This window comes from Oncorhynchus nerka, linkage group LG11 (assembly GCF_034236695.1).
Source record: "Oncorhynchus nerka isolate Pitt River linkage group LG11, Oner_Uvic_2.0, whole genome shotgun sequence".
NCBI classification, from domain to species: Eukaryota; Metazoa; Chordata; class Actinopteri; order Salmoniformes; family Salmonidae; genus Oncorhynchus; species Oncorhynchus nerka.
The window spans coordinates 39,811,638-39,944,099 of NC_088406.1; the positions used below are offsets into that span (position 1 = coordinate 39,811,638).

The 132,462-nt window shown below is 45.1% G+C and overlaps 6 protein-coding genes and 4 non-coding genes across 15 annotated transcripts in view; 7 read left to right on the forward strand and 3 right to left on the reverse strand.

Moving 5' to 3' along the window:
- LOC115118987 (neurobeachin-like) overlaps positions 1–3,553 on the forward strand; it is a 304,621-nt gene extending 301,068 nt beyond the window's left edge. The window contains exon 56 of the mRNA XM_065024068.1: positions 332–3,553. Coding sequence (XP_064880140.1) covers positions 332–422 — 91 coding nt within the window. The 3' untranslated portion in view covers positions 423–3,553. The remainder of the gene's footprint in view (positions 1–331) is intronic.
- Positions 3,554–8,645: 5,092 nt separating this feature from the next.
- On the reverse strand, positions 8,646–51,290 carry LOC115120190 (serine/threonine-protein kinase DCLK1-like). The gene is made up of 15 exons (XM_065024513.1): positions 50,930–51,290; positions 21,716–22,068; positions 16,279–16,378; positions 16,055–16,153; positions 15,801–15,895; positions 14,736–14,823; positions 14,089–14,267; positions 13,620–13,739; positions 13,225–13,371; positions 11,294–11,427; positions 11,115–11,192; positions 10,648–10,744; positions 10,476–10,556; positions 10,277–10,390; positions 8,646–9,886 (listed from the first exon to the last, which is right to left on the reverse strand). The coding sequence occupies exons 1-15, from the start codon at positions 51,288–51,290 to the stop codon at positions 9,611–9,613; spliced, it is 2,322 nt and encodes a 773-aa protein (XP_064880585.1). The 3' UTR covers positions 8,646–9,610.
- A 3,899-nt stretch (positions 51,291–55,189) lies between these two features.
- On the reverse strand, positions 55,190–72,033 carry LOC115136851 (spartin-like). Of its 3 annotated transcripts, none has more exons than XM_029672694.2 (8): positions 71,941–72,033; positions 65,405–66,225; positions 61,876–62,073; positions 60,092–60,239; positions 59,764–59,958; positions 59,081–59,239; positions 58,684–58,774; positions 55,190–57,465 (listed from the first exon to the last, which is right to left on the reverse strand). In XM_029672694.2, the coding sequence occupies exons 2-8, from the start codon at positions 66,221–66,223 to the stop codon at positions 57,261–57,263; spliced, it is 1,815 nt and encodes a 604-aa protein (XP_029528554.1). In that variant the 5' UTR covers positions 66,224–66,225; positions 71,941–72,033; the 3' UTR covers positions 55,190–57,260. The 3 variants fall into 3 exon arrangements, with proteins under 3 accessions (XP_029528554.1, XP_029528553.1, XP_029528555.1); XM_029672693.2 differs by lacking the exon at positions 71,941–72,033 and adding an exon at positions 66,675–67,015; XM_029672695.2 differs by lacking the exon at positions 71,941–72,033 and adding an exon at positions 66,675–67,020 and having other exon boundaries at positions 57,373–58,024.
- A 56-nt stretch (positions 72,034–72,089) lies between these two features.
- On the forward strand, positions 72,090–88,805 carry LOC115136852 (pannexin-1-like). The gene is made up of 8 exons (XM_065024515.1): positions 72,090–72,270; positions 72,414–72,529; positions 72,769–72,953; positions 75,145–75,331; positions 75,433–75,529; positions 75,600–75,835; positions 83,267–83,608; positions 86,162–88,805. The coding sequence occupies exons 1-7, from the start codon at positions 72,090–72,092 to the stop codon at positions 83,603–83,605; spliced, it is 1,341 nt and encodes a 446-aa protein (XP_064880587.1). The 3' UTR covers positions 83,606–83,608; positions 86,162–88,805.
- A 928-nt stretch (positions 88,806–89,733) lies between these two features.
- LOC115136853 (integrator complex subunit 4-like) lies at positions 89,734–106,798 on the reverse strand. 4 transcript variants are annotated; one of them, XM_065024518.1, is made up of 14 exons: positions 106,628–106,798; positions 104,843–105,021; positions 104,472–104,668; positions 104,131–104,273; positions 103,902–104,017; positions 103,703–103,836; positions 103,311–103,628; positions 102,464–102,594; positions 102,329–102,388; positions 101,904–102,063; positions 96,608–96,747; positions 96,173–96,277; positions 95,898–96,036; positions 89,734–95,412 (listed from the first exon to the last, which is right to left on the reverse strand). In XM_065024518.1, the coding sequence occupies exons 2-12, from the start codon at positions 105,003–105,005 to the stop codon at positions 96,256–96,258; spliced, it is 1,584 nt and encodes a 527-aa protein (XP_064880590.1). In that variant the 5' UTR covers positions 105,006–105,021; positions 106,628–106,798; the 3' UTR covers positions 89,734–95,412; positions 95,898–96,036; positions 96,173–96,255. The 4 variants fall into 4 exon arrangements, with proteins under 4 accessions (XP_064880590.1, XP_064880589.1, XP_064880588.1 ...); XM_065024517.1 differs by lacking the exon at positions 106,628–106,798 and adding an exon at positions 106,338–106,621; XM_065024516.1 differs by lacking the exon at positions 106,628–106,798 and adding an exon at positions 105,403–106,321.
- A 9-nt stretch (positions 106,799–106,807) lies between these two features.
- LOC115136854 (small ribosomal subunit protein uS3-like) lies at positions 106,808–114,060 on the forward strand. Its single transcript, XM_029672702.2, has 7 exons — positions 106,808–106,912; positions 107,378–107,508; positions 110,835–110,928; positions 111,672–111,766; positions 112,344–112,531; positions 113,056–113,259; positions 113,988–114,060. Exons 1-6 carry the CDS (start codon positions 106,883–106,885, stop codon positions 113,253–113,255), a joined length of 738 nt encoding a protein of 245 aa, XP_029528562.1. The 5' UTR covers positions 106,808–106,882; the 3' UTR covers positions 113,256–113,259; positions 113,988–114,060.
- On the forward strand, positions 111,241–111,388 carry LOC115137819 (small nucleolar RNA SNORD15). Its single transcript, XR_003864849.1, has one exon. It is a non-coding gene; the product is annotated as a small nucleolar RNA SNORD15 (small nucleolar RNA).
- Positions 112,015–112,161, forward strand: LOC115137820 (small nucleolar RNA SNORD15). The gene has a single exon (XR_003864850.1). It is a non-coding gene; the product is annotated as a small nucleolar RNA SNORD15 (small nucleolar RNA).
- On the forward strand, positions 112,749–112,896 carry LOC115137821 (small nucleolar RNA SNORD15). Its single transcript, XR_003864851.1, has one exon. It is a non-coding gene; the product is annotated as a small nucleolar RNA SNORD15 (small nucleolar RNA).
- LOC115137822 (small nucleolar RNA SNORD15) lies at positions 113,550–113,694 on the forward strand. Its single transcript, XR_003864852.1, has one exon. It is a non-coding gene; the product is annotated as a small nucleolar RNA SNORD15 (small nucleolar RNA).
- Positions 114,061–132,462: the final 18,402 nt, after the last annotated feature.

Consider the following 132,462-nt stretch of genomic DNA (forward strand, 5'->3'; position numbering starts at 1 on the left):
TTCATGCTTGTCAGGGTACATTTGGGGAAACGGAACGTTCGCAGTTCAGTGAGCTTTGTTTTCTTTAAATAGAACCGGTTGCCATAGAGACAACGAAATTGCAGTGCAAGGTTCTGAAAGCACACTTGCCTTGGAGCAATACACAAGCGTCACTTTCCTCACACACACATACATACACACACACCAGACACACACCACACACACACTCCCTCACACACATACACACACACACACCTATTGTGTTTATGTTAGTAAAGTAATGGGTCATATAGAGGTACATTGTGTTGATGAACATACTGTATTGTGTGTGTGTGTGTGTGTCCTCCCCCAGGACTCTCATCACTGGCATGGCATCCGGCAGCATTGTGGCGTTCAACATCGACTTCAACCGGTGGCACTACGAGCACCAGAACAGATACTGAGGGTTACAGAGACAGAGAGGCAGTACAACATGGCCGCAGGTTTGGAGGACACCTGAACACTACTGTTAACCAACTACACAGGTTAGCTGCTGTTAACTACCTATACAAGTTAGCTAATTATGGTATAAGAGTTAACTAATGCTAACTAACCTCACAGGTCAACTAACTAACCATAAACTGTAGGAATACAGTGGGGTCCACAATTATTGACACCCTTGATGAAGATGAACAATAATGACTGTATAAAATAAATAATTCTGAAACTGAGCTATATTATATGCTCCCAAAAATGTGAGAATTATATTATTTTATGTTAATAGAATTGCTTAGAGAAATAAATGTTGTTTAACACGTTTAAAAAACTATTCTCAAAAAGGTAGGAGTGAAAATTAAAGCTCCCTGAAGATTCTTAGAAATAAAGTTGTCAAAAGTGTAGTATTTGGTACCATATCCCTAGCATGCAATGACTACATCAAGCTTAGGATCCTACAAACTTGTTGGATGCATTTTCAGTGTTTTTAGGTTGTGTTTCTGATTATAGAATCGTATAAATGAATGGTAAATAATGTATTCTGTCATTTTGGAGTCACTTTTACTGTAAATAAGAATATGATACGTTTCTAAACATTTCGTAATTAATGTGGATGCTACCATGATTACAGATAATCCTGAGTGAATAATGATGAGTGGGAAAGTGGGTCAAAATCATACCCCCAAGACATGCTAACCTCTCACCATTACCAATAACACGGGAGGTTAGAATGTCTTGGGGGTATGATCTTTGACCTGTGATAATGTGAAGTACCCAAAAGGGCCACTAGATGTTGTGTGATAGATTACATACAATCCTTAAAAGAAACCAAAATGCTGGTAGTTTATTGATAAACTTTAAACATTTCCATTAATACCCTCCCTTTGCAACCTATATTTAAAAAATATATATATATATTACTTGTTAAACAAAATATCCCTTTCTCTGAGCAATTGAATTAGTGTAAAATAATACTTTTTTTGTTATTATACAATATGGCTCAGTATTTGAATTATTTCTTTTATACAGTCATTTTTGCTCATATTTATCAAGGGTGTCAATCATTTCAGACCCCACTGTAGATACTAAGGCCTAGAAAAAGACAGGTTAAAATACAGGTTAAAAGACATGGAGAAAAAATCCCTTCAACTGATGATCTTAGAAGAAGAGGTCAGTTATAATGCTACAGTGACAGTTTCTTTCAACACTGATTTAAAAAAAATGATTTTATTCAACTGGTCATATTTAAAACTGTGAAAAATACAATAAACAAACCTACGGTTAATAACGTTTATACAACATTTGTATGTCAAATACATATCAAACTTGGGACACTTTTCTAGGAAAAAAGGAAAAAACTGTTGTATATAAGGATGATGGAAAGAGTTTATTTCCAGAAAAGATTTGAAAAGAACAAGACGTCTCCATTTAGTCTCCATTTTGACAGTTGAACCATAATTCTCTGTTCCAAGCCATGACCTGACTCCCTGACATCGTATCTTAGAGTGCGTCCAAAATGGTACCCTGCTCCCTTTATAGTGCGCAACATTTGATCAGGACTCATAGGGCTCTGGTCAAAAGAAAGGCACTATAAAGGGATTAGCGTGCCATTTGGGACGTAGATTAGTTGGTTTGTAATAATGACTGATAGTTGGTCTCCCATCACAGTAGTCTATTGATGTAGGTGTCAAAAACAACAAATTGTTCTATGTTAACTTGATAATGTGTTTACATGTCTGTAAGGGCAATTTCAGAATTCTACGTACTGTGTGAAATGTGTCCATTGTAATTGTAATTTGTTTCTTAATCACGTTTCACATTATTAGCAGGAAATAACAATCCTTGTAATGATTTCCATCCCATTTGTTGTTCGGTAACAATTTTATTTATATTTCAACAAAGGCAAGGATTTAAAATGACTTTTATCTACTTTTAAAATGACTACCACAGGCTAGTCAGGTTTAGCACTGAATGATTTAGTCGTCATGGTTTCTATTTCCAGCTAATGGATTGATAAGGAAGGCAGTGCAAGACATCAGTCGTAGAAACTCTGGATGAGAACTATGGCAACTCAATATGAAAACGATCAATACCATGAGTTTATTAAAGCCTGCAATCCAGACCTGTTTTGTACTACCATTCCACTCATTGTACTCTGTGTCATATGCTAAATATGACATGATATTTGGCATGGCAAGTAGTGGAAAGGAATGGAATGTTAGTGCAAACAGACTGATACCCAAGCTAAATGAAAGGTTGGGGCATGTAGCTAACCTAACCAAGAACAGGCTATAGTCATCCAAAAATGATTCTTCATTATTTTGAATAAACAGAAAATATTACAACAATGTTAAATATACCACATGTGAGTTGACAGTAAGATGAAAAGGAAAAAACTAAATGATATTATGCAAATAGTTTGGATTTGCATTGTAATGGTACAGACAGCAGCCTAGCTAAACCAGGGGCTCTACATGCAGAGACCCACAGTGGCTGTAGTATGGAAAATCCATCTTACTTTACTGGTTTGATTCATAATAACCATCCATATGAATTTGACATTCTGGGTTAATTTAGAATATTTGACAAATATTTGTGTAAGGAGGATTTAGCTAAATAAATGCATTTTATTTGTGTTGCCATTAGCACTGCAATTTGATGTCGTTTTTTTAAACAACATTTCTTATTGCTTTCAATTTTTCGTTTAGATTTGTATGTAATATATTTTGTTGATATAAGTATATCATATGATTTTACAAGTTATTTGTATTTATCTATTGTTTTTTGCTTATGTTGCAATTTCCGAGGTATTTTCCTTGTGTTTGTTGGAAGCTGTTTTACATTAAGCTCTGCCAATATATACAGATTGATCAACTGTGTAATATAAAATTGGTTTCCTTTTTGTTGTATTTATAATAAAAATGAATAAAGCAAGCTCTTATGCAGGTGAATTTCCATTCTTTATAGCAGTCTAAACATATCTAGTACTATGTTTACCTAATAGTCTGGCATATAGAATAGAGTATGTATATGTATTTTACTAATAAACCCATGCACTAAAAGTTATCTCAAGAGTGGATGCTCAACGTGCTAAAATGTTTATTGTGTTTGTTGTTGTTTTAATACTATCTTCTGGATCTGGTACAGATTATCCTATACTGCCATCTACTGACTGGATGTTGTTATTGCTGCTGCTGTGGCTGCTGTTTGTACATCCCAGATTGTTCTACTGTCGTCCCCCTGGAACGACGCAGCACAATGACCAGGCTCTCAGATTGAAGAAGTGATTTAGTCACAGGTTTGGCTTGATGATGACCACAGCTAAAGGGTTGCTTCTTCAGGAACAAAGACCATTCACTAACATCATCAGGAACAAAGACCATTCACTAACATCATCAGGAACAAAGACCATTCACTAACATCATCAGGAACAAAGACCATTCACTAACATCATCAGGAACAAAGACCATTCACTAACATCATCAGGAACAAAGACCATTCACTAACATCATCAAGAAGAAAGACCATTCACTAACATCATCAGGAACAAAGACCATTCACTAACATCATCAGGAACAAAGACCATTCACTAACATCATCAGGAACAAAGACCATTCACTAACATCATCAGGAACAATGACCATTCACTAACATCATCAGGAACAAAGACGTGCTACTGGTAATGAATCCCAATCAAATTGGCTTCACATGTAGTCACTGAATCTTAAATATCATCGGGTAACAATACATATTTTGCACAATAACATACTTTCAATCAGTACATTTTCTTTCTCTCACAGCAGAAATTTGGTAACAAATGTCTTTTGGACAATTACATTCCGCAGATAGATACAGTCAGTCACTGTCCTTATCTCTCTAGACCTGTCAACTCACTATCCACTCTCTAGACCTGTCAACTCACTGTCCTTATCTCTCTAGACCTGTCAACTCACTGTCCACTCTCTAGACCTGTCAACTCACTGTCCACTCTCTATACCTGTCAACTCACTGTTCTTATCTCTCTAGACCTGTCAACTCACAGTCCTTATCTCTCTAGACCTGTCAACTCACTGTCCTTATCTCTCTAGACCTGTCAACTCACTGTCCTTATCTCTCTAGACCTGTCAACTCACTTTTCTTCTCTGTCTACACCTGTCAACTCACTGTCCTTATCTCTCTAGACCTGTCAACTCACTGTCCTTATCTCTCTAGACCTGTCAACTCACTGTTCTTCTCTCTCTAGACCTGTCAACTCACTGTTCTTCTCTCTCTAGACCTGTCAACACACTGTCCTTATCTCTCTAGACCTGTCAACTCACTGTGTCTCTGTCTAGACCTGTCAACTCACTGTCCTTATCTCTCTAGACCTGTCGACTCACTGTCCTTCTCTCTCTAGACCTGTCAACTCACTGTGCTTATCTCTCTAGACCTGTCAACTCACTTTTCTTCTCTGTCTACACCTGTCAACTCACTGTCCTTATCTCTCTAGACCTGTCAACTCACTGTCCTTATCTCTCTATACCTGTCAACTCACTGTTCTTCTCTCTCTAGACCTGTCAACTCACTGTTCTTCTCTCTCTAGACCTGTCAACACACTGTCCTTATCTCTCTAGACCTGTCAACTCACTGTGTCTCTGTCTAGACCTGTCAACTCACTGTCCTTATCTCTCTAGACCTGTCGACTCACTGTCCTTATCTCTCTAGACCTGTCAACTCACTGTCCTTATCTCTCTATACCTGTCAACTCACTGTTCTTCTCTCTCTAGACCTGTCAACTCACTGTTCTTCTCTCTCTAGACCTGTCAACACACTGTCCTTATCTCTCTAGACCTGTCAACTCACTGTGTCTCTGTCTAGACCTGTCAACTCACTGTCCTTATCTCTCTAGACCTGTCGACTCACTGTCCTTCTCTCTCTAGACCTGTCAACTCACTGTGCTTATCTCTCTAGACCTGTCAACTCACTGTCCTTATCTCTCTAGACCTGTCAACTCACTGTGCTTCTCCCCCTAGACCTGTCAACTCATTGTTCTTTTCTCTCTAGACCTGTCAACTCACTGTCCTTCTCTCTCTAGACCTGTCAACTCACTATCCGTATCTCTCTAGACCTGTCAACTCATTGTGTCTCTGTCTAGACCTGTCAACTCACTGTGTCTATGTCTAGACCTGTCAACTCACTGTCCTTATCTCTCTAGACCTGTCAACTCACTGTGTCTCTGTCTAGACCTGTCAACTCACTGTCCTTCTCTCTCTAGACCAACTCACTGTCCTTATGTCTCTATACCTGTCAACTCACTGTCCTTATCTCTCTAGACCTGTCAACTCACTGTCCTTATCTCTCTAGACCTGTCAACTCACTGTCCTTCTCTCTCTAGACCTGTCAACTCACTGTCCTTATCTCTCTAGACCTGTCAACTCATTGTGTCTCTGTCTAGACCTGTCAACTCACTGTGTCTCTGTCTAGACCTGTCAACTCACTGTGTCTCTGTCTAGACCTGTTAACTCACTGTCCTTATCTCTCTAGACCTGTCAACTCACTGTCCTTATCGCTCTAGACCTGTCAACTCACTGTGCTTCGCCCCCTAGACCTGTCAACTCACTGTGCTTCTCTCTCTAGACCTGTCAACTCACTGTCCTTCTCTCTCTAGACCTGTCAACTCATTGTGTCTGTCTAGACCTGTCAACTCACTGTGTCTCTGTCTAGACCTGTCAACTCACTTGTGTCTCTGTCTAGACCTGTCAACTCACTGTGCTTCTCTCTCTAGACCTGTCAACTCACTGTCCTTATCTCTCTAGACCTGTCAACTCATTGTGTCTCTGTCTAGACCTGTCAACTCACTGTGTCTCTGTCTAGACCTGTCAACTCACTGTGTCTCTGTCTAGACCTGTCAACTCACTGTGTCTCTGTCTAGACCTGTCAACTCACTGTGTCTCTGTCTAGACCTGCCAACTTACTGTGCTTCTCAATTTCAATTAAATTCAATTTAAAGGCTTTATTGGCATGGGAAACATATGTTAACATTGCCAAAGCAAGTGAAGTAGAAAATAAACAAAAGTGAAATAACGAATGAAACAGTAAACATTACACTCACAGAAGTTCCAAAAGAATAAAGACATTTCAAATGTAATATTATGTCTATATACAGTGTTGTAACGATGTGCAAATATGGAAAATAAAGAAATATTTACAAAATCACACAAAAATGATCAATGGAAATCAAATTGATCAACCCATGGAGGTCTGGATTTGGAGTCACACTCAAAATTAAAGTGGAAAACCACACTACAGGCTGATCCAACTTTGATGTAATGTCCTTAAAACAAGCCAAAATGAGGCTCAGTAGTGTGTGTGGCCTCCACGTGCCTGTATGACCTCCCTACAACGCCTGGGCATGCTCCTGATGAGGTGGCGGATGGTCTCCTGAGGGATCTCCTCCCAGACCTGGACTAAAGCATCCGCCAACTCCTGGACAGTCTGTGGTGCAACGTGGCGTTGGTGGATGGAGCGAGACATGATGTCCCAGATGTGCTCAATTGGATTCAGGTCTGGGGAACGGGCGGGCCAGTCCAAGGCATCAATCTCTTGCATTAGAAGGAACCCAGGGCCAACAGCACCAGCATATGGTCTCACAAGGGGTCTGAGGATCTCATCTCGGTACCTAATGGCAGTCAGGCTACCTCTGGCGAGCACATGGAGGGCTGTGCGGCCCCCCAAAGAAATGCCACCCCACACCATGACTGACCCACTGCCAAACCGGTCATGCTGGAGGATTTTGCAGGCAGCAGAACGTTCTCCACGGCGTCTCCAGACTGTCACGTCTGTCACATGTGCTCAGTGTGAACCTGCTGTCATCTGTGAAGAGCACAGGGCGCCAGTGGCGAATTTGCCAATCTTGGTGTTCTCTGGCAAATGCCAAACGTCCTGCACGGTGTTGGGCTGTAAGCACAACCCCCACCTGTGGACGTCGGGCCCTCATACCACCCTCATGGAGTCTGTTTCTGACCGTTTGAGCAGACACATGCACATTTGTGGCTTGCTGAAGGTCATTTTGCAGGGCTCTGGCAGTGCTCCTCCTGCTCCTCCTTGCACAAAGGCGAAGGTAGCGGTCCTGCTGCTGGGTTGTTGCCCTCCTACGGCCTCCTCCACGTCTCCTGATGTACTGGCCTGTCTCCTGGTAGTGCCTCCATGCTCTGGACACTACGCTGACAGACACAGCAAACCTTCTTGCCACAGCTCGCATTGATGTCCGTCTCATGCTACCACTAGAGTGAAAGCACCATTCAAAAGTGACCAAAACATCAGCCAGGAAGCATAGGAACTAAGAAGTGGTCTGTGGTTATCACCTGCAGAACCACTCCTTTATTGGGGGTGTCTTGCTAATTGCCTATAATTTCCACCTGTTGTCTATTCCATTTGCACAACAGCATGTGAAATTTATTGTCGATCAGTGTTGCTTCCTAAGTGGACAGTTTGATTTCACAGAAGTGTGATTGACTTGGAGTTACATTGTGTTGTTTAAGTGTTCCTTTTATTTTTTTGAGCAGTGTATATTCCATCAACCAATCCGTATGGTATAGCAGAATGCCCGGATAGCTTCCAGCTCCCCTCTCTGGTCCTCTGTAAAGTGTGTAATATATTATATCTCCAGCAGCACTAAGAACTGGAGAATAGCTTAACGCTAGATAGTTAGATAGATGACTGGGCAGGGACGCAGCCATGGGTGGGCCTGGGAGGGCATAGGCCCACCCACTGGGGAGCAAGGCCCAGCCAATCAGAATGAGTTTTTCCCCACAAAAGGGCTTTATTACAGACAGAAATACTCCTCGGTTTCATCAGATGGTCTCAGACAATCCCGCAGGTGAAGAAGCTGTATGTGGAGATCCTGGGCTGGCCGGTTGGACGTACTGCCAAATTCTCTAAAATGACATTGGAGGCATCTTATTGTAGAGAAATGAACATTCAATTATCTGGCAACAGCTCTGGTGGACATTTCTGCAGTCAGCATGCCAATTGCACGCTCCATCAACTTGAGCCATCTGTAGCATTGTGTTGTGTGGCAAAACTGCACATTTAGGAGTGGCCTTTTATTGTCCCCGGCACAAGGTGCACCTGTGTAATGATCACGCTGTTTAATCAGCTTCTTGATATGCCACAACTGTCAGGTGGATGGATTATATTGCCAAAGGAGAAATGCTCACTAACAGGGATGTAAACAAATTTGGCAACAACATTTTAGAGAAATAAGCTTTTTATGCATTTCTGTGATCTTTTATTTCAGCTCATGTAACATGGGACCAACACTTTACATGTGGCGTTTATATTTCTTGTTCAGTATAAATACATGATATCTTTACATGACAGGTGTCATACAGCATGTCTTATTGAATGTTCCGACTCTTAGATGACATCTTTTCACTTGGAAGTGTTTTTCTGAACAAGTTGTAATGAATGGGATGCTATATCACTTCACTGAAATAGATAACTGACTGGATGCAAACATTTTCAAAATGAATAATAAATGTTTTTGAATTTATATAGTGCTTTTCAAGGACCCAAAGTCATTATTGTTATCATTATTATTTTTCAAAATGTATGTTTAATCACAGAAATACTTAAGATGCCCTATTCAGGGCGTATGAGGTCCCGTCAAGTTAAATGGAAGATTTTGATCTGTAGGTTTACATAGTTGTTGTGTTAGCAGGTTGGTTGCCCTGCAGTACTCATCTCCCAACACCAGGAGACTTCAGCGGGCGAGTCAGTTTTTCCTGAAAAAAGGCTTAACTACTGTATGTCTGTGTGGTGTCTCAGAAAAGATAAGCAGATACAGATTCTCTGCCTTAGTAATCTCTCAGGGCCAGCGCAGAACCCATCCAGAATACACCTTTAACCTCGACCCTAACCTCTAACCTTTAACCCTAACCCCACCCTAACTGATTTCTGTGAATGGCTCTGACCCCAGTGAATCTTAGGGTTAACTGACAATGTAGCCGGAATGGCAAATCAATGTTTAAGTAATTGGCAGGCATCTTGACAGACTGTCGTCGTGAATACAGGGACATGGGCTAGTGTTAGTACAGGGATACGTGCCCCCTGTCCTTCCTCGTTCTCTTTCCTTTCTCTCCTTTCTCCCCTCTCTCTTCTTTCGGGGTCTAGAAGTCTAGAAGGGCGAGGTGGGGGAGCGGACGGTGTCAGCAGAGCTAGGGGAGGTGGGGGAGGGGCTGGGAGAGTAATCTTCTGACTCTGAAGTAAAATCAGCAGGAGAAAGGGCAGGGTTGTTGGATCTGTGGGTGGAGCTTTGACTGGCGTTAGTGGGGAAGCCAGTTGGTTGGGGATGGGGATGGGGCTGGAGGCAGGGCTTCAGGCAGGGCTTCAACCTCACACCCTGCTGGTGTCTTAGTCTGAAAACCTGCCGCTCCTTATCAAGAGGGGTGGTCTGAAAGGGAGAGAGGAGAGAGGGAGAGGGAGGAGAGAAGAGAGGGGGAGAGAGAAGGGGGTGAGAGAGGGAGAAAGAAAACAAAGAGAGAGAGATAGGGGGAGAGAGGGGCAAAGAGAGAGAATCAGGAGCGAGGAGAGAGGCAGAGAAAGAGAGAAGAGGGAGAGAGGGGGATGAGGTAGAAGAGGACATGCATTAGATGTCGGAGTTACATGAGAAGAACCTAATGTTTGGGGCTGTACACATTCGGAACAGTCCTAAACACCTACACAGCCTTGAGTAAGAATGACTAAGAGGGATCCTTACTGTGATAATAACAGTGTGGTGTGATGGTGTGTGTGTCCTTACTGTGATAATAACAGTGTGGTGTGATGGTGTGTGTGTCCTTACTGTGATAACAGACACTCCAGCAGTGGTGCTGCAGGCTTTAGGACCCGTGTTGAAGTGTTTCTTAATCTTCCCAGCAACAGAGAGCTGCTGGTCGTTCACTAATCGCCCATCATCCTGGAACGCAAACAGAACCTGGTCAACCAACACACACACACACCTACCATATGTATGTTCTAAGTACTACGTTCTAGTTACTCACATTGATCCAGGGGTGATCCAGAACCTGCAGAGCTGTGTATCTCTGTTCCACCTTCACCTGCAGCATCCCTGTGATCAGCTCCTACAGTAAACCCAATCAAACAGCTTGTTAAAAAAAATGTTTTAATTAAAATGTTTTGTCACTAAGTGAAGGGATTAAACCATAGACCAACCTTAGCAGTGACAGACATGTTGTCCCAGGACGGTGAAGGGAAGTCTAGTTGTCCCGTTAGAATCTGGTCCAACAGAATCTCCTGGTCCTCACTGCTCCTTGACAAAAACAACAGCAAGTGTCATGTCATTATCATCATCAGCATTATAATGTTATCGTCTATCTGGGTATGCTGAAATACTATGGCCGGGATTCAATGCAAGGCGCGTTATAGCGCAGCAGACTAAAACTGACTTTAAAAGGTAATTTACGCTTCAGCCAACATGAGAAGCTTTTACTATGACTGTGATCTCCACAAATGTCTGGGAAAATGCCTTTAAACAGCTTATTGTCGGTAGTCTAGTGCATTGAGCTAGAGAGTGCCTGGGATTGAATCCCGGCCTATGACAAGTAAGACATAGAGCAGCACAGACCCACTGAAGGGTTATAGTGGTATTGTCTAGCTAGGTATCATAGAGCGCTACAGACCCACTGAAGGGAGGGAAGCCACACAGCAGAATGTATGTGATTACTCCAGCTGCCCAGATATCAACCTTCAGCCCGTACCTGTCAGGGGACAACACACACACCTGTCAGATGAGAATACACCCTCCTGTCAGAGGACAACACACAAACCCTTGTCACACACCTGTCACACATAGACGTACCCTGTCTCAGTGATGATCTCAGGTGCTACATAGGTGGGGGTGCCACAGACCAGGTAGAGGAGTCCATCCACCAGGCTAGCCAAGCCAAAGTCTCCCAACTTCAGAGACTTGCTACCATCCTGATGCTCATACACCTGGGACACGCAGTGAACCGTTACAGACTTTTAAAAGTAATTCATGGTTGAGTCGACATGTGTAGCGTTTACCATAAATGCGATTTTCCTGAACTTCAGGCATTTAAAAGGTGCATTGAGTGGTGGGCCGCATACCACACCTTGCATTGAATCCCGGCTATATATAGTTTTACTCATTCAAGGGTTTTTCTTTATTTTTACCATGTTCTACTTTGTAGAATAATAGTGAAGACATCAAAACCATGAAATAACACATATGGAATCATGTAGTAACCAAAAAAGTGTTAAACAAATATTTTATATTTGAGATTCTTCAAATAGCCACCCTTTGCCTTGATGACAGCTTTGCACACTCTTGGCAGAAGATAGCCCTATTTGGTAAGTTTCTTCAAGTGCAGTCCCAAAAACCATCAAGCGATATGATGAAACTGGCTCTCATGAGGACCGCCTAGGAAAGGAAGACCCAGTGTTACCTCTGCTGCAGAGCATAAGTTCATTAGAGTTACGATTCTGCTTCACAGAGTTCAAGTAACTGTTCAGAGGAGACTGTATGAATCAGGCCTTCATGGTCGAATTGCTGCAAAGAAACCACTACTAATGTCACAACTTTGATGCCTCTCCTTGTTCGGGTGGTGTTCGGCGGTCGGCGTCACTGGTCTTCTAGCCATCGCCGAACCATTTGTTATTTTCCATTTGTTTTGTCTTGTTTTTCCACACACCTGGTTTTCATTTCCCAATTACTGGTCATGTATTTAACCCTCTGTTTCCCCCATGTCTTTGTGTGTGATTGTTATTTGTTCAGGTCTGAATGTTCCGGCTGGTTTGTACCGGGTGCTGTTTAGCACCCATGTTTTTGTGGCAACCGTTCTTTTAGCACTTTGTAAATGGTTTACTTTGTGCTGTCGAGTAAAGTGTGTTGTTTCACTCATCTCTGCTCTCCTGTGCCTGACTTTCTACAACCTGACAACATTAAGAAGAAGAGACTTGCTTGGGCCAAGAAACACAAGCAAAGGACATTAGACCGGTGGAAATTTGTCATTTGGTCTGAAGTCCAAATTGGAGATTTTTGGTTCATGTCTTTGTGAGACGCGGTGTGGGTGAGTGGATGATCTCCACATGTGTATTTCCCACCGTAAAGCATGGAGGAGGAGATGTTATGGTGTGGGGGTGCTTTGCTGGTGACACTGTCTGTGATTTATTTTGAATTCAAGGCACACTTAACCAGCATTCTGCAGCGATATGCCATCCAATCTGGTTTGGGCATAGTGGGATTATCATTTGTTATTCAACAGGACAATGACCCAACACACCTCCAGGCTGCGTAAGGGCTACTTGACCAAGAAGGAGAGTGATGGAGTGCTGCATTAGATGACCTGGCCTCCACAATCCCCCAAAATGAAACAAATTGAGATGGTTTGGGATGAGTCAGACCACAGAGTGAAGGAAAAGCAGCCAAGTTCTCAGTATATGTGGGAACTCCTTCAAGACTGTTGGAAAAGCATTCCAGGTGAAGCTGGTTGAGGGAATGCCAAGAGTGTGCAAAGCTGTTATCAAGGCAAAGGGTGGCTACTTTGAAGAATCTCAAATATAAAATATATTTTAATTTGTTTAACACTTTTTTTGGTTACTCCATATTTCCATATGTGTTATTTCATAGTTTTGATGTCTTCACTATTATTCTACAATGTAAAAATAAAGAAAAGCCCTTGAATGAGTAGGTGTTCTAAAACATTTGACCGGTAGTGTATAAACATAAATAAACAAACACTCAAAAACATCATGTACACACACACTTACCAGCAGGTTCTCAGGTTTGATGTCTCTGTGTACGATGTTGAGGCTGTGCAGGTACTTGATGGCACTGGCCAGGTTATAAATCATCCCACTTGCATCTCTCTCTGTGTATTTATTCGAGGAGGTGATGGAATCAAATAGGTCACCCCCCTGTGGACCATACACACATTACACCTCACAACACGAAGCGTTGTAATGAACAGTGTTGACCTGCATGACTCTATCCATAACAGGGTGTAATCTATGAAACACCTGACCAGGTACAGCTCATCTTGACTAGCTTGTCCGAGTCTGGTGTAGCGGTCTAAGCTCCGGACTGTCTGTGCCCTGTCCTCTGTTTCCCTCTCTAAACCTGTCTCCAAATCTATTCTGTTCGTCTAACTGTTCTGTCAACTCACCTTGACCAGCTCCATGACCAGGTAAAGCTCGCTGTAGGTGTCCATTTCCTCGATCAGCAGGACAATGTTGGGATGTTTGACACGACGGAGGATGGACACCTCGTTCTGGATCATGTGTTCCTGGGGAATAACATCAAGGAACGGTCAGGTTACAGATGTTAATAGTAGCTTAATAGTACTGTAGTGCAGGGAATAATAATATAATAATACTACTACTACTATCAAACTACTGGAGACCATGCAGTCATTTTCAATAGGGGGAGAATACATGAGGAAACATTCAGTGACTTATCGGTCAGCTACTATGAGCTGAGCTCGATAACTGATAGGAAGAGGTAGGGTCTCACTAGCTAGCTTTGAGATCCTGCTGGATAGGCTATTAGCGAATGTGACATATTTCTCACCCACAAAAAGAGAGCTCTGCAATTCCCTTTCGGTATAACTGGACAGAAACAGGAGTAGTTCTCACCTTTCCCCTACATTTGACTTTGTTGATGATCTTCAGGGCGTATTCTCTGCCCGTACATCTCTCCACACACTCTCTGACAACAGCAAAGGTACCGTCACCTAAAGTCCTCCCCACCTTGTACCTCTCAGCGATGGATGGAGGGACGGAGGGACATTCATCACTCAGCAGGTTCAGCTCCGCTATCAAACCAGGCAAGCAGGAGTGTTCGGTCATGTCTGCTACTGCACTCTCCACTCCACAGTCCCCAGATTAATAAGAGCTAGATTCAGTCTGTATCGCGGAAGATCAGCGCTATAGCCCAATATAAATGTAAAAGTAATTTCCAATTGAGCCGACAAATTCAGCGTTTACCGTCAATTCAGTCTCCTCGAACGTGGGAACATTGCCTTCAAATGTCAGTCACGCTATAGTGCTGAACTTCCATGAGACGGATTGCATCTAGGCCTAAGTCTCTGTACAATAGGCACCCTATCCCCTATACAGTGCACTACTTTTACTTACTTTGTTTACTGACTTTTTCTGCATTGGTCAAAACAGTTCACTATAAAGGGAATAGGCTGCAATTTGAGACCCATCCAATGCCTTCTAGAGCATGCTCAATGGAAAAGCTGCCCTTAAACATGTATACAGTACGTCCTCTCTACTACCTTCACTTCCTGCTCCGTCTCCCTCATCCATGGAGCTACACACCTTGGTGGAGGCTAGAGATAGGGATGAGCCAATGTGTTGGGACCCCTGAGAGAGGGAGAGATCATAAATGCTTTTTGAACACATGAATGTTGACAGTTTGGGCATCTATAGGCTATCTATAGGGGACTATCAATAGGGGACTATATATAGGATCATATCTATAGGGGACTATATAAAGAGGGCTATCAATAGGGGACTATATAAAGAGGGCTATCAATAGGGGACTATATATAGGAGCATTTCTATAGGGGACTATATACAGCGGGCAGCAGGTAGCCGAAGTGGTTAGAGCGTTGAGCCAGTAACCGAAAGGTTGCGAGATCAAATCTACGAGCTGTAAAAAATCTGTCGTTCTGCCCCTGAACAAGGCAGTTAACCCACTGTTCCTAGGCTGTCATTGTAAATAGGAATTTGTTCTTAACTGACTTGCCTAGTTAAATTTTAAAAATGAAATAAATATAGGGGACTAAATATAAATATAGGGAACGTCTATAGGTGACTATCTATAGGAGGCTATGGGCTCTGTTCAATCAGATCCATAGCGTTGTTTTGAAGGTGTCGGAGGTGGAACTGCTTTAGAGCTGTGAAATCCACAAGCTCCTGGAATTATATCTAAAGCGAACATTGCCATTGACTGCACAGAGTCGCATTAAGAGAAATCCCATGCAGCCTTGTTTACAAGTTCAAACACTGGAATGTGACGTGTAATCTATACCTTGATTAGGCTGATAGAAATCCTAATTATTTTTTAATAATGATTTTAATGATTTTCAAATTGTAGGCTATAGACTACACTTTCTCGTTCTGAACTTCTAATGGGAGTGGGATGGGTGTGGCTTTGTGACAATGATCAAGAGCAGCAGCTCACCGATTTGACAGATCCAATGCAGTTATACCTCCGACACCGCCCAAAACATTAGCTATGTGGGTGTCCGCTACCACTGGTTAACGCTTGATCTGACTGAATCTAGGCTTATGTTAAAGCGTTGTGATTATATTAGTAAAGCATTGTTTGGTCCTACCCTGTGTCGTCGGAGGCTGGCAGGACTGGTAGGAGAGGGACTGGGGGACTTCCCAGATCGAGGAGTCGACAGCTGACTGCCTACCGTCCCATTGGCTACAGTACAGACACAAGAGGTTAGAGGTTAGAGAAAAACACTCCTCTCTCAGTTGGTTGCTGATAAGAAGGACAAATACGTTGCTAAAAAAGTTGCTGATTCTGCAGATGAATTACTTATGCATGCACAAAAACACATACACACTCACAGGGCCATACCTGAGCCTGAGCTTCGGCGTGAGCCTCCTCCTCTGGGTGAGTAGCGTCCTAGCAGAGAGGAGATCCGACCATATGACGTCGACTTCACCACCCTACACTCTGGAGGGAGAGGACACTGTCAGATACACACACACACACACATAAACATCTACAGTACACACACACACTAATTCCAAGGAAATTCTCATTTCAATGTTATGGTACTGTTATTATAATTATCTCACCACTCTCATCTAAGAGGAAGTCATCTTGGTAGCGAAACTTCTCTGGACCACAGGCCATAAAGATGTCGTCGTCACCAAAGAAGTCCTGAAGGCATGTCACCTGGAACAGACAGACAGCTAGACACTGTCAGTCACCTGGAACAAGGACACCACAAACAACTAGTCTTCACACGCTCTCCTCACCATCTCTCCCCATTCCTGCTATCACCCTCCCAGCCTCACCCTCTCCTCTCTCTCCACTCCCCACTTCTCCCACCTCCTCACCCCTCCCCCATATCCCTTCTCCTCTCTCCATGATCCCCCCTCCCCACCTCCTTTCCTGCTCCCCGTCTTCACCCTCACCAACCTTCTCCTCCTTCCTCCTCCCATACAGTCATATAGGCCAACAGCCTTAATGCATGTACAAGAAAAATACTGACTCATAGCTACAACATTACCACTGGAATGAAATGCCTCCCACTCAGAGACAGGCTCTTCCAGAGACAGGTGGTTTCAGAGACAGACTTTTTCAGAGACCAGCTACTGACAGGCTGTACAAGAAACAAGCTACTGAGAGGCTGTTGCTGGTTCGAATCCCGGAGCAGACTAGCTGAGAAATCAGTTGATGTTCCCTCAAGCAAGTCACTTAAACCCAGTTAAGAGTGTCTGCTAAATTACTTAAATGTAATGTTTAAAGACATTGGCTATTGGCAGGCTGTTTCAGGCTACTGACTGTTTCAGAGAGAGGCTAGTATCTGTCTTAGATCTGTTCATTCATTATTGAGCGACATTAGACAGACTGCTACAGTATGTCAAGCAGGAATGTCCATTATCAGAGATGCGTGTGGCGGGGAGAGGGAATGTATTCATATCAATAACATGTACAAGTAGTCGTCAGGTTGAATATGATTACAGTAGCAATCAGTAACACTAATCAATGTCTGAAATGAGCTTATAACCAGTATGTAAATCACACTGGGTGTTTATGAAGTGCTGAGAAGTTCCAGCTGGCTGCTATATTACTACAACTGCATCCCAAATGGAAAGTAGTGCACTATATTGGGAATAGGGTGTCATTTGGGACACAGCCTGCAGCTGCAGTGGAGGAGATGAATTATGAATGGCTTCAGACGGGAAGTCAGCACAACTGTACGTCGCTCCATTACTATTCTGTAGCAGCTCCCTAACACACAGTTACTGTGGAGTCAGACACTTAGCAACACTACACTACATGAAGCAAAGCTCCATTCACCACTCTGCTGACAGTACTCACGTTAGTCCAGGATTCTCAGCTGTAAGTTGTTGTATTTTCACCTCAGACAGATCAGTGTGTGTGTGTGTGTGTGTGTGTGCGTGCGTGCGTGCGTGCGTGCGTGCGTGCGTGCGTGTGTGTGTGTCCGTGAGTTTGTGTGTGTCTGTGGATTGATTGCACAATCACCAATCACCAAACCTGATACCCACAGTATATAACTGTACTCTATAGCCTAACCCTGATACCCACTGTATATAACTGTACTGTATGGTCCAACCCTGAAACCCACAGTATATAACTGTACTCTATAGCCTAACCCTGATACCCACTGTATATAACTGTACTGTATGGTCCAACCATGATACCTACTGTATAGAACTGTACTGTATGGTCCAACCCTGATACCCACTGTATAGAACTGTAATGTACAGCCCAACCCTGATACCCACTGTATAGAACTGTACTGTATGGTCCAACCCTGATACCCACTGTATAGAACTCTACTCTATAGCCCAACACTGTAACCCACTGTAAAGAACTGTAATGTACAGCCCAACCCTGATACCCACTGTATAGAACTGTACTCTATAGCACAACCGTATTACTCACTGTAAAGAACTGTAATGTACAGCCCAACCCTGATACCCATCGTATAGAACTGTACTCTATAGCACAACTCTGTTACCCACTGTATAGAACTGTACTGTATAGCCCAACCATGATTCCCACTGTATAGAACTGTACTGTATGGTCCAACCCTGATACCCACTGTATAGAACTGTACAGAATAGCACAACAATTTTACCCACTGTATATAACTGTACTTTATAGCCAACCCTGATACCCACTGTATAGAACTGTACTGTAAGGTCCAACCCTGATACCCACTGTATAGAACTGTACTGTATGGTCCAAACCTGATACCCACTGTAAAGAACTGTACTGTAAGGTCCAACCCTGATACCCACTGTATAGAACTGTACTGTAAGGTCCAACCCTGATACCCACTGTATAGAACTGTACTGTATGGTCCAAACCTGATACCCACTGTAAAGAACTGTACTGTAAGGTCCAACCCTGATACCCACTGTATAGAACTGTACTGTAAGGTCCAACCCTGATACCCACTGTATAGAACTGTACTGTAAGGTCCAACCCTGATACCCACTGTAAAGAACTGTAATGTACAGCCCAACCCTGATACCCACTGTATAGAACTGTACAGAATAGCACAACAATTTTACCCACTGTATATAACTGTACTTTATAGCCAACCCTGATACCCACTGTATAGAACTGTACTGTAAGGTCCAACCCTGATACCCACTGTATAGAACTGTACTGTATGGTCCAAACCTGATACCCACTGTAAAGAACTGTACTGTAAGGTCCAACCCTGATACCCACTGTATAGAACTGTACTGTAAGGTCCAACCCTGATACCCACTGTATAGAACTGTACTGTATGGTCCAAACCTGATACCCACTGTAAAGAACTGTACTGTAAGGTCCAACCCTGATACCCACTGTATAGAACTGTACTGTAAGGTCCAACCCTGATACCCACTGTATAGAACTGTACTGTAAGGTCCAACCCTGATACCCACTGTAAAGAACTGTAATGTACAGCCCAACCCTGATACCCATCGTATATGAACTGTACTCTATAGCACAACTCTGTTAACCACTGTATAGAACTGTACTGTATAGCCCAACCCTGATACCCATCGTATAGAACTGTACTCTATAGCACAACTCTGTTACCCACTGTATAGAACTGTACTGTATAGCCCAACCCTGATTCCCACTGAATAGAACTGTACTGTATAGCCCAACCCTGATACCTACTGTATAGAACTGTACTGTATGGTCCAATCCTGATTCCCACTGAATAGAACTGCACTTTATAGCCCAACCCTGATTCCTACTGTATAGAACTGTACTGTATGGTCCAACCTGTTACCCACTGTATATAACTGTACTGTATGGTCCAACCCTGATACCCACTGTATAGAACTGTACTGTATGGTCCAAACCTGATACCCACTGTAAAGAACTGTACTGTAAGGTCCAACCCTGATACCCACTGTATAGAACTGTACTGTAAGGTCCAACCCTGATACCCACTGTATAGAACTGTACTGTATGGTCCAATCCTGATTCCCACTGAATAGAACTGCACTTTATAGCCCAACCCTGATTCCTACTGTATAGAACTGTACTGTATGGTCCAACCTGTTACCCACTGTATATAACTGTACTGTATGGTCCAACCCTGATACCCACTGTATAGAACTGTACTGTATGGTCCAACCCTGATACCCACTGTATAGAACTGTACTGTAAGGTCCAACCCTGATACCCACTGTATAGAACTGTACTGTAAGGTCCAACCCTGATACCCACTGTATAGAACTGTACTGTATGGTCCAAACCTGATACCCACTGTAAAGAACTGTACTGTAAGGTCCAACCCTGATACCCACTGTATAGAACTGTACTGTAAGGTCCAACCCTGATACCCACTGTATAGAACTGTACTGTATGGTCCAAACCTGATACCCACTGTAAAGAACTGTACTGTAAGGTCCAACCCTGATACCCACTGTATAGAACTGTACTGTAAGGTCCAACCCTGATACCCACTGTATAGAACTGTACTGTAAGGTCCAACCCTGATACCCACTGTAAAGAACTGTAATGTACAGCCCAACCCTGATACCCATCGTATATGAACTGTACTCTATAGCACAACTCTGTTACCCACTGTATAGAACTGTACTGTATAGCCCAACCCTGATACCCATCGTATAGAACTGTACTCTATAGCACAACTCTGTTACCCACTGTATAGAACTGTACTGTATAGCCCAACCCTGATTCCCACTGAATAGAACTGTACTGTATAGCCCAACCCTGATTCCCACTGAATAGAACTGCACTTTATAGCCCAACCCTGATACCTACTGTATAGAACTGTACTGTATAGCCAAACCTGATACCCACTGTATAGAACTGTACTGTATAGCCAACCCTGATACCCACTGTATAGAACTGTACTGTAAGGTCCAACCCTGATACCCACTGTATAGAACTGTACTGTAAGGTCCAACCTGTTACCCACTGTAAAGAACTGTAATGTACAGCCTGGACTGTATAGCCCAAACCTGTTACTTATTGTATAGAACTGTACTGTATGGTTCAACCCTGATACCAACTGTGTAGAACTGTTCAGTATGGTCCAACCCTGATACCATCTATATTGAACTGTACTCTGTAACCCAACCCTGATACTCACTGTATAGAACTTTACTGTATGGCCCAACCCTGAAATCCATTAGTCTCACTTAGTAGCATATTAGCCTCATAAATCATCAACTGGAGAAACAATGATATTGAACCGGAAGTGTGTGACTGGAGAAATCTTGTCAATACTTTCTAATTCTACCTTCATTATTTAATGAGACAGTGAAGTTAAACTGAACCGGATGAACAGGGTGAATCGCAGACATTACAGATGAATCCCTGAATGCATTTCATCTGCATGATATTGATGATGGAATATACAGCTACTATCTCCGGTCATGTCTGGGCCATATGAGTACCTTGCACCATTCTCTAGCCTTCCTCGATAGCACTGACATAAACACTGTTCTGCAACACTGAGCCACACACAGACAACATTCCCACTGCACCACTCTGCCGCAGAGGCTGTTCCTTGGCAACCAGATCACCATAGAAACCGTCCAGGAGAGAAAAAATAAAAACTACATCGGAGTTTCTTTGATAGAACCAATATAAAAGAGGAGAGACGGACTATTAATAGGCATACCGCAACTAAACATCATGATTCCCAACTCTACTTGCCTCTCTGAATCACTTTTCCTCTTGACTAGTAATCCTGTATTCAGGACTCTGTGTTAAAGGTCTGTGTTCATGGGATTTAAACCATATAGTCATCTGGTCATAAAGGCTATACCTCAAAAATATTTAAAGGTCATTCATTGTGAAAATGTCTCAGTGAAACTGTGCTGCTGAAACGCCTAATGACTGGGTTAATAAAGGATGATAAGACAGCAGACTAAGTCCCAGAAACCTACTTCTAATTCTAATTGCCTTATAGCCCATCCCTCTGAGTCTGTGGGGGAAGCTAAGCCTGAGAACCAGGCAGTAAATTCACTAGTATAACCGTAATTCATAACCCACCAGCTTCCCGTCCACGGTGTACAGTCTCTTGACAACCCCAGAGTCCAGCTTGATGGCGTCTGTAATGTCAGAGAGAACCTGTTCAAAGGAGTGGGCAGTCTTCTTGTTGAGGAGGATGCGGATGGCCTTACGAGGCTTCACCCCGCTGCGGATGATGGTGACCAGTTTGGGCCGAATGAAGTCCTTACTCTCCCTGGTCTCCGGGGCCCCAGCCTTGGCACTGCCCAGGGATGGGGGGCCATGTGTAGAGGCAGCCACAGCTGTCTTCACCCCAACTGACCAGCTGGGGTTGACATTCTTAGTGTAGTCCAGCTTCTTGTATGACTCTATGGAGCCACACACATAGCTCTCTCCTGCAGATAGGCAACACACAGAGATAGGCCTACATGGTCACAGCAACAATAGACTCACATCACTGAATGCACCACATAATGACACAGCTATGACATTTAGATTATAGAGTTTACAGACATATTGGAAATATACTATATGCCTACTATATAGGCCAACTGGAGCAGGTCACTCATTGTACAGTGGGAAACCTAGAAAAAGGCACAACTTAATTTGTTCTCAGACTTCTACTGTCCCAACCCTTTGGGTTAGCTGCTCAATACTGTCCCATCCCTTAGGGTTAGCTGCTCAATACTGTCTAATCCCATCCCTTAGGTTTAGCTGCTCAATACTGTCTCATCCCATCCCTCAGGGTTAGCTGCTCAAATGCTGTCTCATCCCAACCCTTAGGGTTAGCTGCTCAATACTTTCTCATCCCATCTCTTATGGTTAGCTGCTCAATACTGTCTCATCCCAACCCTTAGGGTTAGCTGCTCAATACCGTCCCATCCCTTAGGGTTAGTTGCTCAATATTGTCCCATCCCTTAGGGTTAGTTGCTCAATACTGTCCCATCCTATCCCTTAGGGTTAGCTGCTCAATACTGTCGCATCCCATCCCTTAGGGTTAGCTGCTCAATACTGTCCCATCCCATCCCTTGGGGTTAGCTGCTCAATACGGTCTCATCCAATCCCTTAGGCTTAGCAGCTCAATACTTTCCCATCCCTTAGGGTTAGCTGCTAAATACTGTCTCATCCCAACACGTAGGGTTAGCTGCTCAATACTGTCCCATCCCTTAGGGTTAGCTGCTCAATACTGTCCCCTCCGTTAGGTTTAGCTGCTCAATACTGTCCCATCCCTTAGGGTTAGCTGCTCAATACTGTCTCATCCCATCACTTAGGGTTAGCTGCTCAATACGGTCTCATTACATCCCTTAGGCTAAAATGCTCAATACTGTCCCATCCCTTAGGGTTAGCTGCTAAAACATGTCTCATCCCAACCCTAGGGTTAGCTGCTAAATACTGTCTCTCCCCAACCCTTAGGGTTAGATGCTAAATACTGTCTCACCCCAACCCTTACGGTTAGCTGCTAAATACTGTCTCATCCCTTAGGGTTAGCTGCTAAATACTGTCTCATCCCAACCCTTACGGTTAGCTGCTAAATACTGTCTCCCCCCAACCCTTAGGGTTATCTGCTAAAAAATGTATTATCCCATCCCTCGGGGTTAGCTGCTCAATACTGTCCAATCCCTTAGGGTTAGCTGCTAAATACTGTCTCATCCCAACCCTTAGGGTTAGCTGCTAAATATTGTGTCATCCCAACCCTTAGGGTTAGCTGCTAAATACTTTCTCATCCCATCTCTTAGGGTTAGCTGCTCAATACTGTCTCATCTCAACACTTAGGGTTAGCTGCTCAATACTGTCCCCTCCGTTAGGTTTAGCTGCTCAATACTGTCCCATCCCTTAGGGTGAGCTGCTCAATACTGTCTCATCCCATCCCTTAGGGTTAGCTGCTGAATGCTGTCTAATCCCAACCCTTAGGGTTAGCTGCTCAATACTGTCCCATCCCTTAGGGTTAGCTGCTAAATACTGTCTCATCCCAACCCTTAGGGTTAGCTGCTAAATACTGTCTCTCCCCAACCCTTAGGTTTAGCTGCTCAATACTGTCCCATCCCTTAGGGTTAGCTGCTCAATACTGTCTCATTCCATCTCTTAGGGTTAGCTGCTCAATGCTGTCTCATCCCAACCCTTAGGTTTAGCTGCTCAATACTGTCCCATCCTTTAGGGTTAGCTGCTCAGTACTGTCTCATCTCATCCCTTAGGGTTAGCTGCTCAATGCTGTCTCATCCCAACCCTTAGGGTTAGCTGCTCAATACGGTCTCATTACATCCCTTAGGCTAAGCTGCTCAATACTGTCCCATCCCTTAGGGTTAGCTGCTAAATACTGTCTCATCCCAACCCTTAGGGTTAGCTGCTAAATACTGTCTCTCCCCAACCCTTAGGGTTAGCTGCTAAATACTGTCTCACCCCAACCCTTACGGTTAGCTGCTAAATACTGTCTCCCCAACCCTTAGGGTTAGCTGCTCAATAATATCTCACCCCAACCCTTAGGGTTAGCTGCTAAAAATGTATTATCCCATCCCTCAGGGTTAGCTGCTCAATACTGTCCCATCCCTTGGGGTTAGCTGCTAAATACTGTCTCATCCCAACCCTTAGGGTTAGCTGCTAAATACTGTCTCACCCCAACCCTTATGGTTAGCTGCTAAATATTGTCTCACCCCATCCCTTAGGGTTAGCTGCTAAATACTGTCTCATGCCATCCCTTAGGCTTAGCTGCTAAATACTGTCTCACCCCAACCCTTAGGGTTAGCTGCTAAATACTGTCTCACCCCAACCCTTACGGTTAGCTGCTAAATACTGTCTCATCCCTTAGGGTTAGTTGCTAAATACTGTCTCATCCCAACCCTTAGGGTTAGCTGCTAAATACTGTCTCTCCCCAACCCTTAGGGTTAGCTGCTCAATACTGTCTCACCCCAACCCTTAGGGTTAGCTGCTAAAAAATCTATTATCCCAGCCCTCAGGGTTAGCTGCTCAATACTGTCCCATCCCTTAGGGTTAGCTGCTAAATACTGTCTCATCCCAACAATTAGGGTTAGCTGCTAAATACTGTCTCTCCCCAACCCTTAGGGTTAGCTGCTAAATACTGTCTCACCCCAACCCTTATGGTTAGCTGCTAAATACTGTCTCCCCCAACCCTTAGGGTTAGCTGCTCAATACGGTCTCATTACATCCCTTAGGCTAAGCTGCTCAATACTGTCCCATCCCTTAGGGTTAGCTGCTAAATACTGTCTCATCCCAACCCTTAGGGTTAGCTGCTAAATACTGTCTCTCCCCAACCCTTAGGGTTAGCTGCTAAATACTGTCTCACCCCAACCCTTACGGTTAGCTGCTAAATACTGTCTCCCCCAACCCTTAGGGTTAGCTGCTCAATAATATCTCACCCCAACCCTTAGGGTTAGCTGCTAAAAAATGTATTATCCCATCCCTCAGGGTTAGCTGCTCAATACTGTCCCATCCCTTGGGGTTAGCTGCTAAATACTGTCTCATCCCAACCCTTAGGGTTAGCTGCTAAATACTGTCTCACCCCAACCCTTATGGTTAGCTGCTAAATATTGTCTCACCCCATCCCTTAGGGTTAGCTGCTAAATACTGTCTCATGCCATCCCTTAGGCTTAGCTGCTAAATACTGTCTCACCCCAACCCTTAGGGTTAGCTGCTAAATACTGTCTCACCCCAACCCTTACGGTTAGCTGCTAAATACTGTCTCATCCCTTAGGGTTAGTTGCTAAATACTGTCTCATCCCAACCCTTAGGGTTAGCTGCTAAATACTGTCTCTCCCCAACCCTTAGGGTTAGCTGCTCAATACTGTCTCACCCCAACCCTTAGGGTTAGCTGCTAAAAAATGTATTATCCCAGCCCTCAGGGTTAGCTGCTCAATACTGTCCCATCCCTTAGGGTTAGCTGCTAAATACTGTCTCATCCCAACAATTAGGGTTAGCTGCTAAATACTGTCTCTCCCCAACCCTTAGGGTTAGCTGCTAAATACTGTCTCACCCCAACCCTTAGTGTTAGCTGCTCAATACGGTCTCACCCCAACCGTTAGGGTTAGCTGCTCAATACTGTCTCACCCCAACCCTTAGGGTTAGCTGCTAAATACTGTCTCACCCCAACCCTTAGTGTTAGCTGCTCAATACGGTCTCACCCCAACCGTTAGGGTTAGCTGCTAAATACTGTCTCACCCCAACCCTTATGGTTAGCTGCTAAATATTGTCTCACCCCATCCCTTAGGGTTAGCTGCTAAATACTGTCTCATGCCATCCCTTAGGCTTAGCTGCTAAATACTGTCTCACCCCAACCCTTAGGGTTAGCTGCTAAATACTGTCTCACCCCAACCCTTACGGTTAGCTGCTAAATACTGTCTCATCCCTTAGGGTTAGTTGCTAAATACTGTCTCATCCCAACCCTTAGGGTTAGCTGCTAAATACTGTCTCTCCCCAACCCTTAGGGTTAGCTGCTCAATACTGTCTCACCCCAACCCTTAGGGTTAGCTGCTAAAAAATGTATTATCCCAGCCCTCAGGGTTAGCTGCTCAATACTGTCCCATCCCTTAGGGTTAGCTGCTAAATACTGTCTCATCCCAACAATTAGGGTTAGCTGCTAAATACTGTCTCTCCCCAACCCTTAGGGTTAGCTGCTAAATACTGTCTCACCCCAACCCTTATGGTTAGCTGCTAAATACTGTCTCCCCCAACCCTTAGGGTTAGCTGCTCAATACGGTCTCATTACATCCCTTAGGCTAAGCTGCTCAATACTGTCCCATCCCTTAGGGTTAGCTGCTAAATACTGTCTCATCCCAACCCTTAGGGTTAGCTGCTAAATACTGTCTCTCCCCAACCCTTAGGGTTAGCTGCTAAATACTGTCTCACCCCAACCCTTACGGTTAGCTGCTAAATACTGTCTCCCCCAACCCTTAGGGTTAGCTGCTCAATAATATCTCACCCCAACCCTTAGGGTTAGCTGCTAAAAAATGTATTATCCCATCCCTCAGGGTTAGCTGCTCAATACTGTCCCATCCCTTGGGGTTAGCTGCTAAATACTGTCTCATCCCAACCCTTAGGGTTAGCTGCTAAATACTGTCTCACCCCAACCCTTATGGTTAGCTGCTAAATATTGTCTCACCCCATCCCTTAGGGTTAGCTGCTAAATACTGTCTCATGCCATCCCTTAGGCTTAGCTGCTAAATACTGTCTCACCCCAACCCTTAGGGTTAGCTGCTAAATACTGTCTCACCCCAACCCTTACGGTTAGCTGCTAAATACTGTCTCATCCCTTAGGGTTAGTTGCTAAATACTGTCTCATCCCAACCCTTAGGGTTAGCTGCTAAATACTGTCTCTCCCCAACCCTTAGGGTTAGCTGCTCAATACTGTCTCACCCCAACCCTTAGGGTTAGCTGCTAAAAAATGTATTATCCCAGCCCTCAGGGTTAGCTGCTCAATACTGTCCCATCCCTTAGGGTTAGCTGCTAAATACTGTCTCATCCCAACAATTAGGGTTAGCTGCTAAATACTGTCTCTCCCCAACCCTTAGGGTTAGCTGCTAAATACTGTCTCACCCCAACCCTTAGTGTTAGCTGCTCAATACGGTCTCACCCCAACCGTTAGGGTTAGCTGCTCAATACTGTCTCACCCCAACCCTTAGGGTTAGCTGCTAAATACTGTCTCATCACACCCCTTAGGGTTAGCTGCTCAATACTTTCTCACCTCAACCCTTAGGGTTAGCTGCTAAATACTGTCTCACCCCAACCCTTAGGGTTAGCTGCTCTATACTGTCTCACCCCAACCCTTAGGGTTAGCTGCTCAATACTGTCTCACCCCAACCGTTAGGGTTAGCTGCTAAATACTGTCTCATCACACCCCTTAGAGTTAGATGCTCAATACTTTCTCACCCCAACCCTTAAGGTTAGCTGCTAAATACTGTCTCACCCCAGCCCTTAGTGTTAGCTGCTCAATACTGTCTCACCCCAACCCTTAAGGTTAGCTGCTAAATACTGTCTCATCCCACCCCTTAGGGTTAGCTGCTCAATACTGTCTCACCCCAAACCTTCGGGTTAGCTGCTAACTACTGTCTCACCCCAACCCTTAGGGCTAGCTGCTAAATACTGTCTCACCCCAACCCTTAGGGTTAGCTGCTCAATACTGTCCAATCCCTTAGGGTTAGCTGCTAAATACTGTCTCTCCCCAACCCTTAGGTTTAGCTGCTCAATACTGTCCCATCCCTTAGGGTTAGCTGCTCAATACTGTCTCATTCCATCTCTTAGGGTTAGCTGCTCAATGCTGTCTCATCCCAACCCTTAGGTTTAGCTGCTCAATACTGTCCCATCCTTTAGGGTTAGCTGCTCAGTACTGTCTCATCTCATCCCTTAGGGTTAGCTGCTCAATGCTGTCTCATCCCAACCCTTAGGGTTAGCTGCTCAATACGGTCTCATTACATCCCTTAGGCTAAGCTGCTCAATACTGTCCCATCCCTTAGGGTTAGCTGCTAAATACTGTCTCATCCCAACCCTTAGGGTTAGCTGCTAAATACTGTCTCTCCCCAACCCTTAGGGTTAGCTGCTAAATACTGTCTCACCCCAACCCTTACGGTTAGCTGCTAAATACTGTCTCCCCCAACCCTTAGGGTTAGCTGCTCAATAATATCTCACCCCAACCCTTAGGGTTAGCTGCTAAAAAATGTATTATCCCATCCCTCAGGGTTAGCTGCTCAATACTGTCCCATCCCTTGGGGTTAGCTGCTAAATACTGTCTCATCCCAACCCTTAGGGTTAGCTGCTAAATACTGTCTCACCCCAACCCTTATGGTTAGCTGCTAAATATTGTCTCACCCCATCCCTTAGGGTTAGCTGCTAAATACTGTCTCATGCCATCCCTTAGGCTTAGCTGCTAAATACTGTCTCACCCCAACCCTTAGGGTTAGCTGCTAAATACTGTCTCACCCCAACCCTTACGGTTAGCTGCTAAATACTGTCTCATCCCTTAGGGTTAGCTGCTAAATACTGTCTCATCCCAACCCTTAGGGTTAGCTGCTAAATACTGTCTCTCCCCAACCCTTAGGGTTAGCTGCTCAATACTGTCTCACCCCAACCCTTAGGGTTAGCTGCTAAAAAATGTATTATCCCAGCCCTCAGGGTTAGCTGCTCAATACTGTCCCATCCCTTAGGGTTAGCTGCTAAATACTGTCTCATCCCAACAATTAGGGTTAGCTGCTAAATACTGTCTCTCCCCAACCCTTAGGGTTAGCTGCTAAATACTGTCTCACCCCAACCCTTATGGTTAGCTGCTAAATACTGTCTCACCCCAACCCTTAGTGTTAGCTGCTCAATACGGTCTCACCCCAACCGTTAGGGTTAGCTGCTCAATACTGTCTCACCCCAACCCTTAGGGTTAGCTGCTAAATACTGTCTCATCACACCCCTTAGGGTTAGCTGCTCAATACTTTCTCACCTCAACCCTTAGGGTTAGCTGCTAAATACTGTCTCACCCCAACCCTTAGGGTTAGCTGCTCTATACTGTCTCACCCCAACCCTTAGGGTTAGCTGCTCAATACTGTCTCACCCCAACCGTTAGGGTTAGCTGCTAAATACTGTCTCATCACACCCCTTAGAGTTAGATGCTCAATACTTTCTCACCCCAACCCTTAAGGTTAGCTGCTAAATACTGTCTCACCCCAGCCCTTAGTGTTAGCTGCTCAATACTGTCTCACCCCAACCCTTAAGGTTAGCTGCTAAATACTGTCTCATCCCACCCCTTAGGGTTAGCTGCTCAATACTGTCTCACCCCAAACCTTCGGGTTAGCTGCTAACTACTGTCTCACCCCAACCCTTAGGGCTAGCTGCTAAATACTGTCTCACCCCAACCCTTAGGGTTAGCTGCTCAATACTGTCCAATCCCTTAGGGTTAGCTGCTAAATACTGTCTCATCCCAACCCTTAGGGTTAGCTGCTAAATATTGTGTCATCCCAACCCTTAGGGTTAGCTGCTAAATACTTTCTCATCCCATCTCTTAGGGTTAGCTGCTCAATACTGTCTCATCTCAACACTTAGGGTTAGCTGCTCAATACTGTCCCCTCCGTTAGGTTTAGCTGCTCAATACTGTCCCATCCCTTAGGGTGAGCTGCTCAATACTGTCTCATCCCATCCCTTAGGGTTAGCTGCTGAATGCTGTCTCATCCCAACCCTTAGGGTTAGCTGCTCAATACTGTCCCATCCCTTAGGGTTAGCTGCTAAATACTGTCTCATCCCAACCCTTAGGGTTAGCTGCTAAATACTGTCTCTCCCCAACCCTTAGGTTTAGCTGCTCAATACTGTCCCATCCCTTAGGGTTAGCTGCTCAATACTGTCTCATTCCATCTCTTAGGGTTAGCTGCTCAATGCTGTCTCATCCCAACCCTTAGGTTTAGCTGCTCAATACTGTCCCATCCTTTAGGGTTAGCTGCTCAGTACTGTCTCATCTCATCCCTTAGGGTTAGCTGCTCAATGCTGTCTCATCCCAACCCTTAGGGTTAGCTGCTCAATACGGTCTCATTACATCCCTTAGGCTAAGCTGCTCAATACTGTCCCATCCCTTAGGGTTAGCTGCTAAATACTGTCTCATCCCAACCCTTAGGGTTAGCTGCTAAATACTGTCTCTCCCCAACCCTTAGGGTTAGCTGCTAAATACTGTCTCACCCCAACCCTTACGGTTAGCTGCTAAATACTGTCTCCCCAACCCTTAGGGTTAGCTGCTCAATAATATCTCACCCCAACCCTTAGGGTTAGCTGCTAAAAAATGTATTATCCCATCCCTCAGGGTTAGCTGCTCAATACTGTCCCATCCCTTGGGGTTAGCTGCTAAATACTGTCTCATCCCAACCCTTAGGGTTAGCTGCTAAATACTGTCTCACCCCAACCCTTATGGTTAGCTGCTAAATATTGTCTCACCCCATCCCTTAGGGTTAGCTGCTAAATACTGTCTCATGCCATCCCTTAGGCTTAGCTGCTAAATACTGTCTCACCCCAACCCTTAGGGTTAGCTGCTAAATACTGTCTCACCCCAACCCTTACGGTTAGCTGCTAAATACTGTCTCATCCCTTAGGGTTAGCTGCTAAATACTGTCTCATCCCAACCCTTAGGGTTAGCTGCTAAATACTGTCTCTCCCCAACCCTTAGGGTTAGCTGCTCAATACTGTCTCACCCCAACCCTTAGGGTTAGCTGCTAAAAAATGTATTATCCCAGCCCTCAGGGTTAGCTGCTCAATACTGTCCCATCCCTTAGGGTTAGCTGCTAAATACTGTCTCATCCCAACAATTAGGGTTAGCTGCTAAATACTGTCTCTCCCCAACCCTTAGGGTTAGCTGCTAAATACTGTCTCACCCCAACCCTTATGGTTAGCTGCTAAATACTGTCTCACCCCAACCCTTAGTGTTAGCTGCTCAATACGGTCTCACCCCAACCGTTAGGGTTAGCTGCTCAATACTGTCTCACCCCAACCCTTAGGGTTAGCTGCTAAATACTGTCTCATCACACCCCTTAGGGTTAGCTGCTCAATACTTTCTCACCTCAACCCTTAGGGTTAGCTGCTAAATACTGTCTCACCCCAACCCTTAGGGTTAGCTGCTCTATACTGTCTCACCCCAACCCTTAGGTTAGCTGCTCAATACTGTCTCACCCCAACCGTTAGGGTTAGCTGCTAAATACTGTCTCATCACACCCCTTAGAGTTAGATGCTCAATACTTTCTCACCCCAACCCTTAAGGTTAGCTGCTAAATACTGTCTCACCCCAACCCTTAGTGTTAGCTGCTCAATACTGTCTCACCCCAACCCTTAAGGTTAGCTGCTAAATACTGTCTCATCCCACCCCTTAGGGTTAGCTGCTCAATACTGTCTCACCCCAAACCTTCGGGTTAGCTGCTAACTACTGTCTCACCCCAACCCTTAGGGCTAGCTGCTAAATACTGTCTCACCCCAACCCTTAGGGTTAGCTGCTAAATACTGTCTCACCCCAACCCTTAGGGTTAGCTGCTAAATACTGTCTCATCCCATCCCTTAGGCTTAGCTACTCAATAATGTCCCATCCCTTAGGGTTAGCTGCTCAATACTGTCTCATCCTATCCCTTAGGGTTAGCTGCTAAATACTGTCTCATCCCAACCCTTAGGGTTAGCTGCTGAATACTTTCTCATCCCATCTCTTAGGGTTAGCTGCTAAATACTGTCTCATCCCATCTCTTAGGGTTAGCTGCTCATTACTGTCTCATCCCAACACTTAGGGTTAGCTCTTCAATACTGTCCCCTCCGTTAGGTTTAGCTGCTCAATACTGTCCCATCCCTTAGGGTTAGCTGGTCAATACTGTCTCATCCCATCCCTTAGGGTTAGCTGCTCAATACGGTCTCTCCCCAACCCTTAGGGTTAGCTGCTAAATACTGTCTCACCCCAACCCTTAGGTTAGCTGCTAAATACTGTCTCACCCCAACCCTTAGGGTTAGCTGTTAAATACTGTCTCACCCCAACCCTTAGGGTTAGCTGCTAAATACTGTCTCACCCCAACCCTTAGGGTTAGCTGCTAATTACTGTCTCATCCCATCCCTTAGGCTTAGCGGCTCAATACTGTCCCATCCCTTAGGGTTAGCTGCTCAATACGGTCTCATCCCAACCCTTAGGGTTAGCTGCTCAATACTGTCTCACCCCAACCCTTAGGGTTAGCTGCTAAATACTGTCTCACCCCAACCCTTAGGGTTAGCTGCTAAATACTGTCTCACCCCAACCCTTAGGGTTAGCTGCTAAATACTGTCTCACCCCAACCCTTAGGGTTAGCTGCTAAATACTGTCTCACACCAACCTTTAGGGTTAGCTGCTAAATACTGTCTCATCCCATCCCTTAGGGTTAGCTGCTCAATACTGTCCCATCCCTTAGGGTTAGCTGCTAAATACTGTCTCATCCCATCCCTTAGGGTTAGCTGCTCAATACTGTCTCACCCCAACCCTTAGGGTTAGCTGCTAAATACTGTCTCACCCCAACCCTTAGGATTAGCTGCTAAATACTGTCTCACCCCAACCCTTAGGGTTAGCTGCTAAATACTGTCTCATCCCATCTCTTAGGGTTAGCTGCTCATTACTGTCTCATCCCAACACTTAGGGTTAGCTCTTCAATACTGTCCCCTCCGTTAGGTTTAGCTGCTCAATACTGTCCCATCCCTTAGGGTTAGCTGGTCAATACTGTCTCATCCCATCCCTTAGGGTTAGCTGCTCAATACGGTCTCTCCCCAACCCTTAGGGTTAGCTGCTAAATACTGTCTCACCCCAACCCTTAGGGTTAGCTGCTAAATACTGTCTCACCCCAACCCTTAGGGTTAGCTGCTAAATACTGTCTCACCCCAACCCTTAGGGTTAGCTGCTAATTACTGTCTCATCCCATCCCTTAGGCTTAGCGGCTCAATACTGTCCCATCCCTTAGGGTTAGCTGCTCAATACTGTCTCAACATCCCAACCCTTAGGGTTAGCTGCTCAATACTGTCTCACCCCAACCCTTAGGGTTAGCTGCTAAATACTGTCTCACCCCAACCCTTAGGGTTAGCTGTTAAATACTGTTTCACCCCAACCCTTAGGGTTAGCTGCTAAATACTGTCTCGCCCCAACCTTTAGGGTTAGCTGCTAAATACTGTCTCATCCCATCCCTTAGGGTTAGCTACTCAATAATGTCCCATCCCTTAGGGTTAGCTGCTCAATACTGTCTCATCCTATCCCTTAGGGTTAGCTGCTAAATACTGTCTCATCCCAACCCTTAGGGTTAGCTGCTGAATACTTTCTCATCCCATCTCTTAGGGTTAGCTGCTCATTACTGTCTCATCCCAACACTTAGGGTTAGCTCTTCAATACTGTCCCCTCCGTTAGGTTTAGCTGCTCAATACTGTCCCATCCCTTAGGGTTAGCTGGTCAATACTGTCTCATCCCATCCCTTAGGGTTAGCTGCTCAATACGGTCTCTCCCCAACCCTTAGGGTTAGCTGCTAAATACTGTCTCACCCCAACCCTTAGGGTTAGCTGCTAAATACTGTCTCACCCCAACCCTTAGGGTTAGCTGTTAAATACTGTCTCACCCCAACCCTTAGGGTTAGCTGCTAAATACTGTCTCACCCCAACCCTTAGGGTTAGCTGCTAAATACTGTCTCACCCCAACCCTTAGGGTTAGCTGCTAATTACTGTCTCATCCCATCCCTTAGGCTTAGTGGCTCAATACTGTCCCATCCCTTAGGGTTAGCTGCTCAATACTGTCTCATCCCAACCCTTAGGGTTAGCTGCTCAATACTGTCTCACCCCAACCCTTAGGGTTAGCTGCTAAATACTGTCTCACCCCAACCCTTAGGGTTAGCTGCTAAATACTGTCTCACCCCAACCCTTAGGGTTAGCTGCTAAATACTGTCTCACCCCAACCCTTAGGGTTAGCTGCTAAATACTGTCTCACCCCAACCTTTAGGGTTAGCTGCTAAATACTGTCTCATCCCATCCCTTAGGGTTAGCTGCTCAATACTGTCCCATCCCTTAGGGTTAGCTGCTAAATACTGTCTCATCCCATCCCTTAGGGTTAGCTGCTCAATACTGTCTCACCCCAACCCTTAGGGTTAGCTGCTAAATACTGTCTCACCCCAACCCTTAGGATTAGCTGCTAAATACTGTCTCACCCCAACCCTTAGGGTTAGCTGCTAAATACTGTCTCATCCCATCTCTTAGGGTTAGCTGCTCATTACTGTCTCATCCCAACACTTAGGGTTAGCTCTTCAATACTGTCCCCTCCGTTAGGTTTAGCTGCTCAATACTGTCCCATCCCTTAGGGTTAGCTGGTCAATACTGTCTCATCCCATCCCTTAGGGTTAGCTGCTCAATACGGTCTCTCCCCAACCCATAGGGTTAGCTGCTAAATACTGTCTCACCCCAACCCTTAGGGTTAGCTGCTAAATACTGTCTCACCCCAACCCTTAGGGTTAGCTGTTAAATACTGTCTCACCCCAACCCTTAGGGTTAGCTGCTAAATACTGTCTCACCCCAACCCTTAGGGTTAGCTGCTAAATACTGTCTCACCCCAACCCTTAGGGTTAGCTGCTAATTACTGTCTCATCCCATCCCTTAGGCTTAGCGGCTCAATACTGTCCCATCCCTTAGGGTTAGCTGCTCAATACTGTCTCATCCCAACCCTTAGGGTTAGCTGCTCAATACTGTCTCACCCCAACCCTTAGGGTTAGCTGCTAAATACTGTCTCACCCCAACCCTTAGGGTTAGCTGTTAAATACTGTTTCACCCCAACCCTTAGGGTTAGCTGCTAAATACTGTCTCACCCCAACCCTTACGGTTAGCTGCTAAATACTGTCTCATCCCTTAGGGTTAGTTGCTAAAAATGTATTATCCCAGCCCTCAGGGTTAGCTGCTCAATACTGTCCCATCCCTTAGGGTTAGCTGCTAAATACTGTCTCATCCCAACAATTAGGGTTAGCTGCTAAATACTGTCTCTCCCCAACCCTTAGGGTTAGCTGCTAAATACTGTCTCACCCCAACCCTTATGGTTAGCTGCTAAATACTGTCTCACCCCAACCCTTAGTGTTAGCTGCTCAATACGGTCTCACCCCAACCGTTAGGGTTAGCTGCTCAATACTGTCTCACCCCAACCCTTAGGGTTAGCTGCTAAATACTGTCTCATCACACCCTTAGGGTTAGCTGCTCAATACTTTCTCACCTCAACCCTTAGGGTTAGCTGCTAAATACTGTCTCACCCCAACCCTTAGGGTTAGCTGCTCTATACTGTCTCACCCCAACCCTTAGGGTTAGCTGCTCAATACTGTCTCACCCCAACCGTTAGGGTTAGCTGCTAAATACTGTCTCATCACACCCCTTAGAGTTAGATGCTCAATACTTTCTCACCCCAACCCTTAAGGTTAGCTGCTAAATACTGTCTCACCCCAACCCTTAGTGTTAGCTGCTCAATACTGTCTCACCCCAACCCTTAAGGTTAGCTGCTAAATACTGTCTCATCCCACCCCTTAGGGTTAGCTGCTCAATACTGTCTCACCCCAAACCTTCGGGTTAGCTGCTAACTACTGTCTCACCCCAACCCTTAGGGCTAGCTGCTAAATACTGTCTCACCCCAACCCTTAGGGTTAGCTGCTAAATACTGTCTCACCCCAACCCTTAGGGTTAGCTGCTAAATACTGTCTCATCCCATCCCTTAGGCTTAGCTACTCAATAATGTCCCATCCCTTAGGGTTAGCTGCTCAATACTGTCTCATCCTATCCCTTAGGGTTAGCTGCTAAATACTGTCTCATCCCAACCCTTAGGGTTAGCTGCTGAATACTTTCTCATCCCATCTCTTAGGGTTAGCTGCTAAATACTGTCTCATCCCATCTCTTAGGGTTAGCTGCTCATTACTGTCTCATCCCAACACTTAGGGTTAGCTCTTCAATACTGTCCCCTCCGTTAGGTTTAGCTGCTCAATACTGTCCCATCCCTTAGGGTTAGCTGGTCAATACTGTCTCATCCCATCCCTTAGGGTTAGCTGCTCAATACGGTCTCTCCCCAACCCTTAGGGTTAGCTGCTAAATACTGTCTCACCCCAACCCTTAGGGTTAGCTGCTAAATACTGTCTCACCCCAACCCTTAGGGTTAGCTGCTAAATACTGTCTCACCCCAACCTTTAGGGTTAGCTGCTAAATACTGTCTCATCCCATCCCTTAGGGTTAGCTGCTCAATACTGTCCCATCCCTTAGGGTTAGCTGCTAAATACTGTCTCATCCCATCCCTTAGGGTTAGCTGCTCAATACTGTCTCACCCCAACCCTTAGGGTTAGCTGCTAAATACTGTCTCACCCCAACCCTTAGGATTAGCTGCTAAATACTGTCTCACCCCAACCCTTAGGGTTAGCTGCTAATTACTGTCTCATCCCATCCCTTAGGCTTAGCGGCTCAATACTGTCCCATCCCTTAGGGTTAGCTGCTCAATACGGTCTCATCCCAACCCTTAGGGTTAGCTGCTCAATACTGTCTCACCCCAACCCTTAGGGTTAGCTGCTAAATACTGTCTCACCCCAACCCTTAGGGTTAGCTGCTAAATACTGTCTCACCCCAACCCTTAGGGTTAGCTGCTAAATACTGTCTCACCCCAACCCTTAGGGTTAGCTGCTAAATACTGTCTCACCCCAACCTTTAGGGTTAGCTGCTAAATACTGTCTCATCCCATCCCTTAGGGTTAGCTGCTCAATACTGTCCCATCCCTTAGGGTTAGCTGCTAAATACTGTCTCATCCCATCCCTTAGGGTTAGCTGCTCAATACTGTCTCACCCCAACCCTTAGGGTTAGCTGCTAAATACTGTCTCACCCCAACCCTTAGGATTAGCTGCTAAATACTGTCTCACCCCAACCCTTAGGGTTAGGTGCTAAATACTGTCTCATCCCATCTCTTAGGGTTAGCTGCTCATTACTGTCTCATCCCAACACTTAGGGTTAGCTCTTCAATACTGTCCCCTCCGTTAGGTTTAGCTGCTCAATACTGTCCCATCCCTTAGGGTTAGCTGGTCAATACTGTCTCATCCCATCCCTTAGGGTTAGCTGCTCAATACGGTCTCTCCCCAACCCTTAGGGTTAGCTGCTAAATACTGTCTCACCCCAACCCTTAGGGTTAGCTGCTAAATACTGTCTCACCCCAACCCTTAGGGTTAGCTGCTAAATACTGTCTCACCCCAACCCTTAGGGTTAGCTGCTAATTACTGTCTCATCCCATCCCTTAGGCTTAGCGGCTCAATACTGTCCCATCCCTTAGGGTTAGCTGCTCAATACTGTCTCATCCCAACCCTTAGGGTTAGCTGCTCAATACTGTCTCACCCCAACCCTTAGGGTTAGCTGCTAAATACTGTCTCACCCCAACCCTTAGGGTTAGCTGTTAAATACTGTTTCACCCCAACCCTTAGGGTTAGCTGCTAAATACTGTCTCGCCCCAACCAACCTTTAGGGTTAGCTGCTAAATACTGTCTCATCCCATCCCTTAGGGTTAGCTACTCAATAATGTCCCATCCCTTAGGGTTAGCTGCTCAATACTGTCTCATCCTATCCCTTAGGGTTAGCTGCTAAATACTGTCTCATCCCAACCCTTAGGGTTAGCTGCTGAATACTTTCTCATCCCATCTCTTAGGGTTAGCTGCTCATTACTGTCTCATCCCAACACTTAGGTTAGCTCTTCAATACTGTCCCCTCCGTTAGGTTTAGCTGCTCAATACTGTCCCATCCCTTAGGGTTAGCTGGTCAATACTGTCTCATCCCATCCCTTAGGGTTAGCTGCTCAATACGGTCTCTCCCCAACCCTTAGGGTTAGCTGCTAAATACTGTCTCACCCCAACCCTTAGGGTTAGCTGCTAAATACTGTCTCACCCCAACCCTTAGGGTTAGCTGTTAAATACTGTCTCACCCCAACCCTTAGGGTTAGCTGCTAAATACTGTCTCACCCCAACCCTTAGGGTTAGCTGCTAAATACTGTCTCACCCCAACCCTTAGGGTTAGCTGCTAATTACTGTCTCATCCCATCCCTTAGGCTTAGTGGCTCAATACTGTCCCATCCCTTAGGGTTAGCTGCTCAATACTGTCTCATCCCAACCCTTAGGGTTAGCTGCTCAATACTGTCTCACCCCAACCCTTAGGGTTAGCTGCTAAATACTGTCTCACCCCAACCCTTAGGGTTAACTGCTAAATACTGTCTCACCCCAACCCTTAGGGTTAGCTGCTAAATACTGTCTCACCCCAACCCTTAGGGTTAGCTGCTAAATACTGTCTCACCCCAACCTTTAGGGTTAGCTGCTAAATACTGTCTCATCCCATCCCTTAGGGTTAGCTGCTCAATACTGTCCCATCCCTTAGGGTTAGCTGCTAAATACTGTCTCATCCCATCCCTTAGGGTTAGCTGCTCAATACTGTCTCACCCCAACCCTTAGGGTTAGCTGCTAAATACTGTCTCACCCCAACCCTTAGGATTAGCTGCTAAATACTGTCTCACCCCAACCCTTAGGGTTAGCTGCTAAATACTGTCTCATCCCATCTCTTAGGGTTAGCTGCTCATTACTGTCTCATCCCAACACTTAGGGTTAGCTCTTCAATACTGTCCCCTCCGTTAGGTTTAGCTGCTCAATACTGTCCCATCCCTTAGGGTTAGCTGGTCAATACTGTCTCATCCCATCCCTTAGGGTTAGCTGCTCAATACGGTCTCTCCCCAACCCATAGGGTTAGCTGCTAAATACTGTCTCACCCCAACCCTTAGGGTTAGCTGCTAAATACTGTCTCACCCCAACCCTTAGGGTTAGCTGTTAAATACTGTCTCACCCCAACCCTTAGGGTTAGCTGCTAAATACTGTCTCACCCCAACCCTTAGGGTTAGCTGCTAAATACTGTCTCACCCCAACCCTTAGGGTTAGCTGCTAATTACTGTCTCATCCCATCCCTTAGGCTTAGCGGCTCAATACTGTCCCATCCCTTAGGGTTAGCTGCTCAATACTGTCTCATCCCAACCCTTAGGGTTAGCTGCTCAATACTGTCTCACCCCAACCCTTAGGGTTAGCTGCTAAATACTGTCTCACCCCAACCCTTAGGGTTAGCTGTTAAATACTGTTTCACCCCAACCCTTAGGGTTAGCTGCTAAATACTGTCTCACCCCAACCCTTACGGTTAGCTGCTAAATACTGTCTCATCCCTTAGGGTTAGTTGCTAAAAAATGTATTATCCCAGCCCTCAGGGTTAGCTGCTCAATACTGTCCCATCCCTTAGGGTTAGCTGCTAAATACTGTCTCATCCCAACAATTAGGGTTAGCTGCTAAATACTGTCTCTCCCCAACCCTTAGGGTTAGCTGCTAAATACTGTCTCACCCCAACCCTTATGGTTAGCTGCTAAATACTGTCTCACCCCAACCCTTAGTGTTAGCTGCTCAATACGGTCTCACCCCAACCGTTAGGGTTAGCTGCTCAATACTGTCTCACCCCAACCCTTAGGGTTAGCTGCTAAATACTGTCTCATCACACCCCTTAGGGTTAGCTGCTCAATACTTTCTCACCTCAACCCTTAGGGTTAGCTGCTAAATACTGTCTCACCCCAACCCTTAGGGTTAGCTGCTCTATACTGTCTCACCCCAACCCTTAGGGTTAGCTGCTCAATACTGTCTCACCCCAACCGTTAGGGTTAGCTGCTAAATACTGTCTCATCACACCCCTTAGAGTTAGATGCTCAATACTTTCTCACCCCAACCCTTAAGGTTAGCTGCTAAATACTGTCTCACCCCAACCCTTAGTGTTAGCTGCTCAATACTGTCTCACCCCAACCCTTAAGGTTAGCTGCTAAATACTGTCTCATCCCACCCCTTAGGGTTAGCTGCTCAATACTGTCTCACCCCAAACCTTCGGGTTAGCTGCTAACTACTGTCTCACCCCAACCCTTAGGGCTAGCTGCTAAATACTGTCTCACCCCAACCCTTAGGGTTAGCTGCTAAATACTGTCTCACCCCAACCCTTAGGGTTAGCTGCTAAATACTGTCTCATCCCATCCCTTAGGCTTAGCTACTCAATAATGTCCCATCCCTTAGGGTTAGCTGCTCAATACTGTCTCATCCTATCCCTTAGGGTTAGCTGCTAAATACTGTCTCATCCCAACCCTTAGGGTTAGCTGCTGAATACTTTCTCATCCCATCTCTTAGGGTTAGCTGCTAAATACTGTCTCATCCCATCTCTTAGGGTTAGCTGCTCATTACTGTCTCATCCCAACACTTAGGGTTAGCTCTTCAATACTGTCCCCTCCGTTAGGTTTAGCTGCTCAATACTGTCCCATCCCTTAGGGTTAGCTGGTCAATACTGTCTCATCCCATCCCTTAGGGTTAGCTGCTCAATACGGTCTCTCCCCAACCCTTAGGGTTAGCTGCTAAATACTGTCTCACCCCAACCCTTAGGGTTAGCTGCTAAATACTGTCTCACCCCAACCCTTAGGGTTAGCTGTTAAATACTGTCTCACCCCAACCCTTAGGGTTAGCTGCTAAATACTGTCTCACCCCAACCCTTAGGGTTAGCTGCTAAATACTGTCTCACCCCAACCCTTAGGGTTAGCTGCTAATTACTGTCTCATCCCATCCCTTAGGCTTAGCGGCTCAATACTGTCCCATCCCTTAGGGTTAGCTGCTCAATACGGTCTCATCCCAACCCTTAGGGTTAGCTGCTCAATACTGTCTCACCCCAACCCTTAGGGTTAGCTGCTAAATACTGTCTCACCCCAACCCTTAGGGTTAGCTGCTAAATACTGTCTCACCCCAACCCTTAGGGTTAGCTGCTAAATACTGTCTCACCCCAACCCTTAGGGTTAGCTGCTAAATACTGTCTCACCCCAACCTTTAGGGTTAGCTGCTAAATACTGTCTCATCCCATCCCTTAGGGTTAGCTGCTCAATACTGTCCCATCCCTTAGGGTTAGCTGCTAAATACTGTCTCATCCCATCCCTTAGGGTTAGCTGCTCAATACTGTCTCACCCCAACCCTTAGGGTTAGCTGCTAAATACTGTCTCACCCCAACCCTTAGGATTAGCTGCTAAATACTGTCTCACCCCAACCCTTAGGGTTAGCTGCTAAATACTGTCTCATCCCATCTCTTAGGGTTAGCTGCTCATTACTGTCTCATCCCAACACTTAGGGTTAGCTCTTCAATACTGTCCCCTCCGTTAGGTTTAGCTGCTCAATACTGTCCCATCCCTTAGGGTTAGCTGGTCAATACTGTCTCATCCCATCCCTTAGGGTTAGCTGCTCAATACGGTCTCTCCCCAACCCTTAGGGTTAGCTGCTAAATACTGTCTCACCCCAACCCTTAGGGTTAGCTGCTAAATACTGTCTCACCCCAACCCTTAGGGTTAGCTGCTAAATACTGTCTCACCCCAACCCTTAGGGTTAGCTGCTAATTACTGTCTCATCCCATCCCTTAGGCTTAGCGGCTCAATACTGTCCCATCCCTTAGGGTTAGCTGCTCAATACTGTCTCATCCCAACCCTTAGGGTTAGCTGCTCAATACTGTCTCACCCCAACCCTTAGGGTTAGCTGCTAAATACTGTCTCACCCCAACCCTTAGGGTTAGCTGTTAAATACTGTTTCACCCCAACCCTTAGGGTTAGCTGCTAAATACTGTCTCGCCCCAACCTTTAGGGTTAGCTGCTAAATACTGTCTCATCCCATCCCTTAGGGTTAGCTACTCAATAATGTCCCATCCCTTAGGGTTAGCTGCTCAATACTGTCTCATCCTATCCCTTAGGGTTAGCTGCTAAATACTGTCTCATCCCAACCCTTAGGGTTAGCTGCTGAATACTTTCTCATCCCATCTCTTAGGGTTAGCTGCTCATTACTGTCTCATCCCAACACTTAGGGTTAGCTCTTCAATACTGTCCCCTCCGTTAGGTTTAGCTGCTCAATACTGTCCCATCCCTTAGGGTTAGCTGGTCAATACTGTCTCATCCCATCCCTTAGGGTTAGCTGCTCAATACGGTCTCTCCCCAACCCTTAGGGTTAGCTGCTAAATACTGTCTCACCCCAACCCTTAGGGTTAGCTGCTAAATACTGTCTCACCCCAACCCTTAGGGTTAGCTGTTAAATACTGTCTCACCCCAACCCTTAGGGTTAGCTGCTAAATACTGTCTCACCCCAACCCTTAGGGTTAGCTGCTAAATACTGTCTCACCCCAACCCTTAGGGTTAGCTGCTAATTACTGTCTCATCCCATCCCTTAGGCTTAGCGGCTCAATACTGTCCCATCCCTTAGGGTTAGCTGCTCAATACTGTCTCATCCCAACCCTTAGGGTTAGCTGCTCAATACTGTCTCACCCCAACCCTTAGGGTTAGCTGCTAAATACTGTCTCACCCCAACCCTTAGGGTTAGCTGCTAAATACTGTCTCACCCCAACCCTTAGGGTTAGCTGCTAAATACTGTCTCACCCCAACCCTTATAGGGTTAGCTGCTAAATACTGTCTCACCCCAACCTTTAGGGTTAGCTGCTAAATACTGTCTCATCCCATCCCTTAGGGTTAGCTGCTCAATACTGTCCCATCCCTTAGGGTTAGCTGCTAAATACTGTCTCATCCCATCCCTTAGGGTTAGCTGCTCAATACTGTCTCACCCCAACCCTTAGGGTTAGCTGCTAAATACTGTCTCACCCCAACCCTTAGGATTAGCTGCTAAATACTGTCTCACCCCAACCCTTAGGGTTAGCTGCTAAATACTGTCTCATCCCATCTCTTAGGGTTAGCTGCTCATTACTGTCTCATCCCAACACTTAGGGTTAGCTCTTCAATACTGTCCCCTCCGTTAGGTTTAGCTGCTCAATACTGTCCCATCCCTTAGGGTTAGCTGGTCAATACTGTCTCATCCCATCCCTTAGGGTTAGCTGCTCAATACGGTCTCTCCCCAACCCATAGGGTTAGCTGCTAAATACTGTCTCACCCCAACCCTTAGGGTTAGCTGCTAAATACTGTCTCACCCCAACCCTTAGGGTTAGCTGTTAAATACTGTCTCACCCCAACCCTTAGGGTTAGCTGCTAAATACTGTCTCACCCCAACCCTTAGGGTTAGCTGCTAAATACTGTCTCACCCCAACCCTTAGGGTTAGCTGCTAATTACTGTCTCATCCCATCCCTTAGGCTTAGCGGCTCAATACTGTCCCATCCCTTAGGGTTAGCTGCTCAATACTGTCTCATCCCAACCCTTAGGGTTAGCTGCTCAATACTGTCTCACCCCAACCCTTAGGGTTAGCTGCTAAATACTGTCTCACCCCAACCCTTAGGGTTAGCTGTTAAATACTGTTTCACCCCAACCCTTAGGGTTAGCTGCTAAATACTGTCTCGCCCCAACCTTTAGGGTTAGCTGCTAAATACTGTCTCATCCCATCCCTTAGGGTTAGCTACTCAATAATGTCCCATCCCTTAGGGTTAGCTGCTCAATACTGTCTCATCCTATCCCTTAGGGTTAGCTGCTAAATACTGTCTCATCCCAACCCTTAGGGTTAGCTGCTGAATACTTTCTCATCCCATCTCTTAGGGTTAGCTGCTCAATACTGTCGCATCCCAACACTTAGGGTTAGCTCTTCAATACTGTCCCCTCCGTTAGGTTTAGCTGCTCAATACTGTCCCATCCCGTAGGGTTAGCTGCTCAAAACTGTCTCATCCCATCCCTTAGGGTTAGCTGCTAAATACTGTCTCACCCCAACCCTTAGGGTTAGCTGCTAAATACTGTCTCACCCCAACCCTTAGGGTTAGCTGTTAAATACTGTCTCAGCCCAACCCTTAGGGTTAGCTGCTAAATACTGTCTCACCCCAACCCTTAGGGTTAGCTGCTAAATACTGTCTCACCCCAACCCTTAGGGTTAGCTGTTAAATACTGTCTCACCCCAACCCTTAGGGTTAGCTGCTAAATACTGTCTCACCCCAACCCTTAGGGTTAGCTGCTAAATACTGTCTCCCCCAACCCTTAGGGTTAGCTGTTAAATACTGTCTCACCCCAACCCTTAGGGTTAGCTGCTAAATACTGTCTCACCCCAACCCTTAGGGTTAGCTGCTAAATACTGTCTCACCCCAACCCTTAGGGTTAGCTGCTAAATACTGTCTCACCCCAAACCTTAGGGTTAGCTGCTCAATACTGTCTCACCCCAACCCTTTGGGTTAGCTGCTAAATACTGTCTCATCCCATCCCTTAGGGTTAGCTGCTCAATACTGTCCCATCCCTTAGGGTTAGCTGCTAAATACTGTCTCATCCCATCCCTTAGGGTTAGCTGCTCAATACTGTCTCACCCCAACCCTTAGGGTTAGCTGCTAAATACTGTCTCACCCCAACCCTTAGGGTTAGCTGCTAAATACTGTCTCACCCCAACCTTTAGGGTTAGCTGCTAAATACTGTCTCATCCCATCCCTTAGGGTTAGCTGCTCAATAATGTCCCATCCCTTAGGGTTAGCTGCTAAATACTGTCTCATCCCATCCCTTAGGGTTAGCTGCTCAATACTGTCTCACCCCAACCCTTAGGGTTAGCTGCTAAATACTGTCTCACCCCAACCCTTAGGGTTAGCTGCTAAATACTGTCTCACCCCAACCTTTAGGGTTAGCTGCTAAATACTGTCTCATCCCATCCCTTAGGGTTAGGTGCTCAATACTGTCCCCATCCCTTAGGGTTAGCTGCTCAATACTGTCTCATCCCATCCCTTAGGGTTAGCTGCTAAATACTGTCTCACCCCAACCCTTGGGGTTCGCTGCTCCATACTGTCCCATCCCTTAGGGTTAGCTGCTCAATACTGTCCCATCCTTTAGGGTTAGCTGCTAAATACTGTCTCATCCCATCCCTTAGGGTTAGCTGCTCAATACTGTCTCACCCCAACCCTTAGGGTTAGCTGCTAAATACTGTCTCACCCCAACCCTTAGGGTTAGCTGCTAAATACTGTCTCACCCCAACCTTTAGGGTTAGCTGCTAAATACTGTCTCATCCCATCCCTTAGGGTTAGCTGCTCAATACTGTCCCATCCCTTAGGGTTAGCTGCTAAATACTGTCTCATCCCATCCCTTAGGGTTAGCTGCTCAATACTGTCTCACCCCAACCCTTAGGGTTAGCTGCTAAATACTGTCTCACCCCAACCCTTAGGGTTAGCTGCTAAATACTGTCTCACCCCAACCTTTAGGGTTAGCTGCTAAATACTGTCTCATCCCATCCCTTAGGGTTAGGTGCTCAATACTGTCCCATCCCTTAGGGTTAGCTGCTCAATACTGTCTCATCCCATCCCTTAGGGTTAGCTGCTAAATACTGTCTCACCCCAACCCTTGGGGTTCGCTGCTCCATACTGTCCCATCCCTTAGGGTTAGCTGCTCAATACTGTCTCACCCCAACCCTTTGGGTTAGCTGCTAAATACTGTCTCATCCCATCCCGTGGGGTTAGCTGCTCAATACTGTCCCATCCCTTAGGGTTAGCTGCTAACTACTGTCTCATCCCATCCCTTGGGGTTAGCTGCTCAATACTGTCCCAACCCTTAGGGTTAACTGCTCAATACTGTCCCAAACCTTAGGGTTAGCTGCTAAATACTGTCTCACCCCAACCCTTAGGGTTAGCTGCTAAATACTGTCTCATCCCATCCCTTAGGGTTAGCTGCTCAATCCTGTCCCATCCCTTAGGGTTAGCTGCTCAATACTGTCTCATCCCATCCCTTAGGGTTAGCTGCTCAATACGGTCTCTTCCTAACCCTTAGGGTTAGCTGCTAAATACTGTCTGACGCCAACCCTTAGGGTTAGCTGCTAAATACTGTCTCACCCCAACCCTTAGGGTTAGCTGTTAAATACTGTCTCACCCCAACCCTTAGGGTTAGCTGTTAAATACTGTCTCACCCCAACCCTTAGGGTTAGCTGCTAAATACTGTCTCACCCCAACCCTTAGGGTTAGCTGCTAAATACTGTCTCACCCCAACCCTTAGGGTTAGCTGTTAAATACTGTCTCACCCCAGCCCTTAGGGTTAGCTGCTAAATACTGTCTCACCCCAACCCTTAGGGTTAGCTGCTAAATACTGTCTCACCCCAACCCTTAGGGTTAGCTGCTAAATACTGTCTCACCCCAACCCTTAGGGTTAGCTGCTAAATACTGTCTCACCCCAACCTTTAGGGTTAGCTGCTAAATACTGTCTCATCCCATCCCTTAGGGTTAGCTGCTCAATACTGTCCCATCCCTTAGGGTTAGCTGCTAAATACTGTCTCACCCCAACCCTTAGGGTTAGCTGCTAAATACTGTCTCATCCCATCTCTTAGGGTTAGCTGCTCATTACTGTCTCATCCCAACACTTAGGGTTAGCTCTTCAATACTGTCCCCTCCGTTAGGTTTAGCTGCTCAATACTGTCCCATCCCTTAGGGTTAGCTGGTCAATACTGTCTCATCCCATCCCTTAGGGTTAGCTGCTCAATACGGTCTCTCCCCAACCCTTAGGGTTAGCTGCTAAATACTGTCTCACCCCAACCCTTAGGGTTAGCTGCTAAATACTGTCTCACCCCAACCCTTAGGGTTAGCTGTTAAATACTGTCTCACCCCAACCCTTAGGGATAGCTGCTAAATACTGTCTCACCCCAACCCTTAGGGTTAGCTGCTAAATACTGTCTCACCCCAACCCTTAGGGTTAGCTGCTAATTACTGTCTCATCCCATCCCTTAGGCTTAGCGGCTCAATACTGTCCCATCCCTTAGGGTTAGCTGCTCAATACTGTCTCATCCCAACCCTTAGGGTTAGCTGCTCAATACTGTCTCACCCCAACCCTTAGGGTTAGCTGCTAAATACTGTCTCACCCCAACCCTTAGGGTTAGCTGTTAAATACTGTTTCACCCCAACCCTTAGGGTTAGCTGCTAAATACTGTCTCGCCCCAACCTTTAGGGTTAGCTGCTAAATACTGTCTCATCCCATCCCTTAGGGTTAGCTACTCAGTAATGTCCCATCCCTTAGGGTTAGCTGCTCAATACTGTCTCATCCTATCCCTTAGGGTTAGCTGCTAAATACTGTCTCATCCCAACCCTTAGGGTTAGCTGCTGAATACTTTCTCATCCCATCTCTTAGGGTTAGCTGCTCAATACTGTCGCATCCCAACACTTAGGGTTAGCTCTTCAATACTGTCCCCTCCGTTAGGTTTAGCTGCTCAATACTGTCCCATCCCGTAGGGTTAGCTGCTCAAAACTGTCTCATCCCATCCCTTAGGGTTAGCTGCTAAATACTGTCTCACCCCAACCCTTAGGGTTAGCTGCTAAATACTGTCTCACCCCAACCCTTAGGGTTAGCTGTTAAATACTGTCTCAGCCCAACCCTTAGGGTTAGCTGCTAAATACTGTCTCACCCCAACCCTTAGGGTTAGCTGCTAAATACTGTCTCACCCCAACCCTTAGGGTTAGCTGTTAAATACTGTCTCACCCCAACCCTTAGGGTTAGCTGCTAAATACTGTCTCACCCCAACCCTTAGGGTTAGCTGCTAAATACTGTCTCCCCCAACCCTTAGGGTTAGCTGTTAAATACTGTCTCACCCCAACCCTTAGGGTTAGCTGCTAAATACTGTCTCACCCCAACCCTTAGGGTTAGCTGCTAAATACTGTCTCACCCCAACCCTTAGGGTTAGCTGCTAAATACTGTCTCACCCCAAACCTTAGGGTTAGCTGCTCAATACTGTCTCACCCCAACCCTTTGGGTTAGCTGCTAAATACTGTCTCATCCCATCCCTTAGGGTTAGCTGCTCAATACTGTCCCATCCCTTAGGGTTAGCTGCTAAATACTGTCTCATCCCATCCCTTAGGGTTAGCTGCTCAATACTGTCTCACCCCAACCCTTAGGGTTAGCTGCTAAATACTGTCTCACCCCAACCCTTAGGGTTAGCTGCTAAATACTGTCTCACCCCAACCTTTAGGGTTAGCTGCTAAATACTGTCTCATCCCATCCCTTAGGGTTAGCTGCTCAATAATGTCCCATCCCTTAGGGTTAGCTGCTAAATACTGTCTCATCCCATCCCTTAGGGTTAGCTGCTCAATACTGTCTCACCCCAACCCTTAGGGTTAGCTGCTAAATACTGTCTCACCCCAACCCTTAGGGTTAGCTGCTAAATACTGTCTCACCCCAACCTTTAGGGTTAGCTGCTAAATACTGTCTCATCCCATCCCTTAGGGTTAGGTGCTCAATACTGTCCCCATCCCTTAGGGTTAGCTGCTCAATACTGTCTCACCCCAACCCTTGGGGTTCGCTGCTCCATACTGTCCCATCCCTTAGGGTTAGCTGCTCAATACTGTCCCATCCCTTAGGGTTAGCTGCTAAATACTGTCTCATCCCATCCCTTAGGGTTAGCTGCTCAATACTGTCTCACCCCAACCCTTAGGGTTAGCTGCTAAATACTGGCTCACCCCAACCCTTAGGGTTAGCTGCTAAATACTGTCTCACCCCAACCTTTAGGGTTAGCTGCTAAATACTGTCTCATCCCATCCCTTAGGGTTAGCTGCTCAATACTGTCCCATCCCTTAGGGTTAGCTGCTAAATACTGTCTCATCCCATCCCTTAGGGTTAGCTGCTCAATACTGTCTCACCCCAACCCTTAGGGTTAGCTGCTAAATACTGTCTCACCCCAACCCTTAGGGTTAGCTGCTAAATACTGTCTCACCCCAACCTTTAGGGTTAGCTGCTAAATACTGTCTCATCCCATCCCTTAGGATTAGGTGCTCAATACTGTCCCATCCCTTAGGGTTAGCTGCTCAATACTGTCTCATCCCATCCCTTAGGGTTAGCTGCTAAATACTGTCTCACCCCAACCCTTGGGGTTCGCTGCTCCATACTGTCCCATCCCTTAGGGTTAGCTGCTCAATACTGTCTCACCCCAACCCTTTGGGTTAGCTGCTAAATACTGTCTCATCCCATCCCGTGGGGTTAGCTGCTCAATACTGTCCCATCCCTTAGGGTTAGCTGCTAACTACTGTCTCATCCCATCCCTTGGGGTTAGCTGCTCAATACTGTCCCAACCCTTAGGGTTAACTGCTCAATACTGTCCCAAACCTTAGGGTTAGCTGCTAAATACTGTCTCACCCCAACCCTTAGGGTTAGCTGCTAAATACTGTCTCATCCCATCCCTTAGGGTTAGCTGCTCAATCCTGTCCCATCCCTTAGGGTTAGCTGCTCAATACTGTCTCATCCCATCCCTTAGGGTTAGCTGCTCAATACGGTCTCTTCCTAACCCTTAGGGTTAGCTGCTAAATACTGTCTGACGCCAACCCTTAGGGTTAGCTGCTAAATACTGTCTCACCCCAACCCTTAGGGTTAGCTGTTAAATACTGTCTCACCCCAACCCTTAGGGTTAGCTGTTAAATACTGTCTCACCCCAACCCTTAGGGTTAGCTGCTAAATACTGTCTCACCCCAACCCTTAGGGTTAGCTGCTAAATACTGTCTCACCCCAACCCTTAGGGTTAGCTGTTAAATACTGTCTCACCCCAGCCCTTAGGGTTAGCTGCTAAATACTGTCTCACCCCAACCCTTAGGGTTAGCTGCTAAATACTGTCTCACCCCAACCCTTAGGGTTAGCTGCTAATTACTGTCTCACCCCAACCCTTAGGGTTAGCTGCTAAATACTGTCTCACCCCAACCTTTAGGGTTAGCTGCTAAATACTGTCTCATCCCATCCCTTAGGGTTAGCTGCTCAATACTGTCCCATCCCTTAGGGTTAGCTGCTAAATACTGTCTCATCCCATCCCTTAGGGTTAGCTGCTCAATACTGTCTCACCCCAACCCTTAGGGTTAGCTGCTAAATACTGTCTCACCCCAACCCTTAGGGTTAGCTGCTAAATACTGTCTCACCCCAACCCTTAGGGTTAGCTGCTAAATACTGTCTCACCCCAACCCTTAGGGTTAGCTGCTAAATACTGTCTCACCCCAACCTTTAGGGTTAGCTGCTAAATACTGTCTCATCCCATCCCTTAGGGTTAGCTGCTCAATACTGTCCCATCCCTTAGGGTTAGCTGTTCAATACTGTCTCATCCTATCCCTTAGGGTTAGCTGCTAAATACTGTCTCACCCCAACCCTTGGGGTTCGCTGCTCCATACTGTCCCATCCCTTAGGGTTAGCTGCTCAATACTGTCTCACCCCAACCCTTTGGGTTAGCTGCTAAATACTGTCTCATCCCATCCCTTGGGGTTAGCTGCTCAATACTGTCCCATCCCTTAGGGTTAGCTGCTAACTACTGTCTCATCCCATCCCTTAGGGTTAGCTGCTCAATACTGTCTCACCCCATCCCTTAGGGTTAGCTGCTCAATACTGTCCCAACCCTTAGGGTTAACTGCTCAATACTGTCCCAAACCTTAGGGTTAGCTGCTAAATACTGTCTCACCCCAACCCTTAGGGTTAGCTGCTAAATACTGTCTCATCCCATCCCTTAGGGTTAGCTGCTAAATACTGTCTCATCCCATCCCTTAGGGTTAGCTGCTAAATACTGTCTCATCCCATCCCTTAGGGTTAGCTGCTCAATACTGTCCCATCCCTTAGGGTTAGCTGCTCAATACTGTCTCACCCCAACCCTTGGGGTTAGCTGCTAAATACTGTCTCATCCCATTCCTTAGGGTTATCTGCTCAATACTGTCCCATCCCTTAGGGTTAGCTGCTAAATACTGTCTCATCCCATCCCATAGGGTTAGCTGCTAAATACTGTCCCATCCCTTAGGGTTAGCTGCTCAATACTGTCTCATCCCAACCTTTAAGGTAGGGTTACGGTTAAGGGTTAGCTTACCTTCCTCCAGCTGCTCCATGCTGGATATTCTCTTGGTCCCGTCGATAGAGTAGATGGTCCGGACCCCCTGGGGCATATTCACATTATCTGACAGGGAGCGGGTCAGATCAGCCAAAAGGGCTTCTATAGACCGGAACCTGTCCTGGGAAATAGCGTAGACAATCCCTTTGAAGTATCGGTCTCCATTGCGATAAAAGCGGACCTTTTTGGCCTTCTTCTCCGAGGCTAGAGACTGCAGTGTCCGGGTCCTGTACAGACTACAGTGGGCGCTGCGAGTGGGGCTCTGCAGCCCGTTGTTCCTGGAGCCTATGCGGGTGTTTCTCTGGGCTTTCTCCCGCTCGTCAAAGTGCTCCAGCTCCATGACTGTAGTGATGTTACACAGAAAGAGACAAATCAGGGAGGGGAACATTATGAATTAGAACATTTAAACCTCAAGCAACTTGTTTTCCTTTGCAGAATAAATAAGTCATCCTTTAGTTTTAGTTGAATGTCATATAGGCCTACTGGAGAGACTGGAGAGAGTAGAATCAATTGGATTTCGGTATGAACTCTGAGGTCGGGTCCGACATTCAGTGGTGCTGAATGGACAGCGCCGCAGGTGCGGATCTCCTAGCAGCTAGCTAGTCTGACAGGTAGTCTATGGCGGTGGCAGTAGTCAGATTGAACTCCGTGGTGCTGAACGGACGGCGCTGCTGTCTAGCCAGATAGAATTCTCCTGCTTGTGGGCAGTCACATACTGAAAATTAGCTCTTTCTGAGGCACATAAAAATCTGATTGGGGGCCATAGCACGCTTACACATGTCATGCTCTTTAGTTTCGTCCACCACCCAATTAGCACCGTGATTCTAATCAAACGTAACGTTTGTTTTGATCATATTAATGTCTGACAACATAACCCCAGCTGTTGTTAAATGAAACGGAACAACACATTATGGGATTTTAAAACATGTTTTGGGCAAATAACTACTTACCTTTAATTGAAGTCGGATGCAGTCAACCGTGTCAGTGTTTAGCAATTGCATATATCAGCTTTCCAATAGGCTGTGTCAGTGCTGATATGTGTAGTATGATTGCCCGCCTGAGCGGCCGAAGAAGCATCCGCCCCTTTGTTGCTCTTTGATTGAGCAAGTGTGAGCACCACGAGCTGCAGCTGGTTTCTGTCTCTAGCAGTGATTTCCATTTGGCCGTCACTCATTGACATGCAGGTCTTCCAAGGGAAGCACCAAGCATCTCACCTCGCTATCAAGCTCCGTTCTCTCTCATCTTCTCTCCAGCCCTCTAGATGCGCTGAGACAAGGGGCGTGGCGCAGGCGGTCATTCCTCTACTAGTCTGTCAGTGCACTAAACTGCAATGACAGACACGAGACTTTTCAGCAACATGCTTGTTCAATAAGGCAGATAGACTAAATTAGTGCCATAGGGAATAGTTTGCCATTTGGTAAGCAGTCATGAGACAGCATGGGCATCTATCTGTATGCTGGTGCTGAGGAGGATGTCGAGCAGTGTCCGCAGTAGTGTACTATACTGCATACACAAACACAGGATGACCAAACCCAAACATGTCTGTAACAACCTAATAATGATTAAGCAGTACACACACACAAATATACAGTTGAAGTCGGAAGTGTACATACACCTCAGCCAAATACACTTCAACTCAGTTTCACAATTCCTGACATTTAATCCTAGTAAAAAATTCCCTGTTTTAGGTCAGCTAGGATCACCACTTTATTTTAAGAATGTGAAATGTCAGAAAAATTGTGGAGAGAATGATTTATTTCAGCTTTCACTTCTTTCATCACATTCCCAGTGGGTCAGAAGTGTACATACACTCAATTAGTATTTGGTAGCATTGCCTTTAAATTGTTTAACTTGGGTCAAATGTTTCGGGTAGCCTTCCACAAGCTTCCCACAATAAATTGGGTGAATTTTGGCCCATTCCTCCTGACAGAGCTGGTGTAACTGAGTCAGGTTTGTAGGCCTCCTTGCTCGCACATGCTTTTTCAGTTCTGCCCACAAATTTTCTATGGGATTGAGGTCAGGGCTTTGTGATGGCCACTCCAATACCTTAACTTTGTTGTCCTTAAGCCATTTTGCCACAACTTTGGAAGTATGCTTGGGGTCATTGTCCATTTGGAAGACCCATTTGCGACGAAACTTTAACTTCCTGATTGATGTCTTGAGATGTTGCTTCAATATATCCACATAATTGTCCTACCTCATGATGCCATCTATTTTGTGAAGTGCACCAGTCCCTCCTGCAGCAAAGCACCCCCACAACATGATGCTGCCACCCCCGTGCTTCACGGTTGTGATGGTGTTCTTTGGCTTGCAAGCCTCCCCCTTTTTCCTCCAAACATAACAATGGTCATTATGGCCAAAATGTTATATTTTTGTGTGGTTGGCCCTGGGTTCCTCCTAATGCAAGACAATGCTAGACCTCATGTGGCTGGAGTGTGTCAGCAGTTCCTGCAAGAGGAAGGCATTGATACTATGGACTGGCCCGCCCGTTCCCCAGACCTGAATCCAATTGAGCACATCTGGGACATCATGTCTCGCTCCATCCACCAACGCCACGTTGCACCACAGACTGTCCAGGAGTTGGCGGATGCTTTAGTCCAGGTCTGGGAGGAGATCCCTCAGGAGACCATCCGCCACCTCATCAGGAGCATGCCCAGGCATTGTAGAGAGGTCATACAGGCACGTGGAGGCCACACACACTACTGAGCCTCATTTTGACTTGTTTTAAGGACATTACATTAAAGTTGGATCAGCCTGTAGTGTGACTCCAAATCCAGACCTCCATGGGATGATACATTTGATTTCCATTGATAATTTTTGTGTGATTGTGTTGTCAGCACATTCAACTATGTAAAGAAAAAAGTATTTAATAAGAATATTTCATTCATTCAGAACTAGGATGTGTTATTTTAGTGTTCCCTTTATTTTTTTGAGCAAAAAACGTGCTGCAAAATCCCTGCTGCAGTGTGTGCAAACCTGGTCAAGAACTACAGGACACGTATGATCTCTGTAATTGCAAACAAAGGTTTCTGTACCAAATATTAAGTTCTGCTTTTCTGATGTATCAAATACTTATGTCATGCATTAAAATGCAAATTAATTACTTAAAAATCATACGTGATTTTCTGGATTTTTGTTTTAGATTCCGTCTCTCACAGTTGAAGTGTACCTATGATAAAAATGACAGACCTCTACATGCTTTGTAAGTAGGAAAACCTGCAAAATTGGCAGTGTATCAAATACTTGTTCTCCCCAATGTAGGTTACTCGTGGGCGTAGTTTTGTGCCAAGTTTGGTATGGATAAAAAAGATGCTGCCAGGCAGAATTGAACTACATCCCACCAAAACAGGCTGAAATTTCAGGTAGTCTTTTCAAACAGCTCTTACAATAAAAGGGCATTATTGTAATAATTTTCACAATTTCACATTATTATTCCAACCCTGTGGAGATATATATAAAACAAAGGAAAAATCCAGTTTTTAACTGCACTGGGCCTTTAAATTCTGTGAACAAAAATAATATCCAACGCAGTCTCATTTCAAGAATCAATTTTGACTTGTTTGTTTCGGGTGTTAAGCTCAAATATGAGATTATAGCATCTATGGACCCTCTCAACCTTTTCAGTCATAAGTGGTGGACCACTGGTGTGTGACGTGTAGCCTATAGTTGAATTTTGAGCAGAAGGAAATTCACTCTGCTCTTTATCAACGCTCCAACTCACTGTAGCGAACCATCTCTGTCTTGATTACAAACTTATAAAACATGCAACTCAAATATGTAAATCATGAACATAATATAGAGGTAGGGCTTGAACCTCAAACAATTCTAATACAGTGATATGACATTATGTGATTGAGGAGTAATACAGCCTAATAATAATAATAGTAGTCTAATCATCACCATTATGCATAAATAATTCAAAGTACATTTTGATTGAATGTTATTCAACTAATTCAAATGTGAATGAGCTCCTTTGCATTCAGGATAAATCGCTTGGAAAACGTGCTGCAAAACGCTTGAAAATAATCCTATTTCACTAACTTGTCCGAGTCCGGCCTGGTTGCCAGTCTGTTCAACTATTACATGACATTCCTTGCATTCCGTGTCATTTGTCAAGATAGAGAGTAGGAGAGAATTGACACAGAGACTGGTACCCAGACTAAGTCAGGTCTACTATGAAGTAGAAATGCCCAGACAGACAGATGACATGCTCTATCCAAACCGATGATATACAACACATTCTTCTATAGCTTTTTATTACATATCAGATATTTGGTTAATCATCAGACCATGTGACTATTTGTTCACATAGGGCCACAGAAGCACAGAGGCATTATTCGGAAAATCACAACCACTTTGTGAGAATGCTGATGTGTATTTAATGACTGCATGAGATTTCAAGTTCACACAAAAAGACAGTTTGCCTTCACTTAACCCTGAAGGGGAAATATTACTGAAGACAATTCACATTGAATAAACATCAGCCCAGGGTAAATAATGAATGGTAGACAGCATTACAAGTTAAATACAGTATGTTGACAACATAACACATATACGACGACACTAATCATAAACACATACTCAAATTGTGCCGAAACTGTTAATGTATTTATATCTGTCATTTTTCCATAATTATTTGTTTCAGATGTCATAGTTAAAAACAATTGTCCAAATGTTAATGACATTGAATATGATTCTCTTTACATCACATGAAAAAAAAAAAAAAGTTTGTCCTTTCATAGAAAATGAATATCACAGCTTTAAAAAGTAATAATCAGATACCAAGCTGAAAGGATAGGTTATAGATTCTCAAAGATAATGAACTGGACCACAGGACAATACAGTAGCGTGGGCTTGCTATCTGTAAGGTGGCTGCATTGGCCTATGGTTACAGTAGCATACAGCCTGTAGTAACTGGTTATTAAGGCATACTAAGCAAACCATGGACCATTCTCAAACCAGTTCAAACCTCCACTGCTTCTACGTTTGGATTGACTCTTTCCTCTGCATTACAAAGTCATATGACAAGAGTATACCTTAAGAGAACCCTGTTCCATCTGATATAGTACCCTCAACGGCTATAGAACTATTCCTGTGCATGCTTGGGTTTCGTCTTGTTTCACACATTAACAATATTTCATTGGTTAAAGGAACCCAAACATGTATTCTTATAGCACATAGTTAGCATGCTGCTGGGTTTCTTCCCCCTCATTCACCTTGACTTTCAGATAAGGGTTGCACATTTCTAGCAACTTTTGCAAAATTCCCAGGTTTTCCAGAAATCCTGGTTGGAACTTCCAGGAATCAGGAGTGAATTCATCTTGAAACCCAGAACCCAATGCTGGCCTCAGGTTACGGGTGGGGAAAGAGACTAGGTGGGAATAAGCAGAACATCCAGATTCCTAAAACCAGAATTTCTGGAAAACCTGGGGATTTTGGGACAGTTACCAGAATTGTGCAACTCTACCTCAGTTACACCTTTACTTCTAGATACATTAACTGTGAACAGTACTACTGCAGTAATACTACTGTTACTACAATAGGTCAACAGCAGTAGTCTTGAAACAAACAGTTCCATCTGAAATTTAAACAAGAATCCTGCTTTCAGTTTATATTCATATCACCTACGTGACTTTTTAAATTCCGGTGTCCTCTTCTCACCAACATTGAACACAAATAACTTAGCGATTATACATCAGCCTACCTACACACAACGTCCATCTTAGTTACTATAATATTTGACATTATTATAATGTCATTATACCGTTCATTATGAAGATATAAAGTGCTTAACAGTTGTATCAAACCCTAGTAACATTTCTAAAGGCTATTAGTCAACTAAAGCATTTATGTATAGATAGATTTCTTTATAGAAGAATACAAATCGTGTTGTAATTAAAGCTCTAAAGGAAAGAGAGGAAGAGGACATGGGGTGCATCCCAAATGGTACCCAATTCCCTTTGTAGTGCACTATAAATCAGGAATAGGGTGCCATTTTGGAAACAAACCTAGCCTCTACTCTAGGCACTTGGGTAGATCTGAAAGAATAGGATATGTTTAATCAATATGGTAGTACCTCAGCCTTTCCCTTTGACAGACTATGCAGGTAGAAGTTGCCAATTTGCTTACACCTATCCAGACCTCTCATATCTACACCAGTGCACTGCGGGTAAGGGCTATGGTAAGTGTCATGGGGTTAGGTGTTGACTGTCCCAAATTGCACCCTATTCTCTATATTTTGTCTGGTCAAAAGTAGTGACAATATGGAATAGGGTGCCATTTGGGACGTAGACTTGTTCCCGGATGGAGCCTATTTGTCCCGTTTCTCTACTTGTTTCTGGTTAGTATTAGGATCCCGTAGCTGGTAGTCCTCCAGGATGGCCACAGCCGTCTGTTTGCCAGTCTTCTTCACCGCAGCTTTAATGCCCAGGTTGTCAATGTTGAAGGCGGTGACGCCCATGTTAATGGCTGAGTTCACAGCATGGTCTGTGGCCTGGCCGGCTGCAGCCCCATACCTTATAAATCACACACAACCAACTGTTGAGAGGGGGAGGGCTGCAGGAAGGAGGGCAATTACAGGGAACAGCAAGGACAGCAACATGCAACTAGCATTAAAGCCCCCACCCATGCAGATCATGAATTCAACAGAATTATTCAAGTTGTCTGACTATTCATAAATCTATAAATATACAGCTGATTATATTGTGGGGCTGGTGACTGCACTTATTTCTACAGATAATACACATCAATTCAATAAGTGCATCAATTCATACTATGATTACGTATTAGGAATAGTTATATTGTTTTCGATAAAGTCAGGAAAAAGAGTTGGTTAGTTAGACACCAGAGAAATCAGTGTCAGCCACATTACGGGAGCATAGCCCAGTAGGATAGAAGAGTAGCCTGTTGAGAGAGTACAGGTGAATCTAGCAGCTCTACATTCAGACCACCTAGAAACAGAGGCTAAGCCTTGGCCATGCTGCTCGTTATTAAGGAGGGTTCATTAAAGGCTGGCTTTAAATACATGTCTTCTTGTCATTAGGAGTGTCTAAGATGTTTTGTAGACCCCTAAATCTGAAAAATAAGTGGAAGAGGGAAATGTACAGTAAGTGTTTGCTTGTTTTTTTGCTTATAAAACACAAGTGAGTGTTTGCAAGATACACTGCAAAAACCTGGTTTAGCAAAACCTGGTCTAGCAAAACCTGGCCTAGCAAAACCTGGCCTAGCAAAACCTGGTCCAGAAAGCAAAAGAACAGACATACACATCCAAGCTAGGTGGACAGGAGCAAATGTAGAGTCAAACAAGTAGTACTGCCAATCAGACATGGTGAATGAGCTGAGCACAGAACACAGTCGGCTGGTAGCCTAGCGGTTAGAGCGTTGGGTCAGTAACTGAAAGGTCCCTGGTTCGATTACCCAAGCACACAAGGTGAAAAATCTGTCCATGTGCCCTTGAACAAGGCACTTAACCTTAATTTGCTCCATGAGCGCCGCACTACTATGTCTGACCTTATAAAATAACACATTTCACTTCACCTATCCGGTGTATGTGACAATACAACATCTTTACTTATTTTGACATGGATGCGTCTCAAATGGCACCCCATTCCCTATTTAGTGCACTACTTTTGACCAGGACCCATAGGCTCATCGGGTGCCATTTGAGACGCAGCCATGTTGAATGAGAAGAGCACAGACAACACGTTGGTTGAAGTGTACAGAGAAAGACCTACTTATGCTTGACAGTGTTGACGGTTTCGGAGGCAACAGAGACGGTGATGTTCTTTGCTGCTACTTCCAAGCCAGTCCACATGGTAGCGAAGCCTTCAGGTAGGATGACAGGAACCACAACAATGACTAGACACTTGGTAGAATAGGGGGCACATGATCCATGTGAACCATCCTTACAGGACAAGACAGACCAATAGGAACGACGGCCATGAGTAGCGGATGGCCGTCCTATAGCCTCTGGCCATAAAACATTATCTATTCATTTCCCCTGAATCTCCACTGTTCGTTGACAGCCAGCAGGTGATCTACTGCGCACGGCCAACGTTTGTGTTGTTCTGTCTTGTCCTATACAATGAGTAGTCTAGTGACTATAACAACCACAACAGTGACCACATGTACCTTGAACTCCGCTAGCAGCCACCACCATGGCTCCATCAATGTTGGATCGTCCATCTTTGTCTTTCTTCATGGACTCCGGGACCAACTTGCCTCCATGTTTCTTCACGTGGGGAGCTAGCTCTCTACCCACACACCCTGCCACCATACACACACCGTCCACTACAAACACACCCAGTCATAACACAACACGCACCCCGTCATAACATAATACACACCACCACACACACAGTCCACTACAAACAACACACACACACCATCATAGCACAAAACACATCCCATCATAACACAACCAGTCATAACACACACCACTCATAACACAACACACATCCGTCATAACACAACACACACCACCATACAAATCATCAACTACTAACACAACACACCCATTCACAACCAATCAGACAACTCCTTCCAACACCAAAACCAATCAGAGAGTCAACTCCTTCCAACACCAGAACCAATCAGACAGTCAACTCCTTCCAACACCAGAACCAATCAGACAGTCAACTCCTTCCAACACCAGAACCAGAGAGTCAACTCCTTCCAAACCAGAACCAATCAGACAGTCAACTCCTTCCAACACCAGAACCAATCAGACAGTCAACTCCTTCCAACACCAGAACCAATCAGACAGTCAACTCCTTCCAACACCAGAACCAATCAGACACTCAGCTGCTTCTCACCAAGGAACTGGCTGACGCGGACAGCGCCCCCGGTGGCCTGTTTGGCTACATGCAATCCCTTGGAGACAGAGGGGCTGACATGGGCTGGCTTGTCCTCTGGGGTGATGTGCTCACGCAGTTTGGACGCCCCCTTCTGGATGGCTATGCCAGTGAACTCAGCCCCCTTCACCAGGCCCCAGCTCAGCCACGATGCCCCTGGATGGAAAAAAAACACAGTAGGTGTGAGTGAAACACAGCATACATTCCCTAACCTTAACCCCTACAGCCTCGGGTTAGGATGCCATTGGTTAAGGTTAAGCGTTGTTGGGGTTAGGGCCCTGGGTCTGACCTGTGAGGATGCCGCTGGCCACTTTCTCGCTCCACTCTGGCAGATTCTTCTCCTCCTCCTCTCCTGCTGCTGGGGCCTCCTCTTCCTCGAGGGAAGCGATGGACACCTTCTGGCTCAGGTTGATGCTGTCTGCTGCCTCATTTGGAGCCTGCAGCAGCAGCAGGACTTGTATTAATATGGTGCTTTGAAACAGCGGTTTTATGACACCTGGTGGTGTACATGTACAGCATTGGCAGAAGAACATAGAAGTTTGATTAACTCTGCTTCGTTGTCATGGTCCTCTTACAACAAATACAGGACTGGATAGCCTAGCTGGAGCCTAGCAGACCCTGCCTCATGGTAACTTCAAGTGCCTTATCCTAACTCTCCTAGTCACATCATAGTAACCTCCTAGTAGTAGCCTCCTGCTACCCTAGGGTGCCTCTTCTCCCTCTATCCCCATCCTGAGCACAACGTCTCATTCTTCTCCAAACAAAGAAATGGTCACCAGACATTTCAGATGTCTCCTTGCTTGAGGAAAACAGACAGAGGGGCATTGTTCTAACACCATCATTGCTATTCTCAACAAGACACAACCTCCTAAATGTACATATATTCAATATGTGATCATGAAACGCCTACTTGTTTATTGCATTCCATCCCAGAAGCAGCTGTCCATGTGAGAGGTAGTTTATCAACAACATTCCCTCAGTTAAAACCTGGCTGAATACTGTTGCTCGGAGACAGAACCCCCGTCTGACTCCATTACTGTAGTGACTACTGAGGCCGTGTTGTGTTCTAGCCAGATAAGAGCATTAGCACACATTAATGCTCTTCATCTGCCTGACGTTCTAAATTCCCTAACTGCTGAGGCCAGGCGTATTCAGGGAGCAAGCAGTGCAGTAGAGCCTTTAGTGTATGTATCCCAAATGGCACCCAATATCCTACATCGTGCACTACTTGGGACCAGGTCCCATAGAGCTCTGGTTAAAAGTAGTGTGCTGTGTAGGGAATAAGGTGCCATTTGGGAAACATGGAAATTTCTTTCTCGACCCACAGTGTCTGCCCTATAACCTCAGTATCTGCCCTAGACATTGAGAAGGCCCAAGACCCACAGGCGAAGTAGAGCGCCTTACAGCAGCAAGCAGTCATTTTCACACCAGAATAGAGCAGCATTTACATCATTAGTAACATCATTGACCAATCAAATATTGACCAATCAGACTGAATCGTTATTGAGGCTAGAGAGAGCAGAATAGCTCATGTTAATCTACTACTGCATTAAATCTAGGCTGTCCTAAATAGACCACTATTCTGTATGCTGTCCACTATTTTGACCAGGCTCTGTTCAAAGGTAGGGCACTATGCAGAAAATAGGGTTCCATTTCGGGATAAATCCCTCATTTGAATCTTACATTCCACTGGGATCATTGGCTGGGAAATAAGAAAACACAGAACAACGCTTGGGAATGACGTCAAACTGTCGCTGTTTCTGAATTGCTGATTAAGAATGGATGTAGGCAACCCTGTCATTCTTTTCATCCAAAGTCCATATAACCTTCCGCACAAGGTAACGTGTCATGGTGTGGTGTGACAATGACTCAAATACACCGGAAATCAGCAAAAATGCATCAGGCAGAGAGACAGATTTATAATTCTATTACTAATATTCTATTACTATTCCTTGGACCACCAGACACCTTCATATGGGCCAGTCAGAGAGCAGGACCCTACGGGCCATGGTCAAATGTAGTGCACTATATAGGGAATAGAGCGCCATTTGAGACACAGCCTTAGCAGCTCACCTGCACCCGGAGGTCTGTCATCTGGGACAGCAGGTCCTGGAACAGCTGTCTGTCTTCTATAGGCAGTTCAGAGGACAGCACAACGCCCACGTAGGACCCCGGGGCGGACGCCATCATGTCGGGGAACATGAACACCCCTGTGTTACACAGCAGGACGGGGGAGTCAGTGGCCATCAGCGGGTACAGCCAATCACACACCTGGAATACATCAACAGTACAGCCAATCACACACCTGGAATACATCAACAGTATAACCCATCACACACCTGGAATACATCAACAGTACAGCCAATCACACACCTGGAGTACATCAACAGTATAACCCATCACACACCTGGAATACATCAACAGTACAGCCAATCACACACCTGGAATACATCAACAGTACAGCCAATCACACACCTGGAATACATCAACAGTATAACCCATCACACACCTGGAATACATCAACAGTACAGCCAATCACACACCTGGAATACATCAACAGTACAGACAATCACACACCTGGAATACATCAACAGTATAACCCATCACACACCTGGAATACATCAACAGTACAGCCAATCACACACCTGGAATACATCAACAGTATAACCCATCACACACCTGGAACACATCAACAGTATAACCCATCACACACCTGGAATACATCAACAGTATAACCCATCACACACCTGGAACACATCAACAGTATAACCCATCACACACCTGGAACACATCAACAGTACAGCCAATCACACACCTGGAATACATCAACAGTATAACCCATCACACACCTGGAACACATCAACAGTATAACTCATCACACACCTGGAACACATCAACAGTACAGCCAATCACACACCTGGAATACATCAACAGTATAACCCATCACACACCTGGAACACATCAACAGTACAGCCAATCACACACCTGGAATACATCAACAGTATAACCCATCATACACCTGGAACACATCAACAGTACAGCCAATCACACACCTGGAACACATCAACAGTACAGCCAATCACACACCTGGAACACATCAACAGTACAGCCAATCACACACCTGGAATACATCAACAGTATAACCCATCACACACCTGGAACACATCAACAGTATAACCCATCACACACCTGGAACACATCAACAGTACAGCCAATCACACACCTGGAACACATCAACAGTACAGCCAATCACACACCTGGAATACATCAACAGTATAACCCATCACACACCTGTAACACATCAACAGTACAGCCAATCACACACCTGGAATACATCAACAGTATAACCCATCACACACCTGGAACACATCAACAGTACAGCCAATCACACACCTGGAATACATCAACAGTATAACCCATCACACACCTGGAGTACATCAACAGTATAACCCATCACACACCTGGAACACATCAACAGTATAACCCATCACACACCTGGAATACATCAACAGTAAAACCCATCACACACCTGGAATACATCAACAGTATAACCCATCACACACCTGGAATACATCAACAGTATAACCCATCACACACCTGGAACACATCAACAGTACAGCCAATCACACACCTGGAATACATCAACAGTATAACCCATCACACACCTGGAATACATCAACAGTATAACCCATCACACACCTGGAATACATCAACAGTATAACCCATCACACACCTGGAATACATCAACAGTATAACCCATCACACACCTGGAATACATCAACAGTTTAACCCATCACACACCTGGAACACATCAACAGTACAACCAATCACACACCTGGAATACATCAACAGTATAACCCATCACACACCTGGAACACATCAACAGTACAGCCAATCACACACCTGGAACACATCAACAGTACAGCCAATCACACACCTGGAATACATCAACAGTATAACCCATCACACACCTGGAATACATCAACAGTACAGCCAATCACACACCTGGAATACATCAACAGTATAACCCATCCCACACCTGGAATACATCAACAGTACAGCCAATCACACACCTGGAATACATCAACAGTACAGCCAATCACACACCTGGAACACATCAACAGTACAGCCAATCACACACCTGGAATATATCAACAGTATAACCCATCACACACCTGGAATACATCAACAGTATAACCCATCCCACACCTGGAATACATCAACAGTACAGCCAATCACACACCTGGAATACATCAACAGTACAGCCAATCACACACCTGGAACACATCAACAGTACAGCCAATCACAAACCTGGAATATATCAACAGTATAACCCATCACACACCTGGAACACATCAACAGTACAGCCAATCACACACCTGGAATACATCAACAGTACAGCCAATCACACAAGACAGTACAGGGAGTTTATACGGAACGACTAACCTAACCCCCCTCCCCAGACCAGGCTTACTGGGATATTCCACAATGACAAGTCGACCCCAACCCACCCCAACTCCATGATACAGTACTATTAACTCACTGTGAAGACAAACACATCAAGTGGGCTGTTACTATCTCTGACACTCCCACATAGCCATACAGCTGTTGATTACATTCAGGCCTTGGTGAAACATTAGAGTTGTATTATTTCCATTTCCTTATCTTATCACCAGTCTCAGTACATTTTTACACACTTCAGGTGCATGTGTGCTAAATACTACGGTCTGACATAAACGTTCTGCCATGTAATTCTACAGTGCATCAACGGGCCAGTTAGTCACATTAGTCCTTTAGTCTGAGTCGGTCCAGTGCTGAGGTGTGGAAAGCATGGGGACAGTATTACTGAGGGGACAACCTTCTCCACTGTCCTACTCACTTCAGACACACAGCGTGGGGTGTTTGTGTGTGTCTGTGTGATTGTGTTATCTATCTCAGGCTCTGTTCAAAGACTAGTGGTGCTGGTGTAATATTCTGTCCATGTGGCAGGCAGCAGACAGACCTCTGGCTCTATGCTGCTGCTGTCTTGTCATGACACCACAGGGACGGGGAAACCAAAGAGGGAAACCGTCCCCCTATAATCTGGCTCAACTAGGCCTACATTCCTACATACAGGAAAACACAGGGAAGATTCAACACCCTGTCGGTCTCTTTGCTGTAACTAGTTGTGACACAGGTATCTGTAAACCTGACAGAGTGGCCACTGGGGTTTCCCACCATGACAACATAGAGAACTCCTGCCTGGGATTAGGGCCACTGAGTCACTAATCACATGATGTAGGACACAGATCATTAGTTAGCCTATCCCACATATACACGAGCCCAATCCTATTCTAAACACCAACCACACACACACACCTCTGTATGAGAGGGAGTTTATGAGCAGAGGCAGAGCAAATCACTTATGATGAAATCGTGTTAGAGTGCACAACGGATACAGAGAGAGATCAAAGAAACAGATACCAAGAACCCTGTGATTTCATCATACACTGAAATGCTGAGATACAATAAGTGTTGACACTATTGAGGGCGCTGTAAATGGCAACACCCACAGTAGACAGTGACTAGAATTCATCACCCCATCCCCCCACATCCCTCTTACCTGCAGGAAGGCTGGGGGCCGGTTGGGCACTCTCTCTGACTGCTGGCTGGTGAACTTGACCATCCGCAGGTACCCTGGGTAGGAGGGAGCGCTGACCTGGCCGTCAGGTGTGACAAAGAATATCTGTACCCCGTGAGGCAGGAAGAAGAGTTCCTCTCCATCCTCCCCCAGGCTATGAGGAGAGGGGGGAGAGGGGGACATGTGGCTGTAGAACTCCTCTCCCACCAGCGACATTTCTCCAGACTCTGTCCCGTAGGAGATAGTCAGGTGGCCGTCAGCCGCCTGGGAAGAGTAGGCTGGGGGCAGCTCGCCAGGCACCACAGACTGTCTAGTGGGAGAAAGAGGCAAGGAGGGAAACACACTGCCTCCCACATCTCCACCTTGGCGGTTAGTCATCAGCAGCTTGGGTGGAGACGGCCGCTCTGGTTTCTCCTTCTCCAGTTTGGGGTAGAGGTTTGAGTTAGAGGCTGTCCCTGGGACTCCATTAGAGGCATCTAGAGGTGGTGGGAACTCAGGGTCTGGGCTGGTCTCTAGGACCGCCAATCGAGTGGTGATGTTGTTCAGAGTCTCCTGCATCTTGTGCTGCATCTGGCGGGCTGACTCCCAGGAGCACCCCACACACTCATGCCCCTGTGAGGGCACACTGATGGCCCTGAGGAGGTGCTGGCGTCCCTGTGTGTACTGGGCCAGGGCCTGGGCCTTGTGGCCAGCTTCATCCTCGGTCAGGCCCCTGTTGATGCACTCAAAGGCCTTCTCATAGCCGTCTTTGATCACCTGCAGCCTGGCTCTGTCAAAGGCATCTTGACTGGCTTCCTCCATGCCTGCAAAGAAGACAAGAAAATACATCCATCTGAGATATTTCTACAAGGATCTGTTCACACCACAAGTAGCAATCTAACTGGCAAAGGTTAAATGCTAAGAATGAATTACCAATAGCTAGCTAAATAGCTCAATTCAAGGAAGCAACAGTTGAGAATCTCAACAACAGCTAACTATTTAGCTAGCATAGCTCTTTACATGAATTATGCATAAAGTCAAAGGCAAGCAATATCATTACTGTAACTAGCTAGCTAGGTTTGCAACGAGAGTAACTTATTAGTTATCAGGTAATAACATCTAAATCCCCTGCTTGAATAGCAAGCAAGCCAATTAGTTAGCTAGTTGTGTGTACTTTACCCTTGGGGTGTCGGTAGCTAGCTAGCTATCATGAAAACAAAAAAACTTGAAACATTTTGTCAATCAAAAGCCATCTAATCTGATAAATCATTACCCGTTAACGTTAGACGACAAGCTCCTGTCAAGTGAATGTGATCAACGTCTGACGTCTGTCTTTTTAGCAGTCTGAACAAGATTTCAAGCTTTTCTAGCAAGGGAAGGTTCTGTGTCATGCGCCTCCAACAACCATGTTAGGCTAATCAACAAAAGAAAATGTAGCGAGAACGAGATCCCCGACCCTCAAAGAGTTGAACTGGTGGAATTCTGGAACAGTTTTGTAATCTTCTGTGTTTACACGTCTTTTCTACGGCGAAGTATAAGAGACAAATAGTTCAAAGTCATAAAGTAAGTCACGATAAGACTGATGGAGGAGGGCGCTGTTGCTCTTCCCTGACAGAAGGGCCACAGTTTTCCACTTTGCCCCAGCCTGACAAAGTGAGAGCAAAGAGAATCTGATGGGGGCATAGCTGCGGGAAGGAGTGCCCTCTGCTCATACAGGAGTAATAAAGGCATAATACACTAATTTAAGGAGTTTATTTTATTCTACATTTGACATTAAACATGTATTCTTTAATTGTTATTTATCATGGGATGCTGCAGCACCCTCAGCACCCTTCCTTCCAGCGGCTATGCATTCATTATTGAGTCAAGTGTTAGTTTTACACTTAAGACATGACTCTACGATGTTAGAATTTTGTCTCTTGTATAATACATTCTATACATTAGTTTATACTGGATTAAGCATACATTTTTGTTAACTGTAATTTAGGTTCCAACACTCCATCTTGTGCCAATCTCAGTTCTTGGTTTCAATAGTTTATTTGTTCTAAGATATTGTCAATTGGATAGGCTTTCTGCAAGGTTTTGTATATCTTACCTATCATATGAGTATCCTTTTCTGACTCAAATAGGATTCCCTCAACATTGCTCTGATGTCCAAAAGATTTCAGGTTGAAATTTGGTGATATAAAACTTTCAAATTGTATGTATTTGAAAATGTCTACAATGGTCAGTCCAAAATGGCCTTTTAATTCTGTCATGTAAGTAATTGTATTTCCTATTACCAAGTAATTTACAATTTCTATGCCTTTTAGTATACTATGTGGGCCAATTTACTGTTGAACTCTGACAGTTACTTTACATTAGTGGCAGGGCTCTAGACTTTTTCCCCCCCAGTGCTAAGTAAGACAACTGAGATGGTAGTTTATAAGTCAAAGTAAGCTATTTCATATAACATATTCAGGGAATGCATGATTTATATTTTGATGTGCAACCTGTCAAAATAAGATCCAGAATTATCAGAATTATTATCTTTGTGCATGTTGGCCTAGGCTATAAACTATTGTTCACCATGGGCCTGATTCCAACCCAAGTTAAGCCCGCATAAATGGAACATAATTCCCTTTTGATGCACTTTTCTCTCTATGCATATTCTGACCTTGAATTTAAGCATGAGAATAGCATTTTGGGTTGAGATCGAGTAAATGATCGAGTAAATGAAGGTGTGGCTGAGGTGTGTCCACAGATATGCTGTATTCTGACCTTTACTTAATTCCCTCAGAATTCCACCACCTTTACGCGCAAGGAAACCATGAATAAGGTCTAACGAACCTAGCGGTTCCAAGTACTTTGTTTTTCCCGTTAGAAATAACACCATTCTCTATTTACTGTCATTTATAACTTGATAAGAGCTAGGTAAATGAGTCATTTGTTTGGATAAGAGAATTGTAAATATAAATGACAGCCATATGGCAGCAAACTGAAACATATCGAAATATTTCCCACAGTAAGGTTTATGAAATGCTGTGCCATTCTGCGAAATGTAAATTGTACAGCCTTTTAACTTACAGGGATGGTCACTCTTGAATGTCTTAATTCTAGGATACCTAACTTTCTGCTTCCTATTTCTATCATGTTAAATATTAGCCACGATCAGTATCGACCATCAGTAGGCCTAATAACAACACATATTGATCCAATGTACTGTTAGTTCCCTTCAATTGGTTTAGCCTACATTATCATTCCATTTAATTACATAATTTTATTGACCTTAGTTTGCTTCCTCTGTAAACGCAGTCACAGCCATGTGGTTGTTGCTGAAGATTATTAGCAACAATTGATAATATAAAAGACATGTAGGCTAATTAAATCGTTATGGAGCAGAGCGCAGACCAAGCCAAAACAGTTTGAACCCAACGGATGGCGCAATACTTGGCTGTGTCATCACACAATTCCATGGTTAGTGCAGGCAATAGACGAGGGTATAGCCCAGAATTATATTGAATTATACTTATATAATCACGCCATACCACAATAAACATAAAGTTCGAATGCAGAGACTCCGAGATCATTGAGTGCTTTTGAAATATGTAGCCTCTGTCTCAGCACAATGGACAGCTAGGCTGTTCTGGTATTCAATATAGGCTACAAGATAGATAGGGCAATTCACCTATTACAAACAGCCTAAGTGAATGCAGCCTTACACACAGCTGCCTTACCAAAATAATGCAAACTGAAAGCAGAAAGTAGTAGCGTAGTTATCCATGCATGGAAACAAACATACTGAATAGCAGTTTGGCTTAGAATCCCGACACAACTGCGAAAGCTAACGAATGCAAACAGATCAAAACAGCGGTACCAAGGATTAGGCGTATTAAACAAAATATCAGATCGATAAAGGCATGAGACAATCTATATTTAGGCTAGTTACATTAACAGTAAACAAAAAGGCGAATGGAGATCCAAATAACCAAAACATGGCCCACAGCAGGGAGATGCAGCCATGCACAGCTGTCTTGCCAAATAAATAGGCCAATACAGGCCCGCTTCAAACATGGAAAATCCTCCCACTCGCTCATGAGTTCAGCAACACGTTGTGATATGGCACAATACCCTTCTGTGAATCAAATTCAACCCACATAATCAATTAAGCAATGCCAGCCTACCATAAACACGTTTCCAAACGTACAGTTCCATTTACAGCAATGAAAACCAATAGGCTACCAAGAAAACTATAATAGAAAGTAGCCTATATACAATGCCTTCTGAACGTATTCAGACCTGTTGACAGACCCTTTACTCAGTACTTTGTTGAAGCACCTTTGGCAGGGATTACAGCCTCAAGTCTTCTTGGGTATGACACTACAAGCTTGGCACACATGTATTTGGGGAGTTTCTCCCATTCTTCTCTGCAGATCCTCTCCAGCTCTGTCAGGTTGGATGGGGAGTGTCGCAGCACAGCTATTTTCAGGTCTCTCCAGAGATGTTCAATCGGGTTCAAATCCGGACTCTGTCTGGGCCACTCAAGGACATTCAGAGACTTGTCCCGAAGCCACTCCTGCGTTGTCTTGGCTGTGTGCTTAGGGTCATTGTCCTGTTGGAAGGTGAACCATTCCCCCAGTCTGAGGTCCTGAGCGCTCTGGAGCAGGTTTTCATCTCGCTGTACTTTGCTCTGTTTACCTTTCCCTCAACCCTGACTAGTATCCTAGTCCCTGCTGCCACCACCATGCTTCACCGTAGGGATGGTGCCAGGTTTCCTATAGACGTGATGCTTGGCATTCAGGCCAAAGAGTTCAATCTTGTTTTCACCAGAACAGAGAATCTTGTTTCTCATGGTCTGAGAGTCTTTAGGTGCCCTTTGGCAAACTCCAAGCGGGCTGTCATGGGTCTTTTACTGAGGAGTGGCCTCCGTCTGGCCACTACCATAAAGGCCTGATTGGGGGAGTGCTGCAGAGATGGTTTTCCTTCTGGAAGGTTCTCTCATCTCCACAGAGGAACTCTGAAGCTCTGTCAGAGTGACCATCGGGTTGTTGGTCACCTCCCTGACCAAGGCCCTTCTCCCCCGATTGCTCAGTTTGGCCGGGTGGCCAGGTCTAGGAAGAGTCTTGGTGGTTCCAAACTTCTTCCATTTAAGAATGATGGAGGCCACTGTGTTCTTGGGGACCTTCAATGCTGCGGAAATGTTTTGGTACCCTTCCCCAGATCTGTGCCTCGACACAATCCTGTCTCTGAGCTCTACCGACAATTCCTTCGACCTCATGGCTTGGTTTTTGATCTGACATGCACTGTCAACTGTGGGACCTACTGTGGGACAGGTTTGTGCCTTTCCAAATCATGTCCAATCAATTTGGACTCTAAACACGTTGTAAAAACATCTCAAGGATAATCAATGGAAACAGGATGCACCTGAGCAGAATTTCAAGTCTCATAGCAAAGGGTCTGAATACTTATGTAAATAAATACGTTTTTTATTTGTAATACATTTGCAAAAATGCCTTAAAAGCTGTTTTCGTTTTGCCATTATGGGGTATTATGTGTAGATTGCTGAGTTGTTTTTTTAAAATCCATTTTAGAAAAAGCCTGTAACGTAACAAAATGTGGAAAAAGTCAAGGGGTCTGAATACTTTCTGAAGGCATTGTATAAAGACGAGAGGGCCTGAGAGTAGGTGGCACTATAGAGAGGGGCCTGAGGGACGAGGGGCCTGAGTGATGAGGTCTGCAGATGACACTCAGTGACCCCTCTATCTCTCCCTCAGGCCTCACGGAAGAGCAACAGCTCTCATCAGACACAGTAAAAACATGCAGCTACAGTGCATAAAGAGAGGATGGGAAAAAAACGTTTCTTTCATGCAAGCCTGTGTAAGTGCAGTGTCCTGTAGACGTTTTGCGAATGATTCGGTGAAGGTAACACAGTGAAAGACATTGGGGGGGAAATGAAAGAATAAAGCAAGCAAGGGGCTCTCGAGTGGCGCAGTAGTCGAAGGCACTGCATATCAGTGCTAGAGGCGTCACTACAGACCCTGGTTCGATTCCAGGCTGTATCACAATCGGCCGTGAATGGGAGTCCCATAGGGTAGCGCACAATTGGCCCAGCGTCGTTAGGGTTTGCCCGGGGTAGGCCGTCATTATAAATAAGAATTTGTTCTTAACTGACTTGCCTAGTTAAATAAAGGTTCAAGAAAACAATTAAAAAGGGAAGTATGGAAAGATCAGAGCTTGGAAACACAAAAAAAAGGAAGGATCTGAAAGGGTTCTTGCTATCTGGGCTCCTACCTCCCATTGAAGTTGACATTTTAAATGGTTAAGGAGACGGTAAGGGTTAAGTTTAGGGTAGGGAGATCCCAAGAAACCGAGTTTGCACTACCCGAGTTTAAGACACCCCGGAAGGGACATCAAAGCATTTTAATTGGTTAACAGCATTTGCCTTGTTGTGCACCGCCAAACCAGATACTTTATTTAGCTAGCTAAATTCATAGCATGGCTTGATTGATTTATATAGTTTGGTCAAGCGTACACGTGACACACTAGTTACATTAACTTACCGGTAGCTTAGCTTGCTAGCTAGGTAACTTTTCAATGGTGCGTCTTTCAGTTTCAACTTTAGCGTTGCCATTTCGACCTCACGAGAGCGAGGGTAAACAAGTTTAGAAACGAAACCGTGGGTCGATCTGCTAAGACAGCAGAGGCAGAGATGGCTATCGCCCACGTCGCTACAGAGTATGTGTTCAGTGATTTCCTCCTGAAGGAGCCGGGTCAGGGAAGGTACCCCGCCGTGCGCACTGAACTAGCCGTGGACAAGATGGTGTCGTGCGTAGCGGTGGGACTCCCTCTCCTCCTCATCTCTCTAGCCTTCGCCCAGGAGGTCTCTGTGGGTGAGTAGGTCACAGGTCTGTCTGTGTGTGTGTGTGTGGGGGAGGGGTTACGTGTTTGCGATCAATTAGTTATTAAATCATAAGTTATGATATAATTTAGTGATTATTATCTCTGTGTGTTTGTGTTTCTGTCTGTCTTTCAGGTGTTCAGATCAGCTGTTTCCCTCCAGCTAACTTTTCCAGACGCCAGGCCATATACCTGGACTCCTACTGCTGGGCAGCCTTACACACTCGAACACTACAGTTATGGCAACACAAGGTAACCTACACTTGCAGACTATCTGTAGGGCTACACAAGGGCAAACACAGATAACTAATACTTAACCGTTCTCCTCTTGCTCTCTCTTCTCTTTCCTCTCTCCTCTCTCCCTTTCCCCACCCTCCTCTCTCTCCCTTTCCCCACCCTCCTCTCTCTCCCTTTCCCCACCCTCCTCTCTCTCCCTTTCCCCACCCTCCTCTCTCTCCCTTTCCCCACCCTCCTCTCTCTCCCTTTCCCAGTTCTTCCCCTATATCCTGCTGTTGGTAGCAGTAATTATGTATAGTCCAGCAGTTTTTTGGGGTTTCTCTGCCTCGCCTCTGCTTCAGTCAGACCTCAGCTTCATCATAGAAGAGCTCGACCGCTGCTACAACCGTGCTGTTACTCTGGCTAAACGCATGGCCACTGCTGGGGAACACACAGACAGGTAGGCTGACTGGGTTGGATTCATTAGGCATCAAACAGACTGAAAGGCTGGAATGGAATTAATAGAACGTCATCAAATCAAGTGTGCCGAATACAACAATGCAACATTACCGTGAAATGCTTACTTACAAGCCCTTAACCAACAATGCAGTTCAAGAAATAGAGTTAAGAAAATATTTACTAAATAAAAAAGTAACACATAACAATAACGAGTCTATATACAGGGGGTACCGGTACCAAGTCAATGTCTGGGGGTACAAGTTAATCGAGGTAATTTGTTTATGTAGGTAGGGGTCAAATTTGCTTCCAAGTGGCGCAGCGGTCTAAGGTACTGCATCTCAGTCCAAGAGCCGTCACTACAGTCCCTGGTTCGAATCCAGGCTGAATCACATCCGCCAGTGATGGGGAGTCCCATAGGGCGGCGCACAATTGGCCCAGCGTCATCTGGGTTTGGCCAGGGTAGGCTGTCATTGTAAAAACAATTTATTTATTTTTTCTTAACTGACTTGCCTAGTTAAATAAAAAATAAAATAAAGTGACCATGCATAGGTGATAAACAGTACGTAGCAGCAGTGTAAAATCAAAGGTGGGGGGGGGTATTAATGTAAATAGTCTGGGTGGCCATTTTGATGAATTATTCAGCAGTCTTATGGCTTGGGGTTAGAAGCGGTTCAGGACCCTTTTGGACCTAGACTTGGCACTCCGGTACCGCTTGCCGTGCAGTAGCAGAGAGAACAGTCTATGACTTGGGTGACTGCGGTCTTTGACAATTATTTGGGGCCTTCCTCTGACACTGCCTAATATATAGGTCCTGGATGGCAGGAAGCTTGGCCCCAGTGACGTACTGGGCCGTACGCACTGCCCTATGTAGCGCCTTACGGTCGGATGCTGAGAAATTGCCATACCAGGTGGTGATGCAACTGGTCAGGATGCTCTCGGGTGCAGCTGTAGAACTTTTTGAGGATCTGGGGACCCATGCCAAATTTTTCAGTCTCCTGAGGGGGAATAGGTATTGTCGTGCCCTCTTCACAACTGTCTAAGTGTGTTTGGATCATAATAGTTTGTTGGTGATGTGGACACCAAGGAACTGTCTTGCTCACGTTGAGGGAGAGGTTGTTGTCCTGCCACCACACGACCAGGTCTCTGACCACCTCCCTATAGGCTGTCTTATCGTTATCGGTGATCAGGCCTACCACTGTTGTCGTCAGCAAACTGAATTATGTTGTTGGAGTTGTGCTTGGCTACACAGTCGTCGGTGAACAGGGAGTACATGAGAGGACTAAGCACACACCCCTGAGGATCAGCGTGGCAAATGTGTTGTTGTCTATCCTTACCACCTGGAGGCAGCCCGTGGTAGTCCAGGAATCAGTTGCAGAGGGAGGTATTTAGTCCAAGGGTCCTTAGCTTAGTGATGAACTTTGTGGGCACTCTGGTGTTGAACGCTGAGCTGTAGTCAATAAACAGACTTCTCACATAGGTGTTCCTTTTGTCCAGTTGGGAAAGGGCAGTGTGGCGTGCAATTGAGATTGCTTCATTTGTGGATCTGTTGGGGCGGTATGCGAATTGGAGTGTGTCTAGGGTTTCCGGGAAGGTGGTGTTGATGTGAGCGATGACCAGCCTTTCAAAGCACTTCATGCCTACCAACGTGAGTGCTACGGGGCGGTAGTCATTTAGGCAGGTTACCTTCGCTTTCCTGGGCATAGGGACTATGGTGGTCTGCTTGAAACATGTAGGTATTACAGACTCGGTCAGGGAGAGGTTGAAAATGTAGGTGAAGACACTTGCCAGTTGGTCTGTGCATGCTCTAAGTTCACGTCCTGGTAATCTGTCTGTGAATGTTGACCTGTTTAAAGGTCTTGCTCACATCGGCTACGGAGAGCGTGATCACACAGTTGTCTGGAACCGCTGTTGCTCTTATGCATGCTTCAGTGTTGCTTGCCTCGAAGCGAGCATAAAATGCATTTAGCTCGTCTGGTAGGCTCACGTTACTGGGCAGCTCAGGGCTAGTTTTCCCTTTGTAGTCCGTAACAGTTTGCAAGCCCTGCCACATCCGAGGAACGTCAGAGCCGGTGTAATACACATGGAGACCGTTTGAAGTTGATACTGTTCCATTAATTCCATTCCAGACATTACTATGGGCCTGACCTCCATCACTGCTAACCCACCTTCTCACTCTCTCTCCCTCTCTCCAGTGGTGCGTCCGACCCTACTGAGGGGTGTTTCATGTACCCGGTGGTGGAGCAGTATCTGCTGACCAAGAGGAGGAGTGTTGTGTTGTTGTGGCGGTACCTGCTGTGTCGAGGCCTCAACCTGCTCACCTTGCTTCTGGCCTGTGTCTACCTGGGCTACTACCTCTGCCTCGCATCCCTCACTGACCAGGTAACTAACCCTGACCCACTGACCAAGTCATAACTGACCCTAATTTATGTTGTGAGTTATCTGGCTAACTAATTGGTCGTAAATTGTGATAATCCCCACAGTTCGGCTGTTCCCTACGCACCGGACTCCTGGCCAATGACACCTCGATCCCCGACCAATTACAGTGCAAGCTGGTCGCCGTGGGCGTTTTCACTTTGCTAAGATTTTTATGCCACCTTTTTAGCAAGTAATTGTTCACTTTTTAAATGAAGTTGACTGGATTGTGATTTCAGCTTTGTTAACCTGCTGGTGTACGCCATGCTGGTTCCCGTGGTGATATACTCCACTCTGCGCCCTTTCTTCCAATCACACACCCATTTCCTGGAGTCCTACCAATCACTGCCTACCACCGGTGTTCTGCCGCTACCCCAGGGGCAATGGGATGACCTGACACTCTACTTCCTTTTCCTGGAAGAAAACCTCAGCGAGCTCAAGTCCTACAAGTACATGAATGTGTGTGTGTGTGTGTGTGTGTGTGTGTGTGTGTGTGTGTGTGTGTGTGTGTGTGTGTGTGTGTGTGTGTGTGTGTGTGTGTGAGATAGGTGTTGGATTTAAGTTTTTATTGTCATTCCAGGGTTTTTTCTTTATTTTTTACTATTTTCTACATTGTAGAATACAAGACTGAAATAACACATGGAATCATGTAGCAACCAAAAAATATAGTTTACATTTGAAATTCTTCAAAGTAGCCACCTTTTGCCTTGATGACAGCTTTGCACACTCTTGGCATTCTCTCAACCAGCTTCATGAAGTAGTCACCTGGAATGCATTTCAATTAACAGGTGTGCCTTGTTAAAAGTTTATTTGGGGAATTTCTTTCCTTAATGCGTTTGAGCCAATCAGTTGTGTTGTGACAAGACAGGGGTGGTAATTCAGAAGATAGCACTATTTGGTAAAAGACCAAGTCCATATTATGGAAATAACAGCTCAAACAACCACCCTTCATCACTGTCAAATGCTCCCTAAAACACTTCAGCAAGCAGGCCTTTCTAACCGACCTGGCCCGGGTATCCTGGAAGGATATTTACCTCATCCCGTCAGTAGAGGATGCCTGGTTACTCTTCAGAAGTGCTTTCCTCTCCATCTTAAATAAAAATGTAGAACTAAGAACAGATATAGCCCTTGGTTCGCCCCAGACTTGACTGCCCTCGACCAGCACAAAAACATCCCATGGCGTTTTGCATTCGCATCGAATAGCCCCCGCGATATGCAACTCTTCAGGGAAGAGCCTCTGGAACTGCCGATCTGCGGCCAACAAGGCAGAGTTCATCTCAGCCTATGCCTCCCTCCAGTCCCTCGACTTCTTGGCACTGACGGAAACATGGATCACCACAGATAACACTGCTACTCCTACTGCTCTCTCTTCGTCCGCCCACGTGCTCTCGCACACCCCGAGAGCTTCTGGTCAGCGGGGTGGTGGCACCGGGATCCTCATCTCTCCCAAGTGGTCATTCTCTCTTTCTCCCCTTACCCATCTGTCTATCGCCTCCTTTGAATTCCATGCTGTCACAGTTACCAGCCCTTTCAAGCTTAACATCCTTATCATTTATCGCCCTCCAGGTTCCCTCGGAGAGTTCATCAATGAGCTTGATGCCTTGATAAGCTCCTTTCCTGAGGACGGCTCACCTCTCACAGTTCTGGGCGATAAACCTCCCCACGTCTACCTTTGACTCATTCCTCTCTGCCTCCTTCTTTCCACTCCTCTCCTCTTTTGACCTCACCCTCTCACCTTCCCCCCCTACTCACAAGGCAGGCAATACGCTCGACCTCATCTTTACTAGATGCTGTTCCTCCACTAACCTCATTGCAACTCCCCTCCAAGTCTCCGACCACTACCTTGTATCCTTTTCCCTCTCGCTCTCATCCAACACTTCCCACACTGCCCCTACTCGGATGGTATCGCGCCGTCCCAACCTTCGCTCTCTCTCCTCCGCTACTCTCTCCTCTTCCATCCTATCATCTCTTCCCTCTGCTCAAACCTTCTCCAACCTATCTCCTGATTCTGCCTCCTCAACCCTCCTCTCCTCCCTTTCTGCATCCTTTGACTCTCTATGTCCCCTATCCTCCAGGCCGGCTCGGTCCTCCCTCCCGCTCCGTGGCTCGACGACTCATTGCGAGCTCACAGAACAGGGCTCCGGGCAGCCGAGCGGAAATGGAGGAAAACTCGCCTCCCTGCGGACCTGGCATCCTTTCACTCCCTCCTCTCTACATTTTCCTCTTCTGTCTCTGCTGCTAAAGCCACTTTCTACCACTCTAAATTCCAAGCATCTGCCTCTAACCCTAGGAAGCTCTTTGCCACCTTCTCCTCCCTCCTGAATCTTCCTCCCTCCCCCTCCTCCTCTCTGCAGATGACTTCGTCAACCATTTTGAAAAGAAGGTCGACGACATCCGATCCTCGTTTGCTAAGTCAAACGACACCGCTGGTTCTGCTCACACTGCCCTACCCTGTGCTCTGACCTCTTTCTCCCTCTCTCTCCAGATGAAATCTCGCGTCTTGTGACGGCCGGCCGCCCAACAACCTGCCCGCTTGACCCTATCCCCTCTCTCTTCTCCAGACCATTTCCGGAGACCTTCTCCCTTACCTCACCTCGCTCATCAACTCATCCCTGACCGCTGGCTACGTCCCTTCCGTCTTCAAGAGAGCGAGAGTTGCATCCCTTCTGAAAAAACCTACACTCGATCCCTCCGATGTCAACAACTACAGACCAGTATCCCTTCTTTCTTTTCTCTCAAACTCTTGAACGTGCCGTCCTTGGCCAGCTCTCCCGCTATCTCTCTCAGAATGACCTTCTTGATCCAAATCAGTCAGGTTTCAAGACTAGTCATTCAACTGAGACTGCTCTTCTCTGTATCACGGAGGCGCTCCGCACTGCTAAAGCTAACTCTCTCTCCTCTGCTCTCATCCTTCTAGACCTATCGGCTGCCTTCGATACTGTGAACCATCAGATCCTCCTCTCCACCCTCTCCGAGTTGGTCATCTCCGGCGCGGCCCACGCTTGGATTGCGTCCTACCTGACAGGTCGCTCCTACCAGGTGGCGTGGCGAGAATCTGTCTCCTCACCACGTGCTCTCACCACTGGTGTCCCCAGGGCTCTGTTCTAGGCCCTCTCCTATTCTCGCTATACACCAAGTCACTTGGCTCTGTCATAACCTCACATGGTCTCTCCTATCATTGCTATGCAGACGACACACAATTAATCTTCTCCTTTCCCCCTTCTGATGACCAGGTGGCGAATCGCATCTCTGCATGTCTGGCAGACATATCAGTGTGGATGACGGATCACCACCTCAAGCTGAACCTCGGCAAGACGGAGCTGCTCTTCCTCCCGGGGAAGGACTGCCCGTTCCATGATCTCGCCATCACGGTTGACAACTCCATTGTGTCCTCCTCCCAGAGCGCTAAGAACCTTGGCGTGATCCTGGACAACACCCTGTCGTTCTCAAATAACATCAAGGCGGTGGCCCGTTCCTGTAGGTTCATGCTCTACAACATCCGCAGAGTACGACCCTGCCTCACACAGGAAGCGGCGCAGGTCCTAATCCAGGCACTTGTCATCTCCCGTCTGGATTACTGCAACTCGCTGTTGGCTGGGCTCCCTGCCTGTGCCATTAAACCCCTACAGCTCATCCAGAACGCCGCAGCCCGTCTGGTGTTCAACCTTCCCAAGTTCTCTCACGTCACCCCGCTCCTCCGCTCTCTCCACTGGCTTCCAGTTGAAGCTCGCATCCGCTACAAGACCATGGTGCTTGCCTACGGAGCTGTGAGGGGAACGGCACCTCAGTACATCCAGGCTCTGATCAGGCCCTACACCCAAACAAGGGCACTGCGTTCATCCACCTCTGGCCTGCTCGCCTCCCTACCACTGAGGAAGTACAGTTCCCGCTCAGCCCAGTCAAAACTGTTCGCTGCTCTGGCCCCCAATGGTGGAACAAACTCCTAGGATAGGATAAAGTAATCCTTCTCACCCCCTTAAAAGATTTAGATGCACTATTGTAAAGTGGCTGTTCCACTGGATGTCATAAGGTGAATGCACCAATCTGTAAGTGCATAAGAGCGTCTGCTAAATGACTTAAATGTAAATGTAAGTCAGGAACCAATATACTCTGTCAGTTAGGAAAGCTAAGGCTAGCTTTTTCAAGCAGAAATTTGCATCCTGTAGCACTAATTCCAAAAGGTTTTGGGACACTGTAAAGTCCATGGAGAATAAGAGCGCCTCCTCCCAGCTTCCCACTGCACTGAGGATAGGAAACACTGTCACCACCGATAAATCTACGATAATCGATCATTTCAAGAAGCATTTTTCCATGGCTGGCCATGCTTTCCACCTGGCTAACCCTACCCCGGTCAACACCTCAGCACCCCCTGCAGCAACTTGCCCAAACCTCCCCCACTTCTCCACCCAAATTCAAACAGCTAATGTTCTGAAAGAGCTGCAAAATCTGGATCCCTACAAATCAGCTGGGCTAGACAATCTGGACCCTCTTTCTAAAATTATCCCCAGAAATTGTTACAACCCATATTACTAGCCTATTCAACCTCTCTTTCGTATCATCTGAGATTCCCAAAGATTGGAAAGCTGCCGCAGTCATCCCCCTCTCCTTAGACCCAAACTGTTATAGACCTATATCCATACTGCCCTGCCTTTCTAAAATCTTCGAAAGCCAAGTTAATAGACTATGCAATCTGGTTTCCGAGCTGGTCATGGGTGCACCCCAGCCATGCTCAAGGTCCTAAACGATATCATAACTGCCATCGATTAAAGACAGTACTGTGCAGCTTTCTTCATGGACCTGGCCAAGGCTTTCGATTCTGTCAATCATCGCATTCTTATCGGCAGACTCAATAGCCATGGCTTCTCAAATGACTGCCTCGCCTGGTTCACCAACTACTTCTCAGATAGAGTTCAGTGTGTCAAATCGGAGGGCCTGTTGTCCGGACCTCTGGCAGTCTCTATGGGGGTGCCACAGGGCTCAATTCTCGTGCGGACTCTTTTCTCTGTATATATCATTGATGTTGCTCTTGCTGCTGGTGATTCTCTGATCCACCTCTACGCAGACAACACCATTCTGTATACATCTGGCCCTTCTTTGGACACTGCTAACAAATCTCCAAACGAGCTTCAACGCCATACAACACCGTGGCCCCCAACTGCTTTTAAATGCTAGTAAAACTAAGTGCATGCTCTTCAACCGATTGCCACCCGCCTGACTAGCATCACTACTCTGGACAGTTCTGAATTAGAATATGTGGACAACTACAAATACCTAGGTGTCTGGTTAGACTGTAAACTCTTCTTCCAGACTCACATTAAGAATCTCCAATCCAATCTTAAATCTGGAATTGGCTTCCTATTTCACAACAAAGCCTCCTTCACTCATGCCACCAAACATACCTTCATAAAACTGACTATCCTACCGATCCTTGACTTCGGCCATGTCATTAGAAAATAGCCCCCAACACTCTACTCAGACTACATCCAGTTTGCTATTACAGCGCCGTCCGTTTTATCACCAAAGCCACATATACTACTCGCCACAGCGACCTCTATGCTCTAGTTGGCTGGCCCTCACTACATATCCGTCGCCAAACCCACTGGCGCCAGGTCATCTATAAATCTTTGCTAGGTAAAACCCTACCTTATCTCAGCTCACTGGTCACTATAGCAACACCCACCCGTAGCACGCACTCCAGCAGATATATTGCACTGGTCATCCCCAAAGCCAACACTTCCTTTGGCCACCTTTCCTCACAGTTCTCTGCTGTCAATGACTGGAATGAATTGCAAAAATCTCTGAAGCTGGAGTCTTATATCTCCCCCTCTAACTTTAAGCATCAGCTGTCAGAGCAGCTTACCGAAGGCTGTGTACAGGTACAGTGAATCTGTAAATAGCACACACAACTACCCCATCCCCATATTATTAATTACCCTCTCGATCTTTTGCACCCCAGTATCTCTACTTGCACATCATCTGCACATGTATCACTCCAGTATTAATGCTAAGGTGTAATAATTTTTTGCCTCTATGGCCTATTTATTGCCTACCTCCCTACTCTTCTACATTTGCACACACTGTACATGGATCATTATATTTTTATTTTCCTTTGTGTTATTGACTACATGTTTATTTGCAACTCTGTTGTTTTTGTCACACTGCTATGCTTTATCTTGGTCAGGTCGCAGTTGTAAATGAGAAATTGTTCTCAACTGGCCTACCTGGTTAAATAAAGGTGTAATATATATTTTTTTAATTAATAAAAATAAGCAAAGATAAACAATAGTCCATCATTGCTTTAACACACGAAGGTCCGTCAATCTGGAAAATTTCAAGAACTTTGAAAGTTTGAAAGTGCAGTCGCAAAAACCAAGCGCTATGATGACACTGGCTCTCAGGAGGAACGCCACAGGAAAGGAAGACCCAGAGTTACAGAGGATCTGTAATTGCTGCAGAGGATAAGTTCATTAGAGTTAACTGCAGCCCAGATAAATGATTCAGAGTTCAAGTAACAGACACATATCAACGTCAACTGTTCAGAGGAGACTGCGTGAATTGGACCTTCGTGGTCGAGTTGCTGCAGAGAATCCACTACTAAAGGACACCATTAAGAAGGAAACGACTTGCTTGGGCCAAAAAACACGAGCAATGGACATTAGACCGGTGGAATTCTGTCCTTTGGTCTTATGAGTCCAAATTTGAGGATTTTGGTTCCAACCACTGTCTTTGTGAGACAGAGTAGGTGAACGGATGATCTCCGCATGTGTGGTTCCCACTGTGAAGCATGGAGGAAGAGGTGTGTTGGTGCTTTGCTGGTGACACTGTCAGTGATTTATTTAGAATTCAAGGCACACTTAACCAGCATGGCTACCACATCATTCTGCAGCAATACGCCATCCCATCTGGATTGCGCTTAGTGGGATTTTCATTTGTTTTTCAACAGGACAATGACCAAACACACCTCCAGGCTGTGTAAAGGCTATTTGACCAAGAAGGAGAGTGATGGGGTGCTGCATCAGATGACCTGGCCTCCACAATCATCTAACCTCAACCCAATTGAGATGGTTTGAGATGAGTTGGACCACAGAGTGAAGGAAAAGCAGCCAACAAGTGGAACTCCTTCAAGACTGGAAAAGTATTCCAGGTGAATCTGGTTGAGAGAATGCCAAGAGTATGCAAAGCTGTCAAGGCAAAGGGTGGCTACTTTGAAGAATCTAAAATATGAAGTATATTTTGATTTGTTTAACACTTTCTTTTGGTTACTACATGATTATTTCATAGTTTTGACATCTTCACTATTATTCTAGAAAATAGTAAAAATAAAGACACTTGAATGGGTAGGTGTACAAACTGTTGACTTGTATTGTACATGTTAAACAGAGTAGCAGCAGTGCATATGATTGTATGTGAGTGCCTGTGTGTAGAGTCCATATGAATGTGTGTGCGGGCAAATTAAGTCTGAGTGTGTAGTGTGCAAAAATAGAAGGGTTTTTGAAGCTATTAAATAGCTATTTAGCAGTCTCATTGCCTGGGTATGGAAGATGTTCAGGAGCCTGTTGATGTCAGACTTTTTGCTCCGGTACCGGTTGCTGTGTGGAAGCAGAAAGAACACTCTATGGCTTGGGTGGCTGGAGTCAAAAAATTTCCGGGCCTTCCTTTCACACCGCCTGATAGAGAGGTCCTGGATGGCAGGGAGCTTGGCCCCAGTGCAGTTGCCATACTAAGCAGTGATGCAGCCAGTCAAGATGCTCCCAATGGTGCAGCTGTGTTAACATTTTGAGGATTTGAGGGCCCTGCCAAATCTTTTCAACCCCCTGAAGGGGAAGAGGCAATGTCATACCTTCGTCACAACATTTGCGTGTGTGTGTGAATATATAACTGTATAGCTCTGTGTTGTTGGAGTTGCTAAGAAGGAGGGGGTTATGTGAGGGCGAGGACTTTGATACCATGGGACTGCTTCAGATGCTGTGTCTGGTGAAGACTGATGTCACAGACGGAAAGAGGAGCAACACAGCTACCTCCAATGCTAGTGACAATGCCTCCAATGTTAATGCTGGCCTTAAAGCTAAAGCTAATGCTAATGACAACCCTATTGCTAAAGCTAGCCATATTGCTAATGCTAACCCTGCCGCTGGGGAGGCCAGCAGCAAGGCCCAAGTCCCCAGTCCAGCAGCAAGGCCAAAGTCCCCAGTCCAGCTTCTCCAGACCCAGGCTGATGCCAGACCAGTGCCACTGAGATGACAGGTGAGTCTGAATCAAATTAAATTTTAATGGTCACATACACATGGTTAGCAGATGTTAATGCGAGTGTAGCAAAATGCTTGTGCTTCTAGTTCCGACCGTACAGTAAAATCTAACAAGTAATCTAACAATTTCACAACAACTACCTTATACACAAGTGTAAATATATGGATGAGTGATGGCCGAACAGCATAGGTAAGAGGCAGTAGATGGTGTAGAGTATATACATATGAGATGAGTAATGTAGGGTATGTAAACATTATATAAAGTGGCATTGTTTAAGTGACTGGTGATACATTTGTTACATCCAATTATTAAAGTGGTTAGAGATTGAGTCTGTATGTTGGCAGCAGCCATTCAATGTTAGTGATGGCTGTTTAACAGTCTGATGGCCTTGAGATAGAAGCTGTTTTTCAGTCTCTCTGTCCCAGCTTTGATGCACCTGTACTGACCTCGCCTTCTGGATGATAGCGGGGTGAACAGGCAGTGTCTCGGATGGTTGTTGCTGATCTTTTTGGCCTTCCTGTGACATCGGGTGGTGTAGGTGTCCTGGAGGGCAGGTAGTTTGCCCCCCTGTGATGCGTCGTGCAGACTTCACTACCCTCTGGAGAGCCTTACGGTTGTGGGCGAAGCAGCTGCCGTACCAGGCGGTGATACAGCCCGACAGGATGCTCTCGATTGTGCATCTGTAAAAGTTTGTCAGTGTTTTAGGTGACAAGCCACATTTCTTCAGCCTCCTGGGGTTGAAGAGGCGCTGCTGCGCCTTCTTCACCATGCTGTCTGTGTGGGTGGACCATTTCAGTTTGTCCGTGATGTGTACGCCGAGGAACTTAACTTTCCATCTTCTCCACTGCTGTCCCGTCGATGTGGATAGGGGGGTGCTCCCTATGCTGTTTCCTGAAGTCCACGATCATCTCCTTTTTGTTTTGTTGACGTTGATTGTGAGGTTATTTTCCTGACACCACACTCCGAGGGCCCTCACCTCCTCCCTGTAGGCCGTCTCGTCAAGCCTACCACTGTAGTGTCGTCTGCAAACTTGATGATCAAGTTGGAGGCGTGCATGGCCACGCAGTCATGGGTGAACAGGGAGTACAGGCGAGGGCTGAGAACGCACCCTTGTGGGGCCGCAGTGTTGAGGATCAGCGGGATGTTGTTTCCTACCCTCACCACCTGGGGGCGGCCCGTCAAAGTCCAGGACCCAGTTGCACAGGGCGGTGTCAAGACCCAGGGTCTCGAGCTTAATGACGAGATTGGAGGGTACTATGGTGATAAATGCTGAGCTGTAATCGATGAACAGCATTTTTACATCGGTATTTCTCTTGTCCAGATGGGTTAGGGCAGTGTGATTGCGATTGTGTCGTCTGTGGACCTATTGGGGCGGTAAGCAAATTGGAGTGGGTCTAGAGTGTCAGGTAGGGTGGAGGTGATATGATCTTTGACTAGTCTCAAAGCACTTCATGATGATGGAAGTGAGTGCTATGGGTCGATAGTCGTTTAGCTCAGTTACCTTAGCTTTCTTGGGAGCAGGAACAATGGTGGCCCTCAGCATGTGGGAACAGCAGACTGCGATAGGGATTGAGTGAATATGTCCGTAAACACACCAGCCAGCTGGTCTGCGCATGCTCTGAGGGCGCGGCTAGGGATTGTAATCCGTGATTGACTGTAGACCCTGTCACATACTTCTCGTGTCTGAGCCGTTGAATTGCGACTCTACTTTGTCTCTATACTGACGCTTAGCTTGTTTGATTGTCATGTGAAGGGAATAGCTACACTGTTTGTATTCAGTCATGTTTTCAGTCACCTTGCCATGATTAAAAGCAGTGGTTTGCGTTTTCAGTTTTGCGCGAATGCTGCCATCAATCCACGGTTTCTGGTCGTATTAGTTCCCGTGGGTACAACATCACCGATGCACTTGTTAATAAACTCGCTCACCGAATCAGAGTATACATCAATGTTGTTGTCTGAGGCTATCCGGAACACATCCCAGTCCGCATGATCAGATTGGTCGGACCACTGTTGACCAGACCTGAGTACGGGCATCTATAGGCTGGGAGCAACACAATGGAGTCATGGTCAGATTTGCCGAAAGGAGAGCGAAGGAGGGCTTTGTGTTCATCGCGGAAATTAGAGTAGCAATGATCCAGAATTTTGCCAGCCCGGGTCTCGAATTCAATATGCTGATCAAATTTAGGGAGCCTTGTTTTCAGATTAGCCTTGTTAAAATCCCCAGCTACAATAAATACATCCTCAGGATATGTGGTTTACAGAGTCCAATGAAGTTATTTCAGGGCCGTCGACGTGTCGGATTGGGGCGGGATATACACACGGCTGTGATTATAATCGAAGAGAATTTTCTTGGTAGATAATGCGGTCGGCATTTGATTGTAAGGAATTATAGGTCAGGGAAAGAAAGGACAGGGAGGAGAGGAAGGAAGGGGAGAGGAAGCTAATTGGAATTATAATGAAATTACAAACTATTCTACAAATAAAACAAATATCGGATTTGAAATTTGTAATGTTCTATTTGACCCCCAGAATTTTCTGCTCTCTTGCCAGGCAACAGTGGAATGGAAGGCGGAGTGACGAGGGGGGCGGTCCGACAGCGAATGAGCTGATCGTTGCCATGAAGGAACAGCCCCAGTGGGTTGAGGGACACTAGGAACCAGAGCGGTTCTAAGACCCAGACACTCAACAAGCCATTATCTAAACAACTCAGACTAAGGATTAGAAGAGATGTCTTGATGTCAATGGGACACTTAACTAACGCCAGTGGTACTAGCCAACAATGCCATGAAGTCGCTTTGATGTGATCGGGGATTTGAATTGGACACGCAGTTTCTGGGTATTTTCCTATATGTAAAGCCATACTGCCCAAGGTGTATTTGTGTGTGGTGGTGGCGACATACTGTATGCAGAAGGGTCTAACTATGGTACCACTGAGGATTTCCTATACAGGACAACTTGATACAGCTGTTGATAACAAAAACAAAAAAAAGCCAGAATATTATCAATGTATTATGTAATTACATGAAGAAATAAGGGGAGATCGTAGCTATATTCAATACAATGCACAAGTTGATATAAAACCTACAGTTGAAGTCAAAGTTTACATACACTTAAGTTGGAATCGTTTTCAACTTTAAATGATTCTGATGGGCTATTTGACATCATTTGCGTCAATTGGAGGTGTACCTGTGGATGTATTTCATGGCCCACCTTCAAACGCAGTGCCTCTTTGCTTGACATGGTATATCAAAAGATATCAACCAAAAAATTGTAGTCCTCCACAAGTCTGGTTCATGCTTGGGAGCAATTTCCAAACACCTGAAGGTAGCACGTTCATCTGTACAAACAATAGCACGAAAGTATAAACACCATGGGACCACACGGCTGTCATACCGCTCAGGAAGGAGACATGTTCTGTCTCCTAGAGATGAACGTACTTTGGTGCAAAAGGTGCAAATCAATCCCAGAACAACTGCAAAGGACCTTGAGAAGATGCTGGAGGAAACGGGTACAAAAGTATTGATATCCACAGTAAAACGAGTCCTGTATCGACATAACCTGAAAGGCCACTCAGGAAGGAAAAAGCCACTGCTCCAAAACCACCATAAAAAAGCCAGACTACGGTTTGCAACTGCACACCATCCCAACCATGAAGCACGGGGGTGGCAGCATCATGTTGTGGGGGTGCTTTTCTGCAGGAGGGACTAGTGCAATTCACAAAATAGATAGCATCATAAGGCAGGACAATTATGTAGATATATTGAAGTAACATCTCAAGACATCAGTCAGGAAGTTGAAGCGTGGTTGCAAATGGGTCTTCCAAATGGACAATGACCCCAAACATACTTCCAAAGTTGTGGCAAAATGGCTTAGGGACAGCAAAGTCAAGGTATTGGAGTGGCCATCACAAAGCCCTGACCTCAATCCTATAGAAAAGTTGTGGGCAGAACTGAAAAGGTGTGTGCGAGCAAGGAGGCCTACAAACCTGAGTTACACCAGCTCTATCAGGAGGAATGAGCCAAAATTCACCCAACTTATTGTGGGAAACTTGTGGAAGGCAACCCGACACGTTTGACCCAAGTTAAACAATTTAAAGGCAATGCTACCAAATACTAATTGAGTGTATGTAAGCTTCTGACTCACTGGGAATGTGATGAAAGAAATTAAATCTGAAATAAATCATTCTCTCTACTATTATTCTGACATTTCACATTCTTAAAATCAAGTGGTGATCCTAACTGACCTAAGACGGGGACTTTTTACTAGGATTAAATGTCAGGAATTGTGAAAAACTGAGTTTAAATGTATTTGGCTAAGGTGTATGTAAACTTCCAACTTCAACTGTCTGTTTAACCCTTTATCATGGTTGGTGTCTTGAGGATTTGTCCAAAATCATGCAACATAAAATATAACTTTTTTATCCTTGCAATTTTGGCAGTGTAAATTGTTTTTGTGATATATTGGCATTAATCTGTTAAATTAGACATTGAATCTTGTAGGAATCCTGGATCTAACCATTTGACCATTTTTTTTTCCCTCTTTTCTATAGAGATCTCAGAAATGCAATATAACTTGTAACATTTTGTGTGGATCTCGTTATGTTATGGGGTGAAAACGGATTATGGGCACACAAATCCAAAATGATGTATGTAATTGCAAGATCGGGTGCTTCTAACCGAAAGTCACCTTGCCTTTTATATTTAAAATGTACATTGATACTGTCATTAATGTGGTTCTTCAATAATTATGCATAATATTTGTTGGATGTGCATTTGGTGTCCAGCTGATCAGTTACGCTGTGATATTTTCAAATATCATCTGATGAAGGAAGGAATTTAATGAATGACAGTCAAATGACAAACAGCTGTTGTGATAGCGCATGCGATGCAACAACTGCCCAAGTGCTGGAAAAAAGGTGTTTGGGAGGAATGTCAAGAATGCATTTAGAACGTTATTTACTCTGATATCCCTAGCGAGTTGATGTTGATCATCTGTTGTCTGTCAAAACCCATTGCTATTCCTATTCATTCTGGATATAATGACAAATGACATAACCTAGTGGCAATGTAATATGATCTGGTAATGAAATGACGAATACATTGTTTTCCATATTACACCTGCAATTTTAAACAATACAAGGGGCTTGAAGTAGTCTACATTCTCATTATAAAAACAGATGGTGAGATTAATGCTACCCCCTATTTTGTGATTTATTATGTGTCCCTGCATCAGGCCACAGCCTACAGAAAAATCACCATGCATGCATCCAATTTATTTAGTCATGCAATGTCTACATTATCAATTTAGTTTATGTAATAATATTTTGAATATTAATGCATTGGCAAGGCCTAAAGAAATGCATTATTCTCAAAGTGGCAATGGCCTACTTTTTGCATTTTGGAGGGAGGGGTTCTACAATGAACATAAATATGAACGCAACATGTGAAGTGTTGGTCCCATGTTCCATGAGCTGATATAAAAGATCCCAGAAATGTTCCATACGCACAAAAAGCTTATTTCTCACAAATTTGTTTACCTCCCTTTTAGTGAGCATTTCTCCTTCGCCAAGATAATCCATCGACCTGACAGGTGTGGCAAATCGAGAAGCTGATTAAACGGCATGATCATTACACAGGCATGATCATTACACAGGTGCAACCTGGGGACAAAAGGCTACTATAAAATGTGAAGTTTTGTCACACAACACAATGCCACAGATGTTTTGAGAGAGTGTGCAATTGGCACGCTGACTGCAAGAATGTCCAGCAGAGCTGTTGCCAGGGAATTTAATGTTAATTTCTCTCCCATAAGCCACCTCCAACATTGTTTTAGAGAATTTGGCAGTACGTTTAACCGGCCTCACAACCGCAGACCACGTGTAACCATGCCAGCCCAAGACCTCCACATCTGTCTTCTTCAGAGGAGTTTACCTGTCTAATAAAGCTCTTTTGTAGGGAAAAAACTCTGATTGGCTGGGCCTGACCCATGGCTGCACCCCAGCCCAGTCATGTGAAGTCCATAGATTAGGGCCTAATCAATTTCAATTGACTAATTTCCTTATTAGAACTGTAACACAGTAAAATCTTTGAAATTGTTGTGTTTATATATCTTTTTTAAAAACATTTTAAGCCCTATATGTACAATTGGAGGTCCTTGAAAATTACAATTAATCGCTTGAAAAAGTCCCTGAAAGTCCTTGAATTTGACTTGACAATGTCTTTATGAACCCTGCTTAAAGGATTATAGTCCAATGTTGTTGTATAGGTGGAGTTATGGGCCAATTTGCATATATTCACTTTTATTACTCTAAATACACGTGGAACTGCTTGAAAATAATTTTTATTTTAGTTTCAAACCATTTTGATATCTTGATCCAAATGTCACACATTGGCCCCATTATTTATATAAAGACCCAGAACTGTTATTTTTATATGTGGCGTATGCGGTGTGGAGAAGTCCTTTTTAGTCTAGAAATAGGCTTTCTGGGCCCAGAAGCCAGATTGTGATGCATATGTTAATGTGGATAAACAAAATTAAATATTTGTTCTTATCAAATGCATTTGCAGCATCATTATTCCCCTTTGGACAGGTTACAGTGACAACAGGAGGAATGGGAACCTAAAGGCAGTATAATAGCCTTTTAGAAAATGGGAGGGACTCACACACACAACATAAAAGTCCATGTAGAAAAAAAGTGTATAAAATAAATGGTTAATTGGATGAACTCGGTGGGACAAACAGCTCTTGCTTCAAACGTTGAGTTAATACATCAAATCAAATCACATTTTATTTGTCACATACACATGGTTAGCAGATGTTAATGCGAGTGTAGCGAAATGCTTGTGCTTCTAGTTCCGACAATGCAGTGATAACCAACAAGTAATCTAACTAACAATTCCAAAACTACTCTCTTATACACAGTGTAAGGGGATAAAGAATATGTACATAAGGATATATGAATGAGTGATGGTACAGAGCAGCATACAGTAGATGGTATCGAGTACAGTATATACATATGAGATGAGTATGTAGACAAAGTAAAAAAAGTGGCATAGTTAAAGTGGCTAGTGATACATGTATTACATAAGGATGCAGTCGATGATGTAGAGTACAGTATATACGTATGCATATGAGATGAATAATGTAGGGTAAGTAACATTATATAAGGTAGCATTGTTTAAAGTGGCTAGTGATATATTTACATCATTTCCCATCAATTCCCATTATTAAAGTGGCTGGAGTTGGGTCAGTGTCAATGACAGTGTGTTGGCAACAGCCACTCAATGTTAATGGTGGCTGTTTAACAGTCTGATGGCCTTGAGATACATTTATCCATTAGCCAGTCCACATTTTATCATGGCCACTTTCAGTAGGAGACAACGTTGGCCAACGTTCAGATAGATATCTATGATATAGAACATATATACTTCTCTGGTATATGTAATAAGCAATCACATCAGCTCGAGTCATGACATTTCTGTCTGCAAAGTTCAACAACGCTGCAGCATCAGCAACTTGACAACGATTCGGAACACGCCCACCCCTTCACGGAAGTAGCAGTCAGGCCACAACAATGGGTCAGATATTTCACTTGATGGTTAAATGTGAGGCATCCGCTTGGTGATTCCACGCACTACCAAATATGGTAGCGAGAGGAAGCCCAATGCCGGGGAGTGGGAGAAGATGGATTTTGGCCGAAATTCTGCAAATGTTCTCATCGATGAAACATTTGATCTCAATACGGTTTTATGAACAGAGTGGACTAAGGTTTGTAAACTTTACCATTTGCAAAAGTTTTTTTTAAATCGTGTTGTTTAGAAGGAGTGCAAATGCGAAATGAGTTATCGCACACGCGCACTTCACAGAGTGGGTGTTCCCTAACGGAAATATGCAGATGCTGCTAGAACGCGCCAATAGGATCTCGCAAGCTCGTGCTTGGCTCTGCTCACTATGGCTCATTTGTTCCCATTGGAAACGACATGCTTTGGTTAAGGTATAAAACTCTTTAGTCAGGTTGGCAGGGAACGAACTAGTAAGGAAAAGTAGTAATCACGACTGACGGACATAAAATATACCAACAGACATCTGTAGTAAATGATAGTGACATTTGAGCGTATCGTTCGTCTATTTGTTAGGGTTTTTAAACTTGTTTGAGTGCTCTTGCTACAGTTCACCAGTTTGTTTACATGGTCACGTGAACAGATACGATCTAATAGTTCATAGGGATTCAACTTTCGAAATGTTTCTCACTAGATGTGCTTATGTTTTATTAGAATACTTTATATATCCATATTTCTTGCAGCATTGCTCTCAAGTTGACAACCCCTCTGAAAGACACACCAACACAGAGATTGGAGAGGTTTGAGCAGGGCGGCCCCTGTGAGCCATGGATAGTACCCTCCGGTTCCTGTCTTATTCCCCAGCAGCATTCACAACCGGCAAGCCCCCTGTTGCTAGGCCACCTTTTAGATTAAAAACGCTGCATTTGTTTCCAAATGTGCCTGCAGCACCTGAGACACAACACATGCCCCATGTCGTCACCATAGATCGCTTCCCTTTCCTGGAGACACATGAAGGTGAAGGGCTGCTCCTCTTCCTATAAGGTGTGGCCCGGGGGAAGCCGCGCCTGGGACTGGAGAGACTGAGACGGACGTAAGTTTGGATGATAATAGGACGGACAGCACATAGAGATGGACATGGGCTGCACCTTATTTGATGAGAATGTCACTAATGTCTTTACAATAATGTCACTACACACTTTGTGTGTAGCATCACCCTGGAGTGCAGCCTGCAGATCTGGAGGAGGTACTTCAGAAGGGGGTGGAGACGCTGGTCATCGGGCAGGGCATGAGTGAGGCACATTTACCCCAAAAATGTTTATTATATTGACAAGATATTAGAATGACCAATCTAACAATGGAAATAAATGTCCTCAAAGATGGAAGGTAGGTGGGAGGTGAGATCAGGTGGGACTATTCTAACCAATGAGAGCACAGATACGTGTGAACAATAGCCCATAGAGATATATAGAGGACTCATCTATGTATCTGTGCCATTATAGCATCTGACAGCAATAGACATTGCCATTGAGGCTATCTCCTTTATAAAGTAATACAATATGTTTCTTCATTGACTGATTTTTTCCCAACTCATAGGAATCCCCACCCAGTTGACTACTTTAACATGTTGGAAGCCTTCAAATGGCAATGTCCATGCTAAAATGAATTAAATCCATGATGAGTCCTCTATATATCTCTATGACAACAGGGACAACTACAATATAGTAGTTTTTGGGTAAGTTGCTGATATGCCACAGGCGTCCACTTATCACTGCATTCATAACAACCTAAACATTACAAAAATTACTTACAATCAAATATAACGTAGCAAATTAGCAATTGCATTTTTGTTGACCAAATTCAAAACTCATTGACCTCCATACAAAAATTCCTCAATTCTTGGGCTTATTTGGACGACTGTACGTACATACCCCAACCAGAAGCCATGGATTACAGGCAACATTCGCACTGAGCTAAAGGCTAGAGCTGCCGCTTTCAAGGAGCGGAACTCTAATCCGGAAGCTTATAAGAAATCCCGCTATCCCCTCCGACGGACCATCAAACAGGCAAAGCATCAATACAAGACTAAGATCGAATCGTACTACACCGGCTCCGACGCCAGTCGGATGTGGTAGGGCTTGCAAACTATTACAGACTACAAAAGGGAAGCACAGCCGAGAGTTGCCCATTGACACGAGCCTACCAGACGAGCTAAATAACTTCTAGGCAAGTAACACTGAAACATGCATGAGAGCACCAGCTGTTCCGGTGTGTGATCACGCTCTCTGCAGCCGATGTGAGTAAGACCTTTAAACAGGTCAGGGGTGTGTCTATATGGTCAACATTCACAAGGCCGCAGGGCCAGATGGATTACCAGGACGTGTACTCTGAGCATGCACTGACCAACTGGCAAGTGTCTTCACTGACATTTTCAACCTCTCCCTGTCTGTAATACCAACATGTTTCAAGCAGACCACCATAGTCCCTGTGCCCAAGAACACTAAAGTAACCTACCTAAATGACTACCGACCCGTAGCACTCACGTTTGTAGCCATGAAATGCTTTGAAAAGGCTGGTCATGGCTCACATCACCACCATTATCCCAGAAACACTAGACCCTCTCCAATTTGCATATCGCACCAACAGATCCACAGATGATACCATCTCTATTACACTCCACACTGCTCTTTCACACCTGGACAAAAGGATCACCTATGTGAGAATGCTATTCATTGACTACAGCTCAGAGTTCAACACCATAGTGCCCTCAAAGCTCATCACTAAGCTAAGGACCCTGGGACTAAATACCTTTCTCTGCAACTGGATCCTGATCGCACGGCCAGGCACGACTCCAACACCATCATTAAGTTTGCCAATGACACAACAGTGGTAGGCCTGATCACCAACAATGATGAGACAGCCTATAGGGGAGGTCAGAGACCTGACCTTGTGGTGCAAGGACAACAACCTCTCCCTCAACGTGATCAAGACAAAGGAGATGATTGTGGACTACAGGAAAAGGAGGACTGAGCACCCCCATTCTTATCGACGGGGCTGTAGTGGAGCAGGTGGAGAGCTTCAAGTTCCTTGGTGTCCACATCACCAGCAAACTAACATGGTCCAAGCACCCCAAGACAGTCGTGAACAGGGCACAACAAAACCTATTCCCCCTCAAGAGACTGAAAAGATTTTGCATGGGTCCTCAGATCCTCAAAAGGTTTTACAGCTGCACCATCGAGAGCATCCTGACGGGTTGCATCACTGCCTGGTATGGCAACTGCTCGGCCTCCGGCTGCGGTACATCACCGGGGTCAAGCTTCCTGCCACCCAGGACCTCTATACCAGGCGGTGTCAGAGGAAGGCCCTAAAAATTGTCAGACTCCAGCCACCCTAGTCATAGACTGTTCTCTCTGCTACCGCACGGCAAGCGGTACCGGAGTGCCAAGTCAAGGTCCAAGAGGCTTCTAAATAGCTTCTACCTCCAAGCCATAAGACTCCTGAACAGCTAGTCAAATGTCAACCCAGACTATTTGCATTGCCCTTCCCCCCACCCTCTTCTACGCTGCTGCTACTCTCTGTTATTATCTATGCAGTCTCTTTAATAACTCTACCTACATGTGCATATTACCTCAATTACCTCGACACCAGTGCCCCCGCACATTGACTCTGTACCTGTACCTCCTGTATATAGCCTTGCTATTGTTATTTGCTGCTGCTCTTTAATGATTTGTTATTCTCATCTCTTACTTTTTCTTTGGGGGGGGGGGCATTTTCTTAAAACTGCATTGTTGGTTAAGGGCTTGTAAGCATTTCACTGTAAGGTGTAACCTGTTGTATTCGGCGCATGTGACAATTGTTTTTATTTGATTTAACTTTCAAAATACAGAAATCCTCCCCGCAGCAAGATATGATACAAATTGCATCATAAGGGAATGATTTATGTATTTGGAAATGTTACGTATCTTTAAAACATGTTTCGCTTGTCAGCAATCAAGTTGAGACTATGTCAACAATGGATTAATGAAACAAAAACAAAATGATAGTTTTCGGGTGGAATTTGTCTTTTAAAGTCAGCTGCAATGTTGAACACGCTCTCTTTAAAAAGGTCCCTTCCTCAACTGTGGACTTTGTGTGACAGAGAGGAGTGGAACTGAGGGTGCTGCAGATCGTGAAGGCCATCACAGAATACAACAACCTGGTTGGCCAGGGGGCCAAGGTGGGTGGCGTCTTCCACTCTACCTGCTGATGAAATCATACCACATACCATCTGGTTTCATTTATTGTCATTCAAAAAAAGTTTGTCCTTAACTATAACAACTAGGAATAGCAACACATAGATCAGACAGGTGACCTCAGTGATACTCTGGCTTAGTCTCGTGCGGAATTCCAAATGGCACCCTATTCCCTTTACAGTAGCCAAAAGTAGTGCACTATATATGGAATAGGGACCTATTTGGGACGCATTCTCATTCTAGTTGAGAATAAAGGCCAGTCAGTTAGTCAGCCAGCCACTAACAAATATATTGTTTTGCAAAATGAACACAGTAAGGAAGCACCAGCTTTGAGGTCTGCACCAATGGCTGAGGAGAAGCAGGTCAGGGGTGGGAGAGGTAGAAGACAACAGACAAGATAGAAAAGACTAGAGGAAGAGGATAGGGAAAGGGAGATGGATGTTTAAAGAGGTGTGTTTGGTGTCAGCGGCGGGCAGGTTTGGGCATGATGAAGACCTTGACAAGTTTGCTGAAGGGAATGGTTCCCCCAGTGGCACCCTCTGCTGGCTGGAGGCCTTCAATGCTGCTGTCGCTCCACGCTGTCTTAGAGACAAGATGAGCTGTAGGCCAGCAGCCTCACTTTGATCTGATACGCCTTTGAGAGAAAGACCGAGAGAAAGGGGCCGGGGTAAATTTGTGTCCTTACCGGTCCATGCAGAGTGAGACAGGTAAAATGCGTGTGGGTGTGCCCCCCACTAGTCCATGTGCTGTGAGACAGTGTGTGTCCTCACCAGTCCATGAGACAAGTAGACCTGTGTGATGAGGCGGTGGCGGTGTGGTCCAGGACTCCTGAAGTCTCCAGGTTTAGGCTGAATCACATGAGACTGGCCGTCTGGCTACAGTGTGTGTGTGTGTAAAAGACAAAGCAAACTATTACAACTGGGACAAACACTTCATCCATGAGCAGGAGAGAGGAGATGGCACAGGTTATATACCGCTAGGGTCCTGAACAAAGGCTCCATTCTGATTCTCTACCCTTCACCCAGAAATGTGCATGTACATTGGATTGGTGCAAGCATGGCTGGAGGGAGTTAACACCATATTCCAGTTAATTCCTTTTAAATCCATGAGGGTGAGTGTATGAGTGCACATTTTAGGAGAAGTTTGGAGAATCGGAACGCAGCCAAGGGTTGTGTACCAGAGCCCTTATATAACAGGTTGTGTACCTGTACTTTGTGTTGTGGGGGTCTTGTACGTGCTCCAGCGTAGCGTCGATGTCTAGCGCCACCACCAGGCCAGAGGTGAAACGCAGCGGGTTGTCAGACTCTCCTGTCGGCTCAATGATGGTCGCTGATGCACGCTGGACCTGCCAACCAATACAAACCACACCTGGGTCAAATACCTGTGTGTGTATGTACAGTGCCTTGCGAAAGTATTCGGCCCCCTTGAACTTTGTGACCTTTTGCCACATTTCAGGCTTCAAACATAAAGATATAAAACTGTATTTTTTTGTGAGGAATCAACAACAAGTGGGACACAATCATGAAGTGGAACGACATTTATTGGATATTTCAAACTTTTTTAACAAATCAAAAACAGAGAAATTGGGCGTGCAAAATTATTCAGCCCCTTTACTTTCAGTGCAGCAAACTCTCTCCAGAAGTTCAGTGAGGATCTCTGAATGATCCAATGTTGACCTAAATGACTAATGATGATAAATACAATCCACCTGTGTGTAATCAAGTCTCTGTATAAATGCACCTGCACTGTGATAGTCTCAGAGGTCCGTTAAAACCGCAGAGAGCATCATGAAGAACAAGGAACACACCAGGCAGGTCCGAGATACTGTTGTGAAGAAGTTTAAAGCAGGATTTGGATACAAAAAGATTTCCCAAGCTTTAAACATCCCAAGGAGCACTGTGCAAGCGATAATATTGAAATGGAAGGAGTATCAGACCACTGCAAATCTACCAAGACCTGGCCGTCCCTCTAAACTTTCAGCTCATACAAGGAGAAGACTGATCAGAGATGCAGCCAAGAGGCCCATTATCACTCTGGATGAACTGCAGAGATCTACAGCTGAGGTGGGAGACTCTGTCCATAGGACAACAATCAGTCGTATATTGCACAAATCTGGCCTTTATGGAAGAGTGGCAAGAAGAAAGCCATTTCTTAAAGATATCCATAAAAAGTGTTGTTTAAAGTTTGCCACAAGCCACCTGGGAGACACACCAAACATGTGGAAGAAGGTGCTCTGGTCAGATGAAACCAAAATTGAACTTTTTGGTAACAATGCAAAACGTTATGGTTGGCGTAAAAGCAACACAGCTCATCACCCTGAACACACCATCCCCACTGTCAAACATGGTGGTGGCAGTATCATGGTTTGGGCCTGCTTTTTTTCAGCAGGGACAGGGAAGATGGTTAAAATTGATGGGAAGATGGATGGAGCCAAATACAGGACCATTCTGGAAGAAAACCTGATGGAGTCTGCAAAAGACCTGAGACTGGGACGGAGATTTGTCTTCCAACAAGACAATGATCCAAAACATAAAGCAAAATCTACAATGGAATGGTTAAAAAATAAACATATCCAGGTGTTAGAATGGCCAAGTCAAAGTCCAGACCTGAATCCAATCGAGAATCTGTGGAAAGAACTGAAAACTGCTGTTCACAAATGCTCTCCATCCAACCTCACTGAGCTCGATCTGTTTTGCAAGGAGGAATGGGAAAAATGTTCAGTCTCTCGATGTGCAAAACTGATAGAGACATACCCCAAGCGACTTACAGCTGTAATTGCAGCAAAAGGTGGACCACCGGCGCCGACTGAGATGGCCGCCTCGCTTCGCGTTCCTAGGAAACTATGCAGTTTTTTGTTTTTTTACGTGTTATTTCTTACATTAGTACCCCAGGTCATCTTAGGTTTCATTACATACAGTCGAGAAGAACTACTGAATATAAGATCAGCGTCAACTCACCATCAGTACGACCAAGAATATGTTTTCCGTGACGCGGATCCTGTGTTCTGCCTTACAAACAGGACAACGGAATGGATCGCATGCAGCGACCCAAGGAAACGACTCCGAAAAAGAGGGAAACGAGGCGGTGTTCTGGTCAGACTCCGAAAAAGGGCACATCGCGCACCACTCCCCAGCATTCTTCTTGCCAATGTCCAGTCTCTTGACAACAAGGTTGACGAAATCCGAGCAAGGGTAGCATTCCAGAGGGACATCAGAGACTGCAACGTTCTCTGCTTCACGGAAACATGGCTTACTGGGAAGACGCTATCCGATGCGGTGCAGCCAACGGGTTTCTCCACGCATCGCGCCGACAGAAACAAACATCTTTCTGGTAAGAAGAGTGGCGGGGGCGTATGCCTCATGACTAACGAGACATGGTGTGATGAAGGAAACATACAGGAACTCAAATCCTTCTGTTCACCTGATTTAGAATTCCTCACAATCAAATGTAGACCGCATTATCTTCCAAGAGAATTCTCTTCGATTATAATCACAGCCGTATATATTCCCCCCAAGCAGACACATCGATGGCTCTGAACGAACTTTATTTAACTCTTTGCAAACTGGAAACCATTTATCCGGAGGCTGCATTCATTGTAGCTGGGGATTTTAACAAAGCTAATCTGAAAACAAGACTCCCTAAATTTTATCAGCATATCGATTGCGCAACCAGGGGTGGTAAGACCTTGGATCATTGTTACTCTAACTTCCGCGACGCATATAAGGCCCTGCCCCGCCCCCCTTTCGGAAAAGCTGACGACTCCATTTTGCTGATCCCTGCCTACAGGCAGAAACTAAAACAAGAGGCTCCCACGCTGAGGTCTGTCCAACGCTGGTCAGACCAAGCGGACTCCACACTCCAAGACTGCTTCCATCACGTGGACTGGGACATGTTTCGTATTGCGTCAGATGAAAATATTGACGAATACGCTGATTCGGTGTGCGAGTTCATTAGAACGTGCGTCGAAGATGTCGTTCCCATAGCAACGATAAAAACATTCCCAAACCAGAAACCGTGGATTGATGGCAGCATTCGCGTGAAACTGAAAGCGCGAACCACTGCTTTTAATCAGGGCAAGGTGTCTGGTAACATGTCCGAATATAAACAATGCAGCTATTCCCTCCGCAAGGCTATTAAACAAGCTAAGCGTCAGTACAGAGACAAAGTGGAATCTCAATTCAATGGCTCAGACACAAGAGGCATGTGGCAGGGTCTACAGTCAATCACGGACTACAAGAAGAAACCCAGCCCAGTCACGGACCAGGATGTCTTGCTCCCAGGCAGACTAAATAACTTTTTTGCCCGCTTTGAGGACAATACAGTGCCACTGACACGGCCTGCAACGAAAACATGCGGTCTCTCCTTCACTGCAGCCAAGGTGAGTAAGACATTTAAACGTGTTAACCCTCGCAAGGCTGCAGGCCCAGACGGCATCCCCAGCCGCGCCCTCAGAGCATGCGCAGACCAGCTGGCCGGTGTGTTTACGGACATATTCAATCAATCCCTATACCAGTCTGCTGTTCCCACATGCTTCAAGAGGGCCACCATTGTTCCTGTTCCCAAGAAAGCTAAGGTAACTGAGCTAAACGACTACCGCCCCGTAGCACTCACTTCCGTCATCATGAAGTGCTTTGAGAGACTAGTCAAGGACCATATCACCTCCACCCTACCTGACACCCTAGACCCACTCCAATTTGCTTACCGCCCAAATAGGTCCACAGACGATGCAATCTCAACCACACTGCACACTGCCCTAACCCACCTGGACAAGAGGAATACCTATGTGAGAATGCTGTTCATCGACTACAGCTCGGCATTCAACACCATAGTACCCTCCAAGCTCGTCATCAAGCTCGAGACCCTGGGTCTCGACCCCGCCCTGTGCAACTGGGTACTGACTTCCTGACGGGCCGCCCCAGGTGGTGAGGGTAGGCAACAACATCTCCTCCCCGCTGATCCTCAACACGGGGGCCCCACAAGGGTGCGTTCTGAGCCCTCTCCTGTACTCCCTGTTCACCCACGCCTCCAACTCAATCATCAAGTTTGCGGACGACACAACAGTGGTAGGCTTGATTACCAACAACGACGAGACGGCCTACAGGGAGGAGGTGAGGGCCCTCGGAGTGTGGTGTCAGGAAAATAACCTCACACTCAACGTCAACAAAACTAAGGAGATGATTGTGGACTTCAGGAAACAGCAGAGGGAACACCCCCCTATCCACATCGATGGAACAGTAGTGGAGAGGGTAGCAAGTTTTAAGTTCCTCGGCATACACATCACAGACAAACTGAATTGGTCCACTCACACTGACAGCGTCGTGAAGAAGGCGCAGCAGCGCCTCTTCAACCTCAGGAGGCTGAAGAAATTTGGCTTGTCACCAAAAGCACTCACAAACTTCTACAGATGCACAATCGAGAGCATCCTGGATGGGCTGTATCACCGCCTGGTACGGCAACTGCTCCGCCCTCAACCGTAAGGCTCTCCAGAGGGTAGTGAGGTCTGCACAACGCATCACCGGGGGCAAACTACCTGCCCTCCAGGACACCTACACCACCCGATGTTACAGGAAGGCCATAAAGATCATCAAGGACATCAACCACCCGAACCACTGCCTGTTCACCCCGCTATCATCCAGAAGGCGAGGTCAGTACAGGTGCATCAAAGCTGGGACCGAGAGACTGAAAAACAGCTTCTATTTCAAGGCCATCAGACTGTTAAACAGCCACCACTAACATTGAGTGGCTGCTGCCAACACACTGTCATTGACACTGACCCAACTCCAGCCACTTTAATAATGGGAATTGATGGGAAATGATGTAAATATATCACTAGCCACTTTAAACAATGCTACCTTATATAATGTTACTTACCCTACATTATTCATCTCATATGCATACGTATATACTGTACTCTACATCATCGACTGCATCCTTATGTAATACATGTATCACTAGCCACTTTAACTATGCCACTTTGTTTACTTTGTCTACATACTCATCTCATATGTATATACTGTACTCGATACCATCGACTGTATGCTGCTCTGTACCATCACTCATTCATATATCCTTATGTACATATTCCTTATCCCCTTACACTGTGTATAAGACAGTAGTTTTGGAATTGTTAGTTAGATTACTTGTTGGTTATCACTGCATTGTCGGAACTAGAAGCACAAGCATTTCGCTACACTCGCATTAACATCTGCTAACCATGTGTATGTGACAAATAAAATTTGATTTGATTTGGCGCTACAAAGTATTAACTTAAGGGGGCTGAATAATTTTGCACGCCCAATTTTTCAGTTTTTGATTTGTTAAAAAAGTTTGAAATATCCAATAAATGTCGTTCCACTTCATGATTGTGTCCCACTTGTTGTTGATTCTTCACAAAAAAATACAGTTTTATATCTTTATGTTTGAAGCCTGAAATGTGGCAAAAGGTCGCAAAGTTCAAGGGGGCCGAATACTTTCGCAAGGCACTGTATGTGTTCTGTGTACCTGTTTAGGAAATTGAAGGTTTAAGAAACCACTCTGTCTCAGTGTGGTCTGAAGAATCTTGACCAGTTCTCCAGGCTTGCAGGCCGACAGCCTGGGACTCACACCCAACAGCTTCCCCACAAAACTTTCCTGGAGGTGGGGCAGCTCCACCACAAACAGCCTGGAGGCATAGAGGTTAGGATTCATCAGAATACCAAAAGAAAAGGGTGTGCTTTCTGCAAGGTCAATGTTGCCACCATGTGGCGATAAATTAAAACAACAATTCAGTTGCCCAATTAATTACAAATGCATCAGTTTCTGCTTCTTTTCTTTTATAGGACAAATATTCTGTCTTTTTTGTTTTCAACGATATCAAACGTTTATGAAATAAAATAGATGAAATGATTGGTAGATGAAATGATGATTAAAAAAAAGAGATAATATACCTCTGAAAGGATTCAACCTCCTGAAGGAACTTCTCACAGACATTGATGAGAGGTTCAACTCTGCAGAGATGAGAGGGGTTGAGCTGCTTGACAGTTATAGACATGGACGGTGGGGGTGTTTGTGTGTGTACTAACCCTCGCCTAGTACGGGCAGTCAGAACTCGCTGTAAGGCCTTAGCCTGTAGTCTGACATGGTGTATGGTGGCCACCTGTCTGTTCTCCAGACCATTATATAGGAACACCCGTTTATACGTCTCCTCCAGCATCTACAAACACACACACACACACACACCATGACATTATATACACAAAGCTTTGCATATCACATTACTGTCTAGGGTTAATGCCACCGGCTGAAGACACATACACACGGAGTGTACAAAACACTTGCTCTTTCCTTGACAGACTGACCAGGGTACTCTTGTTGATGTCACTTGTTAAATCCACTTCAATCAGTGCAGATGAAGGGGAGGAGACAGGTTAAAGAAGGATTGTTAAGCCTTGAGACAATTGAGATATGGATTGTGTATGTGTGCCTTTCAGAGGGTGAATGGGGAAGACAAAAGATGTGTCTTTAAACGGGATATGGTAGTAAGTGCCAGGTTCACCGGTTTGTGTGTATCAAGAACGGCAACGCTGCTGGGTTTTTCACACTCAACAGTTTCCCGTGTGTATCTACGATGGTTCACCACCCAAAGGACATCCAGCCAACTTGACAACTGTGGGACGCATTGGAGTCAACATGGGCCAAACATCCCTGTGGAACACTTTTGACACCTTGTAGAGTCCATGGCCAATGAATTGAGGCTGTTCTGAGGGCAAAAGGGGGTGCAACTCAATATTAGGAAGGTGTTCCTAATGCTTTGTACACTCAGTGTATGTGCTCCTCTTCCCACTGGAGACCGGGGTTCAATCCCCCTTCAACTCATATCGCCCAACTGCCTGTATCCCTTCCATTTCAAATCTGTCTATCCAGAGACACCTTGGTGAGCAGTAGTTGGCAGCGGAGGTAGGTGGCAAAAAAGTCAGCAGCCCCTGCCAGCTCTGTCTGTAGCTCCCCCAGTCTCTGTAGATCTCTGAGACACACACACAAAATAGTCACTTCAAAATGTGTTTTTAATGTTTTGATAGAATGTGTGTGTGTGATAGTAAAGTTTAGCAGGTCCTGAGCCCCGGGGTCCTGTAGGTTTTGTATGGTGCTAACTCTGCTCAGACTCTGTTGGAGGACCAGCTGAGCAGACTCCACACTCCTGGAACCTTCTATACCACTCCCACCTGGGGCCTGCTTCCTCCCTGGTAACTACACACACACATACATTACAACACAGTGGGTCTCAGCATGGGTCTACTGTCTGAAAGGGGTGTGTGTCTTACCCTGAGAGGAGGTACTAGGTGAGAGAGGCTGTCCCGTAGGTAGGTGTAATGTCTAAAGGTGTGGTCTGAGAACAGAGCTGTCATGGTGGGACAAGACTGAGCTGCGTTGAACACCAGCACCAACACTGCAATATCTGTTACGCTAGGTCAGGACCACACAATAGGTATAGGGGTGTGTGTGTGTGTGTGTGTAGGATACAGTCAGGGCCATCCATGTCTGGTTCAGGGGTGTGGAAGTAAGGGTGAGTACTGAGCAGCTCTGGAACCAGCGGTAATACCAGGGTAGGATGACGACAACCTAGAAACTTTAGACACCTAGAGAGATTGAGAGGGGGAGAGATGAAGAGAAAGAGACAGAAAGAGAGAGTGTTGACTTGTAAAAAGCTTTTTATTGAATCACTTGCAAATTGACACACACACAGGCTTACTTCCAGACAGAGTTGCGGTCAGTGGGGTACTTGGTGAGATTTTTCAGCAGCTCCAGCAGAGCCAGTTGGATACACTCTTTAGTCGACACATTGGTGAAACACAGCAACTCATGTAGCGCCTCTCTGATGTCACGAGACGAGTCCTACACAGGTTACACATTTCAGTTGTTTATTATTATCCATAAAAGTATATATATTTTATAATTTAGAAATGTTCTTCTTTCACCTTGTAAGTGTGAAAAGTGTATGTGTGCGCATGCGTGTGTGTGTTGGTGCGTGCATGTGAGAATCTGCGTGTGTGTGTGTGTATGTCTCCATATCTGTGTTGGTGTGTGTATTACCTCTAGTACAGCCAGTACAGTATCCAGCTGGTCTTCTCTCAGGGTGTTAGTAGAGATCTGTCTGAGGACGTGGATGGACTGCAGCCTGACCGCCTCAATCTCATCGTTAAACATCTCATCGTCCAGGCACATCTCAGCAAAGCTGGCAGATGATTGGGCGAGAGCAGAGAAGGCATCCACAGCAGCAATACGCACCTCTACAGATAAAAAACACACAGGCACATTATCATTTACACACACACAACACTCTCTCCCTCTCACAGCCTTTACACAGGAGAAAATTAAATAAACATCACACCACACACAGAGGCATCCCCCAAACACAAACACTGACACACACACACACACCCTGCCGATACACACGCACTTACCGTACATCTCGTCCTCCAGTCCGTGTACAAAGGCTCCGCAGGCCCCCGAGGCGATCAGGTTGACAGCGGAGGTGTCCACCTTCTCCTTGGGAGCATCATCAGCCCATTTCCTCCCCGAGGAGAATTCGGGGAGGAAACGCATAGAGCTCCTTGGCCCGCTCATGAGCAGTACGTTTCCTCTGAAATATAGATAACACACACGTACATATATATTATAAACGCAGCAAAAAAATAAACGTCCTCTCACTGTCAACTGCATTTATTTTCAGAAAACATATTTGTATGAACATAACGAGATTCAACAACTGTGACATAAACTGAACTAGTTCCACAGACATGTGACTAACAGAAATGTAATAATGTGTCCCTGAACGCGGGGGGGGGGGTGTCAGTACAGTCAGTATCTGGTGTGGCCACCAGCTGCATTAAGTACTGCAGTGTATCTCCTCATTGACGGCACCAGATTTGCCAGTTCTTGCTGTGGGATGTTACCCCACTCTTCCACCAAGGCACCTGCAAGTTCACGGACATTTCTGGGGGGGAATGGCCCTAGCCCTCACCGATCCAACAGGTCCCAGATGTGCTCAATGGGATTGAGATCCAGGCTCTTCGCTGGGCATGGCAGAATACTGACATTCCTGCCTTGCAGGAAATCACGCACAGAACGAGCAGCATGGCTGGTGGCATTGTCGTGCTGGAGGGTCATGTCAGGATGAGCCTGCAGGAAGGGTACCACACGAGGGAGGATGTCTTCCCTGTAACACACAGCGTTGTCGTGCTGGAGGGTCATGTCAGGATGAGCCTGTAGGAAGGGTACCACATGAGGGAGGATGTCTTCCCTCTAACACACAGCGTTGTCGTGCTGGAGGGTCATGTCAGGATGAGCCTGCAGGAAGGGTATCACATGAGGGAGGATGTCTTCCCTCTAACACACAGCGTTGTCGTGCTGGAGGGTCATGTCAGGATGAGCCTGCAGGAAGGGTACCACATGAGGGAGGATGTCTTCCCTCTAACACACAGCGTTGTCGTGCTGGAGGGTCATGTCAGGATGAGCCTGCAGGAAGGGTACCACATGAGGGAGGATGTCTTCCCTCTAATGCACAGTGTTGAGATTGCCTGCAATGACAACAAGCTCAGCCCGATGATGCTGTGACACACCGCCCCAGACACTCCCCCTTCAAATTGATCCCGCTCCAGAGTACAGGCCTCGGTGTAACGCTCATTCTTTCGACGATAAACGCAAATCCGACCATCACCCCCAGTGAGACAAAACCGTGACTCATCAGTGAAGAGCACTTTTTGCCAGTCCTGTCTCGTCCAGCGACAGTGGGTTTGTGCCCATTGTTGCCGGTGATGTCTGGTGAGGACCTGCCTTACAACAGGCCTACAAGCCCTCAGTCCAGCCTCTCTCGGCCTACTGTGGACAGTCTAAGCACTGATGGAGGGATTGTGCGTTCCTGGTGTAACTCGGGCAGTTGTTGTTGCCATCCTGTACCTGTCATACAGGTGTGATGTTCGGATGTACCGATCCTGTGCAGGTGTTGTTACACGTGGTCTGTCACTGCGAGGACAATCAGCTGTCCGTACGGTCTCCCTGTAGTGCTGTATTGGGATTCTCACAGTATGGACATTGCAATGTATTGCCCTGGCCACATCTGCAGTCCTCATGCCTCCTTGCAGCATGCCTAAGGCACGTTCACACAGATGAGCAGGGACCCTGGGCATCTTTCTAGAAAGGCCTCTTTAGTGTCCTACATTTTTATAACTGTGACCTTAATTGCCTACCGTCTGTAAGCTGTTAGTGTCTTAACAACCGTTCCACAGGTGGATAGATAATTGTTCGTAAACTCGCTTTTTGAGATGTGCTGCCATTTCCAACGAAGTTAACGTTCGTTGTTTAGCTAACGGTAGCTACTAGTATTTTTTTTTTTGAAAGCTCCCAACACATCGTCATCAAGTGTCGACGGAATACGCAATTATTGGTATAAATATACTTCCGGTTCCTTAACAAATTCTTTCCTGTCAGCGGCCTCCAGTAAGATGGCTGTGCAAATCTCAAAGAAGAGGAAGGTCAGTTCACATTTCGTCTCAAAATGCTCTTTATAGCAATGCATTTGTAGCAAATTCGGATGCCATGTGTTAGCAGTATGAATATGGAGTTGGTTGTAGTATTGCTCGGCGTCCTCGTCCCCTAGACTAAAGAGGATTACCACAGATGCTAGTTACGGGTACAGGAATCCTCACTCCGCTAGTGAACGTGTCACCGGTTGCCTTTTATACCGTGCTAGCGAGTAAGCTTAAAATAATTTAGTTGCAACTCTGATTGTTGAAGTGATGTCTAGATTAGTGGTCAGTGTCTAGTTGGCTAATGTTAAAGTCACGCAGGTGGCAGGATACTTTATTTTAACTTTGGCGCTAACGTTACAGTTCACCAGCTCTGTAACTTGTTGGCCAATGATGCTACCTGATGCACGTTCACTAGTGGCTATGTGACTACAAGCATGTTCCTTACAACCTTGTGTTATCCTTCGTTAGTTTGTCGCGGACGGAATCTTCAAAGCCGAGCTGAACGAGTTTCTGACGCGCGAGCTTGCGGAAGATGGGTATTCCGGCGTGGAGGTGCGTGTGACTCCGACCAGGACCGAGATCATAATCCTGGCCACAAGGTAACGTTACTGGTATGTTGGTAGCTAGTGGTGTTATTCAGGCTTTAAAAGGTTTATTGTTGGTAGTATAATTATTTGTATAAGGGTTGGGATTGGGCGGTATCCAGACTTTTATACCGTGCCATGCCGAGATATACTGTATTACGGGTAGTGCACAAGGGGGCAATTTTTTCCCAAACGCAAGCCGAAAGTATGTCCCATAATGATTACATAATGCGAATAAGTACTAAGGAATGCAGGTGCTAAAATAGAATACAACAACCTTACAGTGAAATGCTTACATATGAGCCAACAATGCAGTAATACAAAATATGGATAAGAAATAAAAGTAAGCGGTAATTAAAGAGCACCAGTAAAATAACAATAGCGGGACAATATACAGGGGGTACCATTAGTCAATATGGGGTGGCACATTGATGATAACAAGTCGCCGCGGTGTGGGGGGCAATGCAAATAGTATGGGTAGCCATTTGATTAGGTGTTCAGGAGTCTTATGGATTGGAGATAGAAGCTCTGACACACTGGTATAGAGGTCCTGGATGGCAGGAAGCTTGGCCCCAGTGATGTACTGGGCTGTTCACACTTCCCTCTGTAGTGCCCTGCGGACGGTTGAGATCTGGAGACTGGCTAGGCCACTCCAGGACCTTGAAATACTTCTTACGAAGCCAGTCCTTCGTTGCCCGGGCGGTGTGTTTGGGGTCATTGTCACGCTGAAAGACCCAGCCACGTTTCATCTTCAATGCCCTTGCTGATGGAAGGGTTTCACTCAAAATCTCATGAATCTTTCCTTTGCACGGATCAGTCGTCCTGGGCCCTTTGCAGAAAAACAGCCCCAAAGCATGATGTTTCCACCCACATGGTTCACAGTAGGTATGGTGTTCTTTGGATGCAACTCAGCATTCTTTGTCCTCCAAACATGACGAGTTGAGTTTTTACCAAAAAGTTCCATTTTGGTTTCATCTGACCATATGACATTCTCCCAATCTTCTACTGGATCATCCAAATGCTCTCTAGCAAACTTCAGACAGACCTGGAAATGTACTGGCTTGAGCAGGGGGACACGTCTGACACTGCAGGATTTGAGTCCCTGGCGGCGTAGTGTGTTACTAATGGTAGGCTTTGTTACTTTCGTCCCAGCTCTCTGCAGGTCATTCACTAGGTCCCCCCGTGTGGTTCTGGGATTTTTTGCTCACCGTTCTTGTGATCATTTTGACCCCACGGGGTGAGAACTTGCGTGGAGCCCCAGATCGAGGGAGATTATCAGTGCTCTTGTATGTCTTCCATTTCCTAATAATTGCTCCCACAGTTGATTTCTTCAAACCAAGCTGCTTACCTATTGCAGATTCAGTCTTCCCAGCCTGGTGCAGGTCTACAATCTTGTTTCTGGTGTTCTTTGACAGCTCTTTGGTCTTGGCCATAGTGGAGTTTGGAGTGTGACTGTTTGAGGTTGTGGACAGGTGTCTTATACTGATAACAAGTTCAAATAATGTGATTTTCTGGATTTTTTTTTTCCCTTATTTTGTCTGTCAGAGTTGTACCTATGAAAAATACAGGCCTCGTCTTTTTAAGTGGGAGAACTTGCACAATTGGTGTCTGACTAAATACTTTTTTGCCCCACTGTATATTGCATCATCTGTGGATCTGTTGGGGTGAGTAGGTCTAGGGTTTCTGGGATAATAGTGTTAATGTGAGCCATGACCTGCCTTTCAAAGCACTTCGTGGTTATAGATGTGAGTGCTACGGGTCGGTAGTCATTTAGGCAGGTTACCTCAGTGTTCTTGGGCACAGGCACTATGGTGGTTTGCTTAAAACATGGTGGTATTAGACTCGGACAGGGAGAGGTTGAAAGTGTCAGTGAAGACACTTGCTAGTTGGTCAGCGCATGCTCGCAGTACACGTCCTGGTAATCTGTCTGGCCCTGCGGCCTTGTGAATGTTGACCATATAGACACCCCCCATGTCTTTTAATAAAATCAACTATCTACTGAGCTTGTCTGATGCTTTAAGCATGCCGTTTGATTAAATCATTAAGAACCCTGTTCCCGACCATCCTCCTGCAGCCGGCCCCGTAGATTCTGCCATTATGCTCCTGAAGTTGCCGGTAATAGGTCGGCAACCATTTCCATTTTGAATATGAGTTGTGATTTTCATGGAACAGTTTCATTTATTTTATTATGGTCTTTCTCTCAAAATCATTATCATTTGGTTAATCAAAGTTCTATCTAATTGAAATCTAAAATGAACTTATATCACCAACTATGTTAAAAAGTAGCCTACATAAAGCAAATTAAAAAACATTACAGAATGCTGGCAGAAAATACCCTATAAATCACATTGGCTGTTCATGGCATTTCTGAAAGAACTTGAAACATTGTATCTACTGTGTTCACCAGAAGGTGCTAGTTGACAGACACTGCTGTAGGCTATTTATTTGTGAAAGGAATAAGAAGTAATCCAGTCGAAACGTCAATAAAATACCAGATCAGAGCTTTACATTTTTCCCTTTCGTGACGAGTGGTTATCAAAAGGGAGAGACCTGTAAATATTTTTCTAATGCATTGAGAATGAGGATAGTTCCTCGATGGAGTTGAAAACAGATTTAGTTTTGAGGTGAAGAACATTACTTTGAGAAGCTCCGTAGCTCATTAGTGGTGGTGAGTATTTCGGATTGTCTTAACTATCAGACATTCGCAGATGGCCACATTTGTGGCCTACATTTAGGCACAGGTCAGGTAGCCTGGGCCTACTTCTATGTGTAATCATGTCCTTACTCAACATTGGCAGTAGCGCTTCAAACAAAATACAATAAATTGACAACTTGTGAATGGAATGAAATAAATCATGTTTCTCACAAGTGTAGCATGTTTTGTGAGCTCTGCAAACAATGTGTCAACTCCCATAATGAGAACAATAAATGACTAATAATAATTGAATGCATTAACTTAAATCACCAAAACCAAACATTCTGGAGTGAGATGTTTCTTATGTTTCACACTCCCCTTCTTGGACAGTGGTATTTTAGTCCACAGAGACGGGTGCAAATTAGACTGTCTCGTGTGCAACTGCTCAACACAAAAAATCTTGTTTAGGTGGTGAGTTAGAGATATGGTGGGTTAGGGTTTGGCCATTTTGCCAAAGTGTTTTTATCATAATGAGAACACTGGCGCCTTCCAGCTACTGTCCTGCACCATTCAAACTAATCTGCGTTTACTAACTCAAACATTTTTTAAATATTAAAAACCTGTTAAATACGGCTGGAGCTTTCAGAAAGACAAAATACACTGATTGCATACAAAGCACATTTAGAATGGATTATTGTTGTTTCAGGACCCAGAATGTTCTGGGAGAGAAGGGCCGTCGCATCCGGGAGCTGACCGCTGTTGTTCAGAAGAGGTTTGGCTTCCCCGAGGGCAACGTGGAGGTAATCGCACACTACTGACATGCATCCACCGGACACACTACAGCTGCTTATGTGTAAACATTAGACATACTCCCTAACCCCAACATCAAGGAGCTGACAACTGTGGTTCAGAAGAGGTTTGGCTTCTGGAGGACAGAGGAATATGATTGTGAAGTTTAAATTGAAACAAGTGTGAATTCCACATTGGGGATGATTTTAAATGTGTTAATCAACTTACAACAACCAACCTCAAGTGTGTGTCTGAAGGTAGTCTATGACTGGAGAAGCTCTAGCTTTGCCTTTGCACCAGACTGTTAACCAGGAACCACTTTCCTTCAGTGATGATACGATGACGAGTCGGAATGGACACGGTTTGTCTCTGCGGTCACTGGGTCAGGGACACGTTCTGTGTCTCTGGGTTCAGTTCCCCAGAGCAGCGTGTCTCTTCAGTTGAAGACATCGAGGCATTTGTCTGAGAAGGACTCAATCCAGTATAGGAAATGTGTGGATTCAAGATGTTTTCTTGTTAGGTAGTCAGGTGGCTAGTTGGGTAAGAAGGTAGTCAGCGACGTATGAAGTAGTCGGCGTTCTAGATACTATTTCCACAACAATTTTACGAACTTGAATCGTGAGGCTACATTGCTGTGGTGGTCCCGCGGCTATCACACTGCAGCAGCCATACCAAGCTCTCAAGCATTAGGCTGTGTAGCCTCTCCCGCTCTCTGTATGTGTAGAAGGTTAACTTCCCCACTCTCTCCCTCTAGCTGTATGCTGAGAAGGTTGCAACACGAGGTCTGTGTGCCATTGCTCAGGCTGAGTCCCTGCGCTACAAGTTGCTGGGAGGACTGGCTGTACGTAGGTAAGACAACCCTGGCCTGTGAGCTCTAACATGTTGCACCTAGACACTGCTTCATGGTCAGTTATGCATTAACCTGTAATGGAGCAGGTTAGGATTTGGGATGTAAGCAGGTTCTATATCTATCTTAGGCAGCCCCTGGTTAGCTTAGCATGCTAACATGAGTGTCTCTAGGAATCCATTGAGCAGAACATACCCCTGCTGTTACAGTCCACTTTCTTGAACTTTCTCATATGAAGTAGAATGTCTCCCTTCGGTGATGATACGATGACGAGTCGGAATGGGACAGTCAGTCTCTGCGGTCACTAGGTCAGGGACACGTTCTGTGTCTCTGGGTTCAGTTCCCCAGAGCAGCGTGTCTCTTCAGTTGAAGACATCGAGGCATTTGTCTGAGAAGGGCCAGCAAAATTGCTCATAATGTTAGATGTGATCTCATAGTTGCCACGAGTATTAAAACTATTTTATTTTTCACTTACACCCCCCTCCCATTCATCCTCTCTCGCCCTCCCCCACCCGCTGCCTTTTCTCCACCTTCACCATCCCTCTTTCCATCCCTTTCCTCCTTCTATCCCTCTTTCAGGGCTTGCTATGGTGTGCTGAGGTTCATCATGGAGAGTGGCTCTAAGGGTTGTGAAGTGGTAGTTTCTGGGAAGCTGAGGGGTCAGAGGGCCAAGTCAATGAAATTTGTTGATGGCCTGATGATCCACAGTGGAGACCCAGTCAACTACTATGTAGACACTGCTGTACGCCACGTCCTGCTCCGACAGGGTGAGTACCAAATCAACCCCTAGACACTACTACCCTACCCCTAAACAGCGAGTCCCAAGTCAACCCCTATACCCCACCTCTAGATAATACTACTAATGGTTAGACGGTGAATACCAAATCAACCTCTATACCCTACCCCTAGATTATTCTGCTCTGTCAAGGTGAGTCATCAACAGTATAATATTTGGCCTGTTGCTTATGAAGATGAAATGTTTTCCTTCGGTGATGATACGATGACGAGTCGGAATAGACACGGTTTGTCTCTGCGGTCACTGGGTCAGGGACACGTTCTGTTTCTCTGGGCTCAGTTCCCCAGAGCAGCGTGTCTTTTCAATTGAAGACATCGAGGCATTTGTCTGAGAAGGGCCAGGAATTACTTAAGTCCAGTTATATTATGATCAACCTCTTTCTTGCTACTCTACACACAGGCTAACCCTCATACTCTATTCTACATGCTTCATGGTTCTGCGTAACTGTTGGGTAGAGGGCACTGATGTGTTCATGTATGTGTTTTTGTCTGTCAGGTGTGCTGGGCATCAAGGTGAAAATCATGTTACCATGGGACCCCAGTGGTAAGATCGGCCCCAAGAAGCCTCTGCCAGACCATGTGAGCATTGTGGAGCCCAAAGACGAGACTATCCCCTCCACCCCTGTGTCTGAGCAGAAGGGGGCCAAGCCAGAAGCCCCAGCAGCCATGCCACCGACTCCTGTACCCACTGCATAGACAGGTACTATACCCTAACACTAACCCAGCCACCGTATAGTAGAAGAGTACTGTAAATCAGTCTCAACTGGTTTTGCCTCAGGACCCAAATTTAACCAGTGACTCAAAATTTGGATTGTTGGGGAACACCACAAATGAAATCTGGGAGATCATTTTTAAATCTAGATTGATGAAGTATTAATTGTGGAGAAGGCTTGTGGTAGTGAAAGGACTCCCCATGATTGTCTCGTTTTAAAATGCTCCCTCAAAGCGTCTATCTCAGGGTGGGATACACAGTTTGTTTACTTCACTTCCCTTCTGTGATGATACGATGACGAGTCTGAATGGAACACAGCCTGTCTGGGGTCACTGGGTCGGGGTCACGTTCTGTGTCTCTGGGTTCAGTTCCCCAGAACAGCGTGTCTCTTCAGTTGAAGACATTGAGGCATTTGTCTGAATTTATCAAATATGTGCGTCTCAAATGGCACCACATTCCCTTAATTTTGCACTACTTTTGACCAGGACCCATAGGGCTCCGTTCAAAAGCAGTACAGTGTATTTGGAATGGGGTGCCATTTGAGTCAGACGATATACTGGTGGCGGAATTGACGCTGAGGATGTTTCTAGACTGTTGCGCATTTAGCTAAGCTACTGTATGTTGTGTATAATTCACAAATTATACACAACATACCAGATTCTGGTAGGGTTAGGGATGGTGTCCTAATGTTGGATATTCTGTCTTTTCTTCTCCAGGTGTCAACCATTTGTTCAGATGAAAGCAGGACCCTGCATTTTCTTTCTGTACAAAAATAAAACCTGGAAAATACACCTTGTCTGTCAACTTTCTGTTCCATCTAGAAGAAAAAGAAACACACACCTATTAAGACGAGGTGCTGGCTAGCGGAGTAGAAAACTTGAAAATAAAAGAGCCGCACACTCTAGGAGCTCAGATGCAAAAATGTAATTACCAACGTTTCGACAGCCAAGCTGTCTTCATCAGGGTATAATCACAAACACTGCGGGATGACTCATATAGTGTCAAAAGACACAGGTGTCTGTAATCATGGCCAATATTGGTTAATAATCCAATATTAAAATGTCATACAAAGAACAAATGGATAGCATACAATCATAGCTTACAAACAATTACAATGGCAAAGTCACAAGAATGGCTTCAGATCAAAGTCTATGTTGAGACCGAAGGGAGCAAGGGTCTTTAAATTAAAGATCCAGGCAGCTTCTCGTTTTAACAATAAATTATCAAGGTCACCCCCTCTCCTAGGGAGGGTGACATGTTCGATGCCAATATAACGCAGAGACTAAATTGAGTGGCCTGCCTCCAAGAAGTGGGCCGCAACTGGATAAGTAAAGTCTTTACACTCAATGGTGCTACGATGTTCTGAGATACGTACTTTTAATTCGCGCCTTGTTTTACCTACATAATTTTTACCACAAGGACAAGTTATAAGATAAATAACTGCCTTAGTGGAGCACGTAATAACACCTTTTATTGGGATCAATAAGTGCCACTGCTTTGAGCACAGCCATTACAATTGTAATTTACATCCAGTAGGGGCACAGTTCAGGAATATCTTGGGGTGGTAAAATCAGTTTGCCAATTGGTCTCTGAGATTTCTGCCCCGCGAGAATACGACCAAGGGAAGGTCCGAAAACACATTACTGAGACGATCGTCGGATTTTAGGATGTGCCAATGTTTGAACAATTCCCTTAATTTGTTCAGAGCACTTTGAATAGCAGGTAGTTAGAACGCAAGAATGAGTCTTTGCGAGACTGACCTTGAAAAAGGTAATGTTATGTTTTGAATTTTCTCAATTGCAATATTAATCTGATCATTGTAGCTCCTCTCCTTGAACTTTTTTTGCGTCGCAGCCAAATTTCTGTCAAATTTTCAAGGGAAGTGGGTGACAACTATCAGCCCTCAAACTGTTACGATCAGTAGGCTTCCTGTAAAGATCAGTGTCTTCACACAAGATCAGAAGATCAAGAAAACTGATTTGACGTGTATCAGATTGTATAGTAAATCTCAGATGCTCAGAACAAGAGTTAAGAAAAGCATGGAACGCCTGGAGCTGTTTTGCATCACCCCTCCATAAACAAAAATATCATCAATGTACCGTTACCAAATAATGATGTGAGGCAAGAAAACATTTGAGAGGATTGAAAATAGGCTGTTTCTCCATGTAACCTACATACAAATTAGCATAGTTAGGAGCCAAGGGGGATCCCATAGCAGTACCTTTCGTCTGAATAAAGAAATCATTTAGAAACATGAAATAGTTATGCGTGAGTACTATTTCAGCCAATGTTACAATGCAGGCACTGGAAGGTAGTTCATTGACACTATTATGACACTCATGTACATAAACTGTCCTATCCATGAGTACAACCGACCCACCCTTATCAGCGGGACGAATAAGGACTGACTTATCGAATTGTAAATCAAGCAAAGCTAAATTATGGAAAGATTTGGATCCCTGTTTATTCTTAAGGAGATGTCCAACATCATTTTCCACAAGTCTGCAATATGTCTCGATAGAGTGATTGCGATTGGCTGGAGATATAAATGAACCTGCTTATTAAAGGAGTCGGAGTATGTGCAGGAGGGCAAACTACTGGTTCAATAGAAGTGTCAGAATTAGGGGAGCTAAATTATTCCCTTAAACGGATGTTTCTAAAAAAAACTTAAACATGTCTACCTTAACATCAAAATCGTTGCACTGGGTTGTAGGCACAAAAGATAACCCTTTATTAAGCAAAGAGACATGGGCAGGGCTCAATATCTTGCTTGATAAATGAAAGACACTCAGTCCCGTGAGTTCTGGGACCGTGTGAACGGGCACCTCTGCCTCTAATAGTTCAGGAAGTTGGAACTTCCTGTTCCAACCATGCTAATTAATTAATTATATAACTGTTTGGTTTATGGCACTTTTACAGTTGTGAATGGTAAGTAGCAAGGAGTCTGGGTATGTAGCCAGGTAAGGAAATGCCACCTCAGTAACTACTTAATACATTTTTAATAATCCCTTAGTTTTTGGAGAATAATATACCTTATAAAAACAGAACTTTGTCAGTACCAACAAAGAACCGAGAACGCAATTGTTTAATAAACCTGGCTTGTTTTGGCCCATGGTCATGTTCTAAAACTTCTTGTCGATGTCATGGAAAATCATTACTTGATGTGTTATAGAACAACAGAACCCTCTTCTGGTAATGAACCCCGATATCAAAGACTATACTCTCCTTTCCCCACCCGTGTTTGGGTTATTTACTTGTTACTAGTAGCTTATTTTATACTGAACCAAAAATGAATGCAACAATTTAAGATTTTAGAATTCCAGTTCATATGGGAATGTTAATTTAAATAAATGTATTAGGTCCTTTATCTATGATTTTCACATGACTGGGAATATGTATGCATCTGTTGGTCAAACACCTTTAATAAATGGGCCTCGTGATCTTGTCACGGTATTTCTGTGCATTCAAATTGCCATCGATAAAATGCAATTGTATTTGTTGTCCGTCGCTTAAGCCTGCCCGTACGTAAGCCTGCCACCATGGGGCTCTTCACAAGGTTGACATCAGCAAAACTCGCCCACATGATGGTAATCATGTGCTAAGGCCATATGTTCATACTGCCACATTTTCTGAAACAGGTTTTAAGGTAGAGAAATGAACATCGCATTCTCTGGCAATAGCTCTGGTGGACATTCCTGCAGTCGGCATGCCAATTGCGCCCTCCCTCAATTTGAGACATTTTGGAATTGTGTTGCGACACCTGCACATTATGGAGGCCCTGTTTTGTCCCCGGCATGAGGTGCACAAGTGTAATTATGCTATTTAATCAGCTTCTTGATATGCCACACCGGTCAGCTAGATGGATTATTTTGGCAAAGGAGAAATGCATTTTTTGTTCACAATTTGAGAGACAAGCTTATGAAACATTTTTCAGGTCTTTTATTGCAGCTTATGAAACATGGGACCCAAACATTACCTTTTACACTGAACAAAAATATAAATTCTTGGCAGAAAGATATGCACTGTCAAATGAAGCACAAAGCTCAATCTATCCACATCCACTAGTCCTGGCATCATTCTATGACAAACAAGTTTTATATTAAATTGAAGAAAACAGGAGAGACTGCCAGATCCTTAATGTAGCCATATTATACAGCCAAACAATTAAGGAACTGTCACTCCCCCTCTGTGAAGGGCCATGCCATTATGTAATAATTGTATAACCCCTTCATGAATGTTGTATCTTTCATAATTAACTTCATAACACAGTACCTGACGAAGATCCTTACAGGATCTAAAAGTTGTTTGTGTATAAAGGTACTTGGTGGAGCTCATGTGTGCTTGCTCCATTTATTTAATGCCACATTAATACAACATCAAGCAGGGCTCCCAAGTGGCGCAGTGGTCTAAGGCACTGCATCCCAGTGCTAGAGGTGTCACTACAGACCCTGGTTCGATTCCAGGCTGTATCACAACTGGCCGTGATTGTGAGTCCCATAGGGCGGTGCACAATTGGCCCAGCGTCATCCGGCTGGGGTATAATAACACAATGTCAAATACAGGTAGCCTAGTCAAATAATTAACATCCAATCACATTAACCTTGACTCTCTCAGACATTTAGAAATTAAACATGACAATTTGAAAAATAATCCACGGGAGTTTTTTGAGCGAGAATAAAAACATGGTATAAAAGCAACAGATACATGTACCATTAATAAGAAGGGGCTAGAAGAGTCTTATATGGTGACCTACCGAGTGGCTAGGACAGGCAAGCCCCATACTATTGTGGAGGACTTAATTCTTCCTGCAGCCGAGGATATGGCTGGGACAATGCTGGGGGAAAACGGCAAACAAACTATATAGACAATGCCTTCATTAAACAACACTGTTTCACAACGCATCAGTGACATGGCAGATGTTTTGAAACAATTACTGCTTCACATACAAGCCAGTGAATTATATGCGTTACAGCTGGATGAGTCAACAAACGTGGCGGCCCTGGCACAGCTCCTGGTATATGTCCGTTACGTTTATGGGGGGAAGACATCCTCTTCTGCAAACCATTGGAAACCAGAACAACATGAGAGGATTTTTTTTTTAAAGTACAGGACAGCCTTGTGACATCAAATGGACTTTGGTGGTCAAGATGTGTTGATATCTGTACTGATGACTCAAAAGCATTGTCAGGAATACCTAGTGGAGTGGTAACGCGTGTGCAAGCTGTTGCTCCCGACGCCACTTGGGTACACTGCAGCATCCACCGAGAGGCTCTTGCTGCCAAAGGAATGTCTGTCAGCTTGAAAATACTTTTTAGACACCACAGTGAAAATGGTTCACTTTGTTAAAGCACGGTCCCTGAACCCTCGTGTATTTTCTGCATTATGCAATGATATGGGCAGCGACCATGTAACGCTTTTACAACATACAGAAGTGCCCTTCTGGGGGGCAAAGTATTGATACTTTTTTTGAATTGAGAGATGAGCTTAAAGTTTTCTTTACTGACCATAATTTTTACTTGTCTGACCGATTGCATGATGACGAGTTTCTCACACGACTGGCCTGTCTGGGTGATGTTTTCTCTCCCCTGAATGATCTGATTCCAGGGACTCTCCGCAGCTATATTCAATGTGCGGAACAAATTGAGGCTGTGATTAAGTTGTAGCTCTTCTCCGTCTGCATAAAGTTTAATTTCATCAGAAGCCACTGCCAGATTTATGGATAGGGCTGCACTCAGAGTATCCTGCCTTGGCAAATCGGCTGTTAAGAAGGTAAGAAGGCAAGTATCTGGGAACCGAACAGTTATCAATGCTCTTTCCTCATTGCATTTTGCTGCCTGGAAAAATGTATCAGCTTTGATTTACTTTGAGCCACAATGTGTTTGTATTTTCTTCCATACAGGTCATGGGTCGCTTTGAAGATTTCCCCAGACAGATACCTACCAAAGACAGTGCAACTCTAACAAAGCACTTCTACCTCTTCCCAGGCCTCTGAGTAGTTCAATCAATCAAATGTATTTATAAAGCACTTTTTACATCAACCGATGTCACAAAGTGCTATACAGAAACCCAGCCTAAAACTCCAAACAGCAAGCAATGCAGATGTAGAAGCACAGTGGCTAGGAAAAACTCCCTAGAAAGACAAGAACCTAGGAAGAAACCTAGAGAGGAGCCATGCTATGAGGGGTGGCCAGTCCTCTTCTGGCTGTGCCGGGTGAAGATTATAACAGTACATGGCCAAGCTGTTCAAACGTTCATAGATGACCAGCAGGGTCATGCTACTTAATATAATGTTTACTTACCCTACATTACTCATCTCATATGTATATACTGTACTCTATATCATCTACTGCATCTTTATGTAATACATGTATCACTAGCCACTTTAACTATGCCACTTTGTTTACATACCCTACATTACTCATCTCATATGTATATACTCTACTCGATACCATCTACTGCATCTTGCCTATGCTGTTCTGTACCATCACTCATTCATATCTTTATGTACATATTCTTTATCCCTTTACACTTGTGTGTGTATAAGGTAGTAGTTTTGGAATTGTTAGGTTAGATTACTCGTTGGTTATTACTGCATTGTCGGAACTAGAAACACAAGCATTTCGCAATACTCGCATTAACATCTGCTAACCATGTGTATGTGACAAATAAATTTGATTTGATTTGGGTCAAATAACTAATAATCACAGTGGTTGTAGAGGGTGCAACAGGTCAGCACCTCAATAGTTGTGATGGTTGATGAGTTGTACTGTATTCACAATGTAGGAATAAGGGCATAACATTGTTTTACACTCCTGTTAAGATGATCATCAGAATGTATTGATTTTATTGTTATAATGAACCTTTGAAAGTTTTAATATATTATTTTATCATCAGCCAATTAAACTATCCTCCTGTCGGGCTACTGGGTAGCCTAGGTAGTATTTTGAACCAGCCCTGCACTACCACACCTGATTCAGCTAATCAAAGTCAAGATCAGCAGCTAATTAGTAGAATCAGCTGTGTTAGAGCAGGGCTGGACCAAATGTGGATATGGTAGGCATACATAAAGAATGAAGTCTTTGTTGGAGGATCAGTCCATTCAAGGCTAAATTCCCCAGGGATGACTGAATAACTACTAAATATGTAACCTTAACAAGAAACTCAACGCAGACAACTGTCAAACTTTTTATTTCACTGTTATGTGATACTCTTGTTGCAAAACAAATATTGTTGTAAAACAAACATAGGTACCCTGGCACTGGAATCAAATAGTTAAACTAGTTTGAGGTGTCTGTTAATTAACCGCGATTGACCACGATACTGCAAAATGTAGCGCTGTATAGAAGCTAGTTTTCATCTTCTTAGCCTAATAGAAAGAATGATAACACTACCACTACATCACAGAGGGAAGGGCCAGCAAATCTACAATCAGTGGTTGGCTAGTCAATTTATAACACTCCAAATCTGTAGCCTACATTCAACCATATTTTCTTGTTACATGCATATTGTTGTTTTTGCATCAATGAAACAATGAATTGCCTTCAAAAGCAGTCGTGATGATCCATTTAATTTTGAGAAATACACAGAGGAAGAGGCCTGGTTAAGAACATAGAAAGATGCGTTTTTATAACTCAATAACCTAAGAAAATATAAATGATTTGACAATATTGTCCCACAAGCATTATTGACACAATTTATTTTCTGAGAGTATTAAGAATAAAGCACACTTGACAGAGTAGCTTTGCATATTGTTGCATATTGTTGCTCATAAAGCCTACAGTATATGTTAGGTCACCCAGTGTCTCAACCGGAAGAGGATCGGCCATTCCTGTTATAACATTTGGAAGATGAATGAGAAGTCACAGTGACACAAATGAGAGAGCTCACTCTCAACATTTTAGTCACCCTAGCAGAGCTGAGAAGTGAGTGACTATAATGCAGGTTAGCGTTTTAATCATGAATTTATATCTGGAGGCAGCTCTGCAGAGTGTTCACTAGATGGATTATCCACAAAGTCCAAATCTGATTTTAAACCTAACCTTAACCACATTGCTAACCCTAATGCCCAGTGGCAACCCGTCATTCAGTGCAGGTGGGGCAGAGCTAAACATTTTGTTTGCATGTTATTTCGGCATTAATACAAACATATTAGTTTGCAATGTAAAAAAAATATTCATTTAATAAAGCTGCATACAAAGATGGTCTTTGTTTTGCTTTCTTGAATAAGGCAGCTCCAAAATGCAGGTGTTTCAGCTTAGCTCAGTGCTTTCTGTGGTGGTTGGGCAGCCTACGGAAAATACAGAGCGCAGGTGTTGGAAATGCTCTCAAGTTGCACATTGATTGGCTCAGTGTTCTGTCACTCATGGGGACACTACATCACCACCAAGTCTAAGGGTACAACTCTAAAATTCAAGTTCCTTGGGTGCTGCCATATAGTTAAATTAGAAGTGCCCATCCAAGAAGGCTCAAGGTCATTGGCCACAGATAAAATTACGTCAAATCACGTTATATCTACAGTAGCTTTGATTGGACTGATCGTGTCATCATCGTACTTTCATAATCTTAGCTAACAGTCATCATCATGTATCAAGTCAACAATCAACTGTCAAATCCTTTTAAATCCTTGTCATATGAAGAGAAATAATGAAGAGAAATTATAGATAAAATGTGTCGGTGCTCATTGGCCATTAGACATAAACATTACACAACAGGTTTGGAAATAGCAAATTCAACAATGAGTGGTTTGGAAGGAATCAGTGGCTAACGGCAAGAATTGCAAAGCAATCACTAGCCTGCTATTGTTGAGAGGCTGTCCCAAGTCCCAAATCTGGAATTAAGGGTCTCTTTTCCAAGCTTAAAATTATAAACATTCAACATTGGCCATGCTGTCAATGAAGCATGATTTGTGTCACGCTCAAAACAACTGTTAACTTGGAACTGCGAAATATGACTTCAGTGAGTTCATGACAACTGGGAACTCTTAAACAAATCTCAGACTGGAAAAGTACGTTTTGAATGGTCATCCAACTTGGAAATGTAAATCCGGAACTCAGGCCTCTTTCTAGAACTACGACCTGAAGATCAGTGACGTCATCATGATTCGACTTTGTTTTTCTCAGAGTTCGCATTTGTCTTGAAAGCACCATAAATCCAGAGAATGCCAGAATTTTGATGACAAAATTTGCCCACGAAGGACCGCCGCGCCACCTTCCTGTTGAAGTGAGCACAGCACAACAAGGTGAGTCCAACAATGTATTGTATGCTGCTGCATAAAGGATGGATTTTGCCAGGGAGATATTTATACTGTAGCTAAGAAAGTAATACTAAGTGTATGTTGTGTAGTAAGCTGTAGCCCATGTGCCTCACCCAAATAATTTGGTCTATTTTCCCCTCTTAATTTCAGCCTACGATTGTCCCCTTATGCGATAGTTTGTACATCTCAATTGTCAGTAGAAACAACATTTGTTTAAGAAAGTCAGCCATATCAGCTATGTTTTTTTTCAAAGGCAGTAAATGAGGCTGAATGAACTGTTTCGCTGCCTGACAAGGCTCCGATGATAGCAAGGTGTAGCAGTGGTAAGGTGTTGGGAAAGCTTTATGTAATGTAGGCCCGAACAGTTGGTGGGCACCGTTTGTCACCGTTATACTGCAATTAATGTATTGTTAAGTGTTGTGTTTTGTAGTTGCTTTGCTGGCATGCATCCCACATTTTTGTTTGCCCCACCAAGATTTACATGCAAAAATCGCCACTGCTAATGCCTAACTCTAACCTTAAATTAAAACCAAAAAGCTAATGTTTGTTTTAGTGACTTATCACAATATAGACAATTTTGACTTTGCAGCTAAGTGGAAAGTGCTCAGTTCTGCCTCTGAGACAAGACTCAGACGATGAATGTCAATCTGTGACTAAAGCTGTGTTTGAATACCCATACTAACATACTGTATACTACATACAGTTGACGTTGGAAGTTTACATACACCTCAGCCAAATACATTTAAACTCAGTTTTTCACAATTCCTGACATTTAATCCTAGTACAAATTCCCTGTCTTAAGTCAGTTAGGATCACCACTTTATTTTAAGAATGTGAAATGTCAGAATAATAGAAGAGAGAATGATTTATTTCAGCTTTTATTTCTTTCTTCACATTCCTAGTGGGTCAGAAGTTTACATACACTCAATTAGTATTTGGTAGCAATGCCTTTAAATTGTTTAACTTGGGTCAAATGTTTTGGGTAGCCTTCTACAAGCTTCCCACAATAATTTGGGTGAATTTTGGCACATTCCTCCTGACAGAGCTGGTGTAACTGAGTCAGATTTGTAGGCCTCCTTGCTCGCATAAGCTTTTTCAGTTCCGCCCACAAATGTTCTATAGGATTGAGGTCATTTATGGCCAGTCCAATACCTTGACTTTGTTGTCCTTAAGCGATTTTGCCACAACTTTGGAAGTATGCTTGGGGTCATTGTCCATTTGGAAGACCCATTTGCGACCAAGCTTTAACTTCCTGACTGATGTCTTGAGATGTTGTTTCAATATATGCACATCATTTTCCCACCTCATGATGCCATCTAATTTGTGAAGTACACCAGTCCCTCCTGCAGATAAGCACCCCCACAACATTATGCTGCCACCCCCGTGCTTCACGGTTGGGATGGTGTTCTTCGATTGATTTGCAGTTTTCGCACCAAAGTATGTTCATCTCTAGGAGACAGAACGCGTCTCCTTCCTGAGCGGTATGACGGCTGCGTGGTCCCATGGTGTTTATACTTGCAGACTATTGTTTGTACAGATGAACGTGGTACCCTCAGGCGTTTGGACATTGCTCCCAAGGATGAACCAGACTTGTGGGGGTCCACAATTCTTTTTCTGAGGTCTTGGCGGATTTCTTTTGATTTTCCCATGATGTCAAGCAAAGAAGCACTGAGTTTGAAGGTAGGCCTTGAAATACATCCACAGGTACACCACCAATTGACTCAAATGATGTCAATTAGCCAATCAGAAGCTTCTAAAGCCATGACATCATTTTCTGGAATTTTCCAAGCTGTTTAAAGGCACAGTCAACTTAGTGTATGTAAACTTCTGACCCACTCGAATTGTGATATCGTGAATTATAAGTTAAATATTCTGTCTGTAAACAATTGTTGGAAAAATGACTTGTCATGCACAAAGTATATGTCCTAACCGACTTGCCAAAACTATAGTTTGTTAACAAGAAATTTGTGGAGTGGTTGAAAAACGAGTTTTAATGATTCCAACGTAAGTGTATGTAAACATCCAACTTCAATTGTATACGACATACTATATACTATTAGTTCATTTTAGTATACTGTAAACTAACGGTATTCTTACAGCTGTCTACCGGAAGTTGATGCTGTTGCTATGCAATCTCTTGCTTGCTAGTGAGCAAGCAAAGTACTAGTTGGACATTTTACGACTTCATTTTACGACTTCATGTGTCTTTTTAAATCCAATCTGGAGTGCCAGAGTGTGCTCGTAAATTCAGAGCATTGTCAGATTGTACGTGCGCACACTGAGCATTCTGACATTGGCTAGCTTGCTAGCTACTCCCAGACACACATGAGACCACTCTGAACATTTTACTCGCCCTAGCAGAGCTGGTTATGCAGTTTTCATGTTATCCAGAGGGTTGGTGACTGGAACTGTGCTGCTGGCAACAATTTAATTATGCTTTTTTGCTGATGTTTTCTGACACCGGCCATATTCAACGGTGTTGAGTGCTCGTAAATTCATTATTCTGCACTCTGGTACGCTCAGACGAGAGTGCTCTGAAATCTGAGTAGATAGCCAGAGCAAATATACAAAAGCACTCGAATGTCCATTTTGAATGCACAACTATATCATTTAGCTAAGCTAAGAATGACGGGAATAATCAAGTCAATAACCTTTGGGTAGTTTGTTAGATAGCCTCTAGTTAATATACTGGCAAGTTTAATGTATAAGTAGCCACCTAATGTTAGGTAGCTAGCTAACACACAGGTACGTACTTCTGTAATAATATGCTATGTGGTTCATAAGGACAGTGTAGCTAACAAACTGTCAGCCAACATAATGTGCCAACATAAATAAGGTAATTTATTTGTCACTTAAGTCATAACTTAATTACATTGCTGAAAATTCTCTTAACATTTGTCATAAATTGTTAAAGTAATGAATTTGTATCCGCTCTCGTTGTACGTCGGCTCCATATTTTCCGCCATTTTCTTCAAATCTGAAAACGACATGAAGCCACGCCCATTTCCTGAAGAATTGCATTATAGGCCCTAAAGTACGGAAATAGTGTCCTCTGCATGAATACTTCATATTTTGTGAATTTAGTACGACATCCGGGAACTTTTGGCACACTAACTATATCCATACTATGATCAATAAGCATACTACATACTCAATTCACGTCACAAATAGTGCTGTTAGTGCAGTTAGTATGAGTATTTGAGCACAGATGATAACTGTGTTACTGTTTTGGATGTACAAATGCTTCCCACTTGCAAAGACACACACAAGAAACAACCACATCAAAGCACGCCTCTAATACACACACCTCTTTGGCTGTTAACTAACATGCTATTTGACATTAACAATTAACTTTGTGGTTGAACTTATTTTCTCAAAGCTGCACTGCCCCCACAAAGTTACACTTCAAACTTGGTGAACTTACATTGCAGGTGAGCATTTTACATATAGAATTAAGTATTTGTTATTCATGGATAGATACAGATGAATTACTACAAAATGAATAACTTTAACAAGAACCTTAATGCAGAGAACTGGCAAACCGTTTCATTTGACTTGCGCTTGTATGTCCTGCTCAATTGTTTCAAAACAGACATGGTGTCACGACTCCTACCGAAGGTGGCTCCCCTTCCTGTTCGGGTGGCGCTCGGCGGTCGTGGTCACCGGCCTACTAGCTGCCACTGATCCTTTTTTCCCCCTTGTCTGTTTATTAGTTATACCTGTGTTTAGTTAGGTTAATTGGTTGGGCTTTATTATCCAGCTGGCCCGCCTGCTGGGTGTGCGGGATTATTTTCAGTGTACGATTGTGCACGACTGTAAGTCACGGTTGTCCATGTGTGTGTGTGTTTGTGTGTTTTGCTGAACTCTTTAGTTCCCCGTGTTTTGGGGCATTTGTTTGGGTTGGCGTCGTTTTCATCGGTGTGGTGAATTAAAAGTATCGCTATCCTGAACTCTCTGTTTCCTGCGCCTGACTTCTTCCTCCACTACACCCCGGGCACTGAAATAAAATAGTTAAAATCTCATTTGAGGTGTCTGTTATTGAATTTTGCACTTCCGTTGAACACGATACTGCAACAATGTAGCTCTCTATAGCAGACTGCTAGTAGAATGCTAGTAGAAAAAATCATAACACTACCACTACATCAGAGAGGGAAGGGCCAACAAAGCTACAATCAATGGTTGGCTAGTCAATATGTCAATCCAACTCAAGATGCAAGGTTTGTCCAATCAAATCAAATGTATTTATATAGCCCTTCGTACATCAGCTGATATCTCAAAGTGCTGTACAGAAACCCAGCCTAAAACCCCAAACAGCAAGCAATGCAGGTGTTGAAACACGTTGGCTAGGAAAAACTCCCTAGAAAGGCCAAAACCTAGGAAGAAACCTAGAGAGGAACCAGGCTAGAACAGTTGAAACTGGAGCAGCAGCACGGCCAGGTGGACTGGGGACAGCAAGGAGTCATCATGCCAGGTAGTCCTGAGGCGTGGTCCTAGGGCTCAGGTCCTCCGAAAGAGAGAAAGAAAGAGAGGAAGAGAGAATTAGAGAGAGCATACTTAAAAATTCACACAGGACACCGGATAAGACAGGAGAAGTACTCCAGATATAACAAACGGACCCTAGCTCCCCGACACATAAACTACTGCAGCATAAATACTGGAGGCTGAGACAGGAGGGGTCAGGAGACACTGTGGCCCCATTCGATGATACCCCCGGACAGGGCCAAACAGGAAGGATATAACCCCACCCACCTTGCCAAAGCACAGCCCCCACACCACTAGAGGGATATCTTCAACCACTAACTTACCATCCTGAGACAAGGCTGAGTATAGCCCACAAAGATCTCCGCCATGGCACAACCCAAGGGGGGGCGCCAACCCAGACAGGAAGATCACATCAGTGACTCAACCCACTCAAGTGATGCACCCCTCCTAGGGACGGCATGAAAGAGCACCAGTAAGCCAGTGACTCAGCCCCTGTAATAGGGCTAGAGGCAGAGAATCCCAATGGAAAGAGGGGAACCGGCCAGGCAGAGACAGCAAGGGTGGTTTGTTGCTCCAGAGCCTTTTCGTTCACCTTCACACTCCTGGGCCAGACTACACTCAATCATATGACCCACTGAAGAGATGAGTCTTCATTAAAGACTTAAAGGTTGAGACCGAGTTTGCATCTCTCACATGGGTAGGCAGACCATTCCAGAAAAATTGAGCTCTATAGGAGAAAGCCCTGCCTCCAGCTGTTTGCTTAGAAATTCTAGGGACAATTAGGAGGCCTGCGTCTTGTACTTGTAGGTATGTACGGCAGGACCAAATTAGAGAGATAGGTAGGAGCAAGCCCATGTAATGCTTTGTAGGTTAGCAGTAAAACCTTGAAATCAGCCCTTGCCTTGACAGGAAGCCGGTGTAGGGAGGCTAGCACTGGAGTAATATGATACATTTTTTGGGTTCTAGTCAGGATTCTATCAGCCATATTTAGCACCAACTGAAGTTTATTTAGTGCTTTATTCGGGTAGCCGGAAAGTAGAGCATTGCAGTAGTCTAACCTAGAAGTAACAAAAGCATGGATTCATTTTTATGCATCAGTTTTGGACAGAAAGTTTCTGATTTTTGCAATGTTACGTAGATGGAAAAAAGCTGTCCTTGAAACTGTCTTGATATGTTTGTAAAGTTCAAAGTGTTCAGAGTGTCAGGCGCAGAGAGCCAAGGAACGGGAAAAACACGCTTTAATGTCCAACCAAAAAATGTACAAATACAGTAGGTGACACTGAACACAGGCGTAAATACACTCCACCTAAAATACACATTGGTATCTAACCGGACAGCGGAAAACCCACAAACATAATGAACACCTCTACATAACATAAACAAGCCCGCATAAACACAAGCGGGCTAATCGAACTTAAATAACACCAACCCCAAAACCCCAACAAGGAACAGGTGAAAACAATTAGACAAAACCAAACGAAAAGGAAAAAAGGGATCGGTGGCAGCTAGTAGACCGGCGACGACGACCACCGACGCACGGCTCCCGCACGCCGACACCGGTCTCGGGGATGACCCAGGGGGGCGAGGCGCAGGGCGATCCGGATGGAAGCGATGGAACTCCCTCAGCATAGCTGGATCCAATATATCCCCCACCGGGACCCAGCACCTCTCCTCCGGCCCGTACCCCTCCCAGTCCACGAGGTACCCCTCACCCAGCATCTCGAGTCCAGAATGGCCCGTATCGTGTATGCCAAGGACCCCTCGATGTCCAGAGGGGGTGGAGGGACCTCCGGAACCTCACCTTCCTGCATGGGACCAGCTACCACCAGCCTGAGGAGAGACACATTAAATGAGGGGTTAATACGATAATACGAAGGAAGTAATAATCAATAACACACCTCGTTCATTCTCTGCAGGACTTTGAATGTCCCCACACACTGGTCTGGCTCTGATGCCATGGTGCCAGAACCGGCTGGTACCCCAACACACACTGAAACGGTGACATGTTGGTAGAGGAGTGGCTTAGTGAGTTCTGGGCCATTTCAGCCCAGGGGATGTATCTCACCCACTCCCCTGGCCGGTCCTGGCAATACGGCCGCAGAAACCTACCCACCTCCTGGTTCACTCTCTCCACCTGCCCATTACTCTCCCTTGGTGATACCCCGAGGTCAGGCTGACCGAGACCCCCAGACAATCCAGAAATGCCCTCCACACCCGGGATGTAAACTGGGGACCCCGATCAGAAACGATGTCCTCGGGCACCCCGTAGTGCCGGAAGACATTGGTGAACAGAGCCTCCGCAGTCTGTAGGGCCGTAGGGAGACCGGGCAACGGGATAAGACGGCAGGACTTCGAGAACCGATCCATAACGACCAGGATCGTCGTGTTTCCCTGAGACGGGGGAAGATCTGTGAGAAAATCCACCGATAGACGGGACCACAGCCGTTGTGGAACGGGGAGGGGTTGTAACTTCCCTCGTGGCAAGTGCCTAGGAGCCTTACTCTGGGCGCACACCGAACAGGAGGCGACATAGAATCGCACGTCCCTCACTAAGGTGGGCCACCAGTACTTCCCCCTAAGACCTCTCACTGTCCTCGAAATTCCCGGGTGACCCGACGCGGGTAGACTATGAGCCCACCGAATCAATGGAATGATGGGAGTAGGATCGATGGACCGGTCCTCAGTGTCATAGAGGCGGGACAGCGTGTCGGCCTTAGTGTTGAGGGAACCTGGTCGATACGAGATCGTAAATCGAAATCTGGTGAAATACATGGCCCACCTTGCCTGACGAGGATTCAGTCTCCTAGTTGCTCGGATATACTCCAGGTTACGGTGGTCAGTCCAGATGAGGAAAGGGTGCTTAGCCCCCTCAAGCCAGTGTCTCCACACCTTCAGGGCCTTAAACACAGCTAACAACTCCCTGTCCCCCACATCATAGTTTTGCTCCGCCCGCTCGAGCTTCTTCGGAAACAAAAGCATAGGGGATGACAGTTGGCTCCAACCCCAGCCTCGGATGCGTCCATCTCTACTATGAACGCCAAAGAGGGGTCCGGATGCGCCAACACTGGCGCACCGGTGAACAGCGCCTTCAAACGACGGAAAGCTCCGTCCGCCTCTGCTGACTACTGCAAACGCACCGGCCCCCCCTTCAGCAGTGAGGTAATCGGAGCCGCTACCTGGCCAAAACTCCGGATAAACCTCTGTTAGTAATTGGCAAACCCTAAGAACCGCTGCACCTCTTTTACCGTGGTCGGAGTCGGCCAATTACGCACGGCTGTAACGTGGTCACACTCCATGACCACCCCCGAGGTGGAAATGCGATAACCCAGGTTTGGAAAACTCACATTTCTCCGCCTTCACGTACAGGTCATGCTCCAGCAGTCGCCCAAGAACCTTGCGCATCAGAGACACATGCGCGGCGCATGTGGCGGAGTAGATCAAGATATCGTCAATATACACCACCTCACCCTGTCCATGCAGGTCTCTGAGAATCTCATCGACGAAGGATTGAAAGATGGCTGGAGCATTATTTAACCCTTACGGCATGGCGAGGTACTCATAATGGCCAGATGTGGTACTAAACGCGGTTTTCCATTCATCTCCCTCCCGAATACGCACCAGATTATATGCGCTCCTGAGGTCTAGTTTTGTGAAGAACCGTGCCCTGTGAAATGATTCCACCGCCGTAGCGATGAGAGGTAGTGGGTAACTAAAACCCACCGTGATGGAATTGAGACCTCTATAAATCAATGCACGGATGCAAACCACCCTCCTTCTTCTTCACAAAAAAGAAACTTGAGAACACGGGTGACATGGAGGGCCGAATGTACCCCTGTCCCAGAGCCTCCGTGACATATGTCTCCATAGCCAACGTCTCCTCCTGGGACAAAGGATACACGTGACTCTTGGGCAGTACGGCGTTTACCTGGAGGTTTATCACGCAATCCCCCTGTCGATGGGGTGGTAATTGGGTCGCATTCTTTTTACTGAAGCCAAATCGGCATACTCAGTGGGAATGCGCATGGTGGAAACCTGGTCTGGACTCTCCATCATTGTCGCACCGATGGAAACTCCTACACACCTGCCTGAAAACTCCTCAGACCCCCCCTGGAGAGCTCCCTGTCTCCACGAAATCTTAGGATTGTGAATAGCCAGCCAGGGAATCCCCAGCACCACCGGAAACACAGGTGAATCGATAAGGAACAGACTAATCCGCTCCTTATGATCCCCCCGCGTAATCATCTCCAGAGGAATCGTGGCCTCCCTGAACAGCCCTGACCCTAACGGTCGACTATCTAAGGAGTGCACGGAGACTCGCCAGTTTTAGCTTTAGCCAGCACCATCTTCAGATTAGCCTTAACGTCGGTAGCCCTGCCCCCTGGTAAACAGTGTATGATCGCTGGATGATTCGTTTTAAGTCTAATATTGCAGGTTTATTTTTTATTTATTTATTTAACCTTTATTTAACCAGGTAGGCAAGTTGAGAACAAGTTCTCATTTACAATTGTGACCTGGCCAAGATAAAGCAAAGCAGTTCGACACATACAACGACACAGAGTTACACATGGAGTAAAACAAACATACAGTCAATATTACAGTATAAACAAGTCTATATACGATGTGAGCAAATGAGGTGAGATAAGGGAGGTAAAGGCAAAAAAAGGCCATGGTGGCAAAGTAAATACAATATAGCAAGTAAAACACTGGAATGGTTGTAAGTCGCTCTGGATAAGAGCGTCTGCTAAATGACTTAAATGTTAATGTTAAATGTAGATTTGCAGTGGAAGAATGTGCAAAGTAGAAATAAAAATAATGGGGTGCAAAGGAGCAAAATAAATAAATTAATTAAATACAGTAGGGAAAGAGGTAGTTGTTTGGGCTAAATTATAGGTGGGCTATGTACAGGTGCAGTAATCTGTGAGCTGCTCTGACAGTTGGTGCTTAAAGCTAGTGAGGGAGATAAGTGTTTCCAGTTTCAGAGATTTGTGTAGTTCGTTCGAGTCATTGGCAGCAGAGAACTGGAAGGAGAGGCGGCCAAAGAAATAATTGGTTTTGGGGGTGACTAGAGAGATATACCTGCTGGAGCGTGTGCTACAGGTGGGAGATGCTATGGTGACCAGCGAGCTGAGATAAGGGGGGACTTTACCTAGCAGGGTCTTGTAGATGACATGGAGCCAGTGGGTTTGGCGACGAGTATGAAGCGAGGGCCAGCCAACCAGAGCGTACAGGTCGCAATGGTGGGTAGTATATGGGGCTTTGGTGACAAAACGGATTGCACTGTGATAGACTGCATCCAATTTGTTGAGTAGGGTATTGGAGGCTATTTTGTAAATGACATCGCCAAAGTCGAGGATTGGTAGGATGGTCAGTTTTACAAGGGTATGTTTGGCAGCATGAGTGAAGGATGCTTTGTTGCGAAATAGGAAGCCAATTCTAGATTTAACTTTGGATTGGAG

Excerpts from the sequence above, each read along its gene's own strand:
- LOC115136852 (XM_065024515.1), top strand. The coding sequence starts at position 72,090 with ATGGCTATCGCCCACGTCGCTACAGAGTATGTGTTCAGTGATTTCCTC. Across the intron at positions 75,332-75,432 it reads TCGCATCCCTCACTGACCAG|TTCGGCTGTTCCCTACGCAC; the intron begins GTAACTAACCCT and ends TAATCCCCACAG. Across the intron at positions 75,530-75,599 it reads CGTGGGCGTTTTCACTTTGC|TCAGCTTTGTTAACCTGCTG; the intron begins TAAGATTTTTAT and ends TGGATTGTGATT.
- LOC115136851 (XM_029672693.2), bottom strand. The coding sequence starts at position 66,792 with ATGACACAGAACCTTCCCTTGCTAGAAAAGCTTGAAATCTTGTTCAGA. Across the intron at positions 62,074-65,404 it reads GGCCCCCAGCCTTCCTGCAG|GTGTGTGATTGGCTGTACCC; the intron begins GTAAGAGGGATG and ends GATGTATTCCAG. Across the intron at positions 59,959-60,091 it reads GGCCAGCGGCATCCTCACAG|GGGCATCGTGGCTGAGCTGG; the intron begins GTCAGACCCAGG and ends TTTTCCATCCAG.
- LOC115136854 (XM_029672702.2), top strand. The coding sequence starts at position 106,883 with ATGGCTGTGCAAATCTCAAAGAAGAGGAAG. Across the intron at positions 110,929-111,671 it reads TCCCCGAGGGCAACGTGGAG|CTGTATGCTGAGAAGGTTGC; the intron begins GTAATCGCACAC and ends CTCTCCCTCTAG. Across the intron at positions 111,767-112,343 it reads GGAGGACTGGCTGTACGTAG|GGCTTGCTATGGTGTGCTGA; the intron begins GTAAGACAACCC and ends TCCCTCTTTCAG.
- LOC115120190 (XM_065024513.1), bottom strand. The coding sequence starts at position 51,290 with ATGGAGCTGGAGCACTTTGACGAGCGGGAGAAAGCCCAGAGAAACACC. Across the intron at positions 14,268-14,735 it reads AGACGGAGCAGGAAGTGAAG|CGGAGCTGAACCTGCTGAGT; the intron begins GTAGTAGAGAGG and ends CTGGTTTGATAG. Across the intron at positions 10,745-11,114 it reads GGCTTCCCTCCCTTCAGTGG|GAGCAGTGAGGACCAGGAGA; the intron begins GTCTGTAGCGCT and ends GTTTTTGTCAAG.
- LOC115136853 (XM_065024517.1), bottom strand. The coding sequence starts at position 106,567 with ATGCCCAGGGTCCCTGCTCATCTGTGTGAACGTGCCTTAGGCATGCTG. Across the intron at positions 96,748-101,903 it reads ACCTTCAATTTCCTAAACAG|GTCCAGCGTGCATCAGCGAC; the intron begins GTACACAGAACA and ends ATTGGTTGGCAG. Across the intron at positions 96,278-96,607 it reads CCCCACAACACAAAGTACAG|CCAGACGGCCAGTCTCATGT; the intron begins GTACACAACCTG and ends CACACACTGTAG.